General features: G+C 51.3%; 6 protein-coding genes across 8 annotated transcripts in view; 3 read left to right on the top strand and 3 right to left on the bottom strand.

Moving 5' to 3' along the window:
- asb3 (ankyrin repeat and SOCS box containing 3) overlaps positions 1 to 13,252 on the bottom strand; it is a 20,801-nt gene extending 7,549 nt beyond the window's left edge. The window contains exons 1-7 of the mRNA XM_066696485.1: positions 12,493 to 13,252; positions 11,487 to 11,645; positions 9,854 to 9,966; positions 6,720 to 6,855; positions 6,456 to 6,633; positions 5,730 to 5,927; positions 1,485 to 1,736 (exon numbers count right to left, since the gene is read on the bottom strand). Coding sequence (XP_066552582.1) covers positions 1,485 to 1,736; positions 5,730 to 5,927; positions 6,456 to 6,633; positions 6,720 to 6,855; positions 9,854 to 9,966; positions 11,487 to 11,645; positions 12,493 to 12,688 — 1,232 coding nt within the window. The 5' untranslated portion in view covers positions 12,689 to 13,252. The remainder of the gene's footprint in view (positions 1 to 1,484; positions 1,737 to 5,729; positions 5,928 to 6,455; positions 6,634 to 6,719; positions 6,856 to 9,853; positions 9,967 to 11,486; positions 11,646 to 12,492) is intronic.
- Positions 13,253 to 17,183: 3,931 nt separating this feature from the next.
- chac2 (ChaC, cation transport regulator homolog 2 (E. coli)) lies at positions 17,184 to 26,044 on the top strand. Its single transcript, XM_066696486.1, has 3 exons — positions 17,184 to 17,702; positions 24,226 to 24,261; positions 25,058 to 26,044. Exons 1-3 carry the CDS (start codon positions 17,568 to 17,570, stop codon positions 25,427 to 25,429), a joined length of 543 nt encoding a protein of 180 aa, XP_066552583.1. The 5' UTR covers positions 17,184 to 17,567; the 3' UTR covers positions 25,430 to 26,044.
- A 1,614-nt stretch (positions 26,045 to 27,658) lies between these two features.
- On the top strand, positions 27,659 to 34,557 carry erlec1 (endoplasmic reticulum lectin 1). Of its 2 annotated transcripts, XM_066696807.1 has the most exons (14): positions 27,660 to 27,930; positions 29,256 to 29,360; positions 29,538 to 29,618; positions 30,044 to 30,121; positions 30,369 to 30,432; positions 30,555 to 30,613; positions 31,081 to 31,304; positions 31,381 to 31,519; positions 31,694 to 31,855; positions 32,049 to 32,108; positions 32,261 to 32,385; positions 33,511 to 33,588; positions 33,754 to 33,829; positions 34,298 to 34,557. In XM_066696807.1, exons 1-14 carry the CDS (start codon positions 27,784 to 27,786, stop codon positions 34,367 to 34,369), a joined length of 1,470 nt encoding a protein of 489 aa, XP_066552904.1. In that variant the 5' UTR covers positions 27,660 to 27,783; the 3' UTR covers positions 34,370 to 34,557. The 2 variants fall into 2 exon arrangements, with proteins under 2 accessions (XP_066552905.1, XP_066552904.1); XM_066696808.1 differs by lacking the exon at positions 32,049 to 32,108 and having other exon boundaries at positions 27,659 to 27,930.
- A 680-nt stretch (positions 34,558 to 35,237) lies between these two features.
- On the bottom strand, positions 35,238 to 37,222 carry gpr75 (G protein-coupled receptor 75). Its single transcript, XM_066696678.1, has one exon. The coding sequence runs from the start codon at positions 37,111 to 37,113 to the stop codon at positions 35,518 to 35,520; it is 1,596 nt and encodes a 531-aa protein (XP_066552775.1). The 5' UTR covers positions 37,114 to 37,222; the 3' UTR covers positions 35,238 to 35,517.
- A 2,039-nt stretch (positions 37,223 to 39,261) lies between these two features.
- psme4a (proteasome activator subunit 4a) lies at positions 39,262 to 67,260 on the bottom strand. 2 transcript variants are annotated; one of them, XM_066697124.1, is made up of 47 exons: positions 66,910 to 67,260; positions 61,290 to 61,430; positions 60,880 to 60,996; positions 59,865 to 59,924; positions 58,492 to 58,536; positions 58,038 to 58,187; positions 57,874 to 57,937; positions 57,707 to 57,781; positions 56,984 to 57,106; positions 56,605 to 56,697; positions 55,521 to 55,786; positions 55,242 to 55,428; positions 55,066 to 55,155; positions 54,878 to 54,942; positions 54,594 to 54,744; positions 54,391 to 54,489; positions 54,212 to 54,281; positions 53,892 to 53,959; positions 53,549 to 53,764; positions 52,661 to 52,818; positions 52,402 to 52,497; positions 52,135 to 52,190; positions 51,557 to 51,613; positions 51,368 to 51,423; positions 51,172 to 51,270; positions 51,001 to 51,063; positions 50,802 to 50,897; positions 50,559 to 50,690; positions 50,243 to 50,452; positions 50,002 to 50,138; positions 49,861 to 49,914; positions 49,536 to 49,665; positions 49,230 to 49,311; positions 48,901 to 49,054; positions 48,621 to 48,690; positions 48,401 to 48,526; positions 48,129 to 48,281; positions 47,144 to 47,248; positions 46,896 to 46,987; positions 46,192 to 46,323; positions 45,827 to 46,035; positions 45,497 to 45,582; positions 45,148 to 45,276; positions 44,847 to 45,002; positions 40,918 to 41,080; positions 40,644 to 40,777; positions 39,262 to 40,492 (listed from the first exon to the last, which is right to left on the bottom strand). In XM_066697124.1, exons 1-47 carry the CDS (start codon positions 67,104 to 67,106, stop codon positions 40,358 to 40,360), a joined length of 5,547 nt encoding a protein of 1,848 aa, XP_066553221.1. In that variant the 5' UTR covers positions 67,107 to 67,260; the 3' UTR covers positions 39,262 to 40,357. The 2 variants fall into 2 exon arrangements, with proteins under 2 accessions (XP_066553221.1, XP_066553222.1); XM_066697125.1 differs by lacking the exon at positions 59,865 to 59,924.
- Positions 67,261 to 70,420: 3,160 nt separating this feature from the next.
- wdr27 (WD repeat domain 27) lies at positions 70,421 to 119,102 on the top strand. The gene is made up of 24 exons (XM_066697126.1): positions 70,421 to 70,965; positions 72,756 to 72,947; positions 73,030 to 73,171; positions 73,444 to 73,568; positions 73,788 to 73,901; positions 74,117 to 74,168; positions 74,257 to 74,327; positions 74,478 to 74,656; positions 74,764 to 74,867; positions 75,107 to 75,171; positions 75,564 to 75,685; positions 76,568 to 76,644; positions 77,986 to 78,064; positions 79,544 to 79,615; positions 79,756 to 79,865; positions 80,270 to 80,359; positions 82,262 to 82,383; positions 83,523 to 83,656; positions 84,722 to 84,819; positions 84,911 to 85,032; positions 88,876 to 88,973; positions 96,184 to 96,286; positions 102,006 to 102,104; positions 118,647 to 119,102. The coding sequence occupies exons 2-24, from the start codon at positions 72,768 to 72,770 to the stop codon at positions 118,692 to 118,694; spliced, it is 2,406 nt and encodes an 801-aa protein (XP_066553223.1). The 5' UTR covers positions 70,421 to 70,965; positions 72,756 to 72,767; the 3' UTR covers positions 118,695 to 119,102.
- The last annotated feature ends 2,415 nt before the right edge of the window (positions 119,103 to 121,517 follow it).

The raw sequence follows: 121,517 nt of genomic DNA on the forward strand, positions 1-121,517 counted from the left end.
GTGAAGAAGTGTCTCCTGTTTTCTGTCTTGAATGCCTTGAAGTCCAATTTCCATTTGTGTCCCCGGGTGCGTGTGTCCCTGCTGATCTGGAAAAGCTCCTCTGGTTTGATATAGGTTGGTTTTGGTTTTGTCTGTTCCCCAGCACACTGCCAGTGACAGAGGTGGTTGAACCTCCCAAGACACCTGGCCACCCAGGCCCTGCAGCGCGACGGAAACGCGGAGAGGAAGAGGCGAGAGCTGCTGGCTGACTGACTGGGGTTTCCTGTGAGGGGGAGTGTTTAGATCAATTGGCAATTAGCAAACCTAACAAACCACAGATGGGCTGAATAGCAGCTTCTCCCTGGCAAGAGTTCTGCGAGGATGATCTTTTCTAAAGTGCGGATCTGGTGGTTTTCTGCGCAGGAGGCCCTGAACGGAGCTGGAGTGGCGTTTTTGTTTCCAACTCTCGTTTCAGAGCTGAGCTTGGGAGACGGGCCAAACGCTCTCAAACCTGCCACATACAAATGACAATCACTGTCTGAACGCACGTCACCACGCAGAGTTAGCGGAGAGGAAAGGACGCGGCCTGTAATGACCGAAGCGGTTCCTATAACGCAATCCCAGCTCAGGGGGATATGGCAGCGCTAAGCCCCTTCTGAACTCGTAAGCAAACCATGGGCGGGCATCTGTATTCAAGGACCGCATCTCACATCGGAAAACAGACAAAGAGAAATCCACCGGCCTACTTATGTCGCATTCATATGACTTTGCTCTCTGTTTGACTGACTCGTGCTCGCTAACATTATCTCCCACAATGGAAACTTTCCCATTCTGTAGGGCCTTCCTTTAAAACAAGACATATTTAGTTTCCCACGGAGAGTCATGGAAAATAACGATCGTCTCAGCTTTTGGTAACAGAACAAAAGACATGCAAATGACTCCAGAACAAGCGGCCCTGACCGCCGGACTCCAGGCCGTGCGGAGACCGATCATATTGTGCCGATTAATCACACAACCACATCCATTCACTCTGTACTGTGATGTACATCGCAATTCAACACAAAACCGCACACAGTTGGCCCCAGCTGGAGCGCAAGGCATTATAACTTTATAATCACAGTGTATAATATGCAATCCTAAAGTCTTCACAAACAAATCCACATCCCACTGGGATAAGTCACTCCTTGACTCTCACTGTAGTGCTTCCACAGCGCTGGGGCGCCCCCGTGAGCAGCACAGAGCCCGCACTCCCGAGAACAATCACCGGCAAACCCAAGAGGTTCTTGATGCCCCGGCGTGTGCAGGAGGAGGGATCTGAGCCACCGATCCGAGCGAGGTTTTGAGCGAACAAATCATCTATTCATCCTCTAAATCGGGCTCTGCATCTGACGTAACGAAACCTCCGATTGCACAGGGAGGGTGAGAGCTTTGCCACCAGCCACTCAAGTCTGTGCTTTTCCGCAGAGCGAAGGCATTTGGGGAAGGAGGAAGGACACCTTGCTTACCACGCAGCGTCGAGGAGGAGCATGGGGTCGAACCCAGTCAGCAGCAGCTGGGGGAGCCACTCCAGGTAGCGGTGCTGGGCGGACAGGCTGGCCCGGAGGAAGTCCTGCAGGGGTTCCCCCGAGGGCAGGGGGTCGCCCTGCTCCAGCAGCGCCCTGAAGAGAGACAGGTGCTCCTCCTGCAGGCACGAGCCGTAGTGCTGCGGCAGGACGCGGACCCCCGAGCTCAGCAGCAGCAGAGCCATCTCCATACGACTGCAGGCAGAAGGACAGAGAGAGAGACAGCGGTGAGTGCAGGGTCACCAGCTTCACTGAAACTGATTTAGAAATCACTATTCACTTCATTTTATTTCAGTCTGAGCCTCCAATTGTTCAAAGCTAATCAATCTGTAGTATAGAAGTGATGACCAACACACACACGTACACACACGCACACAGACACACACGCATGCACACACGCAATCCAGTCAGACAGAGGACTGGCAGTCAGTGCTGTCGGCTCAGAGGTTTAGTGCCACAGATCCTGAAACCTAAATGAACTGGAAAATCGACATCCATTGAGACGGGCTCTGACCGGGTCATGACAGCACCAGGATGCACCCGAATCGACGCCTGTTTTGCTATCGATTGTCAACAAAACATGATCCATTTTAGAAGTTAAAAACACTATTGTCCCTTTCATTATGCAAATAAATGATCATTATAATAATGAACAGGACGCGGCCGCGGCACTTATTCCAGCCAAGAGCACAGTCAGGGGGCTCTCACAGCTGTGCGATGCTGGCCCACCCAACCCTGCGACATTTTATAAGTCAGACAACTCTCAAAATAAAGGTGCAAAAAGCATGTTTTAGTTTACTGCTCCGGGCTTTTAAACCTCGTCTGGTGAGAAGGTTGAGGGATCCTCGGCTACTTTTAGGGTCGGTGTCGGAACAGCATCGCTTCTCAGAGAGTCTTTGGACCAGAAGAGTGTGGGCACACTGTGGGGGGGACTGACATTAACACACAGAGGACAAATGTTACAATAACCATCACAGGAGCGCATACAGCCGGTGAGGATCTGCGCGAGGCAGGAGATGATTCCTAAGAGCCAGAATAACTACTGAATTGGTTAGGCACGTTCACTCGCCAGCCGGGTGGGTGGCGACGGGGAGAAAGGGCTGCTAGTGCCTCAGATCGAGTGTGCTGGAGCCCGAGGCAGAGCTGGGGGGAGAGAGAGAGTGAGAGCGAGAGAGAGCGAGAGAGAGCGAGAGAGAGCGAGAGAGACTCTGACTGTAGCTGCTGCACAGCTGTGTCAAGAGCTCCACCCACAGGCCTGCAGCCCCGGCCTCCCTCTGCTCGGCTCCTGTATTATTTCCAGGCCTGCCCCTCACATCTGCAGTCCACCCTTCCTCCTCTTTGCTTCCTCTGACAGATTAAAACGATCGTCCTGATCCGCAGGTCTGTGTGAAAAGGCTCTGCTCTCCACAGTGCTGCCCTCCTAATTAAAAATACAGTTTAAAACCTCAAAAGACAAGGAGCTTGTATCAGCAGCAGTGAAACCCCGGCCACTGCGGCAATCTGGCCACAGCGGCAAGCGCAGGGCCGCGTCCACTCGAGTCTGGAGACGGTGCCCCCAGATCCGCACAACGCAAACACACCCTTCTGTGTGTCACACGACAGTGGAGGGACACACTTTACACACACACACACATATATGCCATTCAGTGATTTAAATAATAAATACTACAACATACTTGTCTGTAACGTCCTTTAAGAGTTTGTCGAACCCTGACACAGCCCAGAGAGAGCCCGTATGGATTACAGACCACTGTTCATATTCGTAATTATCCCGGATAGAATGTGCTAATTAGAAATACTGTGAACTATGAAGCGAGCGTGTCTGAAGAATCCCTCCTCTTGTTGTTTTAAAGGCTAAACAAGCCGAATGTCATGTATAATTACACCCGGCTAATTTATTAGAAACGCAGGCCTCTATTTATTTCCTGTAGTCCTGCTCTCTTGACTCTTGGTTTGTCTTTTCCCACATAATCAGTGGCTGTTGAACATTCAATTTAACAGAGGACGACATATCAATTGAAAAGGACAGCAAGCACTTATTTAGAAAATGGCTGTTATCATTCTAATTATGCAGAATTAATTACTGCCGGCTTGCTTTCAGTTTGGGGAAAACACGGGCCGGCGATGCTGTGCTGCAATTAAAGCTCGAACGCCATCGACCCGCAGGAACAAGCCGGGCGAGTCGGGTCTCCTCTGGAACGGGTGTGTGTCGCAGAATCCAAACCCGTCTGCTCTCGCCACCGACTGCTGGCTTTCAAACTGGATTCAACCCGTCCAGTGTGTCAGTCTTCACACCATATTCACTAACCCCCCAAACACTCCACTCAAACGGGTACCAACAGGTAGGTAAACAATGGACTGTTTATTCCCTTGATAATTTGATTATTACTTTCAGATGTAATTAGTATCCCCACACCACCCCCCCCCATTCCCTGATGTTCTGTGTGATGTCCTCTGCTTTTCTAACCCTGCTTCTTCCGTTTTTCTTCCTGCTGAAATGATGGCGCTGGCAGAAGGTTTGAAACAAGTCAGCGATGGACAGCAGCTCTCCCTCAGATCCGCGGGGCCTGACACAGCAGGGCACGGGGCAGGACGGGTTCAATGTCCCCAGACTTCAAAATGTGCACTAATATTTGTATTTATTTATTTTTCAGGAGAAAGGAAACCTAGTATAAGAGAGCTTTTGAATTGTCTGTCTAAGTTGGGTTTGTGTTCCAGTGTGTTAAGCAGCCAATGAAATGCTGAAGCTCGGCACACACACTGCAAATCATTATTCCCAAAATAATAACGAGCGAACATTATTTCTGCAGCACTTATTTCGGTGTGTCTTATTGTGGCCCATTAGTTTCCCTGCCTCCCCAATTTAAAATCCCTTCTCCAGCGTCCCGGCACTGAGTCACTGATCTCACGAGGCTGACCATCGAGCCGGCGCAACGCCCGCCTAAGCGGCTTCTGAGACAGATGCCATCAAGTGCCGGATGTTGGGCCTCACCCAGCCTTCGCTCTCGGACATTTCCAATGCTCAAGAATGACAAATAAACAGGGAGAGAGATGAATGGACAGAGAGGGAGGTAAACGTGCTTGAAGTGACTCTGCTCTGAACACAAGAACAGACATAAAAAATGAACAGGAAGCCGTGCGTTGCCCTGAAAGGTGTCCTGCTGCCGAGAGTGGAGTCAATTCAGTCCGAGGCGCTGCTGCGGCGGTTCTGCCTCGGCCAGGCCGGGCCCGATCGCTCATCGGTTACTGCAGTCTCCGCACCCCGCCCTGAAACCAGCGAGGCCAGGGAGCTCCCTTCAGCGGTGTCCAGGGCCCCACTGCACCCCAGCAGCCACAGGGCATCTCACAATCACAATAAATACATCCCTGCATCTTTATAAAACAGGGGGATACCAGACATTTAGCAAAATACATAAAACCAGATTAAAACAAGCCCCACAGCTTGAGATGATGCAGGAGCCAGCCTTTCCGGACTGCAGAGATCCTCTCTTCATCTGCAGTTGTGTACACCGTCTTGTTTCAGTGTCTCTGGCTGCCTGGTCTTCGGGCCTCTGATCCTGAGCGGTTCTGTAGATGTGAAGCGGCTGGATGAAGTTCCTGCCAGTTGCCCGAATCAGCCCAGATCTGGAGACCTGATCGTTGCAAGGCCCCTCCCCGGCCCTGTGGTCCCTCCTGCAGCCCCTGCTCCCCCACACACACAGCCCCACTGCACAGGGCCCTCGGGGAACACACCGCGCCCCACAATAAACAACCGGCCGCTTCAAAAACCTCACGCATCAAAGGACAACCCGGCTCACTAAACACACGGCGCTCGTCTCCCCCCTCCATCCTGCGGGGGTCAAAGCAGCTCGGTGTGCGTTTCCGAGCGGTTTTAAAGATCGCGGCAGGGCTCTCCTCACCGTGTGACCCCTTCTAGACCGGTTAACAATATAAGGTGCTTCAGTTCACTGTGCCATCAGGCAGTCAATACTGCTGTGTGATCAGTGCGGGTATTTATGCAATATTAATAACCGAGTCATGATGATTTATTATCCCCCAAGAACATGACCGCTTGCATTTGCCAAACCAAGCTGGGAAGACAGTCTCAAGCCTGGACAGAGTGGACAGTGAAACCTGCACTCTCAATGTGCACGTCAAGGGCAGGGGGGGGATGGGTCTGTGACAGATAAGATCCGCCTGCAGCCTCACCTTTCAGAAATGGCCAAGCAGAGGGGCGATGAGATCTCGAACACCAGGCACTCCTGGGCGTTGGGGCTGTATCCCTCTCTCAGCAGGACGCTCAGACTCTCGGCGCGCCCCCCCAGCACGGCCGAGTACACCGGGCTCACCTTGCCCTTACCCGTGTCGCAGGCGCGGTCCGTCACGGGCACCAGCAGCTCCAGGATGCTGCAGGGAGATAAAGACTACGTGTTAGACCGGGGCGTAGCTCTCACAGGGAGCGCCAGTCAGGACTGTAATCAACGCCCCTCTCCTCCGTGCGGCCAGTGCTCTTCAGAAGTACGCTTCAAAGAACTGTAAAATGCTTCAGGCAACATCAAATAAAATAAAACAAAATCGCTGATACTGTGTTAATATTTCATTTTCGTCTCGCGCTTTAGCTCAGGCCTCAGAGGTGGTCAAGTGGTCTAACTCCACAATATTTGGGTTTGGGTTTGCCCTGGAACGGGGATTTTAAAATCGGGCTGATGGTGGGATTTGACTTCAGATCACAGAACATCTGTAAAACCAAGACGGATGCTGAAGATCATCGGGCAACATCTGGGGAGACCACGGAGATCATACAACTGGTAGGAAGTCTTGTCATGAAGTTCTGTGTGTGATGTTTCAAGGGCTGGAGGGTTTAAAACGATGATTGGAATTAATAAAACAGGCCCGGCTGAGGACAGGGGCGCGGCGGGCGAGGGCGGGTCTGACCTGGTCCTGCCGTGCTGGGCGGCGGCATGGATGGGCAGCTGCCAGGCCTCGTCGTTGCAGTAGAGGTTGGGGTCGGCGCCGCAGGACAGCAGCGTTTGCACACAGTCGGTGTGCCCCTCCTGCGCTGCGATGAACAGGGGCGTGGCACGGTCCCTCGCCTGGCAGTTCACATTGGCGCCTGGCATCGGAGAGAGAGCCGGGTCAGAGAGGGCCGTTACAGTACGGAACCTACGCGCTGCCCGGGGGCGAGAACCAGCATCCTACCGCTGTCCGCCAGCATCTTCAGACAGTCCAGCTGTCCGTACTGCGCCGCGATGAAGAGAGGGGTGATGCCAAAGTCATCCTGGGTCTCCTTGTCCACCCCTCTGTCCAGCAGGATCCTCGTGATCTCGGACAGACCCTGGAAGAGACGAGCACATGGACGGCCCGGTCAGAGCGGGCAGGCGGGTGGCGCGGCGCTCTCTGACCCGCACCAGACAACATTCGATACACATGTCCAAGTGCCTCCTGGTTTCAGACTCATTCAAAATTAATCGAATTCATGTATTCATTCCCAGACAAGACGGACAAAAAAGTCGATCATGTGACGTAAACCGCACTGTGTTCTAAACCTTTATTTACAACAACCCTGTGCAGAGGCCCCGGATTCTCCATTTTCAGCGACAGACACTTCCCTCTCGATGTGCTCGTAGGGCCTCTTTAAGAGCGGCTCCTCCCGCGCTCCCAGGGGCGCCTACCGGAGAGGGCTCACCGTAATGAGACAGAAATAGCTTAGTAGTGCTGCAGAGCCCGGCAGCATTTTAATGAGTAAACCTGGATTCATTAAAAATCACCAAAACCGCGTCTTGAATGCCCTCCGGTGCAATGCTGAGCCCAGACAAAGTGTTTGTACACATCACGCCTGCCGTTTAAAAATAAGCACCCACCTCCCAGCAAAAACAAACAAAAATAAAATAAAATTGGCAGAACTGTAGCATTATCTGACACAATCAAGAGTCGAGATGTTTGTCTTGCGGTTGACAATCTTGCAGAAGGCCCTGCTGGTGCAGAAGACCTAGATTCCTGATACTGGTGTGTTAGGTGGTGGCAATGAGTTATGCTTTATTTCTACGTTGACAATACAGAGCCTTGTGCTGAAACACACCCCGCTCTGCCCTGAAGGATGGGGAACCGCATTTGTCGTGTGCTTAGAGGTACATATACAATCACCGCGACATGCTCCTCCGGGTTTGATTGAAGGCCTGAATGTGCCGACGCCTGGCCTGACAGGGAAGGAATCTCAATGCCTGACAAATTAGCATCTGTTAGGAGTGTGAAGCGCTCATTACCCCCAGAAGGACACCGCGGCAGATTAATTATTGATCAGGGATATTAGCCAAGCGTGCATGAGGCCCCGTCACCTTCCCCCGCACGGACCCCGCGACACAAGAGCTCGGGATGGATAGGAAGCGCTGCGGCTCCCGGGGAGGAGCGCCAGACTGCCTCAGGCTTCCCGGGCCCGTCCCTCTCCCGTGCGTTCATGCAAGGCCTTTTATCAGGACTCGGTGTGCTAACTTGACACACTCATGTTTTTCCTCCAGAGTCAATAATTGCAAATGCATTTTTGGTGTTTTTTTTTTTTTTTTTCCATTCCACCATCGCTGGCATGGAACAGCATATTAGTGAGCAGATCGTCAGTGATGACACAAACAGACAATGTATAAACGGTACGGGGAATTGAAAGCGTTTTCCAAAGGGCATTAGATGGGAAATTTCATATTAAAAGCTTTCAGACAGCTAAACGTTTTTTTTCCGATTTTACAACACTGGCACATTGAAATCCCGGGGAAAGAAACTCCTTAAAGCAAACATCAAGTTTGAGCTCCAAGTCTGTTCAGAGGAGGGGCAATCACAAACGCAAACACTTCGCATAACACAATCACAACACTAAAGCATTTTCACACGTGTGGCCATTATCTAATCGGACCGAGACGCAACCCCGCCAAATCCGGCAGAAGCCATCGCGAGCCCAAAAGCAGCACAGATGGGAGTCACCAGGCTGCCAGCACCCTGCCCCCCCACTCCCTCTCCACAGGGAGCTGGACTCTGGTTACATTCGCATATTAATTAGCTTGCTGTCGGTCCTCCTCCTCCTCCTCCTCCTCCTCCCGCGCTAAGTCACAGTGAGACGTACACGACTGGCGCAGGACCCCTAGCGGCGTGAGCGCAGAGAGCAGAGGGATCGTGTCAAGCACGGTCAGCACCTGCCCTGCTGGGCAACCAGAAGATGATGTCAGACCCTGCATAGCTCTCCCCTCACACTGGGACACCCTACATCAGGGTCGCCAACAGGGCGACCGCGGGACCTCTCTGAGGGGCTCGCCAAACGATGATGAGCTCTCGTGATAAGAAAGGTTGGGGACTCCTGCACTACACACACACAGGACGCAGGGGACACATTTACCCTCTGTGATGTCTGTGAACCCGTCTCACACCCCGCTACACTGACACACCTGCATGCACTTGGAAGAGAAAAGCAGCATGAAGATGACCCGGCTTTAATCAAATATAAGGTAAAAAGGCAAGAACCAGTTTTTGAACTATATTGAAGCCTCCTGATGCTGCAGAGGAGAAGCCACCATATGATTGGATCGCCGTGAGTAAGAGCAGCAGCCCCCCAAGGCGCTCAGGCGTCACCTGACAGAGCACTGATATTGTGCCTCGCACTCCTTGCACCAGCTCAGAGCCGGCCGAGACACGCGGACGAGCACAATGACCAAAAACAACTAGTTAGCACTAACTAGTTAGCACTTTGCACTTATGTTGTCTGCCAAGAAATAAAAATAATAATAATAATAACCAAAAGATAAATCAAATGCAGACACACACATGTATACACGCCTGTATAATTAGATTTCATAGACCTTTCCCTTCAAGGAAAGACGTGCGTCTTTTTCTGTGTAGTTAAATAACAGTTGTTTTTTTATTTTCATTTTTTTTTTCACCCCTAATGTTGAACTTATTTAATTATATATATTTATCGCCATACAGTTTAACTTCCAAAACTTCTGCTGTTTGAACAACAGGGACATCTAGTGGTGAGAGACACTGGTTACAGTTCAGAGTAATGACAGATACAAATCAAGCAGCGCAGAAATAAAACAAGACGTAGACAGACGTTTCAAACAGTAAAACCAGAGTTGTGGATGTAAATAAAGACGTTTCATATTCACACAAGTCTGTATAACGTTCAACAGAAACTCGCTGGCCCAGCTCAGACAAACTCTTACAAAACCAAACTGCTAGTTTTTGAGCACAGACAGTGTTTTAAATCCCCAGTGAAACAACAACTCCAACTCCGTGCCGAGTGTTTTAAGCTGTTCATGTGGTGAAGTTGTGGATAGTAAAGCAGGCCGTACCCGGAAGGCAGCCTGGTGAAGCGCGTTCCACCCGCACAAGGACTGCGACCCGTTGACCTCGGCCCCATGGCTCAGCAGCATCTGTACCACATCTGGGTGTCCGTTCTGCACAGCTGGGAAAACGGGGAACAGACAGTGAACACATTAGAGCACAAGAGCCAGCGACGAGGGGCGATCCCATCGTCTTCCTTTAACGTGGCCCCCTGAGATCGGACCCCCAAGATCTTACTGCAACACATGAGTCGAACAGGACAAACATCACAACTCAAGTGTAGGATTGTCATTCATAATCCCAGCTGCGACTGAGGTGTTTCTGTAGTGACTTGATGATGACAAATCCTAAATTATAAGACTGTGTTAATTCACATCGCTTCCGAGCAGGAGAAGAAAATATGATCTTGCTAACGAAGACAAGGAAGGTATTTTGTGGGGGAGATCTGCAGGGACAGTGTTTTATTTGATAGGGTCTCGAAGGCAGGTAAGATATATCGAGAAGACTGTCGCTGTGTAAACAAAAGGGACGGGGGATTAACGGCTATGACTAGAGGTTGCAGGCTGTCCTTTATTAAGCAGGACCCAACGTCTCATTTCGATTGCACATTAAATATCTATGAATGGAAGCCGTGCAGATCAGAAGAACAGATGAGATGAGGAGGATCCCATGGGCTCTAAACAATCCAGTCATTTGACCAGCCTTCCCCAGACAGACTGGCGTGAGTCACTGAAATGTGGCTGTGGCTCTGATTTACTGGTTATAACAGTTCTTCTCTTCCCTGCTTTTCTTTTCTAATTTTTATTCTGAAATAGGTCACGTCAGGACTTTTCTTCACACCAGTTATAAATTGCTTTCTGTGAGTTTTACAAGAATCATAAATCAGATGCTGTTTTCTGGGCGAAGCTACGCCGAGTGGAATGCAAATGGCATCACTGGGGGCCCGGCAGCCCCACGCAGGAGGTGCAAGCCGGCGCTGAAGACACTTAAACGCTAATAAAATAATTAAATCGACTGAGATTAATGGCAGAGATAACTGTCAGTGTGCAGACAGGTTAACGTCGAGGGCCTGTATATAACGTTGTATTACTTCAGTCCTGCACTTGGGCAGTGCTAAATGCATTTATGAGTATTGTATTGTAATTATCATTAGTGGTTGTTATAATTATAGTTTTATTGTTGTGTTTTGTTGCCTCCCAATTTCAATGCACGTGCAATCTTTTTAACTCGTTACAGCCCTATTTAATTATGCTGACAGTGCGTTTTACGTGATGATTTAGAGCTGGGCTGTCAGACTGCAGTCCTGGGGGGCCGCAGTGTCTGCTGGTTTTTGTTCCAGGAGATCCCAATTACTTCATTAATGTCATTATTTACTCAGGTAGGCTTATCTAAAACTTTAATTTTTTTACAGACGATACCTGACAATTTGTCGATTACCCAAAACCTTGAACACACAGAACAGTTCAGAGTCTGGAGAGATGTGTTAAATGCATCCCGTTAATTGTTTAATTGGACCAATTAAGGAGCCCAGAGCTGGACTGGAAGGAAACCCAGCAGACACTGCTAACCCCTGGACTGGAGTCGGATTATGAGTCTAACCCCCCTGATTAGAGGGACACTCTCAGCCACTGTGTTTCTCACCTATGAAGAGGGGGGTGGTCTCCTCGTTGGTCACCTGGTTGGGGTCGGCCCCCGCCCGCAGCAGCAGCGCCACACAGCGCCAGCTCCCCCGCATGGCCGCCAGGTGCAGCGGCGTCTCGCCCTCGTAGGTCCGGGAGTTCACGTAGCTGCCCGACTCCTCTACAGAAATACAGGAAAGAGGTCCTTATAACGTGTACCAGCCCTTTGTGTTATTTTTTTGTGGATTCAATGTTATCAAAAGCTAAATACAGTGACTTGAACCAGCTCAGTGTCCTGATTAAAACCAATTGACATAGGGTACGCCATCATGATCAGCTTCGGCCACCCTACATACTCAATGTCCTACTGAGAGACTGAGGACCTGAACCTTTTCACCCTGGAACAGAGGACACTACGTGGGGACTTGATCCAAGTCTTCAAAATCATGAAAGGCATCGACCACATCAAACCAGAGGAGCTTTTCCAGATCAGCAGGGACACACGCACCCGGGACACAAATGGAAATTGGGCTTCAAGGCATTCAAGACAGAAAACAGGAGACAATTCTTCACACAGAGAGGCGTCACAATCTGAACAAACTCCCCAGCGATGTGGCTGAAGAGACAATTTGGGAACATTCAAAAACAGACTGGATAGGATCCTTGGATCACTTAGTTATTAATGGACACCAAACGAGCACGATGGGGCGAATGTGCTCCTCTCGATTGGACACTGTCTTATATTCTAATCTGATTAATCTGATTATTGGCACAGGCGTGGCAATAAGACGGCTATTGCACAGCAGTTGCAGCCTTTACAGATGTTACCACCTGCAGACTCAGCTGCAATGCTGGATGGTGTGTGCCTGCTCTGAGAAATACTGCACACCCCTACCTATGTGTTGCATTCATTGTGTTTGTGTTATTTTGATTTTCAGTGGTGTCTTTTAAACTTGACCAACCACAAGGGGGTGGCACCACGCCGGGGGGATCTGTACCAGCTCCTCCACACGCATGCTAGTGCTTACCCGCCCGCAGCAGCAGGCCCAGGCACCGCGGCGAGTCGCTGAACGCCGCCTCATGGATGGGGATCCAGCCCCGGTTGTCCGAGATGTCGAGGCTGTAGCCTTTCCGGATGAGCCGCTTCAGCAGCCCCGCGTCCCCCTGCCTGGCGGCGAGCCCGGCGGCCGAGCAGGTGTCGGAAAACGCCTCGGTGAAGTCCATGGCGCCGGGCAGAGACGGTCCAAAACGGGTGCAGCGAAGAACTGCTCTACGGTATACTGCTCATCAACCAACCCGGAGGCCCGACAGCCCCGCACTTCACAGCTATACCCAGATCACAGTGCAATATCGGTTACCCTCTCTTGGTGCACTTTTGTGTAGATGCACCACTGCAAGAACAAGCTCACACTACCGTGCACTACCGTGTGCTAATGGATGCCTCACTTCTGAATCTCGAGCTATTCTTCATGCATGTGCTTGTATTGATACATAAGGCAGTAAAAGTTTCAAAGTGATATTCCGACAGTGCACTGAAGATCAAAAGCACAACCCGCGCCAGTAACGGTCCTTCTGCCACATGTCCGGGGATCCAGGCTGTTTCACTCAACTACACTCGTTTTGTCTCATATCTCTTGCAGCGGGAGAAAGAACCGCACGTCGTGTCCATAGCGGACCTCTGTGGATCAAGTGCCTTCACTCAAAACCGGGAAAAACACGATCACCAGCAGAGCCGCAGCGGCGTCGAAACAACAACACTTTCTCGCGTGTGGTTGCCACTTCCTGGATCGTTCTCCCTCCCAATTGGCTCCTCCTCGATATCGACTCGCCCACCCTGCTTCTATTGGTTAAACGACCTGCCCATCTGACGATTCGGCCTTGTAATTGGCTTCTCCTCACTATCGACCCGCCTACCCTGCTCTGATTGGCTGAGCGACCTGCCCATCGCAGCGCACGAAAGGGGCATTCTGGGACATGTAGTTGTATTTTGAATGCAGCGGGGTTGAAAAATAACAAACTGTACACAGTACACTCGAGATATATCAATCATTGACTCGTTCATTCGTTTTGAATCCGGCTGCGCTGTGCTTGTGCAAAGGCATGGCTTGTGTAGAGGCCTTTAACTCTGTGACACTCTCCGCCTAGACCTCAAATACCAGGATCCCCCGGGTGGCGGCGCCGCGCCGGTCTGGGACGCTGCCGTGCTGGTTAGACTGGTGCCAGGGAGGTGCCTGCGCTGATGGCCCGCTGTTATTGTGGCAGCCCGTCTGCCAGCCCTGCGCATTGAGGGACATTAACACCCCTTTGCGCACATATTTCAGGCAGGGTTTATGTCAAGATGTGGGTTTTTGGGTACGGATCGCTGATCTGGAAGGTGGACTTCCCCTTCGAAGAGAAGCAGGTCGGGTACATCACCGGGTTCAGCCGCCGCTTCTGGCAGGGCAGCACGGACCACCGCGGCGTCCCGGGCCAGGTATGTCATATCTGTCATATCGATACATCCATAACCACAGCGGCTCTTTCAAAGCAACACAACCACAGCATGCAACACGCAGGAGCGCATCCGTCACGTCTGCCATGAAAGTGTGCTGATGACAGTGTGTGTTGTGCTGTCAGTTTATTGTAACTGTGTGTGTGTGTGTGTGTGTGTGTTGTGCTGTCAGTTTATTGTAACAGTGTGTGTGTGTGTGTGTGTGTTGTGCTGTCAGTTTATTGTAACAGTGTGTGTGTGTGTGTGTGTGTGTGTGTGTGTGTGTGTGTGTTGTGTTGTCAGTAGTAACAGTGTGTGTGTGTGTTGTGCTGTCAGTAGTAATAGTGTGTGTGTGTGTGTGTTGTGCTGTCAGTTGTAACAGTGTGTGTGTATGTGTGTGTTGTGCTGTCAGTAGTAATAGTGTGTGTGTGTGTGTTGTGCTGTCAGTAGTAACAGTGTGTGTGTGTGTGTGTGTGTTGTGCTGTCCTGTCAGTAGTAACAGTGTGTGTGTGTTGTGCTGTCAGTTGTAACAGTGTGTGTGTGTGTGTGTGTGTGTGTTGTGCTGTCAGTTTATTGTAACTGTGTGTGTGTGTGTGTGTGTGTGTGTGTGTTGTGCTGTCAGTAGTAATAGTGTGTGTGTGTGTGTTGTGCTGTCAGTTTATTGTAACAGTGTGTGTGTGTGTGTGTGTGTTGTGCTGTCAGTTTATTGTAACAGTGTGTGTGTGTGTGTGTGTGTGTGTGTTGTGTTGTCAGTAGTAATAGTGTGTGTGTGTGTTGTGTTGTCAGTAGTAACAGTGTGTGTGTGTGTTGTGTTGTCAGTAGTAATAGTGTGTGTGTGTGTTGTGCTGTCAGTAGTAATAGTGTGTGTGTGTGTGTTGTGCTGTCAGTTGTAACAGTGTGTGTGTGTGTGTATGTGTGTGTTGTGCTGTCAGTAGTAATAGTGTGTGTGTGTGTGTTGTGCTGTCAGTAGTAACAGTGTGTGTGTGTGTGTGTGTGTGTTGTGCTGTCCTGTCAGTAGTAACAGTGTGTGTGTGTTGTGCTGTCAGTTGTAACAGTGTGTGTGTGTGTGTGTGTGTGTGTGTTGTGCTGTCAGTTTATTGTAACTGTGTGTGTGTGTGTGTGTGTGTGTGTGTGTGTTGTGCTGTCAGTAGTAATAGTGTGTGTGTGTGTGTGTGTGTGTTGTGCTGTCAGTTTATTGTAACAGTGTGTGTGTGTGTGTGTGTGTGTGTTGTGCTGTCAGTTTATTGTAACAGTGTGTGTGTGTGTGTGTGTGTGTGTGTGTGTGTGTTGTGTTGTCAGTAGTAATAGTGTGTGTGTGTGTTGTGTTGTCAGTAGTAACAGTGTGTGTGTGTGTTGTGTTGTCAGTAGTAATAGTGTGTGTGTGTGTTGTGCTGTCAGTAGTAATAGTGTGTGTGTGTGTGTTGTGCTGTCAGTTGTAGCAGTGTGTGTGTATGTGTGTGTTGTGCTGTCAGTAGTAATAGTGTGTGTGTGTGTGTTGTGCTGTCAGTAGTAACAGTGTGTGTGTGTGTGTGTGTGTGTGTTGTGCTGTCCTGTCAGTAGTAACAGTGTGTGTGTGTTGTGCTGTCAGTTGTAACAGTGTGTGTGTGTGTGTGTGTTGTGCTGTCAGTTTATTGTAACTGTGTGTGTGTGTGTGTGTTGTGCTGTCAGTTTATTGTAACAGTGTGTGTGTGTGTGTGTGTGTGTGTTGTGCTGTCAGTAGTAATAGTGTGTGTGTGTGTTGTGCTGTCAGTTGTAACAGTGTGTGTGTGTGTGTGTGTTGTGCTGTCAGTAGTAATAGTGTGTGTGTGTGTGTGTGTGTGTTGTGCTGTCAGTTGTAACAGTGTGTGTGTGTGTGTGTGTGTGTTGTGCTGTCCTGTCAGTAGTAACAGTGTGTGTGTGTTGTGCTTTCAGTTTATTGTAACTGTGTGTGTGTGTGTGTGTGTTGTGTTGTCAGTAGTAACAGTGTGTGTGTGTTGTGCTGTCAGTTGTAACTGTGTGTGTGTGTGTGTGTGTGTTGTGCTGTCAGTTGTAACAGTGTGTGTGTGTGTTGTGTTGTCAGTAGTAATAGTGTGTGTGTGTGTTGTGCTGTCAGTAGTAATAGTGTGTGTGTGTGTGTTGTGCTGTCAGTTTATTGTAACAGTGTGTGTGTGTGTGTGTGTGTTGTGCTGTCAGTTTATTGTAACAGTGTGTGTGTGTGTGTGTGTGTGTGTGTGTGTGTGTTGTGTTGTCAGTAGTAACAGTGTGTGTGTGTGTTGTGCTGTCAGTAGTAATAGTGTGTGTGTGTGTGTTGTGCTGTCAGTTGTAACAGTGTGTGTGTATGTGTGTGTTGTGCTGTCAGTAGTAATAGTGTGTGTGTGTGTTGTGCTGTCAGTAGTAACAGTGTGTGTGTGTGTGTGTGTGTGTTGTGCTGTCCTGTCAGTAGTAACAGTGTGTGTGTGTTGTGCTGTCAGTTGTAACAGTGTGTGTGTGTGTGTGTGTGTGTTGTGCTGTCAGTTTATTGTAACTGTGTGTGTGTGTGTGTGTGTGTGTGTGTGTTGTGCTGTCAGTAGTAATAGTGTGTGTGTGTGTGTTGTGCTGTCAGTTTATTGTAACAGTGTGTGTGTGTGTGTGTGTGTTGTGCTGTCAGTTTATTGTAACAGTGTGTGTGTGTGTGTGTGTGTGTGTTGTGTTGTCAGTAGTAATAGTGTGTGTGTGTGTTGTGTTGTCAGTAGTAACAGTGTGTGTGTGTGTTGTGTTGTCAGTAGTAATAGTGTGTGTGTGTGTTGTGCTGTCAGTAGTAATAGTGTGTGTGTGTGTGTTGTGCTGTCAGTTGTAACAGTGTGTGTGTATGTGTGTGTTGTGCTGTCAGTAGTAATAGTGTGTGTGTGTGTGTTGTGCTGTCAGTAGTAACAGTGTGTGTGTGTGTGTGTGTGTGTTGTGCTGTCCTGTCAGTAGTAACAGTGTGTGTGTGTTGTGCTGTCAGTTGTAACAGTGTGTGTGTGTGTGTGTGTGTGTGTGTGTTGTGCTGTCAGTTTATTGTAACTGTGTGTGTGTGTGTGTGTGTGTGTGTGTGTGTTGTGCTGTCAGTAGTAATAGTGTGTGTGTGTGTGTGTGTGTGTTGTGCTGTCAGTTTATTGTAACAGTGTGTGTGTGTGTGTGTGTGTGTGTTGTGCTGTCAGTTTATTGATTCGGCCTTGTAATTGGCTTCTCCTCACTATCGACCCGCCTACCCTGCTCTGATTGGCTGAGCGACCTGCCCATCGCAGCGCACGAAAGGGGCATTCTGGGACATGTAGTTGTATTTTGAATGCAGCGGGGTTGAAAAATAACAAACTGTACACAGTACACTCGAGATATATCAATCATTGACTCGTTCATTCGTTTTGAATCCGGCTGCGCTGTGCTTGTGCAAAGGCATGGCTTGTGTAGAGGCCTTTAACTCTGTGACACTCTCCGCCTAGACCTCAAATACCAGGATCCCCCGGGTGGCGGCGCCGCGCCGGTCTGGGACGCTGCCGTGCTGGTTAGACTGGTGCCAGGGAGGTGCCTGCGCTGATGGCCCGCTGTTATTGTGGCAGCCCGTCTGCCAGCCCTGCGCATTGAGGGACATTAACACCCCTTTGCGCACATATTTCAGGCAGGGTTTATGTCAAGATGTGGGTTTTTGGGTACGGATCGCTGATCTGGAAGGTGGACTTCCCCTTCGAAGAGAAGCAGGTCGGGTACATCACCGGGTTCAGCCGCCGCTTCTGGCAGGGCAGCACGGACCACCGCGGCGTCCCGGGCCAGGTATGTCATATCTGTCATATCGATACATCCATAACCACAGCGGCTCTTTCAAAGCAACACAACCACAGCATGCAACACGCAGGAGCGCATCCGTCACGTCTGCCATGAAAGTGTGCTGATGACAGTGTGTGTTGTGCTGTCAGTTTATTGTAACTGTGTGTGTGTGTGTGTGTGTGTGTTGTGCTGTCAGTTTATTGTAACAGTGTGTGTGTGTGTGTGTGTGTTGTGCTGTCAGTTTATTGTAACAGTGTGTGTGTGTGTGTGTGTGTGTGTGTGTGTGTGTGTGTGTGTGTTGTGTTGTCAGTAGTAACAGTGTGTGTGTGTGTTGTGCTGTCAGTAGTAATAGTGTGTGTGTGTGTGTTGTGCTGTCAGTTGTAACAGTGTGTGTGTATGTGTGTGTTGTGCTGTCAGTAGTAATAGTGTGTGTGTGTGTGTTGTGCTGTCAGTAGTAACAGTGTGTGTGTGTGTGTGTGTGTTGTGCTGTCCTGTCAGTAGTAACAGTGTGTGTGTGTTGTGCTGTCAGTTGTAACAGTGTGTGTGTGTGTGTGTGTGTGTGTTGTGCTGTCAGTTTATTGTAACTGTGTGTGTGTGTGTGTGTGTGTGTGTGTGTTGTGCTGTCAGTAGTAATAGTGTGTGTGTGTGTGTTGTGCTGTCAGTTTATTGTAACAGTGTGTGTGTGTGTGTGTGTGTTGTGCTGTCAGTTTATTGTAACAGTGTGTGTGTGTGTGTGTGTGTGTGTGTTGTGTTGTCAGTAGTAATAGTGTGTGTGTGTGTTGTGTTGTCAGTAGTAACAGTGTGTGTGTGTGTTGTGTTGTCAGTAGTAATAGTGTGTGTGTGTGTTGTGCTGTCAGTAGTAATAGTGTGTGTGTGTGTGTTGTGCTGTCAGTTGTAACAGTGTGTGTGTGTGTGTATGTGTGTGTTGTGCTGTCAGTAGTAATAGTGTGTGTGTGTGTGTTGTGCTGTCAGTAGTAACAGTGTGTGTGTGTGTGTGTGTGTGTTGTGCTGTCCTGTCAGTAGTAACAGTGTGTGTGTGTTGTGCTGTCAGTTGTAACAGTGTGTGTGTGTGTGTGTGTGTGTGTGTGTTGTGCTGTCAGTTTATTGTAACTGTGTGTGTGTGTGTGTGTGTGTGTGTGTGTGTTGTGCTGTCAGTAGTAATAGTGTGTGTGTGTGTGTGTGTGTGTTGTGCTGTCAGTTTATTGTAACAGTGTGTGTGTGTGTGTGTGTGTGTGTTGTGCTGTCAGTTTATTGTAACAGTGTGTGTGTGTGTGTGTGTGTGTGTGTGTGTGTGTTGTGTTGTCAGTAGTAATAGTGTGTGTGTGTGTTGTGTTGTCAGTAGTAACAGTGTGTGTGTGTGTTGTGTTGTCAGTAGTAATAGTGTGTGTGTGTGTTGTGCTGTCAGTAGTAATAGTGTGTGTGTGTGTGTTGTGCTGTCAGTTGTAGCAGTGTGTGTGTATGTGTGTGTTGTGCTGTCAGTAGTAATAGTGTGTGTGTGTGTGTTGTGCTGTCAGTAGTAACAGTGTGTGTGTGTGTGTGTGTGTGTGTTGTGCTGTCCTGTCAGTAGTAACAGTGTGTGTGTGTTGTGCTGTCAGTTGTAACAGTGTGTGTGTGTGTGTGTGTTGTGCTGTCAGTTTATTGTAACTGTGTGTGTGTGTGTGTGTTGTGCTGTCAGTTTATTGTAACAGTGTGTGTGTGTGTGTGTGTGTGTGTTGTGCTGTCAGTAGTAATAGTGTGTGTGTGTGTTGTGCTGTCAGTTGTAACAGTGTGTGTGTGTGTGTGTGTTGTGCTGTCAGTAGTAATAGTGTGTGTGTGTGTGTGTGTGTGTTGTGCTGTCAGTTGTAACAGTGTGTGTGTGTGTGTGTGTGTGTTGTGCTGTCCTGTCAGTAGTAACAGTGTGTGTGTGTTGTGCTTTCAGTTTATTGTAACTGTGTGTGTGTGTGTGTGTGTTGTGTTGTCAGTAGTAACAGTGTGTGTGTGTTGTGCTGTCAGTTGTAACTGTGTGTGTGTGTGTGTGTGTGTTGTGCTGTCAGTTGTAACAGTGTGTGTGTGTGTTGTGTTGTCAGTAGTAATAGTGTGTGTGTGTGTTGTGCTGTCAGTAGTAATAGTGTGTGTGTGTGTGTTGTGCTGTCAGTTTATTGTAACAGTGTGTGTGTGTGTGTGTGTGTTGTGCTGTCAGTTTATTGTAACAGTGTGTGTGTGTGTGTGTGTGTGTGTGTGTGTGTGTTGTGTTGTCAGTAGTAACAGTGTGTGTGTGTGTTGTGCTGTCAGTAGTAATAGTGTGTGTGTGTGTGTTGTGCTGTCAGTTGTAACAGTGTGTGTGTATGTGTGTGTTGTGCTGTCAGTAGTAATAGTGTGTGTGTGTGTTGTGCTGTCAGTAGTAACAGTGTGTGTGTGTGTGTGTGTGTGTTGTGCTGTCCTGTCAGTAGTAACAGTGTGTGTGTGTTGTGCTGTCAGTTGTAACAGTGTGTGTGTGTGTGTGTGTGTGTTGTGCTGTCAGTTTATTGTAACTGTGTGTGTGTGTGTGTGTGTGTGTGTGTGTGTTGTGCTGTCAGTAGTAATAGTGTGTGTGTGTGTGTTGTGCTGTCAGTTTATTGTAACAGTGTGTGTGTGTGTGTGTGTGTTGTGCTGTCAGTTTATTGTAACAGTGTGTGTGTGTGTGTGTGTGTGTGTTGTGTTGTCAGTAGTAATAGTGTGTGTGTGTGTTGTGTTGTCAGTAGTAACAGTGTGTGTGTGTGTTGTGTTGTCAGTAGTAATAGTGTGTGTGTGTGTTGTGCTGTCAGTAGTAATAGTGTGTGTGTGTGTGTTGTGCTGTCAGTTGTAACAGTGTGTGTGTATGTGTGTGTTGTGCTGTCAGTAGTAATAGTGTGTGTGTGTGTGTTGTGCTGTCAGTAGTAACAGTGTGTGTGTGTGTGTGTGTGTGTTGTGCTGTCCTGTCAGTAGTAACAGTGTGTGTGTGTTGTGCTGTCAGTTGTAACAGTGTGTGTGTGTGTGTGTGTGTGTGTGTGTTGTGCTGTCAGTTTATTGTAACTGTGTGTGTGTGTGTGTGTGTGTGTGTGTGTGTTGTGCTGTCAGTAGTAATAGTGTGTGTGTGTGTGTGTGTGTGTTGTGCTGTCAGTTTATTGTAACAGTGTGTGTGTGTGTGTGTGTGTGTGTTGTGCTGTCAGTTTATTGTAACAGTGTGTGTGTGTGTGTGTGTGTGTGTGTGTGTGTGTTGTGTTGTCAGTAGTAATAGTGTGTGTGTGTGTTGTGTTGTCAGTAGTAACAGTGTGTGTGTGTGTTGTGTTGTCAGTAGTAATAGTGTGTGTGTGTGTTGTGCTGTCAGTAGTAATAGTGTGTGTGTGTGTGTTGTGCTGTCAGTTGTAGCAGTGTGTGTGTATGTGTGTGTTGTGCTGTCAGTAGTAATAGTGTGTGTGTGTGTGTTGTGCTGTCAGTAGTAACAGTGTGTGTGTGTGTGTGTGTGTGTGTTGTGCTGTCCTGTCAGTAGTAACAGTGTGTGTGTGTTGTGCTGTCAGTTGTAACAGTGTGTGTGTGTGTGTGTGTGTGTTGTGCTGTCAGTTTATTGTAACTGTGTGTGTGTGTGTGTGTTGTGCTGTCAGTTTATTGTAACAGTGTGTGTGTGTGTGTGTGTGTGTGTTGTGCTGTCAGTAGTAATAGTGTGTGTGTGTGTTGTGCTGTCAGTTGTAACAGTGTGTGTGTGTGTGTGTGTTGTGCTGTCAGTAGTAATAGTGTGTGTGTGTGTGTGTGTGTGTTGTGCTGTCAGTTGTAACAGTGTGTGTGTGTGTGTGTGTGTGTTGTGCTGTCCTGTCAGTAGTAACAGTGTGTGTGTGTTGTGCTTTCAGTTTATTGTAACTGTGTGTGTGTGTGTGTGTGTTGTGTTGTCAGTAGTAACAGTGTGTGTGTGTGTGTTGTGCTGTCAGTTGTAACAGTGTGTGTGTGTGTTGTGTTGTCAGTAGTAATAGTGTGTGTGTGTGTGTTGTGCTGTCAGTTGTAACTGTGTGTGTGTGTGTGTGTGTGTTGTGCTGTCAGTAGTAACAGTGTGTGTGTGTGTTGTGCTGTCAGTAGTAACAGTGTGTGTGTGTGTTGTGCTGTCAGTAGTAACAGTGTGTATGTGTGTTGTGTTGTCAGTAGTAATAGTGTGTGTGTGTGTGTGTGTGTTGTGCTGTCAGTTGTAACTGTGTGTGTGTGTGTGTGTGTGTGTGTGTGTGTGTGTGTGTTGTGCTGTCAGTAGTAATAGTGTGTGTGTGTGTGTGTGTTGTGTTGTCAGTAGTAACAGTGTGTGTGTGTGTGTGTGTTGTGCTGTCAGTTGTAACTGTGTGTGTGTGTGTTGTGTTGTCAGTAGTAATAGTGTGTGTGTGTGTGTGTTGTGCTGTCAGTTGTAACTGTGTGTGTGTGTGTGTGTTGTGCTGTCAGTAGTAACAGTGTGTGTGTGTGTGTGTTGTGCTGTCAGTAGTAATAGTGTGTGTGTGTGTGTGTGTGTGTGTGTGTTGTGCTGTCAGTAGTAACAGTGTGTGTGTGTGTGTGTGTTGTGCTGTCCTGTCAGTAGTAACAGTGTGTGTGTGTTGTGCTTTCAGTTTATTGTAACTGTGTGTGTGTGTGTGTGTTGTGTTGTCAGTAGTAACAGTGTGTGTGTGTGTGTGTGTTGTGCTGTCAGTTGTAACTGTGTGTGTGTGTGTTGTGTTGTCAGTAGTAATAGTGTGTGTGTGTGTGTGTTGTGCTGTCAGTTGTAACTGTGTGTGTGTGTGTGTGTGTGTGTTGTGCTGTCAGTAGTAACAGTGTGTGTGTGTGTGTTGTGCTGTCAGTAGTAACAGTGTGTGTGTGTGTGTTGTGCTGTCAGTTGTAACTGTGTGTGTGTGTGTGTGTGTGTGTTGTGCTGTCAGTTGTAACAGTGTGTGTGTGTGTGTGTTGTGCTGTCAGTAGTAATAGTGTGTGTGTGTGTGTGTGTGTGTGTGTTGTGCTGTCAGTAGTAACAGTGTGTGTGTGTGTTGTGTTGTCAGTAGTAATAGTGTGTGTGTGTGTGTTGTGCTGTCAGTTGTAACTGTGTGTGTGTGTGTGTTGTGCTGTCAGTTGTAACAGTGTGTGTGTGTGTGTTGTGCTGTCAGTAGTAATAGTGTGTGTGTGTGTGTGTGTGTGTGTTGTGCTGTCAGTAGTAACAGTGTGTGTGTGTGTTGTGTTGTCGGTAGTAATAGTGTGTGTGTGTGTGTGTGTGTGTGTGTTGTGTTGTCGGTAGTAATAGTGTGTGTGTGTTGTGCTGTCAGTTGTAACAGTGTGTGTGTGTGTTGTGCTGTCAGTTTATTGTAACTGTGTGTGTGTGTGTGTTGTGCTGTCAGCAGTAACAGTGTGTGTGTGTGTGTGTTGTGCTGTCAGTTTATTGTAACTGTGTGTGTGTGTGTGTGTTGTGCTGTCAGCAGTAACAGTGTGTGTGTGTTACAGTATAATCGTTTGTAAAATTGTGTTACACAGTGTAATTAAAGGAAGCGGTCAGTACTTCTCATTCCTGTAGTCACCTGTTATCAGTGCAGCAGTGCTGCCTGTGCTGACAGTTTTGTAAATGCTTAGTCACACAAAAAAATGAACTGCAATGTATTTAAAAGTAGTGAATTAGAAATTAAATGCAAGAAAAGCAAGAACTGAAACCAGGTCTGTATGTATGCATATAATGTCTTTGTGTGTGTGTCATGCATAGATCCACTGCTGGCATTTGTCCATGTTTCACACACATGTACATAGCAGAGCACAGTAAACAGGTCTGTCAGTTGACTCTTCTCCCTGCTGCCGGGAAATGTTATTATCCTGATATGCAGTCCCTGAGAGATTCCTCTGGTTCTCACTCCACCTGGGTCCCGGATAAGTTCAGCGATCTCATTATCCACCGAATGAGCTGTAGAGCTATAAAACGTGCTGCACCGCGTACGTGGGTAGCTGGATCTGGACCGGAGCGCACCGCCCCGCTGTGAACACGACTGCGCCGGTCTCTGTGCCGAGGAGGTTCAGGATCGAGCCACGCAGATCGGTCTTTGTGCCCCTGAAGGTCAGTGGCACAAACCAGGCGGCTGCAGTCTGTGAAGGGAGCGGGGGTGGTGAGGAGTCTGCAGTGGAGAAGATCGCAGGGGTGCCGGGAGGTCCCGCTGTCCTGAGCTCTGTGGTTTGGATGATCAATTGCTGTGGATAATTAAGCCCTGCTCACCGCGGCCCTGGGGCGGGGCGGGGCGGGATTATAGCTTCATGCCAGGGATTAAAATGATTGTCTCCATAATGCTGCCCCAATATAATGTAATCCCCGTTGGCAAGGCTGAGTGCCATCCAGGCTGTGTACAGTGCCGTGGCCCTGGAGGAGCGGGGAGCAGAGAGCAGGTCCGTACAGGACGCAGGGCCTCCTTCACAGCAGCACAGAGGGCAGGGCTTGAAGGGCGTTTAGCACATATTAACACAAAGAACGCATTCCAGTACTTGAAGAATGCGAGGTGAGTTTGCAGCGGAGCGCCATGCAGCAGAGGCATTTTCTGACCCTGTTGTGTGTGTTTTTCAGCCTGGCAGAGTCGTGACGTTGGTTGAAGATCCTGAGGTGAGATTTGTTTTCTTCTAAATTATTATTTTTATCCATTAACTGTCTCTTGATGTGACCGGAGCTGCACATGCTGTAATCGACACTTTGATGTCAATACTCTCCCGAGCAGAAAAGTTGCTGTATTCAATGCTTAAGTTTGTCAGTGCTTTAGGTGTTTTATTTAGTCACACACATCACAACTGGGGCTCTTACCTGCAGGCACATTCATAACCTCCAGGCTGCGCTCTTTAGAAACATAAGAAAGTGTCCAATTGAGAGGAGCCCATTCGCCCCATCCTGCTCATTTGGTGTCCATTAATAAGTGATCAAGGATCCTATCCAGTCTGTTTTTGAATGTTCCCAAATTGTCTCTTCAGCCACATCGCTGGAGAGTTTGTTCAGATTGTGACGCCTCTCTGTGTGAAGAAGTGTCTCCTGTTTTCTGTCTTGAACGCCTTGAAGCCCAATTTCCATTTGTGTCCCCGGGTGCGTGTGTCCCTGCTGATCTGGAAAAGCTCCTCTGGATTGATGTGATCGATGCCTTTCATGATTTTGAAGACTTGGATCAAGTCCCCATGTAGTCTCCTCTGTTCCAGGGTGAAAAGGTTCAGGTCCTCAGTCTCTCAGTAGGACATTCCCTTCAGACCTGGAATAAGTCTGGTTGCTCTCCTCTGAACTGCCTCTAGAGCAGCGATATCTTTCTTGAAGTGTGGAGCCCAGAACTGTCCACAGTATCCAGATGAGCTCTAACTAGTGCATTGTACAGTCTGAACATCACTGCCCTTGTTCTCATTTTTGTTCTTTCCCTCTGCAGGGCTGTGTCTGGGGTGTAGCCTACAAGCTGCCGTCCGGGAAGGAGCAGGAGGTGAAGGAGTACCTGGACTACCGGGAGAAAGGTGGCTACCGGACCGCCACGGTGACCTTTCACCCCAAGGACCCCGGTGGGCAGCCGCTACCCACCCTTCTGTACATCGGTCTCTGCGACAACCCCAACTATCTGGGCCCCGCCCCCTTGGAGCTCATCGCCCAGCAGATCCTGTGTGCCGTGGGGCCCAGCGGACGCAACACCGAGTACCTGTTTGAACTGGCCAACGCCCTGCGAGCCCTGGTGCCCGAGGCCTGCGACGATCACCTGTTCTCCCTCGAGAGGCTGGTCAAGAGCCTGGTGAAGGAGAGGGGTGTCTGAGAGAGAGAGAGAGAGAGAGAGAGAGTCTGTTGCCGTCCAGATCATCCCGTTTCTACTTCAACTATGTCCTGCTGTGTGTGTGTGTGTGTGTTCCTGTCTAGTTAGACTGGGGCGACTACAATAAACTCTAGTTAGTTATTCAATAATATAAATCAGGAAATGAAAACTACTGTCAAAATACCAAAGAAATGCCAAGTACAGTCTGAGCTGAACCCCCGATATCAGTAGAAGGTTTATCTGAGCCACAAGCTTTTTCACCATCAGGGTTTGTACTGGAGCCGGTTTGATAGAAATTCTGTTTGGTTGTTTAATTGTCAAACACTAGCCATGAGAGATGCCATCCGACTGTCTGTCGGGCAGAGAAGACACTGTGACTGTCACTCCGTGTAGGCAGACGGAAACATGCAGTCCTGAGCCCTGGCGGCGGGGGGGCGTGCTGTGTGCCGGACTGGGGACCACAGGTACCAATTACGGGTCAATACGGGATCGTGATACAGGAGGCTGAAAATAATGAAGGGTGCAATGAAAGCCATTATGCCATAAACTACAATATTTTACATTTAAACCTTACAGATGTGTGACTATAGGAAATGAACAATAAAATCCTCAAAACTGTGCTGTGCTATACTTGTGTCCGTCTGTCTGAGCGCTACTGCAACATATGAAATACTCGGTGTTCACTGTTGAATTACAACATTTTCCTTGAAAGCCCAAGATGTCCTATTAAGGTTGACAACAGCCAATCGTTGGGGCAAAGGATGAAACACATAACATCCAATATTGTATCACAGGGGACTGGGGCTGAGTGCAGGTCAGATGGGCAAGGTGTTTATCTGCGATGTAAACAGACTGTGAGTCCCGGGATGAAACAGGAAACAGGATTGCAGTCTATCCGAGGGCTCACACTGTGCAGTGTTCGAATTGCATTACAAAGGAAATGTCACCTTGAGGAGCGTGTTGTCAGACGGGAGCTCATGCCAGCGCCATATTACACGCTGAATCCTGGGATTAGCGCTGGCACAATCAATGGATGAGCCAAGGGGAGATCAGAGCACCTCTTTTGCAGCCGCTGTGCTTCTTGCTTGGTTTTAATGGTTTAGTGTTGTTATGTCTGTGTAATTCTTCATGGTTAAGTAGTTCTGGCCCAGTTTGAACGGCCTGTAGTTCAGTTTAATTCCTCACTGCACTTCAGTGAATTCAACACGCAGATCAGGGGATCAGACCACAGCGCTTCTGTCTCGGTGTCAGTGCAACAGAGGCAGCACAGAGTGAGGCAGCAGTGACACTGAGGCAGAAGGGCTGTGGTCTGACCCCCTGATCTGCGCGTTGAATTCACTGAAGTGCAGTGAGGAATTAAACTGAACTGTTCTGTGTATTTTAGATGACTGATAAATGGGGATAATCCTGCTGTCTCTCCTGTTAGGCAGATTTAATCTCATTATCAGTAAAAAATAATAATAATTAAACATAAAAAATAGGTGTTGTAATCTATAGTAGTGTCAGACATTGAACACATACACACACCTATGACATACCCGTGTCCCCTATGACACTGTTGTCCCGATTGACTGATACAATAATATTCTGCCAAAGATGTGACAGAAGTGATTGTTGGAATGTCATCAGTACTAAATCACCTATATACTTCCTATTATTGGTTATAGTATAAGTATTATAACTGAAAATCTAACAATAGGCGGTTTTAAGGCCACAAAGAGTCGCCGGACACTTCTCACAAAATTCCTGTTGGTGAAAGGAAGGGCATCTGACACAAGTCCTCACTGCTGATTGGCTATCGGTGTTTTCCAGTATATGTACAGCTGTAGTGTCACTGAGGTATGGCTTATATTTACACACTACCACTACCATGGCATGGCATGGGCTTTGACCATTTAAGACCATATTAATCAGTGTCATGAATAATTCGAGCATCAACAACAAGGCGAAATTCAGCGCATGAGTCCTCTTAAAATAATAATACCTTGGACACAATGCGAACTGATGTTTCACAGAAAATCTCAAAGTAACTGTAATAGGTCCAGTTGCTTTGTTTGCAATCAGAGGGAGATACTGTACTGCGATCATCTAAGGTGTCCACAACCCATGTCTCGTCGCAATCAATGGGAAACTACATTTTCTATTATAATTAAATCTTAATTGACCCGGAAGTCGTACCGCAACCAGCAGCGTACACCGGAAGCAGACGTGACGCACTTCCTGCGAGCCCGCCGTCCAATCAGCGGCCGCCAGCTCCGGACTGCGACACGGACGGGAGCAGGATCCGCGGATGTCGCTCTGTCACTCGGGCTGAGCGGCTCCTCATCGCTCCGGGAGAGACGCCACCAGTGTCCGAGATGCGTGCGTGCTGGGCCGCGGTGCTGGCGTGCGTCTGCGGGGTGCTGGAGCCGTGGAGCCCCGCCGCCGCCGGCAGAGGAGGGGGCTCTGCCTTTACAGACGACATCCCCTTCAAGATCACATGGCCCGGATCCGAGTTCACACTGGTGTGTGTGTGTGTGTGTGTGTGTGTGTGTGTGTGTGTGTGTGTGTGTGTGTGTGTGTGTGTACAGTGTTTATGTAGTGTGTGTATATAGTGTGTGTATGTATGTATGTATAGATGTAGTGTGTGTGTATACAGTGTTTATGTAGTGTGTATATAGTGTGTGTATGTATGTATGTATAGATGTAGTGTGTGTGTATGTATGTATGTATAGATGTAGTGTGTGTGTATACAGTGTTTATGTAGTGTGTGTGTATATAGTGTGTGTGTGTATGTATGTATGTATGTATACAGTGTTTATGTAGTGTGTGTGTATATAGTGTGTGTATGTATGTATGTATGTATATTTGTAGTGTGTGTATGTATGTAGTGTGAGTGTGTATATACAGTGTGTATGTAGTGTGTGTGTGTATATACAGTGTGTATGTAGTGTGTATTTAGTGTGAGTGTGTATGTAGTGTGTGTGTGTATATACAGTGTGTATTTAGTGTGTGTGTGTGTGTGTATACAGTTTTTATGTAGTGTGTGTATATAGTGTGTGTATGTATGTATGTATAGATGTAGTGTGTGTGTATACAGTGTTTATGTAGTGTGTGTATATAATGTATGTATGTAGTGTGTGTGTATGTATGTATGTATACAGTGTTTATGTAGTGTGTGTGTATATAGTGTGTGTATGTATGTATATATGTATATTTGTAGTGTGTGTAGTGTGTGTATGTATCTAGTGTGAGTGTGTATATACAGTGTGTGTGTATATACAGTGTGTATGTAGTGTGTGTGTGTATATACAGTGTGTATGTAGTGTGTATTTAGTGAGTGTGTATGTAGTGTGTGTGTGTATATACAGTGTGTATGTAGTGTGTATGTAGTGTGTGTGTGTATATACAGTGTGTATGTAGTGTGTATTTAGTGTGTGGGTGAGTATTAGTGCGCATGCGTTACAGTGAGTGTGTATATATACAGTGTGTATATTATGTGTGTGTGTGTTAGTGCATGTGCGTTACAGTGCGAGTGTGTACACACAGGTTTCTTGGTTGCAGTAGTGACTGGGGGGTTGTGTATAACGGTACAAAAGTCTCACTGGACTGTCCTGAAAATACTGGAGGGAAGAGACGGGGAGTGCATGAGTAAGGTCTGATCGCACAGAGACGTGGTGTAGGAGGACAGTTCTGTATTGTGAGAGGGATGTTGTATTGATAACACGAGAAGAGATTCTAATAACAATCATTCTGATTCCCGCAAGAATCAGTAACTCGATCCTGATCAGTAAAACCTCATTCATTCTTGTCCTTATGAATATATTTTATTCTCGTTGTACTCCTGAAGCCGACGACCGGGGCGCTGTACAGAGAGGACGACTTCCTGATCATGACCACGAGCGACCAGGAGCGATACAAGTGTGTCCTGCCGTCCCTGTCCGGCGGAGATGATGTGAGTGCAGCTCCATCAGACACCTCTTCTAGCAGTGAAACAGTAACCTCTCATTGGAGGCTCAGATGGAAGTGCTATTACAGTCGAACCTCCACGTGATGTCCCATGTTGCTCCCGTGTTGTGTCTGCAGCAGACGTTTCGTCCTGTATTCAGTCTCCGTCTCTCCTCCCCCTCAGGATGAAGACCGGGACTACAGCGGCCCGACCCCCGCCGCTTTGCTGGAGCCGCTCTTCAAACAGAGCAGCTGTTCGTACCGGGTGAGTCCTGCCCCCCCCGCCTCGGCCCCGGTGACCTGCGGAGACACGGGTCCCCCACAGCGAGGGTGCAGTGGCCAGAACGCCCACATGAGACCCGTTTCTGAGCCTGAGGGCAGGGGGGTGGATCTCTGTGGAACTGAACGTCCTCCTTTTTCATGAACATGAGACGGTGTCCAATCGAGAGGAGGCCATTCACCCCATCGTGCTCGTTTGGTGTCCATTAATAACTGAGTGATCAAGGATCCTATCCAGTTTGTTTTTGAATGTTCCCAAATTGTCTCTTCAGCCACATCGCTGGGGAGTTTGTTCAGATTGTGACGCCTCTCTGTGTGAAGAAGTGTCTCCTGTTTTCTGTCTTGAATGCCTTGAAGCCCAATTTCCATTTGTGTCCCCGGATACTCACACACCTTTCCCCACGCTTGCAGATCGAGTCCTACTGGACGTACGAGGTGTGCCACGGGAAGCATGTGCGGCAGTACCACGAGGAGAAGGAGACGGGGCAGGTGAGCGGCTCAGACCTCCAATTCCCCGTGGGTCGACCCCTGAGCGACTGATCCACTCGGCCGCAGATCAGCGTGTGTACGCCAAGTGCTGCGCGGTCCGAGAGAGGCTGCCGTATGCACCGAGCCCTGACGCTGGCACAGAGCCCACCTCCACCCTCCCCGGACAGGAACGAGGCTTCTAGCAGATATTTTAAAGAGCTGCGGAAATTATCTCCCGCTGATCATGTGTGTTTTTATTCCTTTATAGAAAATAAACATCCAGGAATACTACCTGGGAAACATGATGAAGAAAAGTGACCCGTCAGCCGCAGGTGAGGCAGTGCTGTGATGATGGTCTGTGTAAGGCCGGCTCTGGCCCATCAGTGGGGGAGCTGTGACCCCGGGGTGACCCTGGCTGCCGTCCCATCTAAACTGTGGTTCTCTCTGTTTGTAGGAGCGGAAGAGGGGAGAGCTGAGGAAAGCGAGCCGGAGAAGAGAGATCCGGAGAAGGAGGTGGGTGCGTCGTGTGACACGGAGACGCCTGCTGCCTCGTGCAGCTTTACCTTACATTTGCACAGATAACACAGTGTGAAAAAAGCTCAATACCAGTGTTTCCCCCTTTTGTTACCTCAGTGTTTGATGGCAGGAGAAATGTGCGCCAGTGTGGCAGGAAGGTGCTGAGATAAAGCGGCCACTAGATGGAGCCGCTCCCAGCTATATTCATATCCAGCAGCAAAGCAAACTAGGAGACGCTGCGAGACTCGGAAGCCGCAGATAGTGCTAGATATCGTGGATGCATATTATTAATAATAATAACTATTTCTTGGCAGAGCAGAGGATATTGCAAAAAACAAAGTCATTACTTTTATGCCAAAAGCATAACACAGAATTGAAATACAAACGGCGGCTGTGCGGAGGCACCCGTGTGTGCAGACGGCTCTTATTCAGAGTGTGCTGTGCTTTTTAAACGGCTGACGCAGGTGCCCACCAAGAACGTGGAAGGCCAGCTGACGCCCTACTACCCGGTGGAGATGGGCAACGGGACGCCCTGCGTGCTGAAGCAGAGCCAGCCGCGCTCCAGCCGCGTCCTGTACGTGTGCCACCCTGAGGCCAAGCACGAGATCCTGTCCATCGCCGAGGTCACGACCTGCGAGTACGAGGTGGTGGTGCTGACGCCCCTGCTGTGCAGCCACCCCAAATACAGGTGCGGCGCGGCCACGGGGTGGGTGGGGACTCGCAGCCGCGCCGCCCCGGTGCTGATCTCTCTGCTCCGCTCGCAGGTTCAAGTCGTCCCCGGTCAACGATATCTTCTGCCAGTCTCTGCAGGGCTCCCCCCTGCGGCCCCAGCGCCTGGCCCAGCTGGACAGCGAGCAGGAGGCGCTGCTCAAACCCCCGTTCGGCGCCAGCCAGGAGCGCGAGGTGAGGGACAGCATCTCTCCTTCCCTCCCCTTGTCCCTAAGTTCTGCTACAGGGATTATATTGCTGTGCTCTGTCTTGAATGGGTTGGACACTTCAGTGCTAGTCGAAGGTAGGGTTGGGTTCTATGCGTCTGCCCGGATGGGGCTGTGATTCCTGCTCCTCTCTCTCCCCCAGGAGGAGACGTCCCCCCTGCGCGAGGAGGTCTTCTCCTCCACCCACAAGCCCATCAGCGTGGGCGGGCAGACGCAGGTGGCTGTGGGCACGACCCACATCTCGCGGCTGACGGACGAGCAGCTCATCAAGGAGTTCCTCAGCGGCTCATACTGCCTGCACGGGGTGAGGGGCGGCCCGGGGTGGCGGAGACGTGCACCGACAGGGACTCGATCGGTTTAACCGCACCTGAGATGCAATGAGCCGTTACAGCCATTTCTCTGCAGCTGTAGAGGCTCCTCGTGCCGCGGTGCCCCCGCTGGGCCGGGCCGCTGGCTGGGAACGCTGAGAATCTGAACTCGGCTGTCTTGTGTTTCAGGGCGTCGGCTGGTGGAAGTACGAGTTCTGTTACGGAAAGCACGTGCATCAGTACCACGAGGTGTGTGGCGCCGCTGTCTGACGCTGCGCTGCGAGCGCGGGTGTAAGCGCACCGCCGAGCTGCGACTCGGCCCCGTGTCTGCCGCTACGCTCGAAGCGGCTCTGTGACCCGGTCGCGACTCGTTACTCACCCGCTGTGTGCTGTTCCCTCAGGACAAGGAGTCTGGCAAGAGCATCGTCGTGGTGGGCAGCTGGGACCAGCAGGAGCACGTGGAGTGGGCCCGGAGGAACGTGGCGCGGTCCTACCAGCTGAGGGACGAGGGCCTGCAGAAAGTCAAGTAGGTGTGGCAGGGCAGTGCCGCGGGGCAGGACCGGACTGGCTCTGACCCTGACCTGCTGGGCCCTGCTGCGTCGGGTAGTGCTGGGCATATGGCCAAAGTACAGCACCACGGTACTTTTCACATTTGTAACGGTATTTATTAATGGCCATTTTATTCTGCTCGTAAAGCAAAAATAATAGGACAAATGACACTGAATTACGTGTCCCTGTTCTGTCAGTTGTCTTGAAACCAAACCATGTCCCCACTCTCACCGACGCACCATTGTTCGGGACAGATTCCCTGGGTCACTGCGGTGAAGTTTCACGTGCACTGCTCTCCTGCATCTCGTTGTTCATGTCAACACGCAATACACATAGTTTATTTTCGATATTTGGCTGAGGGTCGCACTGAGAAGCGCGGATCTGCGCAGAGACTCAGAGATGCGTGTTCTTGAGTGTTTCTGTGTGATGCCACTGAGCCCCGCCCACAGAAACCTGCGCAGACTCGCACAGCTCAGCACAGCTGTGAGACGCTGCTGCGGCTGCGAGACGCAAGATTGTGTGGAAATCAAGAGGGACGTGTGAAGCTGATGAAAACTACTGCTGCCCCGAATATCAACTTTCATTACACAATGAAGCTGTGAACAGCACTGTCAAAACCACAGATATAGAGTTCTAGATCGACCCTTTAGCCTTGTCAATGCTTTATTAAATAACTACATCAATTCTTTTTAAACATAATGTAAATCTATGATGCACAATAATTAAGGTGTTAGTTAAACGATTGGCAATTGTTTTTTTTTTTTAATAAAAACTAAAATAATATAAATATAATAACAAATGAATTTGTCAAATTACATCGTTTTCTGCAGAGTTTGTGAAGAAAGGTTGTGTTCTTGTAGTGCAGTTCTGCGCAGATCTGCAAGATCCAACTGATCTGATTGCCGTGCCAATCTGCGCAGATCTGCGTTACACAAACACTATTGGCGTTCTGTGGTCAGATGCGGTAGTAGTAAAGGTGTAGTAAAAGTCCAAACCGGTCTGCAAATGAATACGGTATAGAGTGTTTTACAGTGTCCTGCCCGGCCCTCGGCCCAGCTGTGCGTCGTGACTCTGCGTGACTCTGCGTGTGCTGTGTCCACAGGGTGGTCTCCCATTTCTACAGCCACGGGGACACGTGTGACCTGACGGGGAAGCCCAGACAAGTGATCGTGAAGCTGAAGTGAGTACCGCTGGGGACGGGTGCCTGGCTCTGGGAAGCGGGTCAAACTCACTGAAGGGCCTGGGCTGTGGCCCTACGGGTGTTGTAGGGCTCTTCTGGATGCCCTGTGGAACCCGGGCTGTGTCATGTGTCGTGTGGATTGACGCTCTCTGCTCTGCGCCACAGGTGCAAGGAGTCCGAGTCGCCCCACGCCGTCACCGTGTACATGCTGGAGCCGCAGACCTGCCAGTACATCCTGGGGGTGAGCTGGACCCTGAGCGCCACACCCACACCGGCACCACACCTACGCCGATCCTCACACTCACACACGATCCACACGACCGCCGTTGGGGCCCTGAGACGCTAAAGATGTCATTGCATCAGTCACAACAAAACCCCGTGAGACAGGGGTTCCCAAAGTGCGGCCCCCCAAAGCCAACCTTCAGCCCCTTTTCTAAACCTTTACTATGTTTTTTCACTGAAAATGTTCTGTCACAAATTGCACTTGTAATTTGGGGGGAAATAATAAAACAACAATTAAAGTTAATAAAAGTTCCATAATAAATGTATAGGACATAAAAAGGGATGATTTGGGACAGATCTCGTTTTCAGCGGTGGTTCATTTTCTACTGCGGCCCCCCATCCCATCTGGAACCTGTCCCTCCAGCCCCTGCGCCCCCCTGCTCTGAGAACGCGCTCCACAGCTGTGTGCTCTCGCTATCGTTGGCAGGTGGAGTCGCCGGTCATCTGTAAGATCCTGGACACGGCCGACGAGAACGGGCTGCTGTCCGTCCCCAGCTGACCCGGGACCGGCCCGGGAGCCGAGCCGGCGCTCCGCAGCGTGGAGGCGGTTCTGTGGGAGAGGAGAGTCCCCCGCCTCAGGACAGCCGCAGCCCGGGGGCTCAGACCGCAGCTCTGTGTGTGTATATATAGGAGTGTAAATAAACTGCAGCGTTTTTATTGCTGAATAAACTTGGCTTGTTGACCGTGTGGAGGAACGCAGTGTCTGTTATTTCCTCAGATACTCTAAAGCAGTGCTTCCCAAACCGGTCCTGGGGGACCCCCTACCCTGCTGGTTTTTGTTCTAACCGAGCTCTCAATTACTTAATTGAACCTTAATTGAATTAACAATCTGCTTAGATTTTACTTTTGTTTCTTCAATACGTTTTTTAATATAATTCTATACTTAACTTAAAACCCCTACTGTTTAAAATAATTAAAAATTAAGGGTTCGATTAAGTAATTGAGAGCTCGGTTGGAACAAAAACCAGCAGCGTAGGGGGTCCCCCAGGACCGGTTTGGGAACCACTGCTCTAAAGTGTGTGCAGAGACTATCGCTGCTTACTGAGCTGCGCTGTGTGAAATGTGCCGAAGTCAGGACCCCATCGCCCCCCTGACATGGCTCTGCTGCTCGACACCTGTCCGGCCGCCAGAGGACGGATCTCCGGACGAACGCAGGGTCAGAGGAGCGACGCAGTGCCCGAGTCTCCTCACCGAGACGCCCCCCGGCAGTGCGGCACCGCAGTCAGGCAGCAGGGGGAGCCGTCTCTGCTGCCGTTCACCAGCCTCTGAGAGCCGAGCATCGCTCTGTCCTCCGCTGGGCCCCGTGTCTGTCAACTCTATGACACGCGTGTTTCAAGTAAGACACATGGTGAGAAGGGAAGAGGAAGTGCACTTAATAATACGTTTAATTGGGTAATACAAAATGTATGAGACTCACAAATACATTCGTTTAGTTTTCATGAAGAAAAAGACAATAGAATCTCAGTGGGACAATATGAAAAATGCAACATCCGTGTAAAAATAGAACTCTGCCCGCCAAGCGCCGCATGGATCGCACTTTGGGATTCTGAGAGAGTCGGCGTCTCCGAGCGAGGCTCGTCCAGGAGGCCCTGTGCTGACGATGACGAAGATGCATTCATCCGGGGGCCGAGAGCCGCACAAAAGCGTTCAGACGGAGGGCACGGGGATCTGGCGTGCCGAGGTGCTCTCACAGTCCTGCAGCAGGTCCCGGCGTGCGTGGTAGTGCGTGGCCACGTAGGACTTGGCGAAGCTGAAGGTGGAGTTGACCGGCTGCAGCGAGTTGGGGGAGCTGACCTCCTGGGAGGGGCTGCTGTTGTAGATGCTGTAGTAAGGCTCGATGCGGGTGTTGATGGGCGTGGAGCTGCTCTGGGCATGGGGCTTGTGGCCGCCCGTGGCCTTGGGACTGAGGATGCTGTCCCTGGAGTGGCTCGGCCCGCAGGCCTGGTCCACCAGCTTCCTCTGGGGCTTGGGGGACAGCATGTAGGCGGAGTTGGTCTCGTGATGCGAGGACTTGTTCCGGTTGGCCTCCAGGCTGCCCTTGCCCATGGCGCGCAGCCGGGTCTTCTGCTTGCAGCACAGGAAGCCCAGAGCGGCGTACTGCAGGCACCACAGCACCCGGCGCCGCAGCCCCGCGCTGTTCCGCGAGTAGATGAACGGGTTGATGCCGGACTTGAGGAACACCAGGGTGAAGCCGCACAGCTCGAACTGGTAGAGGATGAAGCTGCCCTCGGGGGACAGCACGTCCTGTACCAGCGAGATGCCCATGGGAAGACAGCAGAGCAGCACGGACAGCACGATGACCACGCAGGTCACCACCGCCTTGGAGTCCTTGGCCGTGGCGAGGTTGACCGAGGACACCAGCTGGAACTTGGCCGCGCCGCCGGCCGCCTGCGCCAGGCCCGAGGTGTAGGGGTGCGTCTGCACGTGCTGCAGCTTGTTGTAGGTCTGGTTGCGGTAGAGCGCGGGGACGGCGCACTGCATGCCCTCGAAGCCCGTGGCGATCAGCGGCTGTGGCCGGGAGGCATCCACCGTGATGACGGGGCACTTCCTCACCTGCGCATTCTTCCGCAGCGCCTGAGCGATCATCACGTAGGACACGGACACGATGCCCACGCAGAAGGCGAAGTCCACCAGGTACAGGTACAGGATGATCTTGCCGTCGCCGCCAATCAGCCCGAAGTGCGGCAGGCACACCTTGGACTTCCAGGGGTAGGTGCGCAGCGTGACCAGCGTGGCCAGCGTGAAGCTGGTGGTCCACAGCAGCACGGTGAGCATCAGGGTGCAGGGGAAGGAGGCCGTGCGCGTGGGCTGCTGGCCGAGCACCATGCGCAGCCGGTGCAGCGCGATCACCGCCACGGTCTTCAGGGACATGATGATGAAGCCTGCGCTGGTCAGGTGGAAGGTGAAGCAGAACTCCTTGGAGACGCCGCCGCCGGAGTCCAGGAATAGTACGAAGGCGAACATGGGCGCCGTGATGCCGCAGATGAACAGGTCGCAGAAGGACAGGTTCAGGATCATGAAGTCAAAGTTGGTCCTGAATTTGCGGAAGGCCGGGTCAAAGAAGGACAGGAACACCACCAGGTTGCCGTAGGAGCCCAGGCAGAAGAGCACGACCAGCAGCAGGGAGCAGCTGACCAGCGTGGCCGTGTGGATCAGCGCGCCGCTGGGGAACGGCAGGCCCAGGGTGCCGTTGTGGGGGTCCACCTCGTCCGGTGGCCCCGCGGAGGGGGTGCTGACGTTCATCGTGGTAGGCGCCTGGTTGGGGGTCACAGAGCAGCTAGGTTTCCCATGGGGGCCTCGGAGAGCTCAGGGGCGCCACGGCTGCCTAGATCTCCCACATACCTTCAGGTGAGCTGCAAAAAAATACAATTACTTAAATAAATATACACCTATACTGCTTTTACATTTTGTTCACATAAAAAAAAAACATCTGCCTTCAAAATGAGATGTTCCTGAGGAGATCCAGGCTGTGTGCCCGGGACAGGAGGTGAGGACCTGCAGCCACACACACGCACCGTCCGGGAGGAGGAATAATGGGCCGGGGGCATCAAATCAAACACCCACGCCTGACTACCATCGACGGTGGGGGTGATACATACAAATCAACACACACATACAGTAAAAGAGCTGCTTCTGCCGCAGCGCCGGGGATGTAAACACAGTCTGTCTGTCCGTCCGTCCTCCTCACACCCACAGCGGGCTGCTGCGCATGCGCTACTAAAATAACACAAGTGTGTTTGTGCAGATTGTGCGACCTGACCGACTCACACGGAGCGCAATGACACACAGGTATATCGGACGCGTTACACGTTCATTTTAAACGTAAAGGTTTGTATACCCGGCTATACACATGTTCACCGGTTTAAATGAATGGGTTAATGAATGTATAATCGCACACGAGCCCGCTGGCAGACGGGGTGCTGTGAACCTCTCCTCCTCCTCCTCCTCCTCCTCCTCCTCCTCACCGCATCCGCGCACAATCAAGCGCCGGCTGGCCCGGCTTTACGGGTTGAATCAATAGCTTTATCAATAGCCCGACCCGGGACTGTCAATAAGAGCGTACTCGCCTGCAGCATGTCTCCGTGGCGGATCTGCGCACATCCAGATGCGGCTCCTGCAGCTGCACCGAGCGGCTCTCCGAGCGAGATGGAGAGGGAGTGAAGTCACCGCCGACGCCAGTGCGCAGCCGCGGCACCGAACCGCATCTGAGGACCTGCAGACCGATCCGGGAGCCGGACTGCACACACACACACACACACACACACACACAGAGGAGAGCACAGGATAGCAGAGAGGGGGTTGTTTTGAGGGAGTTGTGGCTTGAAAGCAAGCCAGCGTGTCGTGTTTTGGTCACTCGCACCTGCATTTCACTGGACACCTGCACACACGGGACTTCCTGCCCATCACCAATCAGTGCATGGAATATATTTATATAATATATTTAATAATACATACATAATGTTACATATGGACAAACACATCCATCTTTCAGTGAAAAGAACTGCACATTGTTTGCCCACAACAACAATGCCACCCCCCCCATCTCTATAACGTGAGCAGGATCATGAGAAGTCCACACCCCATCCCATCCCCCTGCTGGGGCAGTGCAGTGTCTGTGGCCCCTGAGGGCCGCTCTGCTGATCTGATATTTGAGTTAGTGGGAACAGTAACACAGCCGCTCTGGGTTGCCGACCACTTACCTGAATATGAATGACAAACACACAAACCAGAGAAGCAGTAATACAGCAGTAATACAGTGCATGTTCTGCACATCCTGCGTGTGCGTCAGCCTCCTATAAGCCTCACGGCCTTTCCTGTTGTTTCAGTGTGTGAGTCAGGAGTCACGGGCTCTAGGGGGGAAGCAGAGGGCCCCTTGCTCCGCAGCACAGTGGACACACACACGCACTCGCTGCTCCTCTCCTGTGATGAGCGCAGGCCATTAGGATGCAGGACCCGCGTCCACGACACACCGAGCCTGAAGGGAGGCCGAGAGCACCAAGGGAACCAGGAGCAACACCGCGCCGCGATCTCTGCCCCCCCGGCACCAGGCAGCTGGCCGAGCTCTCTGCAGCGGCGGCCCTTCGCAGCGCGTGTGTGTGTGTGCGTGAGTGCGTGCGGTCCAGCTGCGTGTCACGGGTCCGAGGTGTTTCTCCTGTCATCACTTGGTCAGAGTTGTGCGGTCAGGGACGACACGACGCTTATTGTGGTTTGTTGACACGCCTGGCCCTCGTCGGGCTGCAGACACACAATCTGGACCCGTGTGTTTGCCTCCTGACATAAAAATGCAACTAAAAAACTGCCACAGAACTACCATCAGCAAGTGTGAGTGAACTAAGGACCTGCAAGAGGAAAACAACAGCCCCAAACCCGGTTCAGAAAAGAGACGCCATGTTTGTTATAAACAGTCCATTTATTGGCTTTTAAATAAGCAAACAGTACATCTAAAAATCACTGCAATTTTGGCACTACACTATATAGTGGTTACAGACAGATTCTACCTGAAAACGGCTTCCAGTCCTCAAAAACAAAATCCGCTGCGAAGTGAAGCGTGGCAAACAGACGGTGGACTGAAGGAACGCTCAACGCACTCCTCTACTGGGGGCTACGGTCATTCAAGAAACAAAACAGCCAAGAAGGTGGAGCAGTGACACGGTGAAGTAAATAAGTGTCTGTGCTGGACGGAGGAGCGGAGCGGAGGAGCCCCTGAAATCAGCAGTCGCACACACACACACGCACACGCATACGCATACGCATACGCACACACGGACTCACGCACGCACACGCACGCACGCCTGCTACTGAAAACCCACCTCACACACCCACACGTTCACTCTGCAATACTTGTCCGGAGTAAAAAAGCACTTTGGGAAACAATAAATAAAAGTCTGTTAAAAAGGACGACCACAAAACAAATCTAAAAAGTGTGCGGCGGGCGATCGGAGCGTCTGAGAACCACTATACAGCTCACACCACTGGCTAATGAAATCTTTACACGGGCGCATCCTGCCGATACATTACAGTAAAGATTACATTATGTACAAGATCATTGGCTAGTGGTCAATTGTGTCCGTTTGTACAATTCTTTTACACCTATACATAACACTCGAGTATGTCAAAGGGGTCGGCCGGGGCCTCGGGGGCCAGAGCTGTACAAGAATATTACAAACCGGGCAGAGTGTCCGTCCTCGCCTGCGTTACCTTAAATATTAAGTATATTAGAAACGTAAATGAGCGCTAAAGTCATTAATACATGTTTCTCATTCCATGATATCATTGCTGCCGAGTCGTGTCAGTCCGTGTCCACAAACCGGGCGGTTAAAAATTAAAATAAACGAAAGGGGGAAAAAATAAATCCTTGCTTCGTGTTTTTCTCCCGTCCCGGAAAGCTCGAGATAAAACCGCGCCTCCGGAAGGGCCCGTCCGGCACCTGGGGGACAGCAGGGCGAGGTCGTGAGCGGCGGCGGGGGGCCGCGGGGGCCGTGCCTGGCTATGCGTAGTAGCAGGGGGACACCAGCAGGTCTGTCAGCACCAGCAGCTGGTCGTCCGTGAACTGCTGCTTGTGCTCCTGCCAGTTGTCGTGGTGCGTCCGCCGGAAGTTGGAGAGCGTCTTCTTCACCGTCATCTGCGGAGAGACACACGTGAGCGGAGTCGAGACGAGGGGCCCTAACGTGGCTCCCGAGGGGCCTCACCGCACAGGGGGGCATCGCAGTAACGCGGGCCTCACAAAGTCCCGTGTTACAGCGACACACTACCCACACGCCGGCGGCCCGTACCTCGATGGGCTGCGTGTCGTTCAGGTGCGCGCTGAGGTCCATGAGCAGCTGCGGCATCCAGGCGGGCACGTCATAGGGACTGGACAGGATGCAGGCGCTCAGGCCCAGCACGCCGGCGTGGCGCTTCACCAGGTCTGCCGGGGCGAGAAACGGACGTTACACAGGGTTGTGCGAGTCGTGTGAAATTAATTTGTCTCTCTCAATTCAATAGAGGGTCTTAGGACCCTGAGGAGGACGGGCTCCCCGTGTCTGCGTCCCTCCGGCTGCGCCGTACCTGCGGGGGGGATGGTGTCCACCGCGGACCCCGGGTCTCTCTTCCTCTTCTTGGGCAGCCGCGTCTTGCACAGCTTCTCAAAGTGGGCCTGCATGGGGCTGTCCATGGACAGGAAGTTGCACTGCAGGAAGCCGCTGAGGGTGGTGGCAGCCATCTCCCTCACCTGACAGAGAGAGGGAGGGAGAGAGTGTGTGAGAGAGGGAGAGAGAGCACGAGAGAGAGAGCAGTCACTGAAATTATGAGCTCCTAAAATTAAAATATTGTTGATTTTTAGTATTTTATTCCATCAAGAAACAATGCAGATAAATGAAGTAATAATTAACAACAAAGAGAAATAAAACATTGGTGAAATATTACAAAAACTTTAAAAAAAGAAAGAAATCCCAAAGACAAGGATCAGAAGCATAAAGCAAAGAAAGGAAAGATTGAAGAAACTAAAATTAGAAGGAAGACAGAAAACAACTGAAGAGGTAAATCATCAATTACTCTATATAATATATAATAATAGTATAATATCACAGTAAAGGGAGATGCAGGACCTGCTGAGGCAGCAACACAAAGACCAGGAAGAGCACAGACTGGAGGTGCTGAAGAGCAACCCTGAGTGTCTGTACACAGACTTTGCTGGGGCAGGAGACAAGAGGCTGAGATGCAACCTCATCTTCTTCACGGAGCACACCCAGGCCCGGACATACAGCAACATTAAGAAAAGGGGGATCAGCTACAGCAGGCAGGTTCTCATTGGGGAGGACTCTGACCCGGACGGCACAGTGCTCACTGTCAACATCTACCACAGCGGGACTGTGCTGATCCAGGGCAGTGAGGCCAGCCTGACCTCCTTTGAAAACTCTTTCAACAAACTGAAAGAAGAGGCAGAGAAGGAGAAATCATTCCCTACGCCTGCCCCCCCCCCCAAAGAGTACCGACCATGAGGATCCAGCTCCAAGTCAAGAGAGCATGACACTGGACCCCATCCAGCCCCTCCCTACCACCACCACCACACCCAGCCGCATCGAGCACGTGCGGGAGTGCCTGGCAATGCTGGAGCTGGAGTTTGTGGAGTTCAGGGAGCTCACATTGTCCCGGCCCACAGAGAGCAGCCTCACCCAGCAGCTCCGAGACGAGGTGACTCAGCTCAAGAGAGAGCAGGGCGGCCATCAGGGAGCTGAGGAGTGAGATGAGCTGCCCCAACCACCGCCGCTGCCCTGAGCACCACCACTGCCCCAACCACCGTCACTGCTGAGACCACCCCGACCACCGCCGCTGCCATCGCCCACAGAGCAGGGGCTTCAGCAAAACCTGGCACTGCTAGAGCAGTACTGTCAGTCCTGGGCCCTGGCACTGAAATTCTGGATGCACCTGAAGAAAAGCGAGCCTGACTCAGTCCAGTACAAGGCCCTCCAAACCCAAGAGCTCAGCCCTGAAAAGAGTCCCCTGAGTCAGCTGGCCCTGAAGCTCACGGCACTGACCCCCGCTAATACTGCGAACAGAGACCAGCTTCAGGTCAGCACTGCTTACCTGCCCCCAATCAGAGTCAACCAAATCATAAAGATAACCAAAACCTCCTCTCTGGAACATTGGAACAATGAAACCAAATCCCAAAGTAAACTGGATCGCTATCGGGCCCTAAACAGAGAATACACCCTGGCAGAGTATCTCTTCACTGTCAGAGATACGAAGCAGAGACGGATCCTGACCCAGTACAGGCTCAGTGACCACAGCCTGGCCATAGACACGGGCCGACACAGGCAGAGCTGGCTGGCCAGGGAGGAGCGGCGCTGTGGTCACTGCGAGACAGGAGAGGTCCAGACAGAGATGCACTTCCTCCTCCACTGCAATAAATATGCCAAAATAAGGGACACATTCTTTAATAAATTCATAAATATTACAAAATCATTCTCTGAATTGATAAATGAAAAAAAAATATCTATCCTCCTGGGGGAGGGACACACAGCCCCCCTGGCTGCCCAATATGTAGCCGCCTGCCACAGCCTGAGGGGCTCACTGTGAAAACATACAGGAGCACCAGCTGTAACCTGATAATTATAAATAAAGTAAATGTACATGTCTATTAAGATTTTATTTATAAATTATAATGTTACGGTTTCATTTTTTTTTTTTTCTTACCTTTTATTATTTTTCACTGTATGTATATAATATTAACTGCTTTGGCAACACTACGAAACTGTTTGTCATGCCAATAAAGCACCCTTGAATTGAATTGAATTGAATTGAATTGAAAAAATAAAATTGAATTGAGTGAGCTCCGAGGTGACCCTGGGGGGCCGTGCGTCAGCGCTGCCCTTTGCAGGAGACACAGACACCGGGACGGCTCTCACACTGGGCTGCAGCCTCCTGTCTGCCAGCTGGGGGGCACCGGCCCCTCTACTTGCCAGCGGGGGTCTCGCCCGGGCCCTCAGAGTCACGAGAGCCACGGATACCCGCGTGGCACTGGAGAGAGTCCGGCCTGCCGGCACGTCGGGATGAAACGCCTTCACCCTGTCACTCGTGTGGCTGTTTGAAGCTTCTTGAAACTATAGCTTGCATACAATGAAGCTGATTTTGACCAATTACGTGTTCCGCCGGCGGACACAATGTTCTACGGAGCGAGGTTGCAAGTACCACAGTAATTAAACACCGTTATCCCCCACGAGCCCCCGGACACGCCTCCTCTCCTCCCACTCGCACACTTCACACACAGAGCCACTGTGCAGCCATGGGAAGCTGGATCTAGTTTCAGTGTGTGTGTGTGCGTGTTTGTGCGTGTGCGAGTGTGTTTTGTGTGTGCGTGTGCATGTTTTGTGTGTGTGTCCGTGTACACATTCCCAGCAATTGAGTGGACAACTTTGAAATCTCACAGCAAAAACCCTGAGGAGAGAAAGAGCCAGAGATCAGCTCCTCTCTCTCCTTTATCCGTCTCTGAAAGAGAGGCTGCCGGAGCCGCCCCTCCCCCCCGAACACATCGCCCATCACTGGGGTTTCCATGACAACAGCCAGATCAGCAGTTCCCTGGCTGTGAGAGAGCGAGAGAGAGAGGACAGAGAGCGAGAGAGAGAGGACAGAGAGCGAGAGAGAGAGGACAGAGAGAGCGAGAGAGAGAGGACAGAGAGAGCGAGAGGACAGAGAGAGCGAGAGAGAGCGAGAGATCATGCCAATAAAGCTTGTTTTGAATTTGAATTTGAGAGGAGAGAGAGAGAGAGCACTTCCTCCTACACTGCAATAAATACAAAGAAACGAGAGACAAATTCTTCCACAAAATCACTGTCTCTCCCACATTTACCCAAACAAGACAGAGCTACAGAAGCTGGCCGTGTTGCTGGGAGAGGGACACACGGCCCCACAGCCTGAGGGACACGGGGTGAACGCTCAGCACAGGGGACTGCAGGGACGAGATGTCTATATACTACAGTATATTTCATTACTGAAATGTATTCTTCTATTACTATTATTGTTTTTTTTATTATTCATTTATTTATCTATTACTATTTGGTCTATTATTGCAGTATTATTATTATTACTACGATTATTGTCAATATTACGGTTATTTGTATTATAAGTATTATTATCATTATGATTATTGTTAAACATTATCATCAGCATCTCTCCCTGCACGACAAAATTGTTAATTAATCTGTACCCCCCCCCCCGCCCCGCATTTCTCCAGTTTTTCGTGTATTCTTAATTAATTGCTGTTACACTATGTAAAACTGATGTTGATCGGTTATATTGTACCTGCTTTGGCAATAGTGTTATGTTAGTCATGCCAATAAAGCTCCTTTGAATTTGAGAGGGGAGAGAGAGGCGGGAGAGGAGAGAGAGGAGAGCAAGCAAGAGACCAAGAGATGGGGAGGAGACTGCACCACCCTGTTGACGCACAGCTGGGCGTCTGTGATGGCGCAGGTGCTGAGGGGTGCGAAGGCGTCTCTCACCTCCAGCTGCTCGTCCTCCAGCAGGCCGATGACCAGCCAGCGCACGTCCTGCACCGCGGCCGCGTGGCTCAGCAGGGTGAACAGGTTGTAGAAGACCATGGTCTGCAGGTAGGTGAGCACGGTGTAGCGCGCGTGCCAGGAGCTGCTCCCCGCGATCTGACCACAGCAACGACAACACCAGCACTCAGGATGATCACAACAGATCTACAGGTCCTATGAAGGCACCTGTGGCCCATCTCACACCCCTCTCCAGGGCTCTCGGGGCCCCAGGACCTCAGACCGGACACACTGGGTCTCTCACCTCCTTCAGCATGCTGAGCACCAGGGGGATCTGCTCGGGGTACAGCAGGCCCTGCGACATCAGCGACAGGCAGGTCTTGGCATCCCTCTTCAGCTCATCGTAGCTGTCATCGTTCTCCACCGGCGCGATCTGACGGGAGAGACGCACACCCCAGTGACACAACTGCGCTGTCCAGAGCACACTGCCACCTCCAGCTGTGAACATCCAGCTGCTTGGGGCCAATCATTTAATAACAATTAAGAATAAGATATGCAAGAGGGGAGCCCCACGGGACAGAGGGACAGAGGGGAGCCCCGCGGGACAGAGGGACAGAGGGGACAGAGGGGAGCCCCGCGGGACAGAGACGCACCTTGAACAGCAGGGGCAGCAGCTGCAGCTGCTCAGGGACGGCGGTGGAGAAGGAGCGTCCTGCACTCGCCATCAGCCACTTGAGCACTGAAACACAGGGGACACGGGCGTCAGGGGGACGGAGCGGCACACAACACGTCACTGCACTGCACCTGCGGAGCTCCCGACACGCTCGTGGCATCACGGCAGATGGGACACTCTCTAAACGTTGTTTGTGAACCTTCATGTTTACTCTTCCGTCTCTCAGTCTGAAGCCCTGACTCCACAGAACGCACGCTCTCACACCCCCCTCCACCTCTCCTGTCCTCCTCTCGGTCGCTCCCTCTCTCACCCGTCTTGAGCAGCTTGATGGCCTGCGTCCTCTCGTCCTGCTCGCCCACGCCGTTCTCCTCCACCACATGGTTCTGGATCTCCTCGTCCGCCTCCATCAGCGGCTTGAGCTGCCGCATGACGCGCTGCATGAAGTGGCCGATGCGTGGCGAGGCGGCGGGCCGGGTGCAGGGCAGGTTCACGTCGATCATGAAGATGTAGGTCAGGACGCTGCGGAGGGGAGGACGCGGTTATTCTCCGGACCGGCGCCGGTTTGTGTAACCGGCTTCAGAGCCGCACCGCCATGGTTCTGGCAGAGCTGGTTATTCAGTGTCTTTTGGCAAACAATGCTCACATTTTACTGAGCGTCGGAGACAGGAGACTCACCTGCCGATCCTCTCGCGCACATTCTTGTACACCTGTGTGAGTTTGGGCTCCAGGTAGCACAGCAGGCGGTGCAGGAGCTCGGGGACGCGCCACTCCTGCTGCGCCAGGCCGCCTTGCAGTACGTACAGCCGGCTGCGGAAGACAGCACACGTTACCAACACGCACTGCACACGCAACACACACACCCATCAGATCTACAGACAGATTGCCTTCTCCAGCACCATATGGCCCGGCTTATCCTCAGATCTCGTATCGGGACGTCCTGTATGTTCTCGGACAATGGGGACGCCTCAGAGCAGACAGCGAGACGCAGAAACGGGCGCCGTGACTAATTTAACACAAACACACACTTTGTCCGAGCGCTGCTCCCGTCCCCGGCTGTAATTGCTACAGCAAACGGAGACAAGTTTCCCAACAGAATGCAAGTGTTTGAAGAGAATAAAATAAATCAATAGAGGGAGAACACGGCCCTTTATCTCCACAGCTGTATTGACACACTCAGCCAGGCGTCTGCTGTGAGGGACATCAGCAGGACATGCCCATCGCGGGGGAGGACTCTGCAGCCGCACTGCTCGACTGTAGGACAGCAAATACCGACAAAGGAGGCGGGAGGCGGGAGAGAGTGTGAGACGGCCATCTACAGCGTGCTCTACAGGGCCCTACACAGGCACACACACAAAGACGCTTCATATCCATCTCCTCACCAGGCGTCCACGAAGGATCCCCCTTCTCCGTTGAGTGGAGACTCCATGAGCATCTCGAAGAGCCAGTGCAGCTTCCGGGGGTCTCGGCTCTCCTGCAGGGGAGCGCACAGAGTGAGACTGAGTACAGAGCCCTGAGGCACACACTCCACACACACTCCACACACACTCCACACACACTCCACACACACTCCACACACACTCCACACACACTCCACACAATATGACAGTAATATTTCAGGGGTTCATACGCAGGCGGTGGCGATGCAGGTGCCCCAGTCGCTGTACGTTTCCACAGTGATGTTGGAGAGCGCTTTGCGGATCAGAGGGCAAAGCAGCCCCCACAGCTGCTCCACCTGCAACAAGAGCCCACAGCATTTACATGGCATGCGTTACTGTGAAGCACGGGGCACAGGCCGGGCCCGAGACCGCCAGGCACCGCGCTTCACCTGCAGTTTCTGTTCATCATTTACATCAACGTTTAACGAAAGGAATGCCTTTGTGACGGAGGCTCTTCGGTGTTTCTGCAGTTGGTTTTGCTTGAAAGAGAAAAACATCTACAGTGTTCCTCATCACTGCAGCCGCTGCCCTCTGCTGGCTGTGAGGGGACACTGCGAGTACAGAGAGCCAGAGCGGAGACCCTTCTTACATCGCGAGAACGAACGAGAGTGTGCGACTGTGGGACTGGGAGCGAGAGAGAGAGAGAGAGAGAGAGTGGGCTCCGCACTTCAAGAAAGATATCGCTGCTCTAGAGGCAGTTCAGAGGAGAGCAACCAGACTTACTCCAGGTCTGAAGGGAATGTCCTACTGAGAGACTGAGGACCTGAACCTTTTCACCCTGGAACAGAGGAGACTACGTGGGGACTTGATCCAAGTCTTCAAAATCATGAAAGGCATCGACCACATCAAACCAGAGGAGCTTTTCCAGATCAGCAGGGACACACGCACCCGGGACACAAATGGAAATTGGGGATCAAGGCATTCAAGACGGAAAACAGGAGACACTTCTTCACACAGAGAGGCGTCACAATCTGAACAAACTCCCCAGCGATGTGGCTGAAGAGACAATTTGGGATCATTCAAAAACAGACTGGATAGGATCCTTGCTCACTTAGTTAGTAATGGACACCAAACGAGCACGATGGGGCGAATGGGCTCCTCTCCATTGGACACTCTCTTATGTTCTAAGAGTGAGTGAAAAAGTTGGAGCGAATGAGAGAGCGAGAGAGGGCTCACCTTGGCGAAGCTCCAGTGCTTGCAGCCGCGGATCAGCCCGGCGATGATCTCGGCCACGCAGCGCTGCGTGCTCTCGTGGGAATCGGCCACCAGGCGCTCCATGTGCGGCCGCAGCACCGGCAGGAAGGCGTCGTCGTAGTTCCGGAACAGACCCTGCGGAGGGGGCGGGGCCACAGCTCAGACACTACAGCCGGGGAGGCGGGGCCACCGCGCAGATCACGCCCAGGGGCGGGGCTCGGCTCCTGGCCGTGTCCCTCTAGTCTCTCACTCACCTTGAAGAGGCAAAACCGGCGCGGGTTGAACTTGTCCTTCCCTTTCCTGTCCTCGAGCGAAAGGAACTTGATCAGCTGGTCGACGAACTTGGGATCTGAGAAATGGTCGAAGATGATCTGCTCCATCTGAGACAACGAGACGACGACAGCAACGATTATAGAGGACAGAGGTGTGACGGACAGCCTGGGGGCCAGAGGGGGCCGGAGGGGACCACAATACCTCGTTCATCTCGTCTCGGCTCCGGCCCAGCGGGGGCTGCTCCTGCACGGGGGCGTAGAGCAGCAGCTTCCTGTAGAAACAACACGGGCCAGTCAGCAGCCGTCCTCACAGGGACACCTGTGTGACAATGTTTTGTTTTTACACATAGAGTGTATTACACCCAGCAGGCATCCTGGGGGACGGCACTGTGTCAGTATAGCACACTTCAGTCTCCTTTATTTAGCAGTTTTTATGTTCATGATCAGGCTGTGTGTGTGTGTGAGTAGTGTGCTCAGTGTACCGTGGCCAGCTGTAGTAGCCCCAGTGCGTCTTCTCCACGAAGCGACACGCCTCCCAGGCCTCCTGCGTCTTCAGCAGGTTCTTGCCGTCGTACTGCAGCCAGCGGTTGTCTTTCCGGTCTCCTGCCATGAGCTCACCAGGCTCCTCGCAGCCACCTGCCGCAGAGACACACGCAGAGGCGATCAGCTCGATCAGTCCACACTCAGGGGCTTCGAGTCTTCATACAGACTCTACTCCTCAGGTAAAGCGCTCAGTTCAGCTCCTATGCTCTCGGAAAGGTAATTTAATATTTTATGCACTTGACAAAACTACGTAAAAACACGGACTTACTGATTTCATAAGGATTCAATTCCACCTTTTTGTGCGGCCTTTTCAGCTGCTTCATCACTCCAGCCACGGCAGAGATGGCCATCTGTGGAGGGAGAGAGAAATGATATGTGAATAACCTGATATTTGTATTATTAAACATGTTATTGTATTTAATTTCAATATACCTCATTGCTTTAGCAATACTTGTGTAAACATTTGATGCCAATAAAGCTTGTTTTGAATTTGAATTTGAGAGAGACAGAGATGGGGTGGAGAGAGAGAGTCACTTTGTTTAAAGAGAGGGAGAGTGTCTGACTGTGCCCTGACCTTGCGCACGATGAGCGCATCGTGGTTCAGACTCTGCACAAAGAAGCGCACGGCCGGAGGGGGCAGGGGATGGTCGTCCCTCAGCAGCAGAGACAGGAACCCGATGCAAATGTGCTCGAACTTCCAGGGCCTGAGAGACGACACACATTGCACAACACACAGTGGCATAACGCACAAGCCTCTTCCTCATGAGAGCTTTTCACATCACTTCATTACTAATTAGTCAGTTATTGAACCTCTTTTAACTGCAGCAGGTGAATGTCAATCGAGCTGAAGTGGCGATTGACAGTTCTGTGCCGTAACACCGGCGCGGCGCTTTACTTACAGGTTCCTCTGAGCCAGACACTCCAGCAGCGTGTGAACCAGCTTCTCGTACTTCCTGGAGGAAAAGGAAACATCAGCGTCAGTCTCTCGATGGGTCAGTGTGCGGTGGAGCTCGGGGGGCCGTGGGAGGCCTGGTACTCACTGCAGGGCGTCCTGGTTCCTGGCACGCTGGCGCTCCCTGCCCGTCTCCACGTCCTGCGCCGAGGGCAGCGGCACACTGGAGAGGGGGAGGGGCGTCTGCACGATCTGCGCCGCGATGGCCAGGGTGCTGTCGGCCACCTGCGGTCACACAACACACACAGGGGTCAGCAGGGACACACACACACACACACAGGGGTCAGCAGGGACACACACACGGGTCACACGTCACAGTGCGGACTCACGCTGAAGTCCAGGCCGATGGTCTCGTACTGCCGGTGGATCTTGTCCGCTAGGTCATCGAAGAGCCGCACGATGGACGGCTTCTCCAAGGACATGGCGGAGCTCAGGCCAGACGACACCAGGGCCGGCCAGGTCTGCACGATGCAGTCCCAGTCGTGGAGGTTGGCCAGGCAGACGCCGTTGTGGTTCCCCAGCAGGCAGTACAAGGCACCCTGGTGCAGGACAGAGAGAAAGAGAGAGAGAGAGAGAGACACACACATCAGTGCCAGGACTGGAGAGCGAGGGAGCACAGAAAAGTGAAGCAGAGGGGTGTCGTACTTTGAACTGCTGCTGGGTGACGTGCTGCTGCTCCGGCCACAGGAACTCCAGGACGCGGGGGATCAGGTCCCGGCAGCAGAAGTTGTAGGTGCCCAGCGCGGTGAACAGGACGCTCTGCGCTTTACTCCGCACCTGCGCCGCATGGACAGACACACAGACCGTCAGAGGAGCGCAGGAGGGCGAGAGGAACAGCCACCCCCATCCCACCGCCCAGACACCCATACCTGCCCGCCCGGCACTCACCTGGCTGTAGGTGCTGGTGGACAGGCGCAGCAGATCTCGCAGCAGGTTCTGGTGAACACTCCGGTACTCGCAGCCCTCCACCGTCAGCTTCCGCAGCTGAGAGACAATACAGAGACGCAGCACTGTCACACACCACGGTCACTGCGGCACGGCGCCCACAGCGCAGTCACTGCGGCACGGCGCCCACAGGAATACCCACCTCGTGCTGCAGCATGACTCTGTCAATCAACAGGGCCCGGATGTGCTGCTTTCTGCCGTGGAGCTGCAAAGAGAGGGCACAGGGGTCACACAGTGCTGCAGGGGGTATTTTTCATGCTTGATATTCAAATCCGAAGTGGACAGTGTCTGGCCAGCAGCGCTCTGCACTGACCCGGTTCTCCATGGACTTCTTCACCAGGTTGAAGCTCTTCCAGCGGGAGTCGAACTCGTGCTTATGGGAGCCTTTGAAATGCAGCAGGTCGCCGATGATCTGCGGGCGGAGAGGCAGCGTGTCAGACTTGCATGGTGCAGCTGCACACACCCGCCCGTCGGGCACACGGCCCGTCACCAGCTCTTCAAACACGCACCTTGATGATGGAGAACAGGGACTTGGTATCATCCTCCGAGTGCTCCAGGATGTGATCTGAGTGAAGCGGAACAGAGCCAGGTTGTTACTTTTCTCATGTCACCAACCACACCCCAACCACACCCCCAACCACACCCCCAACCACACCCCCAACCACACGGGAGCAGTTCTGCTGAGCGGGGACACTTACGTAGCAGCTTCCTCATCACCCTGCAGATGGCCTCTCTGTAGTTCTCTCTTGACGTGTCTTGGAACATAAAAATTGGAGAGTGATTAGAGTGCGTCTGGAGACGGGCTCTCGGGGGCTCAGCAGCCGGCTCTCTCTGGGCAACACACTCACACCCCACAGAAAAACACCTCCGGGGGAAATGGTTTCTCGTTAGCACCTCTTTAGAGCAAACAAGACAAACAGCGACTCATTCTCACACCCTTTTCACATTCAAGTTACCCATCTATATATACCTTGACAAATATATCTATGTCAAGAGTCCAGCTCTGGAGATGCCTGGTCTGTCTGCTCTGGTTAGGGGCAGAGAGTGTCTTATCACCGTGAACTGGCCGCGGCCTGCCGGTCTCCGAGGGGCGTCAGCGGCTGGGCTCGTGACCCGTCCCCTGGTTCCCTCACGACCAGGGAGCTGCATCTCTACACAAGCCAGTGAACGGGTCAGAACATTTCCACACACAGCCAGAGCGATCGTCCTGTTCACTAAGAAGCCCCTGCGGTTAGTGTTCACTGACCCGCGGGCCTCTGTGTGACAGGACACGTACCGTAGTCCACCCCGGTGTACAGCTTGGTCTCCTCCAGGCTCACCATGCTCGGCACGCTGCGGAGGACAAGAGCCCAGTTACATCGCTGGCCGAAGCACGCCGTCACTGTGCCTGTCTACACCACACTCAGACCGTGCTACCGTTTGATCAAAGTTTAACCACGTTGGCGTCCGGTTGCCGCACGAGGCTGATGGAGAACCTCAGCCCCGGTCAGCAAAGACAGACGTATATCAGTGAGGCGGCTGATGGTGGTGGGGGGAGACTCACAGGTTAGGGACCGGCTGTCCGTCCAGGGCTGGGAGGAGGCTGCCGGCGCCCAGCAGACAGTGCTGCACGATGGACAGGCTCTGCAGGATGTCGTCCCTGTGGGGAGAGGACACCGCTCAGGACAGGGGCTTTCCATGTGCAACATTACAATCACACATAAAATAAAACCGCGTGAGGGCAGGACAGGGTCAGTAAAGGGCAGGACAGGGTCACTGAGGGCAGGAGCGGGGCAGTGCTGGGGGCAGGGTCTCGCTCTGACCTGCTCATCTCCAGCTGGCCCTCGGCGTGGCCCTGCAGGCGCAGCAGCTCCGGCTGCAGCAGAGTGTCCAGGATGTAGAAGACGAAGGCCGTCTCCTCGGCGCTGGGCGTGTGCCACTGGATGGACAGGTTCCACAGGTCGCCCGGACGGCCCCAGTCCTGCACGGCACACAGGGGGGTTACACACGAGAGGGGAGGCAGTCGGGACATGTGGATTATCGGGGCAGGGCGGCTCGGAGACTCGGCGCACCCCTGAGGAGGGGACCCCTTCATGTTGGACTGTCTGACACTTCTTAGCCATCGTTGGGACCTGCAGTGTTTTAATCCCCATCGCAGTCACAGAGGAATACGTTCCGATAAAAGTAATTCACTAACAGTGGAAATGAGGATCTCTTTCTAATAGTTTTATAACCAGGACATTTTCCTGTGAAAGAGAAGCATTAATTATACATTCATACAAATTCTCGAGGCACAGAAGATGTCCCTGGAAGGTATTGCAGCCCACATAACACTCTAAAGACGGCAAGACAGCCGACACGAACCTGGAAAAGATTCATGGACTGTCTGTCACCTCAGCCTGATCACCAGGAACGAAACCACAGGAATCCAGTTACCGTTTCAAACCAGATGTCTGTATACACGGCCCGTGACGTTCGTTAAAATCATTATCTATCTGACTCAGTTGCCCCGAGAAGCACGGAGGCTCTAATCTCCCTGCTTCTGTGCAGCACACCTAATAGGATCAGGTCTGGCCTGTCCAGCGAGAAACTGAACTTGTTCACAGACCGAAACAGGAGCCCATCTGTCCAGCAAGACAACAACCGGGGCAGGGATCCCCGGGGAAACCAAACTGACGTCTCTCTCACGAGGCGCGTGGCGGCGTCCCTACCTTGATGGGCAGGTAGGCAGACAGGGGCTTGTCGAAGCCGCCGGGCACGCTGCAGTACTCTGTGGGGTAGATGAGCGCGGTGGAGCGCAGCAGGTGGTGCAGCAGGTTGCAGGACAGCGAGTAGCCCTGCTTGCACTTCAGGTGCAGAGTGCGCCGCAGGATGGGCACCAGCTGCGGCCGGTACGGCAGCAGCTTGTCCCCGTCCACACGCGTGATCTGCAGGACGGGAGGACGACAGGGTTAGAGACACGTTTCTGCCACCGGGGTTCTGCTGCTGTAGTTCATACGAGAGGTTTCATCTGTGAGGAAAGTGAAGGAAGCGCACCGTGGCTGCAGGGCTCACCTCGGACAGCAGCTGCAGGCTCCAGAGCAGCTCCTTGTCCAGCTCTTCCTCACGCAACACGTCATCACCTGCAACACAGAGCGCATGAGCACCACAGAGCGCATGAGCACCATAGAGCGCATGAGCACCACAGAGCGCATGAGCACCACACTGACACACAGAGCGCCCTCCCAGACTCTACCGCCCTGGGCGCAGCGCGCCCTCCCACTCACCCTAGTGCCCCGGGCACAGAGCGCCCGCCCACTCACCCTAGTGCCCCGGGCACAGAGCGCCCGCCCACTCACCCTAGTGCCCCGGGCACAGAGACAGAGGTTACTTACTGACGGTCAGCTGGTTGATGGCGTTACAGCAGTGCGGCACAAAAAGCTTCAGGGACTCGACTGGATGACACTGGAAGAGAAGAGACGAACCGCACGATCACAGCCCGGCCCCTAGGCACAGGATCAGTGACTGTCCCCTGCCGGGCAGAACGGGTTATCTTAGGCAATCGTTACCCTACCTTGGCAGCTGCCCGGCACATGTCCGCCACCATCCTCCCGGCAACCCGGGTCTCGAAGATGTTGGTCGTGGCAAAATTAAACACCTTCTCCAGAGCCACCTGAGGGCAAATACAACCATCAAAAATGGGTTTAGAGCTACGGGGTAAAAGCAGAGCCTGGCATGTTCTCTGGACACGCTCCGACATGCCCGGGGTGTACAGACCTTGAAGATGTCCTTGGAGCACTGTGTGAGGACGGTGCTGAAGGTGGAGGAGAGACCCAGCTCCACCAGGCTCTCCAGGTGGGTCATCTTCTCCGTCTCAGTCTCCTCACGTGTCTGCTCCAGCGTGCTGCTCTCAATCAGTGCGAAGCACCTGCGTGTACAGACACACACTTACCGCCCGCACACAGACACACACTTACCGCACTCACTGCACACAGACACACACACAGACGGGCGCTCACCGCCCGCTCACAGACGGGCGCTCTCACCACCCACGCACTCACCTGTCCATAAACTGCAGGACAAAGTCCTCGAACTCCGCAGAGGCTGAGCACAGCTCCCGCTCCACCTGCAACAAACAGAGGCACCGTCAGCGGCACTGTCAGCAAACTGCGATCCGCTGATAAAACCAGCGCAGGCGTGTCGGGGCAGATGAAGCCAGCGCAGGCGTGTCGGGGCAGGGGGTACGTACTTCTGAGAGGTCGTTCCTTTCATGGAGGGCGGACGAACAGTCCACCAAAGGCACAAGGGTGGAGAACGTTGCGATGAACTGGAATGTGATCTGCATAGGAGGGAGATGTCATCAGCCACACATCCATCTCTACCAAACGTATGTGTTGAACGATCAAGGCTGACCGAGCCCCTCACCATGCACTTGCTGAAGTCGTTGGGGTCCACGCCGGGCAGCGCCCTCATCAGCAGGGGCAGCATGTGCGTGGGCCCCTCGGGAAAGCGCCGGCCCCCAGACACCAGGCTGCGCGCCACGCCGATCATGCAGCTGAGGGTGGCGGTGAGCTGGTGAGGCTCCGTCAGTGTCTCCATCGCTGGGTAGGTCCTGGAACACAGAGGAGAGACTATTGCTGGGACACGGGACACGGGACACGGGACACGGGACACGGGACACGGGACACGGGACACGGGACTCACTTTTCCAGCACCGGAGGGATGACAAGCTCAGGCCTCATCAGTGCCAGGTTCTGCAGGGCCTGCGCCGCCTCCAGGCTGCCAGTCTTGCTGAACATGGCCAGCAGCACTGGCTGCTTCATGCTCTCCACGAAGGCGGTGATGTCCTGCTCGGTCAGCTGGTGGCTCTTGGGGACGGGCGTGAGCCACGTGGGCTTCTTGTAGCGCTCCCGGTGCAGCCGGCGCACAACGCTGGCCGGCAGCCTCTGCAGCAGCTTCATCAGCTTCATCTGCACCGACGACAACACACTGAGCACAACACCCTGTGGACTCTGCACACACACCACACACACACCACACTGTACCGCGCGCACACGCACACACACACACACACACACACACACCACTCTGTAGCGCAAACACGCTGAGCACACATCCTTTTCTCTGAACACACTACAGTGTGACATGGCACTGCGCAGTCTGCTGCTCTGTGTTCAGTCACCCTGTACCGCACACACCACTCTGTACCGCACACACACACACACCACTTTGTAGCTCGCACACACACACCACGCAATACCGCACACACACACGCCACGCTGTAGTGCACACATGCTGAGCACACATCCTTTCCTCTGAACACACTACGGTATGACATGGCACTGTGCAGTCTGCCGCTCTGTGTTCAGTCTGTTGTTCAGTGACAGGTCGGTATGCACTGCGCTCAGCCATGCGCAGCCTTTTATAGAGCGACTGCATCAACACTTGTCACAGGAACGCTGCTAAATTATACACAAACGCAGCCGAGAGAACGCACACCCTACACGGCTGCAGTCAGGCCGGCCAAGGCTCCTGCAAGTGACGCACTACAGCAGGATAAAGGCTTCTCCACCGGCCCTCAGAGACGCCTCTTCACACAGCCGACTTTGGGGGACCTTTGAGGACCCAGCCCAGCTCCTACTGAACACACACACACACACACACACACACACACACACACACACACACACACACACACACACACACACACACACACACACACACACATCTCAAGAGTGGGACAGCGTGGGACACACTGGGCTCACACTGTCCACAGGTCAACCCTCACCAGCCAGCGTCCGTTGTTGGAGGGATGGAAGAAGGAGGTGATGCTGTTGAACAGGCCGCTGAGCTGCTGCTGGGTCTGCTTGCTGGGTCCCCCCTGTTGAAAGCAGAGGAGAGCAGTAAGACAACAGCCCTGAACACAGCTCTGCACACGTATATCACATAAACAACTCGGGGAAACACAGGGAACTATAAAAGCAAATAGAAATCATAGTTGTCACATTAAGAGACATATAATTAATATTTTCCAACAAAACCATGTTTCTCATTCAAAAATAAACTCTTTAGCAAATAAAATTGTCAATCATAATAATTCAAGCGTGTTCGAGAATGGGACACACAGGAGGACACGCGAGGAGGTTACATCAGGGTCTCACACTGACCAGCATGGAGGAGATCCAGATCACGATGTGGCCGACATCGTACGCGTTCGTCAAGTACCGAGGAACTAAAACCTGGCTGCTCCCGACAGGAAGATTCAAACTGCGCAGGATTCTGGTGAAAATCTGCAGAAAACACACACAATACATTGAATTCGGTTCCTCATAACCAACCCAGTAGGATTTCATATCACCACCACCACTGGATTGACAGTGACAAGCTGAAGAAAACCAAGATGTTTTGGCAGAATTAGGATGACTCACAGCTCAGCCTGCACAGGCGAGTCATAAGGTTTCCTGCGGCCCACAAGTCAGAGGCCAAAAATAGAAAAGTAACTGTCAGACCCAGACTCTCAGCCCCCGGGTCACAGAGCTAATGGGACGGGCAGCTCTGGTGTAGGAAGGAATTCCTCTTGCCTTCATGGATCGATGCCATGAACTACAATAACGGAGGTCAAATTTTAAACAGAATCACAGAACATGTCAAGACTGCTTGCCTGTGCCAACTGCTAACCATCACAACAAGCCACTGGAACGCCGGCTCTGTGATGGCAGAGCAGACGTCAGAGTTCAGGATCCCGGTCAAACTGGCACAGACGCACAACCACACACACCAACAGAGCGGCAGGCCGCCCAGAGGCCCTGTGGGCAACGTGCAGCCGAGTCCCAGCCTCGCCGCGGAACTCGGCCCCCGGAGACTCTGCCCCCGGACGGCACGCGGCTTACCTTGGGAACGAAGGGATCCCAGTCGATGTAGCCAATGTTATCGCTCGCCAGTCGCGCAAACAGGTTGACCAGGTGCTGGGGAAACAAGACGGCAAGCGGTGAGAACAAGCTCGTAATCGCCGCGTTGGCAACTGCAGCGGAGGGGCCGTCTCGGCGTCTGCACTCACCCCTTCCCAGCCCGGGAGGTTCTGCACAGAGACCCACAGGTCCATCAGCTCGGGAAACCACAGCCTGCAGAGCACAGGACACGGAGCGTGAGGCTCACGACACACGCAGGCCACACGCTAAACTACATCAGTGTGGGCAATCTTGCCCCAGGGCGAGTACTGACTTGAAGCCCTTGTGGTGCAGCGGGGGGGGAAGCGTGGTGGGCAGGAAGAGCTCGAAGTAGCTGATGGCCTTCTGCATGGTGACGTCGAAGGGGCACAGAAGCGGGCGCCACTCGTCCAGCATCTCCTGCGTGGCGTCCTCGGGGAAGTACCTGCAGACCAGAGACAAGTCATCGCACCGGCAGATAGACCCAGAGCTTCCCGGACCCCACAGCGCCCCCTAAAGGCTTCTAATGCCATCCTGGTCTGTAAGCAAGACCAGCGGCTTATAGATACGCTTTCTTTACCCCCCCACCTCCGCCCCCACTCAGAGCTTTCACGTCCACGCAGCGGTGCTCAGATCCCGGACTCTTGTCCCTCTGTGGTGTAATCCCAGATCAGCCCGGGACTCTCTACGCCGTGGCTGACCACCCCCCCCGCCAGAGCACTCCCTCACAGACCCGTCTGAACACTTACGGGCGGCAGCTCTTCACCAGAGTCTTCAGCACGTTCTCCACCGAGCTGGGAGGGGACACAAACAACAGAGGAGGATCAGACACGGTCGATGGGACACAAGCTTCTCTTCACACAACGTGTACAGTTAACACCCAGTGCAATTAGACCACGTCTGAACACATGCACAGCCTGCTCCAGCGCTGCCACACGCCTGGTCACGGGGAGAAATGGTGCCGCAGCGTGTCGGCTCACAGATACGTGTCTAAAGGACACTGAGGGCAGCAGCAGCTTGTGGCATGGCCTGTGCACCCCTCACCCTTGAGCGATGTGTACGGCCGTGACGGGAATGCCGTGGATGGAACCGCGCTCTGGTTCGGAGCAGCCAGGAGCAACTCGCCCCTCTCGGCCCACAGTGCGGACCAGCGCCCAGGTCACGGGCTGACCAGGGGGAGACGGTACCAACATGAAGCTGTAGCTCGTCTTGCCCTCGAGGCGCCCCGGGCAGAGCGGCCCGTGCACGGCTCCCGGCACAGCCGTGGGGCCAGACGCCAGCTCCGCCGGCTTGATCTTCCAGGAGACAGACGCACCGAGACGGGCCCAGGGGGCGTCTCCGCACAGCATGCCTCCCGAGAAATCAAGCTCACCCTGCGCCTCATCGGAAAGCAGGCGAAACACTCCCAGCGCCACGCCCAGCCCACACACACAGACACACACACACACACAGACGCGCACACACACACACACGCCAGCGTGCACACACAGACATAGACACGCACGCACACAGATACACATGCACAAAGACAGACACACAGATACACATACACGCACGCACACACGTGCACACACAAACACGCATAGACACACACACAAATACACACACATACACGCACACACACAGATACACACACGCACACAGGCACAGTTGCAGGGGGTACAGTACTGGGCAATGTCAGATTAAAATAGAGCTGGGTTACTCAACACCACCGAGAACTGGCAACATCCCAGTGACCTTTCAGTTGGAAAACGGGGATGCGGTTTCCAGGAATGCGGTCACGGGATCACGCCGGTCGACCGTCCCGTGTGGGACCGATCAGATCGCCCGTGTTTTTATCAACAGGGACTGGAGTCTCAATCGGACCTGGCCTGACAGCTTCATTAGTAAACGGTGAACTAAGCAGAGAAGCACATTATTCAGCCACTTCCACAGCAGTGCTCGGGGGCTGTACTCCTCTATATTGCAGTGCGACATTCTCCAATATGAGTGCTGTGTTAACATCGGGTTCATTAGAGATCTGAAACCAACCAAGCTGCGTGGGGGTGTCTGGTGCGCTGTCCGAGCATGCACAGTTAAACAGGAGGCGTGCTCCACAGAGAAAATAAAGGGTTGTCCTTACCACCTCTGTAAAATATTTAGAATTATGCTTTTAGAGGCAGCAGAGTCGGGGCGCTGAGAACTGAATATGAAAGAAGAAAAGGCGTGAAGGAACATCGGGGGAACCGCCGGCACAACTCGTGGCTCTGAATGCAGCACAGGAAATAAAACACTCAGCAGGAAACGTACAGCATTAACACGGCTTTTAATCAGCGAGCAGACAGGCAGGCCGCTCGCCGCTCTGTGCGATCACTGCGGATCGAAGCACACAATGTTCCCAAAACACCATATAAGAACACATCGCACTGCATGCCCCCCCGCGGACCCCCACGCCCGCGCTGGACCAGGAGGCTGCCAGCAGGGGGTGGGGGGGTGAGGTAGGTATGGGGCTGGCCTAGATGAAGGAGATGGACCCTGACACTCAGTTCCTACCCACACAGAATGTGTCAGTCACATAAATAAAAAATACATAAATCAATGAATAATTTAACGCCCATAGCTGCATATTTAAAAACACAAGTCTTAACACTTGAAGAGGAACCGCAGGGCAGACTTGGTTCAGTCTGATCCGCGTAGCTGTTTCGTCTGAGTCCAAGGCACAACAAGTGCTGGAGACACTTTCAAGGCCCGGCTTCTATGGAGAGAGAGAACAGGGTCTCCTCCTTCCCGGGGACAGAATCAGGGCATCTCACCTGAAGTCTAGTTTCCTTTTCTCCACCTACACCCAGACAATCTGCCTCTCACTGCTTTCATATCTTCTCTAAAAGCTCAAAGTTCAATTCAAGTGCTTCTCAACCCCATTATTCAAACAACCCCACAATCCCCGTCCCTCTGAAGCACTGCTGCTGTACCAGTGTCTGCTGTTGGGCGCTCGTGCAGACCACACTTTTATAGACACCCTTCTCGTGTGTATAAGGAACGAACTCCTCCAGCAGGGGCAGCAGGCTCCGGCTGGCCCCGACGCCTGGCTGTGGGCGGCACTGCCGGCACAGACCACCCTGCAAGGGGGCCACACTGCCGGCTCAGGCAACACCTACTTTGGGAACCAGTTGAGGCCCAGGTGCTCGGTCTTGGAGTAGAGGATCCTCTCCAGCATCTCGTACAGCGGCTGCCAGGGCAGCTCCAGATCCTGCCGCGAGAGGAGCTCTTTCTTCCTGGGGAGGCAAGATGCAAAGACGCAGGTCGGGTCAATTCGAACAACACTGCCGCACCAACGCCACAACGCTCCAGCAAGAACCCAGCTGTATAAAAGGGGCAATTGTATATAAAAATAATGTAATAATTGGATAAGATTGTCTGCTATGAAATATATAATAGTGTGTTTAATGTTAAGGGATGACGGACAGGTGGCCAGTATTGGACCTGGTCTGCCAAACCATCTTCCAGTTTAGTTACAGTTCACTGCACACTAGTTGGACAGATCTGATGGGAACTCGATCAGACTTACTTCAGCAGGTTGATCAACAGCCGTGCAAATCCCTGCATCATACTTATCTCCAGTTTGGGAATGGTCACCAGCTCGTAGAGCAGCTTAATGAACAGCACATGATCTTCTTTGTTGAACTTCCTTCCGTACAGCCGGATGTACCTGCAAGGTGACACACTCAGTCAGCCGGGGATCAGCCGTCCTGCTTCTGAAGCACAGTACCGCTGTGCAAGACCTGGAAGCCAAGTTTCTGTTAGATTCGCTCGGTGCTGATGCCATTAGCAGTGAAAGTGTAACACCTGGGTTTAACAGCGACGGCGGGTCACTAAACTGTAAGTAAAGCGATGCAATATAAACATTCATGTCGGGATGAAGTGAGCGCAGCCCAGAGTCAGACTCCGGCCCTAGAGCACAGCGTTCACTCACCCAGAAAGTAAGACTGTTCTTGAGAACTCATTTTATTAACGGCAGATATTAACACCGGTTTTCCGTCACCCCCAGCCGGGATGATTGTACGTTTTCCTTCCCAGAAAGTGGGCGTCTGCCTTTCGCCATAAGAATGTAATTGTAATTCCACCCACAACAGTTAAAGATCATCATCGTGACCAGCTTTCATTCAACACATCTGAGGTTTAGCGAACACTATGCAGAAGGGAAAAGAGATCTATACGAAAGATGGTATTTCCTAAGTTGTTGGCATGTGTCGTGGATTTTCTGTCAGCAAGCTGCGGAGTGTGGAAGGCGGTATGTCATTCACATCCCGAGTCATTACGCTGCTGAGGAAAGGCCTCTGAACCAGCAGAGCGGCTCCAGCGCTGTGTGAAATGAGGGGCAGGCGGAGGTGACAATGACTGCGGTGCTGGTTTATAAATTGGTTATAAATAAACTCACAGACATATTAAAGGTCACAGGCTGCGAGTGCATAAAGGATTAACTTACAGCAAAACAAATCACACACACAAAGTGAGCAAGAAGTAACAAAGCCACAGCCTGACCACTTCAGCACTCAGTTTACCACAGTAACGGCTTCACTCTGCAGTATCTGCCTCGTCACTTGAGCGCTCGCACGTTAAAATGCCCCCTGCAGACTAGAGCACCGCTCCGCCGCGTCTGCGTCTCCCCCGCCTGCTTCGCGCAGATGAACAGGCTGTGGCTGATCTTCACACACAGAGCTGTAGCAGCAGATGCAGTCCAGTCAATAATGAGCTAGAGCTGTCATGCAGCCATCAGAAACGCACGCTCTTGCCTCTGCCTTGTTTGGTTCATCCCATTTGAATCGATAATCTTTGCTGTAGACGTCACTTAACACCTTTGTGCATGAAACCCTAAACACACACGAAACTGACCCAAACAACTGTCCCACAACGACAGACATGGATATTGAAGGGGGGTTCACACAGTACTTAAAGAGGCTTCTGTTAAAGAGTCTCTAGAGACACAGAAAAGGCACTAAATGATTACTTACATATAAGTATATAATTATTACTTGTATACAAAACTTGTTATAGATCACTTACGTACATATTAATAATTATGTATAACAACCATTTCAATGAAACGTGCAAAAGTGTGTAATAATATTGTTATTTTGTTTTGTATTATTCTTGCTTTCTGACAAACTGAAAAGTTCAGTTGCTTTTTTTACATTTCTCTTGGAAGGCACGTTGCTTTATGCACAGCCTATATTGTGCTGGAAGCTACATGTGACTGACATCCCGATGTGTCCCGTGCAACAATCGGACTGCCCTCATCAGGCTGGTATTCATATATGAAATAAGTTACGGTTCACAAATTGCTTAATTAGCCTTAAGAACTATTTATGCTGTATGATTAATTCCACTGTAGACGAAAGACTGGAATCAGGGATGGAAAGGCACATCCTTTAAAATACAAAACACTCTCTCTCCTGCCCTCGCTCAATGTATAAAGTGAGGTGTTGGTCTTCAGAGTGAGAGCGACTGAGACTCAACGATTGGGCGCTCTCCCAGGAGTCCTCTGGTCTGTTGAGCCCAGAACAGGGCGGCACGCGGTGAATGGATGCCTGGCAGAGGAGAGGCAGAGCATCCGGGTGCTGGGGGGCGGGGCGTGGGCCTGGCCGGACACGCAGACAGCTGCCCGTGGGCAGTGTGCAGCCGGCTTCCTCCACACATGACCGCAGAGCAGCCAGGCTGATCTCAGCAGGTAAAACCAAACTTTTACCCAACAATCCCCACCCTGGATGGTAACTTTTCATTTGCACAGAGACTAACCAGTGGAAATCCACCAGCAGATGCTCTTTGCAACCATGTAACTGGGCATCGACGTCTTTAAACTGCATTATCATCGTTTACCAAACAATCCTTTCTACAATCAGTATAGTATTAGTACAATAAGTTCGATAGAGTTTCATTCGCAAAGTGAAAGTGAGGGTGTCTGGGTCTGCATGCTCGTGTGGGTGTCAGGTGTGGTGGTTGTGGGCGTGTGGATGTGCACAGCCGGCAGGGGGGGGTAAGTGATGCAACAAAAGCAACAGTGTTCCAAGTCTGTCCCAGCAAGCCCAGCACTGCCGCCTGCCCCCCCACTACCACAAAAACACCCATCACACACACAGCCCTACTGCATAGGCCTCATCTGTCAACACAAAAATGTTCCACTGACTCGGTACGTTATTCCAACACATGCGTCGTCTGGAAACTCTGAAACTGCTGTTCCACGATCAGGAGGGAAGAAGAAAAACGATTCCCTTGAATGTATTTATATATTTATTAATGTCATTGAAAGTTGATTTTGTTCAGCCCAGTCATGAGACCAGTAAAGTAGGTCAGCATTCGCCACCACAATTTCCATCTCTGCAAACCTGCACTCAGTGAGCCGGGAAGACGAGAGCCAGAAGCGAGAGAGGATCTACACAGAGGCTGGCACGGCGCTCAGCGGGGGGAAGAGGAGCGCCTCCACTCTCAGAAATCAGTCCAATCTCATCACAGGCCGATGGGATCGGGCTATAAAACTCACACTAACGCTCTTCAGAGTGGAAGCAGCACAAACTGGAACTGCCTGGTGTCAGAGCATGCATTCACTTCGGGGAGGTAAACACTGGAAAAGCTCTCTACAGTAGTGGACCCACCCCCACTCACACCATCACCACCTCATCAAGTGCTCCGTTGAGCTCTTCTACAGACGTGTCCCGAAGAAAACCTCTCCTTCACCCAGCAGTGTCCGCATTCACCCCAGCGCTCCCTCCCCTGGCGGTCTGTCTACAGCGCTGCCAGCCCGGGGGTCAAGAGCACCAACCGTCCACACTCGAAAACAAGTCTCTCTCATAACTGGAAGCAAACAGCTCCTTATGACTGAGGAGTTATATTAAACGAGTGGCGCACATCGACTGCATGGAAAGCATGCCTCTGCAGTGCATGCCCAAAATAATTGCAGTGTCACTTCCTGCAGGAGGGAAAGTTGAGCGGCGCAAGGATCATCAGACTGACACTGTCCCACTTAGGCTGCAGGGAGCCGCAGTGCCACGCGGTTGCGGAGCTTGTGGACACCGACAGCAGGCATTTCACAGCGTGGACGTCTGCCTTGGACTGGCTGACAAGGCACTATAATCCTCATGTGTGCATAGACACGTCGCCCAAACCAAACTAGCTCCCTGGCAGAGGCAAAGGATCCAGTTCAAGTAAACAACATAATACAGAGGCTCATTCCCACACTCTGCTTTGCTCGCCTCTCACACAGTTTTACGCAGCCTCTCCGTCAGAGTGTTTGTCAGTCATATTGATGTGTGATCAGAGCTGTGCAGCAGGATAAGGTTTTAGCAGCACAAACACACAGTGTCCATCCCAGCCAGGTTCTGACATTAGCCCACAGATGTGTCCAATAACCGGGATGAACGCACAGATCGAGTAACAGACAGGAAGGCAGAGGCAGGCGGAGACGTGCAGCCAGCTGGGAGAGACGTGTAGGCCGACTCAGCCAGTGCGGACAGTGCATTCAGAGCACACACAACACAACAATTGATAACAGGCCGGTGAGAAAGAAGAGCAACAACGGGTCACTCCGTGTGAATGCCAGTCTGTGTGCACAGGGCTTGTGAATCTGGCGCCGGCCTTCTGAACAAAAGCGAGGGAAACATCTCCGCTGATGACGCAACACACCGCTCAGCTGATCCAGAGACGTTACAGACAACCCAGGGGTTTAATTACTACTTTTACACTGCTTACTCTACCCACCATGTTATTATGGCTGTAAACTTCATGGGGCTCCAAGAGTGAATCACACTGGACTGTATAATGATTCTTCTTCAAATACTGTAGAAGTATCATCTCCACATTATGCGACTTTTTAATTTCTTGTCAAAACTAACCAAGTGAGTTTGGACAACTTTGTTAGCCTGACAACAACATCAATAATAATAATAATAATAATAATAATAAATTGTGGAACCTGGTGTGTGTTTGAATGGCAGCCCAGTTCGATAAAGCTTTGTAGTGCTGAGATTTTACACAGCCCTGCACTTCAGTGTAGACTCGCCCAGTATGACTAAGCACTGTGTGTGGAAACAGTGTGACGCTGCGATACGCAAGTCAACTGTTTGTGTTGCTGTCATACGGAAAGTTCCTTACGTTTTGTGCTCCAGAAAGTAATTCCATCTATCTATCCATCTACTTATTTATGGACATCTAGACAGCAGCTGTTCCTCTTACAACACAGCGACACACTCCACTTGGCAAAAACACACAGCGCCGGCACACATTACTCAGCGTAACCGGCATCTCACTCTCAATCATATCCACAACATCGGGGAAGAGAGAAAGCCTGGAACAATGCGTTATGCCATGTGTTGAATGCAGAAAGCTCCTAACACGAAACAGTCACCGTGGCGATATATTTACTGTCCTTTTCCAATTTCCCAAAGTGCTGTCAGCGGACACGAACAGCCCAGTCTTTATGATTGATCTCTCTGTTCATGATGGCACAGAGAGGGCAGTCTGTGCGTGTTAGTGTCCCAGCCTGTCCAGACGGCCCGACACCGAAAGTAGGCCAGTGGATCTGCGGGACCCGGGCTGCGATACAATGTAACAAAGCAGCAGAAACGCGACGTCAGCATTTCCCCGGCCTGCACTGTGACAGCATCCACATCCAGCGGACAGCCACCTCCAGTGAGTCCGTCTCTGTGCAGCCGGACCCGGGTGAGCCTCTGAGCACAACACCAACACTTTATACACAATATAATAATCACATTAACGACTTAACGAGAGGCTGTGGATGACGAGCCCGGCTCTGAAAGTTTTAACGCACAAAGCCCGAGGAGGCGCACCGGGTCGCCAGCCCGACCCGGACTGTCGCCCCGCTGACCCATCTTCACACACAGGGAGGGCACTTTCTGAGCCCTTTGTTGTGCCCACGAAACCAGTCTCACTGGTGCCGTCCGGCGCCCCTCCGGCCCAGACGCGACGGACCGACGCGGGAAGAGCCCGCACTGTCAGGGTCTGTATCCAGGCAGTGACGACTGACAGGCGGGGGCCCGGGACGGGGTACAGACGGGGCCCTGCTCCGGCCCGGCCCAGCCCGCGCTAGGCCCGCTGGCCCTCACACCGAGCGGCTCTCCGCCCCCCACACTCAACCCCCGACCCGCAGCCCAGAGGCGCCGCACCGCTCGACTTACGTGGAAAGTTTCCGGGTCCAGAAGAGCACCCCGGGCCACAGCTCCCGCAGCAGCACCGCCCGGCCCAGGTGGCCCTTGATCTTGGCCAGGATGTCATCGGACTCCCGGTCGAGCCTGTCCGAGTAGGGCAGGAGTTTATTGTAGACGATCTCTTTCTGGGGGACAAAAGCGGGAGCCGGAGCCTCGTCTGTGCTCATATTACAGTCTGCCTGCGTGCGGCTGCGTCCACCGTGTCGCTCAGGCTGCCGGAGCCGGGCTCTGTGGCATGGGGTCCGGGTAACGGTTCTGTGGCGCTCGTCAGCTCGGAGCTCAATCCGCTGCTCTGACCTCCACAGCCGCGCTCTCTCTCTCTCTCTCCACACACGCAAAACACGCAGCGCACGCCCCGCCCCTCGCCCGACGTCACATCCGCCAGGACCGGCCTCTCCGCCCCTGGCCTCAACGTCACGTCCGCCGTGACGCACACACGCACCGGTCCGCCGCTGTTTTCCGTCCGTGTGGCCTGTGCGGAGGAATTGATGACCCGTGCAAGAGGTCCAGCAGGTCGGTGCTCTGTATGTAACATGCTAGTTTGCATTAAAATGCTAGTTCTGACTGCAGGGTCGTATTAAAAACAAATAAAAATCATGTATGCCTCAAAAACTGATCACTCAGGTGTATGTTCTGTTACATGGTTTTGTTCCAGTGTTTTATGATACACTTGTAATTTGAAGCTAATGTTTACACGAGGTGTTGTTATTTTATTGTTCATGTATTTTAATCTGAGACAAGTCTGTTGAACTGTAGCTCACACTGTAAATCCGCCAGTCATGACTAAACACCTACCATTACTGCATGCAGGTTACAGAACAGACGTTAATAAAATGCAATGTCTTCTTGTTATTAAAGTTTATTTATTCATATAGTAATGGCTTGTGAGTATAAATGCACCGAGTTATTTTATCTCCATATTACCCTTGTATTTCTTAATACTGAACATTTATTTTACAGATTTTGTACACCACATTTTTGCAATTTAAAGTGACACACATATTTTAGCAATTAGTTTGTTCACCCAGAACATTGTATTTGTATTTAAAATGACAACAATAAGCTTTGCACCCTAAAGCTGCCGTGCCGCCCCTGAATGGTCATGCCCATTGCCCTCCGTGACCTTCCACCCGTGGCCTGTACTAAGCAGCAAAGCCACAGTCCTGAAGCGACCCGGTCGACTCCTCCAGTGTCCCCCGCCTGCTGCAGCCTGTGCCACATAACCCCGCTCAAGGGTTTATCCCGAGCATCGATACAAACAAGATCAGATGAAATCCCCTTAAGCCTTTTCTGGATAAGGACCTTGTGTGCTATTTCTGCTCTGGGAAACCCGCCGCCCCCTCACCGCTCTGAGCCGGCAGGAGGCTGAGAGCCGAGTCTGTACCGCAGTGTGAGCAGCCGTGTGCGGTTAAAGGGGAGCCGCGCGATCTTTCAGTGCGTCTCACCAACACTGGATCACAACATTCAGAGTACAGGACATCCGCTGCCAGTGACTGGCCAGCAGGACCCACACAACTCGACCGGATACTCAGTGCAGCTCCTGACTCGGGACTTTATCCCTCCTGGGGCAAAGCAGGATGGAGCCCATTGTAAATAAGAGAGAAAACATGCTTTCCAAACTCCACCTCCACCATCCTCCGCTTCCAAAAGTTACTTCAATGTGTCACCAAAATGTAACCAAAATCACGTGGAGAAATGTACAATCATCTGGCAACGACACTTAGTACGGCATCTTGACATTTCTCTCGTCTCTTTTGATGATTTGTATTAACATTGTTTTTTTCTGTTAAGCTCTGATGGTGTACCAGTAACACAGTATATCGCACCCAGCTCAGTGTCGTATTGGGGACAGATATTAATCCGGTGTGAAACACCTCAGGATTGAGGGAGAAGGGCTATATTTATCCATCACAGCAGCGTCCTCAATCCCCAGCCACAAGCGGAAGTCTTTCTGTGTGGCTGAGGCCCAACCCCGTCCTTTCTCAATCATATTAAGGGACATTTTTAGACCACTGTTGACCTGATGGCCATGTGACCCACAAATCCACCTGACCTTATAAACCCCAGAATTATGCGCAGAGAGACCCCTCTCGGTCCGTTAGGCGAACAACACAATCTGCGGTTTGTGTCGTGTCCACGTGGTTTAGCTGCAGGCAGCTAGATATATAGCTAAAACTGAAAATAACTTTCTAAACAAATATTACAGATATTTATTGAAGAACGAATCCTTAACTGTATAGTAATTATTATTTATAAACTGCTTAATTAGCCTTGGGTACTGTTTCCACGGTCTGATTAATTCAGGTGGAAAATGAAAACTCTTGTCAGCCCACAGACGTGTTGCTTGAGAGCAGTAATGAAACAAAAAAGTTGTAATTTAACTGTCCCTAAAGGCAGCTATATTAACCTGCTATTCTGTGCAGGTTTGAGTGACGGTTCTTCTAAACCAATCAGTGCGCAGGTGGGCTGGTCTGACAGTCACCGCTGACCCATAGACTGAGAGGAGCAGCTACATGTAATTTAATTATAAACAAAGCATGCTTTTAATACAAGTTGTGGACAATCGCTTTCTACTTATTACATGTGTTTTTTCATACAGCCTCTATTCGCATATTTATCAATGGCGCCAATAATTTTGTATTTGACTGTGCATATATATATAGTGTGCATGTATGTATGTATGTGTGTGTGTGTGTGTTTCTTACCTACACATAAACTGGGGCATCACATGATCATAATGAATACGATGGCCCTCCATCTGCCTCTTGCTCAATGCTGTGAGCTCCAATTAACATGCACATGATATTAACATGTCACTGTGTTGTGTGTCAGTGCTGTATGTTGGGCTCAATGGCGGTGATCAGTGATTGCGCAGCTCTTGACTGCAGGTCTGCGCAGACAGGGGGGTTAATGAGTCGCCGACCCGGCGCTGCTGCTGAAACAGACAGAACCAGCCCAGCCCACCTGCTCACTGATTGGGTTAGAAGAACCGTCACTCAATCCTGCTGGACCAATGGAGACCCAGCATCCACGCCTCCCTGTAAATCCCGCCCTCACGACAAAACGGCGCCAAAACTCGAAACAAACTAAATGAACCGGAAGCAGAGAAGGCGGCGCGACAGACAGCTGCGGCGAGGGCTGCCCTCGGTTTTCTTTACAATATTTTTTTATTTTTTATCTCAACATCAATTTTTTCGTTTTGTTTACAATATATATATATATATATTTTGAATGCGATACTTATGGCGCTCATTTGAGCCCATACTATCTGTGTCGAGTAGGGGAGCCGGGCCCTGGCGGCGCAGTACCGGCGCAGTATCGCCGGCGCGCTGTGGGGGCGCTGTGGCGCTCTCTCTCTGTGTCTCTCTATCTCTCTGTGCGTCTCTCTCTCTCTCTCTGAGTGTCTCTCTCTCTCTCTCTCTCTCTGAGTGTCTCTCTCTCTATCTCTCTCTCTCTCTGAGTATCTCTCTCTCTCTCTCTCTCTCTCTCTCTCTCTCTCTCCGCACTTCCGCCAGCTGCGCAGCGGCTTCCTTAGCGACCAGCCTCAGCAACCGACCCGCACAGCTTCCAGGCCGGTTCTGTACCGCAGTGTAAACCAGGCCGGTTCTGTGGTGTAAACCAGGCCGGTTCTGTACCGCAGTGTAAACCAGGCCGGTTCTGTACCGCAGTGTAAACCAGGCCGGTTCTGTGGTGTAAACCAGGCCGGTTCTGTACCGCAGTGTAACCAGGCCGGTTCTGTGGTGTAAACCAGGCCGGTTCTGTACCGCAGTGTAAACCAGGCCGGTTCTGTACCGCAGTGTAACCAGGCCGGTTCTGTGGTGTAAACCAGGCCGGTTCTGTACCGCAGTGTAAACCAGGCCGGTTCTGTACCGCAGTGTAAACCAGGCCGGTTCTGTGGTGTAAACCAGGCCGGTTCTGTACCGCAGTGTAAACTCGGCTTGTTTGTACTCGTCAGTTTTGGAGGTGAGAGACGAGCTCGGCCCAGGGAGCACAGTGACCGGGACACGCCGCGCACAGACGGACCGGGTCAGTGCGGTCATTATTATGTCCGGGTCCTCTCGGCTGGTTTAGGAGATACATTGAACATAAAGAATCGCCTTTCCGAAAAGTCAGTCATTTCTGTTGAAACTGACCCAGCTGGCTTTCCGTCGTGGAGTACAGCGAGTGTGCTGGTGTATGCCAGTAATACGCCAGGTGTGTCGGTGGTTGTTTCTATCCCATAATTGTACTATGGATTTGTCATAGTGTGTACACTTAAGTTGGTGGCTGTAGTATAATGGCAGGTATCAGGTTTATGTTAGTATACGTATATGTAATAATAATATAACTAATCCTTATAACTGTCATACAAATTAAATAGCCCCCTAGAGTAATTAATCACTAGGCCTTTAATATGCCAATTCATGCCCAATAAGGAAAAGACAGACAGTGTGGTACAGTCAAGCGAAAAAGTGTCATTTGTGAACCAACTGCACTGTGATGCACTTTATTGTGTTGTCCTACACTATTATGTGTTGCATTGTGCTGCTCTGTACTATCTAATGAAACTTCAGCCAAGTTACACATTATTATTACAATGCCTTTTATTTTTAAAGTTAGTCTTTCCACCCATGTCATCTTATACAAGTGAGTTATTTGAGAATGCTCTAACTTTACTTCAATCCACAGTTGTGTGTGTGTGTTTATGCCAGCTGTACTTTAAGTGACAGGTTTTCACTGTTGTCTCAGCACAGCAGATGGCGTTGCAGCGCTTTACTGACAATTTACACAGTTACACTGGGGGCCGGGGGACGTGTCAGATGTGCAAACACCCGCACATCCTCGATTTTCTTCACTGATCGTTCTGGAAACCAGCATGAAAATGAGGACACTGACAACCAGAAAGCTGGCTCTTCACACAGTTACATAGTACACTTTACTGTGCTTTTACCACGGTGCACTGACTGAACTACAGTGTTTTAGAATGTGAAGCTCTGCAACTTTTGCTTTAAGGAATTTACTGAAATTAGTTGTCCTTTTTTGTTAAGTTTCTCTGTCACCCTGCTCAGCCACAATTAAAATCCTGGTAAATTTCAATAATCTGTATATTATTATTATTATTATTTATTTCTTTGCAGATGCCCTTGTCCAGGGTGACTTACAAAAGGGTTGCCGCTGAGCTAATTTCAGCAGATTATAATATATTGATTTACAATCGTCTGGACACTAACCTGCCTGCCATTGTACTACTGCTAACTCTTGTTAAAGGTGTCTACCCTACACTTAACACTCACTGCATGCAGACGTGAAGCAGGAGAGGTTTCCCTGCTGACCACCTCTGAGCCATAATATTAATAATGACACTGTTTCACCGGGGCGATTCTAGGAGTTTTTAAATGGGGGGCCATGATTATTACAGAGTGCAAGTAATACAAAGGCAAGCCTATAACACTAGCGTAGAATGGTATTAGTGAACAAAATAGTGCTTCTGTGCCTCCCTGTGTTTCACACTGCACAGCCCAGAACAGCAGTGTGGAGAAACAGAGATTATACTAAAGACCTTAACATCAGGGCCAGCTGCACAGTAGAGCTGGGGATTGTATTGATTACATCAGCTTTTCTATTCATTACAATAAGCCTATGGACCTGAATTCTGATGGGTCCTGTCCAGTTAGTAGCTGTGAAGATCCTGTGATCAGCAGCTGCCTCATTGTGGTTTCTGTAAGTTGTGATGGAGTAAAGTAGCATTAGGTGTAGGACTCACAGGTACATATGAGGTGTGTGTGCCTGTATTGTGACAGTCCACTGACCTTGTCGTATTGTGTTGCTGTTTCCAGACAGTGCAGTGGATGGAGGGAGCGGCTGCAGGTGCGAGGCAGGGTGGGGGGCCTGTGTGGGAGAGGTTCTCTGTCCTCTGTGGGGCGCCGCTCTCCCCTGTCCAGATCGCCTGCTGCTCGTCCTTCTGTGCCTTCCCACAGCACGGCAGCCAGCTGTGCATACGGAGCCTCGCTGACCCCTCCCTCCCACAGGTGTGTTTATCCCAGCGTCTGACGGTCGCTTGCAGGTGTTAAGGCCGGTGTCAGCAGCTCACGCCCTTCTCCTCACTCCCAGGCCCTGCAGCTGAGAGGTCACCACCGGCCCATCTCCGCCGTGACCTTTGGCAACAAGCAGGAGCCGCAGATCGTGTGCTCGGCCTCGGAGGACTATGTGATCGTGTGGGACGTGGAGAGGTGCTGTAGAAGAGTGCAGGAAGGTAAAAGCCCACAGAGACGAATGCTTCACAGCAACCAGGAGGCAGAGATCAGGGTGCGAGATTAACTCAAACTCCTCGTCCTCCCGGTGTCGGCACTGTGCTCAGAGCCACACTGCCCTCTAGCCAGCACTTGGCATTACTGCAAGTGACTGTCAATGTGCTTCACTGTCCATAACAGTCTGCCTCTCCTTCCTAGTGTCCTGGACACGAACATCACAAACAGTTATTTAAATCTCATGCTGTGCCTTGTTTTCATTTAAACGTGTTCTCAGACCTGATGGCTTCAGGCACAGTTATAGGAACGCTGCTGGGGGATGTGGTGCACCTGTCCCTGTGCCCAATGGACAAGAGAGTCGCCGCCTGCGCCGGAGATAAAATCTACATCCTCGATGCCAAGGTGGGCCTTCTGTGCTTGTGCGGGGCTGCAGCACACGCTCCCCCAGAGCAGGTTTCACAAGATAAGATCACTATCATGCAAAGTAAGGTTAAGTCATTCTCCTGTTTGCTCATCTGAAACTAAGCTGCACAGTTGGAGAGGACAGCTGTGTCTTGGGCTTGTGCTCAGTTTGTGACACTAGGGGTGTATGAGCTCTCCCTTCTCGCTGTCCTTCTCCAGAAAGAGGACGTCCTCTCGGTCTTGGAAGGTCACCTGGCTCCAGTGACCGCAGCCCAGTTCTCCTCCTGGGAAGAGGACGTCCTGGTGTCCATCTCTGAAGACCGAACATTCAAGGTACAGAACCTCCTCGGCCGGTGCAGCTGGGCATAGAGAGGGCATGGAGGCGGGTCACCGGACAGGGTTTAGCGGGGGATCATACTGGGTTATACCTCTATGGACAGAATGTGTGATTTAACTCTTTCAGAGAGCGCCAGCCTAGTGGAGAAGTGTGTTGTGTGTCATCGGGTAATAACACAGATGTGCTCGGTGTATTATCTGTGTTGCTGCAGGTGTGGGACGCATGGCGTGGGCAGCTGCTCCACCAGTCGGCCGTGCTGTCAGGTAGGTGCCCACGCCAGCAGCGGAGCGGAGGCCGTTTCTGCCCGGGTGTCTTTATCTCCTGACCTGTACAGACTGTTGTCCTGTTCAGGGTCCCCTCTGATCAGCCTCTGCCTGAGTGAAGAGACCCGGCAGCTCCTGGTGGGATCGGCCGACGGGCAGGTACCGCACCCCCCCGTGGCCCACGACCGCACACACATTCTGGACAGATGCACATCTCCACACAGACCACAACCACAATCTGCACGGCACGTCTGCCACTTCACTGCCACGTTAATTCATGGTAATTAAGAGAAACCTCCATTTCTGCAGGTGTGGGTCTTCAGTCTCCTGCAGGGGCAGCGGTACCGGCTGGTGTCCAGAGTGGATCTGCTCCGAGCTGAGCGCAGGCTCCTCGGGCGCCCGGAGGAGAGGGACGAGGTGGAGGTGACCAAGCCAGTGCTGAGCATCGCAGCTTGCAGAGCGATTGCTGTTGGCGACGACACAGACGGGTGAGGCTGTCCTCAGTGTAATTTGGACTTCCACGTCTGCCAAACCCTTTCTAGTTCTTCAACTCAAAAGGCGTTCTCTCTCCCGCATGTGTCCGTCTTCTGCACAGCTTCTCCAGCAGCAGTGGGAGCGTCTGTTGCATCGGCAGCTCAGACGGGGCATACGCACTGAACCTGGCCACCTCTGAGTTACAGGCCGCCGTGCGCTTCAAAGGTAATGACAGGCTCCCGTCGGCGGGCAGAGCGACCGATTAAAGAGCCGCTTTTAAAGAGCGAGGCGTTGCTTCATTTATTGGAGGTTCGAGGGGACAGGGGGAGGCTCTGGCTTCTGTGCCACTGGTTCCGCTATGAAGCAAAGCAAGACGCTAGAAGTAGAGCAAGATAAGATGCTGCAGGACAGCCGCTGCAGAGACTTTCAGCTGCAGTGATCGGTTAACGATGCTTGTCTTGCAGATCACCGGGGGTTATCCGTCGCACTAGCAGGGTCGTGGGCGATCCATGGAGCGTGCAGTAACAAAGTGAGTACTCCGACTGCGGCCACTTCATTCCGTTTACATCTTGACAAACACCTCCCTTGAGCAAAGGCACCTGACTACGAGAAGCTGCTGTCTGTCAGGTATCCGCCGTCTGTGGCTCTTTTTTCATCTCGGCATTATTATCAGTGTTGTTCATTTCAGGAGAAGATAGTCTGACTGTTTGTACAGCAGAAATACACAATTTGCAACCCAGATGCCCAAGCTTGTTGTACTTGTGCACCAATTAGCAGTGTCTGGTTTCATAAGTAGAGGATTATTCGGTTTGTGAAGGTTTGTACGAGGCTTTGCACGCCTGGGCATCCTGGAGGAAACCGGGTCTCTCGGGCCCCGTGCCTGGCGGGGTTCTGTGCGTCACCAGTCCGGTCTGTCCGCAGGTCCTCTGCCTGGTGACCTCGCTGTTTGGGGAGCGCGTGGCACTGCTGGAAATTGGCGCTGCGGCCCTCGCTGGAGCCCCGAGCTGCCGGGAGGAGCAAGAGGGCCTCTGTGCAGTGGCCAGGTACGGGGGTCACGTGTTCAATATGGTCCTGTCGTCTTTCTCCTCCTTACTGGAAGTGTGCAGGTGGGGAGGACGGGGGTGGAGAGCTGTGAGGAGAGCCCTGTCCGTCACCATCCTCCTTCACCTCTCTCTGTCTCTCTGTCTCTCTGCCTCTCTCTTTCAATCTCTCTCTTCTTCTGGAGTCATCAAACGGTCATCCGTGGATCCTAAAGTGCATCAGTAATCCCAGACACACATTTCTCGGGCTGTTCTCAGTTGTCAGCCTTCAGCCACACGTTTATCTGGCTTTGAATGAAGGTGCAGAATAAAGACTGTAGGTGAGCGGCTTTTTTAAAGCCTGAACGCGAGGCGGCGCTTGACCCGGGGCTGTGGAGCCGAGTGGAAAGTCCCGCCGCAGCGCTGGAAGGTCGAGCGCACATTAATAGAAACCTCATGTGCCAGGAAAGCAGCTCCACCGCAGCTGGCAAAGCGAGCGCAGGGATTAAACCGGTGAGGAGCTGAGCGGCCGAGCAGGCCAAGACTCGCGGTGTAGGAGCCACTCTGACAGGAGAGCGCCGACGACTCGCACTCCCGTCTCCACAGCCTCCCGGCAGTCCTGCCAAAACCCACAGCCCCGTGGCGGGGGCCGAGCAGGAGTGCGTTCCCTCTCAGTGCATGAGGGTGGCTGTGCAGGCCAGGCAATAATAAAATACTGATTCAAATTAGCTCTCTGTGTTCAGGTGCCCTGGAGAGTTTTATAGCTGGAAACTGCCTGCCAGCCTGGTAGCTGACTCGATTTCTTTACATCCCCGGCCTGCTAATGTTGTTGTCAAACAAAGAGAAAGTGCTGAGTGTGCGGTGGCTATGTGGCTACAGTAACCGGCTGTTCTGTCCTGCTGTCAGAGCCCCGCTGCTGCAGACGTCCCCGCTGAGCGCAGAGCTGGTGAGGAGAGACGGCTCCAGAGTGCTGGGGAAAACAGGTCTGTCCCCCACTCTCTCACACACACACACACACCAATGTACTGTGGCTTCAGAGTCTTTCTGTCAGTGTGTTAATTGTGTCGAGCGAGTGCGATGTCTGTGATTGTGTGAGTGTCTGAGGGCCTGCAGTGTGATTAGCCCGGCCGCCCATCCTGCTGCCGGAGACAGTATCTTCTGCCGGCTGCCAGGGGGACAGACGCGGTTAGCAGGCCGCCATTAAACGCAGTTAAGGTTGAGAAATGTGCTATTAAAGAGTTGTGCTCTGGCGCTGGGGTGGGGGGCAGGGGTTGTGCTCAGAGCTTGTGCGTGACTTTCACATCATACCCGAAACCACAAGTATTTCCAACCCCCCCCCCCCCCCCCAGGCAGCCCTCTTCCGTGTTGGCATTCAAAAATGAATGGTAATGAAAACAAGAGGAGATATAATAACGCAGTCTGGGGGGGACTGAAGTCGCTCTTACTTTCCGTGGTCTCCTGTTAGAGAGAGAGCACTGATCGATGGCTCTGTCCTCGGTGACGCAGCAGGCTTCATTTGCACGGTCATACGTGTTGCGTTGCAGGGGCTGGCCAGCGCAGTCCAGGGAAACGGCAGCTTTGCATGTTGTGTGTCGTGGGCTGCGCTGCCCCGGCCTGTGGAAACATGGCACTCGCCTGCCATCCCTGCGGAGCCCCTGTCTGCCCGTTCCCTGTTTCCTACCACTGCGCTCCACACGGGACGCACTGGCAGACAAACCACCCTCTGCGGTGTGCGTCTGTGTGAATACAGGAAGAAACTGTACACAAAGAGCAGCACTCACTCGGGTCTTCTCAGCTGCCTTTTCATCGCGATGTGACGCCCTGTTCTTCTCGGGCCGTTGCAAGTTTATTTATGTATATTTTTGTTTTTTTTATGGAAACCAAAAAGGGCTTTAATGCATGTGGAAAGAATGACATCATGGCAGTGAGTGTACCAAGGTTGAACAAGGCATTCAGTGGGAGCCACAGAGCCAAGCATTGTCCCTGGCTCCTCTATGCAGGGGCCCCCGGGGGCCAGGCACTCTCAGCTCACAGGGAGACTGGGTCTGTTTTTATTGTGAAATGTTAGATGTAAGCCAGGTTTCTGAGCAGCTACAGTGACAGGACTCCTGCTCTCCCTCCTGCCAGGCCGGCTCATCATTGGGGTGATTGCTGTGACTGAGTGATGGGCCTGGGGGGGTGGGTTGGCGTTGGCAGGTTGTGTTTCTATATTCACACTTTGTGCTTCACTGTCGAGCCAAGAGCCTGAGGTTCGGAGTGAGGGGGCTTTGGGAAACGTTTTCCTCAGGAAGTCTTCTCAGAGTGTCTTCTCTCTCCTTGTCTAGATGTGAGGAGCTGTGTGAAGGACCAGCCGGTGGTGTTCCACTCCAGAGTGAAGTCCTCGGGATACACCGCCCCTCCGCGGTAGGTTGGGGGGGGCAGTGTATTGTTCTGCTCTTCTCAGTCCCTGCTGTGTGAGATCTGGATTAACTCGAAACAGCCGGCTCTGCAAACCGCCAAGCCCTTGAGAAACTAGGGGCTCGTAACGAAAACAGAAGTTTAGCTCAGTAATGCATTTCTCCCATCCTTTATCGCTCATTTCTTTGGAAGTGCCCTTCAGCATCCGTCACATGCTAAGAGAGCAGCCGCTGCCGTGGTCCACTTGCGCCTCACGAGCCCAGAGCGTGACGCCAGTGGGGGTGTCCGGCTCTTCACCGGCCTGCTTTTATTTATGGATCTGAAGATTGAGGGCAGGTAGAATCCGTCAGGCCTCGATCTCTTAGCCATGTGTGTTTATATCCCACAGGAGCTGAAATACGGTTCTCCTCACTAACATTTATCATTAACTGGGAAAGCTATTTTCTCTGTGAGCATGTTTGCCTGAAGGGGGGACTAGAATTTAATCTTCTGTACTCGTCTGTGTTCACATGAGGGAAATGCAGAAGAACCGTTGAAGTCTAATGAAAACACCTGGTGGCCGGTTCCATGGTGTGTATTTCGCAAGACAGGGCTTCTCACATCCTGAGCTGGAGTTTCTTCTGCGATGCCAAACGCTGTGGAAACTGGATTTAATGAGTCTTATGAACATAAGAAAGTGTCCAATCAAGAGGAGGCCATTCGCCCCATCGTGCTCGTTTGGTGTCCATTAATAACTAAGTGATCAAGGATCCTATCCAGTCTGTTTTTGAATGTTCCCAAATTGTCTCTTCAGCCACATCGCTGGGGAGTTTGTTCAGATTGTGACGCCTCTCTGTGTGAAGAAGCGTCTCCTGTTTTCTGTCTTGAATGCCTTGAAGCCCAATTTCCATTTGTGTCCCCGGGTGCGTGTGTCCCTGATCTGGAAAAGCTCCTCTGGTTTGATGTGGTTTGATATGGCTCTTTTAAACATGGGATCTCAGGGGGCTTCACAGCTCCACAGCTGAACTAGACTCCAGCTCCCCTTCCCTTTGCTCCAAGAAACAGTGACGTAGTCAGGAACTTCTCTGTCCTGTTCTAGCCGGTCAATGCAGAGAGGAACAACGCTGCAGTAAAGTCTGGACTGAGGTGTGTTTGAGTGTTGTGATCACACAACTCTGGTGTAACTGATGTTTGTGTGTGAACGGGTTGGACAGTGTGCTGGAGTTAGCGGTCAGAGAGTCCTGCGCTGAGATCGGTCCGTCCTGCAGGGCTCACCCGGCCCCGGTCAGTCATTCATCTCAGCTCTCACACTGCACTGCTATGACTGCATTGCAGAGTTATGGCAAAGGAGGAACTTTGCCAGACACTGTTGGCTGCGCTCGGCTTATGGAGACTTAAAATTGAACAGCTTTAAGTAAAAGAAAACACTCAAGTGTTCCTCTGCCAGTTCCTCAGAAGACAGACTGAAATGTAATTATAATCTGATCAATGTTTGTTTTATTGCAGGAGAACCATGTTCTCCCCCAAGACTAACACACACAAGAAAAATCACCAGCCTTCGAAAGCCAGCAAGAGAAAGTAAGTGTGTTGTGCAGCTCCGTGCCCAGTCTCTCTCCCTCTGAATACGAGTCGTTCAGTCCTTCAGTGTGTATTTATTGAGTGTGTGTGGGGTGTCAGCTGCAAAGGGCTGAGGTCTCTGTCCTGCTCTCCTCCCTCAGTGGACCACTCTTCACAGAGTACCCTGCGGACAGTCCAGCCCCCAGCGTCCTGCACACCCACCTGAGTGCCACGGCACCGCCCACAGCAGCGCGCGCCCTGCAGTATTCAGGTAAGGGGCCGCCGGGGGGTTGGTGCCCTGCAGTACTTGGGTAAGGGGCTCCTATGTGTCCCTTAGAGCAAAGCCTACAACGGTCTAATCTAAAACCCTCTATTCCACGTATATCTCAATCAGTCAATAACTAAAGGCTTAAAATAAGATGTACTGGTTGGGTTTTGAGACAGACTGCTGTGCTCTGCAGCTTTTGTGGTTTGTTTGTAGGTCTTTTTACCGCTCTGGCATTTATCTGACGTATTTGCGTCGCAGTTTTATTTAAGAACGTTCTCCTGGCTCACGGAAATTAACATGGAGAAGGGGGGAATAAAAGATGGTAAAGAAAGCGGGAGTGAGTCCCTGGCCGCAGGGCTGAGCTGTGAACTCTGAGCCCACTCTCTCCTTGTCTTTGTCTTTTCCAGGGGATGGGAGGCGAGTGCTGTGTGGTCTCGCGGACGGATCCATCCTCTTGTACAGCTCCACTCTCGACGGGGCACCAGCTGTCTACACAGGTACCGGGCAGGCCCTGATTGAACCGCTCGGCTCGTGTTTGCTTTAGCTCCGCACAGTGTTTTCTGAGGGCGGATCTGATGTTTTGTCCTGGAATGAATTTTCCGCTCAAACCTCCGCCGTGAGCTGAACTCCAGAGTGTTGTTCCCGCTTGTCGAGGCCGCTTTGATGCAGCGGCTGTTTCTCGAGTCTCCGTGGCCCATCAGATGGCGGGGAAGAGGGGCCCTGAGTGGACAGAGCTCTGGTGGACCACGGAGATAGGAGAAACAGCCGCTCTGGGGAGACGGGCTGAGGGGCTTCGAGTGTTCAATCACGAGCTGCCGTGTCCTTGGGCCCCGCGGTTTGGGGGTGTGATCAGGCCTCAGCCGATTTGCTCAAAGCCCTGATTTGAAAAAGGCCCGAGGAGGAAGATTTATGTTTGGAAGAAAGGTCCGCAAGTATGTGCACCTAATCTGCCCTGTCCTGCTTCCAGAAACACGTTGCGCAATGTTCTCAGCAGTGATGTCTTCCACCCGTTTCCTGGTAAAAATAGTTCTTTGCTTTTTACAGGAGAGATGTGGAACTCCCTGTCTCTGTTTATTCCTGAAACAGACAGTGAAGGATGAGAAATGCGCTGGTCTGCTCTGATGGCCACAGGCACGGTGTACTCGGGTCATTAGTGTCCGCTTATCTGACCGCCCTAAAGGCTGTGCTGGAGAGACGGTCGAGAAACTGAACCTTTGCCCCCGAGGGTCTCCTCTATGTGGACCGTTGTGTGAACAGAAAAGCATCTCCATGATCGCAGTTCCTGCTGCTTGAGCTCTGGCTTTAACAGCCATGATTGACAGTCTAAAGGGCATAAAAATCAAGGCTGCGTCTTAACTAGGACAGCAGACGGCCGAGCTGGAGCCGAGCTCGGAGCTGTGGGGGAAGCTGCACTAGTCGCACACAAGGGGGCAGCAGAACTGAGCTAGAGAGGGCTGCTTGGCGTCCCTGGAGCTCTTCCCTCGCACTGTGTGCCTCCTGGCTCTCGGAGATGCTGTCCTCCTCTCCTGGGCCGCTGCGCTCCTCATTCATCCAGAAACGGAGCCCAGGGGTCCCAGTGCGTGGTGCCGACCGGCTCTCATCTTGCCTTCTGTGCTGGGATGGTCAGCGATGTTATGCGATGTTATGATGTTGTCAGTGTTCGGAGATGTGGAACAGTAGAGACTTGACTGAAGTGTCTCCCTCGGGGGTTCCCTTCAGGACTGTAATGGGGGTGGGAGCGGGAGGACGGGGGTGTGAGAGCGGGAGGACGGGGGTGTGAGAGCGGGAGGACGTGGGTGTGAGAGCGGGAGGACGTGGGTGTGAGAGCGGGAGGACGCGGGGTGAGAGCGGGAGGACGGGGGTGTGAGAGCAGGAGGACGCGGGTTGAGACCGGGAGGACGGGGGTGTGAGAGCGGGAGGACGGGGGGTGAGAGCGGGAGGACGGGGGTGTGAGAGCGGGAGGACGTGGGTGTGAGAGCGGGAGGACGCGGGGTGAGAGCGGGAGGACGGGGGTGTGAGAGCGGGAGGACGCGGGGTGAGAGCGGGAGGACGGGGGTGTGAGAGCGGGAGGACGGGGGTGTGAGAGCGGGAGGACGGGGGTGTGAGAGCGGGAGGACGGGGGTGTGAGAGCAGGAGGACACGGGGTGAGAGCGGGAGGACGGGGGTGTGAGAGCAGGAGGACGCGGGTTGAGACCGGGAGGACGGGGGTGTGAGAGCGGGAGGACGTGGGTTGAGACCGGGAGGATGGGGGTGTGAGAGCGGGAGGACGCGGGTTGAGACCGGGAGGATGGGGGTGTGAGAGCAGGAGGACGCGGGTTGAGACCGGGAGGATGGGGGGTGAGAGCGGGAGGACGGGATCTGCTCAGCCCTCGACTCTGTTTGTCTCTGTTTGTCCACAGGGCACGACGGGCCGCTGCGATGTGTGGGCTGGAGCCACAGTAACCACGTGCTGCTGTCTGCGTCGGAGGACAGGACCCTGCGCGTGTGGCCAGCTGCCGACACCGTCCCCGCTCTTGTCCTGGTAATGACCGCCTGGCTGGTCCTGACGGGACCGTCCCCAGAGCCGGGTGCTGTCTCACTGCACCCACAGCACCCCCGTGCGATGTCCATGTATATCTGTTTAATTGAATCTTATGCCATAACAAGGCCGTGTTAGGCTTTAAAAGAGCCTCTACCCTGACAAGCAGCGCTGCACCATCCCAGAGACCCATCCCCGCAGTGTGGGCTGGGCCGGTCTGCCGTGTCCGGCTCGGTGTGGGACTGACATGAACGCTGTCCCACAGGAAAGGGTTAACTCTGAGCCCTTGTGATTCTCATTCATTCCTTCATATACGAGTAGATTTGTGATCCTGAATTATTTTGCTGAAGTGGAGCAGGAAAAGTCCTGTCTCTCCTGAAGGGCAGAAATACTTTAAACCAGAACTTGGCGCATCATGCTGAGAGAGAGTTTTACATCAATGTGTTTAACTCTTGGCAAAAACAGACAAAAGCAATTTAAAAACAAGCAATTGCTTTGTTCTGTGGAACTGTGAACTTTTTACAGATTTGAGATATTCTGAGAAATCCGCGGAGCTCATTCTGGACGCGTTTCTCCTCACGTGACGCGTCTGTCACTGTTTTAACGTACGTTCAGTTTTCAGCGCTGGCTTCTCGAGGCGTTGACACGGCTTTTTAATTAAGCACAAGGTTAGCGCACTGACCTGTACATCCCTGTTAGAGCAGGCAGTTTGAGTGCTGTTAAAGAAAACAATTTGATGAGGGGATTGGCTTGAAAAACAAATAAGCCTACAGTTTATTTAACTAGAGTATTATCTTTCATGAGTCCAACTTTCCACTAGGAAAATTCCTTCTTCCTCAAGCCTATAATAGCTCTTGCAAATCTGTACAGAGACAGGAACAATATTAGTGTTTGAGGTCCTTTCGTTTTAAATTCTGCTACTAATAGAATTAAAATCCTTTCGTAGCTGTGTTTTGGAGAGTGAGGGGAGATGTATATATATTTCTTTCCTGTTGACCCTTGTCTGGGCTTGTCTGTGCGCTCTGTTGGACAGAGTGTTTGGAAGAGCCCTGCCTGGGACAGCAGAGAAACAGAAAAGCATTTCTGACTCGACTGTTTTGTGTCAGAGATCAGAGAATCCATTGTCTGACTTTGTCTTCCAGGGCAGCGACCGCTTTCCCAAACCCATCGGCGCGGCACAGTTTTATTACATGGACAAGTTCCTGCTGCTGGCGTGTGGCCCCTCCGTCCAGCTCTACCTCTACCACCTGGACGCTCAGCGGGACGACCTCAAAAGGTACGGGGTCCCCTGGAGCTGCGCTTGACATCGGCACCGCATCGAGGTCACAGATGTGTCCCTTGCTCTGTCCTCGGTCCCTGGGGGACAGCTTAGCAATCCCTGCTCCAGCTCTCCCCCACCACAGGCCACAGGGGGACGGGGCGCCGAGGACACTGACCAAGTCGGCCGTGATTTATCCCTCAGACACCGGTGTCGGCCTTCCTGCTAGGAGAATCAAATTGCCAGTTCTCCGGAGGGCGTTAAAGGAGGTGCGAGTGGCCTCTGCCCTTCCCTGCACGCACGGTGTGTGATGCACATGAGAAATGTTTCCTCAGTGGACACCAGGGCCGTCCAACAATAAGAGCCTTGTGATTCCCACGCAACCCGACGCGCCGACGTGAGCGTCTCGCTGCCACAGGTCTCTGTGCCAGGGGCTCTTACTTCTCATATGGACTGATTTCCTCGCTTTGGTTTGATTTTATTTTGCTTGCTGCTAGCAATTTAAAATTACTCAACGGCTCTAATCTCTCCGTGCTCTCGGCTCATGCAAAGCGCTCGGCAGCGTCCCCAGTGTTTCTTCGATCTGGCACTCCAGAAACATCCAGAGATGATAAAGTTTGGCAGCTGTGCCCAGATTGCAACTGAATCTGGAATGATTTGCAGGTTTAAAACACTGAATTTATTAGTCTGTATTACCTATTATTTTAATGAGTTTTTACTGGAGGCCGTTCAGAAGAAAATTAAGTTGAAATAAAAAAAATAAAAGGTGAAATCATAAAAGGTTAACAATTATAATACTTCGACATTCCACCTTGATTTGTTGGCCGGATCCGGTCTGCTCGGGCTGGAAATCTGCATCCTGTGATGGGTGTGATCTCCAGCCAACGCCCCTCACCTGATCAGAAGAAGAACATGAGACAGTGTCCAGTCGAGGAGCCCATTCGCCCCATCGTGCTCGTTTGGTGTCCATTAATAACTAAGTGATCCAAGGATCCTATCCAGTCTGTTTTTAAATGTTCCCAAATTGTAACTCCTGAATGTTCGATCCGCTCCCCGGCTCAGTCCTTAGCGCTTCTCTTCCAGGCTCCAGCAGAAGAGCCGGTGCCGCCTCGCCGGGAAGCTCCAGATGACTTCAGCCGCAGAGATCACCTGCCTTTCGGCCGCCAACGCCTTCTTCTCCTGTATCCTGTTGTGGGACATTTAGGCGAGTCACTGTAATCCGGTCCTGGTGAGTTTCCCCCGTGCTTCTCCTTAACCCTGCCCGTGTGACAGACATGGTCCTGGCCTGTGGGAGCGATCGCTCGGTGGAGGTCTTCGATCTGAACGCGGGCTGCAGGGCGGCGGGGATCCCCGATGCGCACACCAGGGCGGCGCACCACGTCTCCCAGAACCAGGTAGGGCTTCTGGCTTCTCTATTCAGGCGGCAGAAATGGTATCGTTCTCCCTTTTGTCATCCGGGCCGCTTTAATCTGTGGGGCAAGAACATCACAGGAGAGTAGACTGGGGTCACCCTGCAGCTCCTCAGATCCCCAATCTGCTCCCCCTGCTGTCCCTCTCCCCTTGTACGCCTTCACCCAGGTGCCCCTCTCCCCTTGTACGCCTTCACCCAAGTGCCCCTCTCCCCTTGTACGCCTTCACCCAAGTGCCCCTCTCCCCTCGTACGCCTTCACCCAAGTGCCCCTCTCCCCTCTGACACCTGAGCATATTTCACATTTCAGTCCTGCCTCCAGCCCATGCAGTAGAAGCTGAAGACCTGATATCTGGGGCTGTAACCCTTCCGCAGTCCACGGTGTACCTGCCCCCCCAGTCACTCTTCGGACGGGCCGTCCTGTCCAGTTGCTCTCTCACAGCTGCCTCTAGGGGGCTGTAGACCAGGAGGAATGTGCTCTGTGTTTTGTCCTGCTGTGTTTCTCGGGGAATAGAGCGACCTCACTCAGGGATACAATAATCTGACAGCAGTCCTGACATCACCACTGGACAATATTAGAGAATCTCTCCTTTCTCTTTTTTTTCTCAAAGGGGATTGCACTGCTCACTGCAAAAGCGTAATGTCCCGGCGAGGTTCGAGAGCTCCTCGGGCTGGTGAATTCTTTAACCGCGGACGCTCTGATGCCGCGCTCGATCCCCCCGTGAAGTGACGAGGGGAGAGAGAGACAAGGGGAGAGCCGGTCCGCCGTCGGGCCGTCAGTGGCGCTGCACCAGATAGATGTGTTAACTGGGGATTCGCTCCGAACTCCGGGAGGGAGCCAAGTGCGTCTGCTTTAGGAAAATAAATGAACCGGATCCTCTGTACCAGCATAGTTTCCATCCTCTGCGGCGTGTGCGCCAGGGCTTCAGGTCGAGTTCACTTGTGCGGCCCTTGGTCTCCAATGTGTCCTGGAGTCATAGGGGGCTCAGCTGTGGCATGTGTTTAAAACTGGTTTAATGAAGAATCAACTGAGTTGTCTGCCTGGAAGGAGGGATTCCCCTGGAGCTCCTGCCAAGTATGCGTCCACAATCAGATGTGTTTTAACGAGCAGTGTGGCATCCGGCGACTGTGCTTTAACCAGGAGCGCTTTATTCTGGGATCCAAGTTTTTTTTTTCTCTTCCAGATAGAAATCTAGACATTAAGTAGGAAGTGTAAAATGGAACAACCGTTTTACCCCAACATGAAAAACAACTCACACATGAAAAGCATGAGGTTTATCGATAATCAGAGTCCTTTGGCAGACTGCGGTGTAAATCGTAGCAGCTGAGACACGCGTGATGTTTCGATAAGCTAATGAAGTAAAGGTTACAGCCCCCTCTCCTCAGAGATGATTTTCCAGCGGTGTTGCCAATGCGGTGTTCATGGCCGTGGTGGCGGTGAGATCGGCGGAGGCTCGGGGCTCGGCTGGCTGTCAGGCCAGGGAAGGGCCATGATTGAAGCCTAGACGGACAGAGATTTCACTCGGAACCATGCTCTCATTTTCTGTATTGTGGAAGGCAATTCATCCGTCTACGCTATTGTAGGCACAAGAAAATAAATAAATGAGTGAGAGATGCCTCGCGTGGAAGATGGACAAAGGTCTGACAGAGGTCTTCATGGACACTACGGGGGGAAGAGCTTACGTGTGTTAGTGTCGGGGACACGTACTGCTCCGTCTGAACAAGCTGGGGCATTAGCACCAAACACCAGGGCGCTGCGCTCGGATGGGTAATGTCAGCTCAGCCCAGCTCCCATCCCGGTTACAGGGTTATCCGAGTCACTGAGGCAGGACGGCGGGGCGAATAGCTCCAGAGAGATTGTCCACTCGCACCGCAGCGCCCTCCCAGTCACGCTCCCCCCCCGTGTTGCCTTGTTGTGTCAGCGGCAGGTGTTCTTCACGGTCTGAAACGTCGCGCCCTGAACAAAGCGAATTCCTCCTGCAATGAGGTGACGGGGAGTGGGAGGCCCCTGGTAAAGCACGCGGCACGATGCTGACCGATTGTGTTCAATCACATTTCCATCCTCCCCTCCGGTTACCTGGAAGCCATGTGGTCCCGAGATGGGCCTGGTGCTCGGAACTGTGAGTCAGAGGGGTTCGTGTGCGAGATGAGAGGACTTGGGCAGCGGCGAGTGGAACTTTCCCCTCCGCGGCAGCAAAGGCTTTCAAAAAGTGCTAAAAGTAATAAAACAAAATTGCCTGCAAGTATCCATACAAGGGAAAAACTCTGCTTTGGTACAAAAAAGAGAAAGCGAAGCCGTCTGCCCTATCTTTAAGAGGCTGGATTCAGATTGAGAAGAATGAGAAATATGTTTCCATTCTGTGGTCTGTCTGCTCGCTGCTGCAGCGCAACGATGGAAACATTCAGCCCTGCAGGGTTACCTCAAACCTGGCTCCGATTTCCCCGGCCTCCGGGGATCTCTCTTCTCAGAGCAGGACCTTAACCGGTGTATTTGCTAGTGTTGGGATATTTTTTCAGATGCAACATATCAGAAGCGGTACTGTCCTTCAGTGTTTGATGTTGAGTACAATTAACACAGTGAATAAAGTAAAAGCATTCGGTCTGCATTGATGCGGTAAATAATTCAATGCGCATTTAATCCCCAGTCTGGGAGGGATACTGCTGTTGTCCTAGTGAGAGCAAATGAAAACGCAGGGTTTCCCCAGCTCCAGGCGAGCCGGTGCCCAGGCTGCAGCGCTGCTTAGCGTAATAAAATACTGCCTCACAAACTGTGCTCTGTGTTCCCAGACTGGTCTTTAAAACCGTTTAAGAGGGGAAATTATTCCCAGGGAGACATCGCACGGCAGGAGGCAACTGTTCATAAATCACCCTGCGGTCAGTGGCAGCCCGTCACCCCCCCAAGCCACAGAGCTGCCCAGGGCCCGCAGTCCTCGCCCGGGGGCCACGCCAGCCTGGGGTCAAAACATTTCTAATATCAATCATTTATATTTATTATACATGAACATGGATAATGTCAGCACTTCAGTGTGGGGGTGCCTCTGTGTGCTGCAGACAGATGCTGGGTAATTCAGTTTAAAGGTTATTGCTCTAGCAATATATATATATATATATATATATATATATTTCATATATTTCACAAAAATAAAAAGGCATAATAAAAATGAACTCTTTACTTTGTGCAGCTCCGCTCTTGAGCTCAGGTCTGAGCTCTCCTCCACTGTGTGTGTGTGTGTCTGTGTGTGTGTGTTTGTGTGTCATGTCTGAGCTCTCCTCCACTGTGTGTGTGTGTGTCTGTGTGTGTGTGTTTGTGTGTCATGTCTGAGCTCTCCTCCACTGTGTGTGTGTCAGGTCTGAGCTCTCCTCCACTGTGTGTGTGTCTGTGTTTGTGTGTGTGTGTGTGTGTGTGTGTGTGTGTGTCAGGTCTGAGCTCTCCTCCACTGTGTGTGTGTCTGTGTTTGTGTCTGTGTTTGTGTGTCTGTGTGTGTGTGTCATGTCTGAGCTCTCCTCCACTGTGTGTGTGTGTGTGTGTGTGTGTGTGTGTGTCAGGTCTGAGCTCTCCTCCACTGTGTGTGTGTCAGGTCTGAGCTCTCCTCCACTGTGTGTGTGTCAGGTCTGAGCTCTCCTCCACTGTGTGTGTGTCTGTGTTTGTGTGTGTGTGTGTGTGTGTGTGTGTGTGTGTGTGTGTGTGTCAGGTCTGAGCTCTCCTCCACTGTGTGTGTGTCTGTGTTTGTGTCTGTGTTTGTGTGTCTGTGTGTGTGTGTCAGGTCTGAGCTCTCCTCCACTGTGTGTGTGTCAGGTCTGAGCTCTCCTCCACTGGGTTGTGTTGCAGGGCTCGGTGTTCAGCACTCAGGGGCCTGACGCGTACAACCTGTTCCTGACGAGCGCCATGACTGATGCCATCAAGCTGTGGGACCTGCGGACCCTGAGGTACCGGCTCGCTCCACCGCAACACTCCTGTGACCTATTACTCTCTCTCTCTCTGTGTCCATCTCCCTCTATCCCTCCATCTTGATCTACAGAGCACACTAATGCCTCACTTCCATTGGCTTAAGCGTCCGTGCCATGCCATGCCGTGCCAGATGTGTCCCAGAGCTTTTTGTAAACCCAGGCCATTGTAGCAAGTCCATCCCTGTTGTGGGAGGAGCAGAGCATTTGTGGGTTTGGTTTGTATTTAGTTTTAAAAACAAATTTCCTTAGTGGGTGTGACGGACGCTTACGGACACATCTGGCACCAGATAGTTAACCATCCACAAAACCTGGACGCGTCCGGACGCTTAAGCCAGTGGAAACACCCGTTTAAGCGTCCGGGGCCGGACATGTCCAGTGGAAACGGGGAATTGTACTATTGTATTATTTCATGAGTGACGAACTTCAGGGCTGAGAGCAGCATGTATCAGATGTTGGTTATAATGGTTTAGTGTGGATTTAGAGGGATTTCTGAACCAAAACACAAGGTCTTAATGGTTTAATGCATTTCCCATGATTTCCCAGCCGGCCTTCTGGTGACCCAAAAGAGTCAAGTAGTTGAGTCAATGTGGTTGAAGCGACAATTTGGGAACATTCAAAAACAGACTGGATAGGATCCTTGGATCACTTAGTTATTAATGGACACCAAACGAGCACGATGGGGTGAATGACCTCCTCTCGATTGGACACTTTCTTAAGTTCTTAAGTAAAACGGTCCTGTGTCTCTGATTGAAAAGGTTCCTTTAAGAACCATGTGTTGTGTCGTATGGCAGATGGGGATTCTGCATCCTGATTGAGTTGTGTTGCGCTGTGAGCCCTGTGCGCGGGTCCCTGGCTGGTCAGGGTTGTGTCCGGCGCTGCTCTGACTGGACACTGTCCCACCTACTGTTACAGGGCCTGATGCAGACACCGTACACGTCTAAAATATACACTTTAGCCAGTATTTAAAATTCCCTTGTGGCTTTGTTTTGCCCCTCTTTGATTGTGGCCCCTGGTGAAGATGCCGTTTAGATCCAGAGATTCCTTGGCTTCATCTCCGCAGCTCTTTTTGCACAGACATGCATAACTGGTGAGGATCTGCCCCGTGCCGTCCATCACAGTGGTTTCAGAGGAGTCCTGTCTGCTGGGTTTTCTCACCACAAGGTCTAACGTTTCTGCTGAGTTGCCGTGTGACAGACAGCACTTTCCGACCGCAGGGACGCAGAGGGGGTGTTTGCCCCGCCGGGGTCTGGGTACACGGACGGCACGGAGGCACAGTGGGGGCGACAGGAGGCTGATTTATGACACTGGGCCAAAAGCACGGCCTGCTAAAGCAATCAATCAGGCGTCTCGGCACCCAAGTCCTGTATCTCACGGCCTTATGTAAACTGCTCCCTCTGCGGCTCTGTGTTGTGAAGTGCTTTGGCTGATTGTGCTGCATAAATATAAATAAGATAAATCCACCAAATAAAAGCTGGTGTCTCCTCAGTACAGAGGACAGATCTAAGCAGCCAAAGACCCTTCCGACGATGGTTGTTTCTGAACAGCTGGTCGGCGCTGCAGGGAGCTGCCAGGAACATCGCAGCTCACATAATTTCTTTGGTTCTGGTAATTCACCCGTTTTAATGTTTACTGTAATGGTTCTGACCAGAATTTACAACCATATACATAATTTACATGATTTTGAAACCATTTTTGTGCATCTGACAGACAATCTGTGGAAAACTGGTTCAGCCTTGTGGAATGATATTTCACCTAAAGGTCTGGGTATTGTCACAGAATGCCATTGGATCGGTTGCCAGGAGTGTTCTTTGGAAAGTTGTGTTAATGTTACTGGTGCCAAACTCTTGTTCATTGTTGCATTTCAAAACTTCAAAAATGTTATAACCACTTCCTTTGGCCCTTGTCTGGTTTGAGGAGCGCTAGAAAGGAGCGGGAAGCAATGACTCCTGGTGTCTGCTGACCTTTGTGTGTTGTTAAACAGTGCGCTCAGCGGAAAGCTGGGAAATTCGGCACTGTTTATAAAAGCAAAAATCCTTTGGAGCTGCGGTTCATTTTTTAGTTGTATTTTTCTGTTAAATGAAGTACACACTGTTCTCCTAATGCAAAGGAATGAAGATCCGCATGCTCTTTATAAACCATATCAGTCAGCTGCCGTGGACAGTACAGTGAGAGTGGAGTAGGACTAAGAGAACATAAGATGAGAGGAGGCCATCCGCCCCATCGTGCTCGTTTGGTGTCCATTAATAACTAAGTGATCAAGGATCCTATCCAGTCTGTTTTTGAATGTTCCCAAATTGTCTCTCCAGCCACATCGCTGGGGAGTTTGTTCAGATTGTGACGCCTCTCTGTGTGAAGAAGTGTCTCCTGTTTTCTGTCTTGAATGCCTTGAAGCCCAATTTCCAATTGTGTCCCCGGGTGCGCGTGTCCCTGCTGATCTGGAAAAGCTCCTCTGGTTTGATGTGGTCGATGCCTTTCATGATTTTGAAGACTTGGATCAAGTCCCCACGTAGTCTCCTCTGTTCCAGGGTGAAAAGGTTCAGTTCCTCAGTCTCTCAGTAGGACTTTCCCTTCAGACCTGGAATAAGTCTGGTTGCTCTCCTCTAGAGCAGTGGTTGTTAGACTGAACCCTGAGTTTGAGTATTTCAGGCCCATGTACGGGTGGTTTTGTGTTGTGTTTATTTCAATAAAAGCGTGTTATTTTGACCTTAATCCTGCTTCTGCCTCTTGCCTCCTGGGTGGCAGCTTACACTTGGCACAGTGTGTTCCCTCATACTGTGTTGATTGCATCAATTTTGTGTTTTTTCCCACTTCTGTCCGTCGTGCAGACGCTGAGCCTGACCCGTCTATCTTCCTGATGAACAGCAGTGCGGTGTTTCCAGGTCATGTCCTGAATCGGGCCGGATCTGTCTGTCACTGAGCAGCACGTTCTTCCCAGGCTGAGCAATAGCATATGGAACGCGTTGCACAAATATGTAAACGGTTTTTCACACAGTTATTCTTTTTGGGTCAGTTAGCCCCAGATATTGTATCTGTAGTGTGGGAGCTCAGATGTGTTGTCCGTGCGTAGCGCTGGCGAGAGACAAGGGGCTCACTGTGGTGGGTCGCCGGCCTTTCACCCGTCTGGGCGGCTGATGGCCGGAGCTGCAGACGTGGCTTCACGTCAGTGCGTCACGAAAGGGTGTCAATCAGCCGTCCATCTAGGACTGGTGTGGGACATTACAGACATCAGCAAGCCTGCTCTTCTGTTTGATACGTGATGCCTCACCTTAAATTTTTCCTTTATTTACGTATTTATGAATTTATTCATCCGAAATACAAAAACCCATCTGGTTGAAATATATTTTTGTATTCCCTTCCCCTACATGTGATAAGTATTAGTGTGAGTCTGTAACATATGTTGTTCCTAATATTTCATAATGGAGGCATCTCGGTTACTGCTGGCCTGAGTGAGCCTGCTGTCCTGGATAAGCATCATTACAGCTAATCAGTTCCCATTAACGGGGATCTGACAACGCTTTAGTTTTTCCTTTGTCTCATCGCATTGGAAGCGCTCTGACATCGGCCACCTGAGAGAAATGAGCTGCCGGCACGCGAAGGGCCCCCTGGTGGCTCGTTGACTTGATCTCGGGAGTGAGTACATGTCATGTGAGGAGCAAGTGTCTTAAAGCACCCCCGCTTGGCCACACTGCAGCAAAGGGCCTCTCTGAGTAGGGCCAGGTTGGGCCACAGCTGCCGTTGTCTTCCCTCTGACAGTTGCTGGTCCTTCACGTGGGCCCCTGTCCTGCCCAGTGTCTCTGGAGATTTCTGGAGGAAGTTGACAAAAACCAATGTATAGATGGAGCATGTCAGACGATTTGCCTTTCAGTTTTCATTAATTGTTGTATGACCCCATTTTAAGCTGAGTCCTGTCATGTCAACCACGTGTGCATGTGCATGTGCGTGTGCGTGTTTGGGGGGGGTGCATGTGCGGGGGTGTGTGCGGGCTTGCATGGACATGTGTGTTTCTGTACGTAGATAGATTTTGTTTTTGCAAAAATAAACAAATACAAATCACAGTAAATGTATTCAGTACCTGTTTGTTTTGCCTGAATGATTTAATAATTGCCCAGGAAATATGGGCTTTTCTGAATCCGTCGAGTGTATCCCTATCCCTGGAGCACGTAATGCTTCACTTTAATGAGTAGCAGACCCGCCCGTGTGTCACCGCACCTTTTCACAGGGACGAGCTCAGCTGTGAGGGGAGCGCAGGTTATTCTGAGCCTGGCGTTAATTCATCACATTCAGCTGGTGTTTTCAGCATCGCAGCAAAAAGTTAGTGTTGGCCGTCTGGACGTGTTTATTAGGCAGGTAAATTTACTGCTGTATCGTCGTGGTTCATTAACGTTGGTGATGAAATACGAGCTGGTAAAACTCAGCCCAGGAAGTGATTCTTGTAATTAAATTAGGCCTCATTAGGAGCCGATGCCTGGTTTATAGACCCTGAGATATGTTAACTACAAGGGCTGATATTCCCAGCGAGTCCTTTAAACAGAACCAATTTAAAACTGGATCCAGTTCGCGACCGCAGTGTGAAGGTAGACCTCATCACAGGGGAGACGCACGGTGAGCTCGGATCCCAGACTCAGAGATTTCCTCCCAGGGTCTCAGTTTCTGAATTCTAACGTTTTTTCTCTCGCAGCTCAAGCGATATAGAGATGCCTTTATAAGCCTAATAAGCCACTGGAATGGCCGTTATTTATTTGGTTCCCCTGTGTTTATGGCGCTGCATGTCACTGTGTAAGTATTTGTGGTTTTTTGACATTTCAATGTAGTGAGTGGGGAAGTTCTTCACTCTGTGGCTATCAATGCTTGGGGGCTGCAGAGATCTGTAGTCGTGTACAGTGTGTTTTCTTCTGCAGTGTGCCAGTGCGCTCTGAAGTGGAAGGCATTGCAGGGTGCTTTTGCAAGTCAACTCATAGCCTGGTAGAGACCTGTCCTCACTGAGTCTGCAGCCAATCCCTGGGAGTTTGCCCCTCTATACAAGAGGCTTTTACAATGACTGTAAGGCCAGATGTGCTGTTGTGTGGGATAGCCTCCATTGTGGGACATGAGCAACACTGGCAGCCTAGGGAGTCTGGGGGCCCCATGGAGCACCAGGAAGTGGGCATCCTGGGACAGGGGTCTGTCTGCAGGGGCTCATTGCTATTATTGCTATCACCTTCCATTTAGTCAAGTTGACTGGTTTAGCGATCCGTGCCGTGGCAGTTGTGGGGCACCTTCTGGCTGCAGAGAAGTCTCCTCTAACTGATCTAAGTGTTATAGGCTAGAAGGATTACTGTCACATTAAAACCAGCTGAATTACGAGTACATTTTCACGTCCAAAGATCTGCGCACAGTGTGTGCATTGTGTTGTGCTTTTATCCCCAACACCCCCAGTGGCTGTTATTGCTGACATCTGTTTAGTAGATCTGTTATCAAGTGCTAGTTTGTATTATTTATCCCCCTCGTCCTCTAAGCATTGCATTCCCTTCCCAGGTCCATTATTACAACATTGCTGGAACTGGATGGTAAACTAATTAAACTTCTCAGCATCTGATAGAAACGAGTCTAACAGCCGCGTCAGGGACTGTAATCTGTTCACGTCCGTTTCCTTCATTTGAGCTGGCAGGCCGGAGCTTCTTCTCTTTCTCCCCGTGTCCCAGAGTGACGGATTACAGCCCGTTGAAAGGGACGCTGTACTGCCCAGCGGTCTGTGTTCCTCGTTGATATTCCTTCACTAGCTGTAAGCATTTATTTATTTTATTTCATATGTAAATTAATACCAGATGTGTTATCTTAAGCTACCAAAGCCTTACAAGGACTGGAAGCACCGTAAAGAGCTACTTAAATGCTCAGGAATGACCCAGCTGCTAAACTCTGAGTTTCGCACCTAATTTCTCTCCACCTTCCTGTCCTGTAGTGGAGTTTCTTACCTGGCTGTCACTCCGGTATTTGGGTTTGTCTGTTGGTAGAGGTTTTTTTTCGCTTTGTGATGCGGATCTGTTGGATTGGATAGCTGCACCCTGAGCCCGTTCCCTCTCGCTGCCCCAGTCCCCGACTCCGCCAGTCCCTCGTGCACTTCACTTTGTGGGACCACATTCGGTCACAGGACGACCCGAGGAGTGGTGAACTTTGCTTTCCTCCAGACAGACATTCTCACTAATGTCTTTTCCACCCCCACAATGGCCCGCTGAGTGAAGGAGTCTCTCCTGCAATGCTGTCTCGGTTTCAACACCTCCTGTAGCACTAAAGATGAACTCTTCTGCTTAAGAGCTTTTTTCTTCTGATGTATTCTATGTGTTATGTCTTTGAAAAAGCTCAGATATGCTATTAAACTTTATAAGCATTTAATTTCTTCTGGAAATGTTTTGATAAGAGTGTTGAATCTGTATATAAACAGTCATAAAGTGTCCTGGCATAGTGAATGCAACAGGCCTGCCCACGTCGGTCCGTTTGGCATTGTGGTGCAGAATTAACATGACAGAATCAACAACACTTCACTGCCGAACCCAAGCTGTCTGGGTTTGGTCACGTTTTGTGCAGTAAAGTGAAGTTGTGATTAAATTAGGGCTTCGGTTCGGTCCTTGCTGGGATCACTTGGGAAGCAGGACAGCGTTCAGCGCAGGAGTACAGAGCTGTGCAGATCAACAACAAGAAAGAAAACATTGAGCTTCGCTGGAATAAATTACGAGCTGATATTAAACAGTTCTGCGAGGCATAAATTGCTTTGGATCAACTCTGTGTTTTCATTCTGAAACGTCCCGTGCTGCCAGAAAAATGACCTCATTCCAGTATATTGGACTTTGTTGCCGTTCTCCCAGAGTCATGAATCAGCCGGGTACGCAGGGCGGAGACGTGTACTGATAGCAACGCAGGGAAGCGTTGCTGCATTAGCAGGGAACACGAGGAATGTCTACTCGGAGAGACCCGGGAATAGGGCCTGTAATTCTGCATGGGCAGGGTAGCGGCTCCTCGTCTCACCTGGGTCTGAACAGTGCGGGACTAGCTAGGACTGTCCTGAGATTCCCCTTCTGAGCTCTTCTGCTCCAGCTCCACGGGGCTCAGGGTCCTGCACAGGGAGGCCCATCACAGGAGGCCACAGTGAAGCAATAAAGCTGGAGGAGGAAGCAGAAATACAGATTTACCTGTGTGTGTGTCTGTGTCCCTGCAGGTGTGCGAGGAGATACGAGGGTCACCTGAACCGCTGCCACCCCTGCACCGCTGCCTTCTCCCCCTGCGGACGGTACATCGCCTCCGGATCAGAAGACAACTGTGTGAGTGTTTGTCCTCTCCACCGTGTCAATTAAGAACATAAGAAAGTGTCCAATCGAGAGGAGGCCATTCGCCCCATCGTGCTCGTTTGGTGTCCATTAATAACTGAGTGATCAAGGATCCTATCCAGTCTGTTTTTGAATGTTCCCATATTGTCTCTTCAGCCACATCGCTGGGGAGTTTGTTCAGATTGTGACGCCTCTCTGTGTGAAGAAGTGTCTCCTGTTTTCTGTCTTGAATGCCTTGAAGCCCAATTTCCATTTGTGTCACCGGGTGCGTGTGTCCCTGCTGATCTGGAAAAGCTCCTCTGGTTTGATGTGGTCGATGCCCTTCATTATTTTGAAGACTTGGATCAAGTCCCCACGTAGTCTCCTCTGTTCCAGGGTGAAAAGGTTCAGGTCCTCAGTCTCTCAGTAGGACATTCCCTTCAGACCTGGAATAAGTCTGGTTGCTCTCCTCTGAACTGCCTCTAGAGCAGCGATATCTTTCTTGAAGTGTGGAGCCCAGAACTGTCCACAGGATCCAGACTTAAACAGGTTGTTGAGTGTGTTTGTGTTTATTAAGGACTTGTGTAGAGTGGGGCCTGTGTGTTTGTTTAGTTAGGATCAAGAGCAGGCAGCGTTTTTTTTGGTTTTGTAGGTCTGGTGGTTTGATCACCCATGCAGTGTGTAATAAATGTGTGTCCAGCCCCACACGGTGTCACAAGATGAACACAGGGTCCAACATTTTCAGGGTTCTCCTTTTAAGTAGTGCATTTGTCTGTGAACCCTCACGGGGGTTTGTTAATTACACAACTCCCCCCAGCTGCCTGCTCTGAGATGTCGGAGGAGGCGCTGATCTGGACACTTGTGTGCAGGAATCCCTTCTCTCTGCAGCTCCGTGCGGCTGGGACTGACAGTCGGCCTCTCTTGCAGTCTGGACGGGCGCCGGTGTCCTTCAGCCGCTTCTGGGCTGCCAAATCCCCCCCCCCCCGCGCACCGCCTCCTCCACAGTGCCGGCTCTCCCCCCAGTGAGTCTGGCAGGCCATTACAGAGCACCAGCAACCCCCCCACCCTCGTTGTGCAAAGAAAAATACTGTGTTTGTTCTGGTAGATGGCTTCCTTGTCTTTCATTGTATGCATCACCCAAGAGGGCCTCCTGTAACCGTCCTGTCCTGTGAAATGGAGACGGGTTTCAGATGAATGTCCCAATAAATCAGCTGACGAGTTGGGTTTTGTTTCCGAGCCACAAACCTACACGACAGTCCTGCTGTCATTCCCTCCAGCACATTGGGAGGGGCGTTGCAGTCGGTGCCTGCAGCTTCAGGAATTTCTAGCCCTGGAGCGTTTAGACCCAAACCACCAGGCGTCTGTGCCATGAACACACCCGGGTGGGTGCTGTGTGGGTGGCACTGTGAAGCAGGTCGTTACACAGAGGGCATGAGGGCTCTGGGGAACAGATGACACTGGTCTGTGACTCAGTGTTCATGTGTGGTTTCTGCAAGGTTTGGCCTGGCAGTGCAGCGGAGGGAGGGTGTTGTGCCGTTCCACCCTGTTCGTGTTTGATCTGAGAGGTTAATCTCTCCTAACTCCTCAGTGGCTGCCATGCTCTGCTTTACACATCAGATGCAAGGGGTATCTTATAGCTATTATGTTCATTCAGGGACTCATTGAAAGCAACCGCAGCTTCAGGTTGTGCTGTGTGTGTCGGCTGAGCTCTTCAGTGCAGTTCAAGCCGTGTCCACAGGGTGTTCGCCACATAGTATCCACCAATATAAACACACAGCTAAACAACTGAAACCATTGAGCTGTTAGACTGCAAAGCCTCCATCAGAAACAATCAAGAGCTTCTAATGCACACCCCCGACTTGTGGACACCTCTGTTCTGTGAGCCAGGAACTGTGCTGACCCATGTGAAGGTCAGGAGTTGGGCCGTGTTCCTGGCATGTTTGCCTGGCTGTGGTACTCATGTGGAGAAGCCCCCTCCCCACACCTGAGCGGTTTAAAGTGCTGGTGTTTCCCATGAGACACTGGGGCAGGAACTGGGTCCCAGCACCGCACTGTTTCGGGACCCTCTGTGCTTTGTTCTGTGCGGGAGAAGGTTTTTAATGCATAGAGACGCACAGGCCCTTCATTTGAAGTGTGAGTTATTGTTCGGTATTGTTGTTGTGATACCAGAGGTGGCTTCACTCGACGGGCCATTCTCAGCAGGGATGAGCATGGGAGAGCGCAGTGTGTTCAGGTGGATGTTCCTGAGGTTCTCGGCAGAAGTGCGGGGCTGAAGACAGGAGAGAAATCGTGAACCAAATAGCTGAGAGACGTGTAAATCTTCCCTGGCAGGACAATTGCAAATTAATCTCAGTCCTGAAGCATATTCTACTGAGTCCTGGATGATATATGAGGGTAATATAACTCAGTTAAATGTAGGCAAGTCCCACTGCCAAATACTTTGTGCCAGATGCCATTTGGACTAAACACACATCTTAATCCTGGTGCAGACTTGTTTGTTCTCTCCTGGGCTTTGCGTCTCGGTGCAGACGGAGAGGGTGTCCGGGGCCCAGGTAAATGAACCACAGTCCCCCTGCTAATGCCCCTGCTCTTTTGCAAATTTCCATTTGAACTGAATAATTCTCTTTCACGAGCCTCTGCCAAGAACGGTTTACTACCAAGGTTAGTTTTTGTTGGCAGCCTCCATGTGAAGACAGCGCTTGGAATAAACCACGTTCCAGCCCTTGGAAAAACTGCGCTTCTGCACGTTGTTTTTTGTTCCTTTGTTTTTGAAATGTATATGAATGCATCTTGTAGCACCAATTGCTTTTAAATGACTTAATCGCACTGTTCTCATAGGTGCGTGCATGGGCAAGTCATGTCTTTACCCTGTTACAGAGTGGTTGGAGAGTCCAAGGTGTATCACAGTATGGTTTGTGTGACATCCTGGGTGTCTTGATATTGAAACTGAAGGTGTCTTTCCCCACAGATAGAATGAGCTTCACTTATTAGTCTTAAATTCCCTTTGACTAGACAAAAAAACAGATTTTTCTCACAGGCTTTATTTCAACGTTATGAACTTCATCACCCTCCTCTTTTTCCGGCACGTTCAAGATGGATCGATGCACATGCACTACACTGATGACTTCTCCAGTGCGTCTGACATCGGCTTGTAAGAAACCCAAGGACTGCAGATCGCTCCGTTCCAGCATCCGGCTCCCTTGCTACCTACATGGGGCTTCTTTTTCTCGGAGAAGTGGAATAATATATTGATGGCTTTTATTAATTGTGTGAATCGCCAAACAACAAAGGCTGAGGCATCCCTGGGGGGGCAGATTCTTGGAATCGCCGTGGCGTATGGTGGTGTGCTACTCCTCCGTTATTTGTTGCCGTCATGAGAGTTGGTCTGGCCAAGAGCATTTGTACTCGTCTTAATGCGCTCATTACACAATTTCCACGCAGAAAAGAATAAATAATATTCAACATTTGTACTACAGTAGGAATCTGAACTTTTTTATTTTCCCTCCCTACCAAATGCATGTAGACTGATGGATGTTCTTAGCGTCGATGAGAGTAATTGAGAACAGGGAGAACTGGAAACTGTGGCTCAGGGTGTTACGGTGGAGCTCAGATATTGGGGTGACGGGGGGTATCTTTTGAAGCTCACTGTGTGAAATTTGCTTGAGCTCCTGTGCAGGATCAGACAATCCCACATACACAGCACAGATTCCCTCCTGCAGCTTGGTTGTGTGAATGATCGATTGCTTGACTCGTGGGTTGTTTTGGGACTGGTTAACGATGGAGAGCAGGTTCTGGTGGGTTCATGCCCGTCGTCTCCGCTCCGGTAATGCAGACCAGCCGTACGAGGCTGAAGTTGCTTTTTCTAGCAGGAAACTGAAGTTGTCTGGCTTTTGTTTGTATCGTGGAAAGAAAAACAAAACGCAAAACACATTCCAGCCTAAATATAAAGGCTACGGGGGCGGCCCAGCTGGACTGAGATGATGTGATTGGGATCTGGAGTGTGCGCCCCGGCCTGTCCGCCCAGCTGCTGCTCAGATGCTCACGGGGCAACGTCAGGGGACTGGGGCACATCTCACGGCCTGTGCCATTAGCGCTCAGCCTGCAGGCCGGGCTCGGCGCTCATGGCCCTCCACCGCAGAACCGCCCAGCGCCTGGGCCGGTCCCAAGGACATGGATCACTGTGTTTGTGTTTCTAACCAACACGCTGCCATTAGTCGTGATATGGAGGTGAAAGGTCTTGGCCATCAGACACCGCAAGAGAGAAGTGACCGTAATCTTCACAGTATCAGTGCCGTGTCGTGAGCCGTGCGGTTCCTGTCCATGTCTGGTCCTGTCCAGCGCAGTGCTGCTGACATCCCCAGACGTGTGTGTGTGTGTGTGTGCGCGCGCACGCAGCTGGCAGGATCCTCAGTCTTGTTTCCTAATTGTTAGCAGGATTAGCAGGACCGGTCCAAACTCCATTTTCACAGGGCCAGAGGCGGAGTTGTATGGAGTAAAAATGATAGTCTGTGTGTGTGTGACACAGGGAGTGCAGTCTCCCCAGATGTGTGCAGTCCGTGTGTGACTTTCCCATGCTGATAATTGCGGTTCCTGGGGTCCCCTGGCTGAGCCCCAGGGCAGGGTGTGTCATAATGAACACTAGCTGTGGGAACGCTCTCAAAATGAAGCGGACGGAATCCAGGCGTCCTCTGATTGCTCCCGATCGCTTAATTGGTCCCCTTATCGGCTCGTTATTTCACGCCCCGTCTGGCCGTCCTTCCTTCTCACCATTGCGTACTCGACAGTGTGTCCGAGGCGACATGCCGGTGGCTCTCCGCGTCGCTGCGTATTTCATGGCATCGTTTGCGCTCCTCGCTGTCTGATTTTCTGTAATGTCAAAACGCTAAATAAAAAACATGTGTAGGATTCCAAAAGTGCATAGTCTGGTAACAAACAATCCAACATCTGTTTTTGTCTGCGTCCATAGCAGATGGCCCAGCCCGTTACCTTGCTCTCTACCCCTTTTATTTGAATATCAGGTGGGAAATGACATATTCTCAGCGTAGAGCAGCACTCTGTCATGTTGTTTATTTGAGTGTTTTAGTAATACAGGTGACTGATCCAGAGTCGAGCGTCATCACTTCAGCAGCAGCCAATCCAATGGAAATGCACTGAGATACATTTTTGCCCTGTGCTTTATATGAAGGGAAATTAAAAAAATGTAAATAGTGACTGTTTTTCCTCGTCCTCAGATCCTGTCTCTGCAGCTTCCACTGCTGTGGGGAAAACTCTGTAGGTTCCCCCCTCAGGTAGACTTTTCGCTGACAGCAAGGAACAGTCATGCTGAGTAATTTCCACAGTGCGCAGGTGGATTTGTTGTGTGTGGAGTGTCCTGAACATGAGAGCTGCTCCAGTCTGCTCTTGGAGGCCTGCGTCGGGTTGTTTCACCCCGAGTTGTTAATTACTTCATTGAACTGCGGGATGCCTGCTGATCACACTTTAAGGGTCTGGGGCCATAGGAGCAGCGTGCATTATTGACACCCTTCACCTGAAACAGTTTTAAGCTGGTTTTCATTTAGTTCAGTTATATTACAAGAGTAACAATCACTAAGAACCCGTGTTCGTGTATATGTGTATATGTGTATCCTATATGTGTATCATATATTGTTAAACGCTGATTCAGCCTAGAAAACAATATCTAAGGTCAAAGTTAGAGTTAAAAGGCGTGTCTTTTGAACCCGTGTTCCTCTTCCAGGCCTACATCTTCGATATCCGCAGCAGCAGCTATGTCCACAAGCTGGCGAGACATTCAAGCACCATCCTCAACGTGGCCTTCAACCCCGCCACTCCGCAGGTGAGACCTCCGCGCCTCTCACCCGCTGCAGCGCACACACCTGTGACAGCAGAAGTCTGGATGGTTTACTGTAAACACGAGGCAGCAGTGACATATTGTAACAATTGGATAAGGGCGTCTCCTAAGAAATGTGATGATAATGTGTGTGTCTATCTGGCCGTGTTTGTAGTCTGCTCCTCCTCGCCTGTTTGAAGAGGGATGAGGTGTCGTGTGTTTGCCCCAGATCACTCCCAGGTTCAGTTGTTAAAGTCGTTCAACGGGAGACCCTCTCTGGGATTTTAAACACAGGTCCAACTGCAGAGTAAGTCCTCCAGGCCGCAGCACGAGCCGTTTTCACTCTCACTCAGCACTCCATGCCTCCCCTCCCCTCCCCCGCTGGCAACCGCACACCCCCGATTCCTGCATAATCCATCAGACATTATTTATGTTCCTATATTGAGTTATAGCATGCTGTCCAAGATCAATATGAGCAAAGAGAGATCTCCGCGTTCATGCCCTGTTCCTGTAAGGAGAGACGATTAGCTATTGGCAATGATGCCCCACAGCTGTAGGCATTGTTGTTCTTTATTACGAGTTATGCGTCTCCTCTTACTTTCCATCCGTCCTCAGCCCAGTGGGCCCAGTAACCTGACATCAACCCGAGCCGCTTCCAGTGGACTGTGGACTGTGGACTGTAATGTGCTGCGTTCGCGGGTCTGAGCTGCAGTGCTGTCCCGTCCCAGAGACCCCCAGCGCCTTCCTGCTCAGAGCACCGTGTGTGACGTACATCGTCACCAACGGAGGGAGCTTCTGAAACTAAACCGGGGATTTCTCAGTCTGACATAGAGGCTCTAGGTCTCAAACGCACTCCGAGCCAAGCAGCGCACTCCGAGAGCCAGACAATGCAGAGAGACGGGCGGGCTGGCGGCGTGCCAACCCCACGGCCTGCCGGCACATCTCCGGCTCGTCAAGGCCGGGCCAAGACACGGCACCTGGGGACTTGTCTGTTCAAAGACAAGGCTGTTCAATCTGTTTGTGCAGGGAAGGATCTGTTGGAGTTCAAGATGTTTCTGGCTGTCGACTCGCCCGCTGTGGAAAGGCTCGGTGCCTCTGAGTGCTGATGCAATGCAGGGAGTGTGGAGGACGGGCTGAGAGTCCAGCTGCGCTCGTTAACTGACCGCACTGGTCCAGGCAAGCCCCAGTCAGGAGTGTCTGCCTGTCTGCCTTCCTTTTCATTCCCGCTCGCCACATTTTGTCCTTTGAGGCAAGATGCTTGAATAAAAGGAAGTTGCTTTAGTAAGATGGCAGATAAATTAGTCAACACTGTCCAGATCACTGTGGTGTTTTTACCACTCAATCCTGTTGAAATCAGAGCAGAATCGTCCCAGATTGATGTCTGTCTGTCCTGGCAGAAGGGCCCTGACACTGAGCAAAGTTCAACACGGGGCGGCCGAAGTGCAGGTTCCTTTGGCTCCCATAACTCTCCTCTGCGTCGGGTGCGTTGGGTCAGCAGGGCAAGGCTCAACCAAACAACGTAGACAATTGGGGGCTTAAATCGGGAGGGGACAGACCCCTGAACACAGCTGGGAGCAGAGTACACAGAACTGCAGCCCCTTGGGTGCACAGCGCAGGGAGGCGATGGCGCCCGTAGGCTGATGTTCACTGCAGGTTGTGATACCTGAGCTGATAGGACACAGGCTTTGCTGGGGGTCGTGTGTTCAGTAAAACTACGATCTTGGACTCTTGCAGCCGGGACGCACAGCTGTAACCTCTCGTCCGAATGCCATCGCTGTCCTTGTCCACAGAGACTCTGACTCTGAGGACGTGCATTTCAGGTTCCAGTGATCCTAAAACTAAATGTGCAATGATCCCTGTTGCACAATTCGTCCTGAAGCCAGCGAGGAGTTCCGGATTCTCAGCTTCCTCACTTTAAACTCCAGTCCTGTGTCTTTGCCAGAGTCTGGGAGACCAGCTTGTATCCATGCATCGCTTGGAAAGACACATGGCTTTCAGCTCAGACACTGAACCCCAGACACAGTTGATCCAGCATCACATTGAGTCCAAAAGCCATGTTTTACTGCAGTGAGAGTATATTGAACCTGCTAGGAAAGTCTCTCTTCAGTGGAACAACAAAATGGCTGCAAAAGGAATCCTGATATTTTTATGGTTTGGAAAATCATAAGTGATTGTCTGCCATTATTATTTATTGCTGTTATTGCTATTACTGTTATTATTATGATTTTAAGTGTGTATAAAGCAATATTATTCATCATTCCATATTTTCTGATTACATTTCATACCAGAACGCTTGGAAAGTCGAGGATGTTTGGCAGCAGTACAGAGGAAGAGAACGTCCCGTTTCTAAACAGATATGAATAGCACTGGGATGTTTTTTTCTTGGTCCACGGCTGCAGTTAATCCCCTGGGGATCTCACTGTAATACCTTTGAAGCCAATCTGCTTCATAACTTTAGGAATTTATTTAACGTCGTCACAAGCTGAGCCTTCCCAGACTGGAGGCTGAAGGACTGCCAGTCTGTGCTCCCAGAAGAGCAGAAGCACCAGGGGATTTCCACCGGAGCAGCGCCGAGGTCAGCCAGGGGTCGGCTCTGCGATGTGCGTGTGGGGCAGAGCAGCGCTGGGGTACCGGTAGAGCCGCGCCGCGAAGGGGAGGCACCTAGTTTAGGGTTTCTGATGCGCGCAGATGCTGCCAGGTGCGCAGCCTCGTCTGGCTCTTTATTGGGCTTTACCTGTTTGGGTTGTCATGCGTCCATGTTGGCAGAACTTCAGAGGAACTGGATCGTTAGAGTTGGAAAGTTCAGGAGCCAGACAGACATTTTAATCTCGTCTCTTGTGACATTTACATGCTTTAAGATCATGACACTGAAGATGAGACGGCCATCCGCTCACTGTGTGGATCCGACAGAAATGTCGGGCAATAGGGGAGCACGGATCCTTCTCGTTTTATTGCATCAGCATCGTTCCCTTAAAATCACATGTGTGGTTTAGTTTAAATTGCAGGGGTCTAATTATGGGTTTCTGAATGCCTCTGGACGGGCCGGAAAAGCTTTTAAAAAGAGGAAAAATAAATAATAATGAAGGTTCAAGACACTGAAGAAACCACCAATGTCTCCTTCTGGTCCTTGTGTGCCTGGGTGGCTGCTCTCCAGCTGCACGCTCCTCTGAGTCGCAAGATAGATCTCAGATGTTGTTCTTCAGGCCATCTGTTTCAGGACCACTTTCCATAAAAAAGCAAAAGAATTAAATGAAATCCAAAACATGTTTTCCAAAATTTGGTAAAGAAACTTTTGCACATGGGATTTACTAGACATGGATTATCAACGAATGAATATGACTGAAAAATATGTATTTTGTGAAGTATGAGCTTCTTAATGTCTCCTCATTCCTCGTGTGCCGTCTGTGGATGTTGGGACACGGGGACGTTGGGCGCTTCATATAGCGGCTCAGACAGTTTGATCCAGGTCTCTGGTTCTGGGCTGGAGGAGACATTGAACAACACCGCAATTCCATTGGCTGTTGAGCAGTAGCAGGACGGTACTCGTGCTGTTGTGCGGATATTAAAACGCTTGCCATTATCCAACCTTTTAATGGCATTAAAATACCTGGGTGCACAACCGCCGCTCCCAGGCTGCGAGAGTCCAGATGGAAAATCGATGTCTTCTCCCTCAAAGGCCGAGGCAGACGAGCTTGTGGATCGCGCAGCAGACGGGTGCCAGGACCCTCTCGCCGTAACTCACATCTCTGCCAAAGAGATTATCCGCCGCACATTCCTCACCGCTCTCAAAAGCAAACAAAATAATTCAGCAGTGATGTGCTTGTCAACAGCCCGGTGCTGGTTGAAACCGTATCCCGCTAATGAGTCTCTGAGACTTTGGAAACGGTTTGCAGATTCATAGATTGCGATGAGGGGGATTCGTGGAATTCACCACAAGCTGCGACAGCGTTTCACGGGGCCGCGGTTTGGAGAACATGAAAGACCCATCTGAGCATAAGGGGTTTAATTTAGACAGGGACGATTTAAAGCAAGCCGATATAATGCTGAGGGTGTGGAAACTGTGTCAAGAAAATGAGATTCATTGGTCTGGGGTTAGCACCGTACATGTAGCCCGCTGATGGTGAATGTCTGACATCGGAATAATTAGGAACCGGAGAGCGTTTGGCCCGTCTGCGCTCGTGTGGTCGCTAGCAGATGACGGACTCAGATGTTTGTTTGAAAGAGAATATCTGAATGTGTGAGCTTCGCCTGCCGACACGGGCCGACCACAAGCGGCTTCTGAGAGCGCGCAGGGTCCGTGTCTTCGGAGGAGGAGAGAGGGATTTGCGTGTGTGTAACACACAACCAGCGAGTCTCGGATCAAAAGGAGCGTGTTTGTTCCTGTGAAAAGCCGATCCAGAACCCCAGTCTTTCCCGCACCCTGTTCGCCCGCCGGTGCCATTCCTTGGTTTGTAGTTAGAGCCAGCTTTTCGACCTTTTATTAGGAAAAAACCTGAAACTCATTTTATTCCAGTTGCCTAAGTCTGAAAGAATTTATATTTTCTCTTTCATAGTTCCTCTCTGCAGACACATCACGGACTGGTAACTGGAAGTGACTTATTTGCACGTTGTGTAAGTGATATTAGGAACCAGTAAATGTTGTCTGAACTGCTTTTTGTTAGACAGATGTAATTTATGCCAGGAGCTAAAATGGAACCAAATTAAAACTGTCTGTTTGCTCCACGGCTCCTCATTCCCAGTTTCTCTCTCTCTCTCTCTCTCTCTCGCTCTCGCTCTCGCTGTCTCTCCAATGACCCTCAATGGGCAAAAAGATGGGCATTTTAAGCAGTGATTAGGAGCTGAAACATTGATCTGATTTACGCTCTTAAGGTAATGCGATTAAACAAAGAACCTCTTGAAACTGAAGAGTCGAATGTGAGACAGCGCTGAGGACTTCTGCGTCCTTTTACTTGCACACAATAAGGCAGCTGTGTGTTTGTATGCTTTGTGCTTTTGCCAATGCACTATGAGCAATTCAAAATACACATTAAAATCCAGTTACTACTTTTTTTTTTAAGTATACATCAAAGCATAAACTATTTGAGTTGAGTTGAGTTAATGTTTGCACAACAGGTAATGGAAGATATCCCCGCCTGCTAAAGCCATCACTTTGTGTGTCATAAATAACAACAGAACAAACAAAAAACACTGAAATACTTGAGTGATGACATCTTTCTTGGCTCCTCGGAAACTAGAATTATTTCAGTGCAAGTCGTTATCATTTAATCAGTATTTTAAAAAGCATGTGTTTCTGATTTGCAGTTATTTTTTCCTGTGCCAGCTTGTCCTGACACACAAATACCAGCAGGCTTTGGTCACTGCTTTCTAATCCACCACTGCAGCACAGAAGAAAACGACAAACAAGCAAATAAGCCCCCCACTCCCAAAACAAACACAGTCCTCTGTGTCTAGGCGATTAGTGTAGTGCATTAGAGACCCGCGGCGAGGGACAGGAGGCTGACGGCAGGCGGGTGGTGTTACGGGTTTCTCTGCCAGTGCCACATGTCCGCCATTTCCTCACCACCTCGGGGACAATCGCAGGGGCTGGCGTTCCCAGCTGTGAGACGTGTTTATTCAAGTCGTGGGCTGCGATGTGGAGGCTGGCACAGCTCCTCCTCGCTGAAACGAAGAACAACTGGGGAGAGACTTTTCCTTCAGCGCGTTTCTTTTCTTTCTTGTCTTAAGCAAGAGACCTGCTTTTTTAAGGAGGTTCTACTTTAGGTCCACTGTGTAAATGCAGGACACGTCCACCTTCTCCTCCAGACTGTGACTGATCCATGCTGCTCTCGGCTCTGTGTGTCGCCAGCAAAACATGAGTTCAGACCTCAAGCATTTGAGAATCCGTCGTGTTGTTTATTCTAGTGAAGAGTGGAGATGTCTAGCAAAGATGGCTCACAAGCAGTGTCCAAACCTTGACGTCTCCAGTCTGGGCCCTGCAGTCCAGACATAGTCATGGTGTTATTGGAGGTTATTGAGTGTTATGTACTGTGTTACACTTTCAAACCCCATGCTGGACTTGTGGGATTATGGGCTCACACAGGGAGAGCGCTGCGTGGTCGGCAGGGAACGCTGTGCTCTGTCAGAAACCTCTTTAGAGGCGGACAGCGTCCGTGCGGAGGTGCTGTGAGGAATGTCCTCCACCGCAGTGAGATCCTGCAGGCCTCCAGACAGTGTGTGCATGATAACTGGCCTCTGACAGCCGGGGGTCAGGGAGCCCTTTGATCTGGGGCCATGTCGTTGATAGCCTGGCGCCATAGGCGGACTGACCATCGGGCAATTCTGGCAAATGCCAGAAGGGCCGGTCCAATTTTTAGTTATGTGGGCCAGTCGATTCATAAGTCAGCCAGCAGACCTCCCCCCCGGAACGCACATCGTCAGCAACCCCCCTGACCCCCCCCCCCCGGAACGCACTTCGTCTGCAACCATAATTGGTTGAAAATTCCAGGGCCATTTTTGGGTCCCAGTCCGCCCCTGTCGGTGACCAGAACAACAGAGAATGATGGCTCCTTGTTCCCCCCCAAGGGCTACTGCGCTAATGGCTGCATGCTACGCGGAGCAGGCTGGACTCATCCAGATGATGGCTCTGGCATGCGCAGCGCGCAGGATTGCGGATCTGGCCCAGAACCGGATGGGTTTGTGAAGTCATTTGGCTTTGAGCTCTTCCCGGAACAGTGCGGTGTGTGGTCACCCCCCCGTCCGCTGTGAGGAAGGGCTTCCGAGAGCAGACAGGATGGGGGGTTAACCCTTTCTCTGCCGGAGCAGGAGTCTGTCCCGGTGCTCAGTGTCCGACTGCAGGGTGTGAGGGATCAGAAGGGCGCGGAATGTGAACCTGAGTTGAGGCCAGCATGTCTGAAGAAAACATAACAGTGAAATTAGACCCTCAATCAGCACGTTGACCCACACAGCTGTTGAGGGGCAGAGCGCGCAGTGGAGTGGCCGAGTCATGGCCCTGGCAATAGCCGAACACAGACATTAAACACGTCTAGTTTATAGTTTATTCCTGAGGGCTGCTGGAGCTGGTTCAGGGGGGCTGCGCCAGTCTCGCTCGCTCTCTTGCTTTGTGATCATTGTTCTAAAGCAGTGCCACCGATTTTTCTGCAGAAATTGGGTCACAAGGATTCAATTTCAAGCTCTATGATTGAGCGTCTTGCCTGCAGCCATAGACATCTGCGTTTTTTCTCCAGTCAGACAGCCGAAATCCAGCCAAAATGCAGAGCAGTCGCACATATTGTCCATTTGCTGTTAATAAGCCGAGGGTGTGGCAGACAGCTCTGCGTAGGGGGGTCGCTGACCTGGCTGCAGCTCTGCGCACTTCAGCTCCTGCCCCCAAGATCAACTGCTTAGGAAAGGCACAACGGCAGTTAAACGCACAGACTCACAGATCCTCAGTGGATTCCTCTCTAGGTGTGTGTGCGTTCGGTGAGGGTTGTCACAGATTTTTTTTGCCATTAAATGAAATAAGGGGTGATATTTACAAAGACAATTCTGCAGCAGAGCTCAATCGTTGTTTCACATGAACATTTCTGGTTCCTCCCAAGTTCAGTTGTCTCATGATCATTCGAGCACCATCAGCAATCTGTGAGGCATTTAGGACAAAGGCTGTGGGTTTGGAAACAGTAACAACAGAATCTTGGCCACAAATAAGACTTGACTTCTACTTTCTTTTCTTTGGGGGGGGGGGTGGTCAGACACTTGAGCTTTCTTTCCCACTAGCTAACTGTCTCAGCGGTGAAGAACAGCAGCATACCGGAGCATTGTGGGAGTCCTGCCGGCCAGCGTCTCACATTATTTTCTTTCCAAGACCTCATGAGGAATTCCTTGGGCGGGGAGGCGTGTGTCCTGCTCTGTTTGTTCAGTGTGTGCGCTGTGAGGCAAATGAAGGGCTCAGAATCAGCAGTTTCCTCTGGTGCAGCTCTGTGACCGTGTCGGGTCCAGTGAGGTCCCCTGGCTGTAAATCAAGCTGTGCAGGCGCTGCGAACAAAGCACTGGCCGGCCCGTGGTGTTACAGCACAGGCAGCGCAGTGCAGGGTGAGGTGTGGCGTCGACATGCTCTGGGTTCCAGTGGGACCAGCTGAGTCTAAGCACAGAGCCCCTTGGTCCCTTGAGTGCCCTTGGTCTGCAACAACATGAAATGGAAACTTTACGAAGCGATTCTACACCAACGTGAGAATTTTGTGTTTATTTATTTATATGTAAACACAGAGTTACTAATTCAGGGAGTGAACGGCTGCAACACACTGGAGGTCAACACGGTGGCATTGTTCCAAATTCGTCTCCTCTCTGTGAGTGCAGGACATGACTGACCTTCGATTGGCTTTGCCCCGGGACAGTAGGGGTGCGGTCTTTCCCCCGGGAAAGTAGGAGAGCGGTCTTTGCCCCGGGGCAGTAAGAGAGCGGTCTTTGCCCCGGGACAGTAGGAGAGCGGTCTTTGCCACGGGGACAGTAGGAGAGCGGTCTTTCTTTCGGGAAAGTAGGAGAGCGGTCTTTGCCACGGGGACTGTAGGAGAGCGGTCTTTGCCCCGGGACAGTAGGGGTGCGTTCTTTGCTCAGTGTAGCTGGACTCTGCTGGGGGGGCTTGCTCTCGTGCCCGACGGCAGCGCAGATCTGCAGGTACCAAGCGCTCGGGATCGTAGCTGGCAGCGCCGCACCACATGAAAGGTAGGGTCAGCCCTATATTATAAAACCTGGCTCGGCATCAAAGGCCTGACTAATGTTGAAACTGCGCTCGTGCGTTTCTGACAGCTTTTAAAGGAAGATTGCACCTGTACCAGATTAGATTATCAAAGCTACTGTTTTTTTGTGTTTTTATTGAGAACATCGTGTGCCTCCTGTGGAATTACCCTTCTCAGACGGCTGAAGCTCACCGTGTTTCTGCTTGGATGAAGTGCAGCAGAAGTATTTCAGAAATGTGAGAGGAGCATTCATCACAGGGTTCTGAACATGCACTTTTAAGGTGCGACGCTGCAGGTGACTTAGAAGGGGGTTTAAATGAACGGCTCGCTGCACAAGTTGTCTCTGGAGCATCTTGTCCCGCTTTTCCACTAACCTGTGTGTTTATTGCGTCACCTTCTGAAATCTCACAAGTGAACAATGTAATGGGGCTGATTGTGTAGATGAGCTCGTTACAGGTGACGTAACCCCTCTGTTAAACAGTATAAGCCTCCCGCGTCGGGGAGTTCCACAAATGTCCTCAATGTGGACGACGAGCCACTGGGACTCAGCTAAGAGGTCTGTCTTGGGGTGAAGCAGTCTCTGTGCACAGTCATGATACTACTGACCCCCTGTAGGTTGAACAGCCTGTTGAGAAGGTTGTCGTTTTCTGACCCAAAGTGGATTCTGGCCTGAGACCCCCATGCAGACACTTGTTGATGGTCTGCGCTGAGGAAAAGTTCCACTTGTGCAGCCAAAGCACAGCGCTGAGGCTTGAAGACACATTCCCTCTCTTGAAAAGTCATCAGGAGGCTCCCCAGCAGCACCGGGCCTCGGTCTCCTGCCCCGGATCGGACCGAGTGCCTCGTCTACCGCAAAGAAATTCCTAAACAAAACATGCTGGTGTCCAAAAGCCTCTGCAGCCGGAGAATATATTTGTCCCGTGTGCAAAAACAATAATAAAATATAATCTGGAAACGGAGCCTCGTTCTCTCTGGACCGACAGGATTTGGAAACTCCAGGGTCACTGCACCCCCCTCCCCCGGCTCTGTACACATATTTTCAGCTCCCTGTTGCTGAGACTGGAAAGGCTTTAAAGTGATTTTCGGCCCCTGTGGCCGCTCGAGCTGTCTAGCACAGGACGCACTTCATCACTCAAGCCTTCCTTGCTGCTCCCCTGATGTGGAGGAGGACCTTCTGGATGTTCTTGAGCTACAGTTTTTTTCTGAAAAGTGATGGACACAGCGGCTTCTTCTCATTCAGATGAATACAGAATAATTTCAGCTCCCTGGCTGTGGGTTTGTGTGCCGATCCTTCAAGGGAAGAAACTCTTTCAAGGGACACATTGACCTTGACGTTAGGCTGCTCTACAACTCTGAGCGGCTCCTCTTTGCCAGTCAGATCTGGGAAATCCAGCAGCGCCACGCCAGGGAGAACCTCACGGCCACCCGTCCCTGCCAGACAGAACCTGGCTTTATGTATGGATGGATATTTCAGCTCATCTGCTCACCTTCATTTACAAGTGCCTCATCGACAGTGGGGCTGGACACTTAAACCCACTCTGGCATTGTGTGCTGTGAAACTGAGCTGGCCGGGGCAGAGGCTCCCAAAGGCCCTTGACTGGGACCATGGGCTCGGTCACATCAGCAGTGCTCCGGTCTCTCAGGCAGGGGAAGCACCGGGCTCCCCTCCCGCCCAGGTTGCCGGTGAGGGTTTTGGCGCGTCGTTTGCGCTCATATGCCAGCCCTTGATGTGACTGGGGAGATTCCCAGCAGACTGTGTGCCGCGTGGAGGGCACGGCGTCAGCTCCAGGGCAGAGAGAAGACTGAGCTGGAGAGGGCAGAGGTGAAGCGACTGGGCAGCTGGACAGGGTCTTGCAGCGAAGGCAATGAGGGACCCTCCGAGCAGCGCTGGACCGTGAGCTCAGGTAGTGTCCGATGCCTCCCCCCCCCCAAGTGCAGTGGACATTAGAGCTGTGCTGCGCTTTTCAGACTGAAGAAAAAAGAAGGGAAAAAATAAAAGAAACAACAGATATGTGGAAAACAGATGTCGGAGATATAGGTTTTGGTTCAAGTGGAAGTCTCAGCTGGCACACTGCGCAGAAACAGCTGCCAAGTCTTACGAAACATTGTGGAACGTCCTGCAAAGAAGCAGGGAGCTATCCATTAAAAAATTATTTATTTGTGCCGCCTGAGAATCGCATATCAACGTGTTAAAATGATGCCTGACAGTATTGGATCAAAGCAGCTCTGGGTTCAGACCCTAGCACCTTGGAGGAGAAAATGAACTTAATTAAGAAACTCAAAGTAATTACAGCCGCATCTAAAGAGGAGACGATCACTGCTGAACGAGTGTTCGAGCTCTGGACTGAAATACAAACCAAACTAAGACCCTGCTCTGAAATGAAATTCACCAACAGTCAATATTCTCATTGTTACCAGTACAAGTTACAGCCCCTGCTTTGTATTTCTATCGTATTTCGAATTGTCTTTTGGAACAACGAGAGGGACCGGTCTCTGTGAACGGGCCGCCTGGACGTCGGCCCTAGAGCCATTTATGCGGCAAAAGTGTGCTGATTGTGAGTGTTTTTAATTTGGGACCAGGAGCGTCTAGACAGTAGTTCTCTGAGCATCTGGGAAAGTCATATCCGCAGCGATCTGCTCTCGCACCGCTGTGGGGGTAACTGTGAGATAGACGCATTACATCTGATCTGTGATCCTCCTTGGCCTTCCTAACCCAAACTCTGTGTTTCATTGTTACAGATTTTAATCAAAGAGAAATAAAGAGCTGCCATTGTTCAGGCCTCTCCTCTTTCTAACGCTAGGTCAGGGTTTTGGGGGTTATTTTTAGCACTGAATTCAATATCAGAGCCATGGATCTGAAGCACAGATCCCTGCAGCTGAATCTCAGTCGGATGAGGCTCTTGAGCACAGAAAGCAGGGCTGCTGTCATCGAGACCAGTTCGTTCACCGATACAGTCTGAGTTTTAGATCCACTGGTAGGGTTTCAGTCCCTCGGAGGTCAACCCGGGGTCAAACGCACTTGGTAGGACCTGGCACTTGCTTCAAATAATTCTGTGTAACATGGCCTTCCAGGGATGTGATGATTTTATATCTTAATATTACTAATGTGTGGAGTATTTGCCTCGGCCCAGAGGGAAGCTGCTTCAGATTATATTTAATCAGCGTTGATCTCAAATTTGGCTTCAAGTCTTTATTGTTTTCGCTTCTCACGCTTGGCAATCAATCACAGTGTAAATATGAAAAAGATGATTATGGGATTGTGTGGGATCGTGGAACAATGAAAGCCCTGTTGGTTGGTTTGAATTCGTTTCCGATGGCATTTCTCGTTCTTCAAGATGAATTGTGCGTCTGTGGTTGGTACAGCAGATTAAATGAAGTATCCAGATATACAGACTATTACAGCATTACATCAGCTGCTGGAGTTTAATCAGGCATCTCTAATCAGATGGAAATCGTGACTAAATCATACTGAGAATCATGTATCTGAAGTGTTCAATGTACTGCATGTTGGTCATTTTGAAACCAAAAGTATTTGTTGAGCACAAGTCTTTTTCTTCTGATCTTTTCTCTTAAACAACACAACAAACAGTCAGCCTGTCGAGGCAGAGAAGAACTGGTCTGTAAAACGCAGTCAGAACCGGGTCCGGTGAGGTTCTGTGAGCTTTAAATCAGCAGGAGGAACCAGACGCTTTCCCTGGCCTTGGATAAAAAACCCCGCCACCATCAGACTTCAAACCTGCAGCCCAGCACACAACCCCTGCCTCGCTGTGTTTGAGTCCTAGCCTGGTCGAGGTGTGAAAGATGTGCGTCTGATGAGGCAGCGCAGCAAAGGGGCCCGTAGCGAGTTCAGCGCAGCAGTTCAGTGCGTCAGCTCTGTGTAACGCTTCCTGCGGTAGCTTTTTAATTTCTTCCCCAGCTCTGCATATCCCTCCGTTCTCGATTGGTATCAAAGGCTCAGTCTCTGCTTTCCAGAACAATGTGACTCGGGAGCGTGCTTTTGGAGGGAGGCTTTGAAAACACTGCCAAACCTGAGGTCATGACGTTCACATCAGCCCTTTTTTAAGGCATTTCAGAGCTAACCACCTGGGTTAGGCCGCTCTAATTCCGCCTATTTAAGAGCTGTCTTGTGATGGGAAAACATCCTGCCGGCCTCCAAGCGCTTCCCAAAGCAGATGTGAGAGAAACACAGATAGTGGTTTAAAATTAAATGGCACAATGCTGAGTAACTGATGATAACACTGTATCGGAGTTGCAGCGATTCTGTTTTACTTCACGGCTACGTTGGAATCAGATACATGGACGTCACGTTAAACTAAACAAATCAAAGAGAAATTAGTGGAAAATGGGGCCAGGGTGCATTTCTGTGCCTCGGACGGCTCTGCTTGAATCCCCCCCATTCCCGATGACCATTCCCTCTCAGCCCCGTCATTCTCCCATCCCACTACAGAGATAGTCATACCAAGTGTGACTGGCAATGCAGTTCCTCACAAAGGCCATTGTTCTCTCTCGTTCTCGTTTCTTTTTTCCCCAATTTTGGCACAAACCAGACTCATCAATTTTTCCAAACCCTTTAGAAAGCAGCCCTGCCCGTGTCAGCTGCATGGCCCTTGTATTGCCCTACATTATGAACTCTGCGTGACTTTGACCCAGACACAGGTTTCCCAGAGCAGGTGGGTCCTGAGCCTCGCTGTACTGCAGATCGCTGCCCCAGACAGCATAGTGTAGCGCTGCTGTCCTGAGGTCTTCGCGCAGTAGAATTATGATTATGATCAACTGCGATCCCTTCCGTTCATACTGTGCTGACCAAATGTGTTCAGAAGGATCTTTTAGACCAGTCCTGTGCTGGAAAGGCAAGAAGGTCCGTTTCCTGGAGGTGTAAAGTGTCTTTAGATGGAGTGCAAGGCTCGAGTGAACAGGAAACCAGTTCTGTTCACAGGAAACCGACTCGTTCCTCTCATCCTTTGTAGACATTCGCCCCAGTGCTAAACGCAATATAAGAATCCCCTCAAGCTCGTAGAAATACACTTAATTTTTCAGTTGCATCTCCTAAGCTGATTCGTAAATCAGTACCAAGGCAATCGAGCTCGAGCTGCTGGATCGAAGGTCAGGACAGGCCTCACCGACGGGGGTGGTTTCCTCTGTCTGTGAACGACAACCCTCCCACCCCTCTGTCTTCACCTCCTGGGACACAGAGCCGCGATCACCACCTGCTTTCAGACGGTGTTTTTACAGGCCTCGGTCTTGAGTGTTGAGTTTCAGTGGTTAACGCAGCTGGCGGTGTGGAGGGGCCAACGGGGCCACATGCGCCTCCTGCAGGCCGTGGGTGTAGAGAGCCTGAAACGGCCCCAGCTCGCTGCCGTTTTTAGACAGGATGACTCTGCCATGATCTTAATGAGGCAGATCGGATTCATGTCTCCTCCGCTGGCTTTATGCTCCTCGTTTTTCACAATGACAGCTTTCTTCTCCGTCAGCCTCGCACTGAAGTCTGTAATCCGGCACATCTTGAGGACAGGACGCGTGTCTGGAGTCGACGGCGCTGGTAAAAGCCTGTTGATGGAGAAAATGCTTCATGGTGAAGGTATCTCCTCCCGATCCAATTGGCATCCGTGTAACAGTCTGAAAAGCTCCTTTCATTTTGGCTTTCTCTAGTGCGGAGAGAAAAAAAGTGTCAGTTCCCAATTAATCCTTGTCATTGAATCCCCCTTGGTTTTAACGGTGTGATCCGAGTGGAAAACTGTGAGCTGCCTGCCGTGTGCGTGTGCGTGCTGCATTCCTATTTTTACTTGATTAGAGACGACTGGGTTTTATGTGGGTTTTCATAGGTTTCAGAAAACGTTGAGCTCACAGAGGGGCCGGGGATTTTGGGAAGGGAGGCAGGCGCAGTGAGTTGTTCTTGGGGGCCACACTCTCTCCCTCAGAAACGGGTCATTTGTAGAAAACTGTACCTGTTTGTGCGGCTAAAGTTTCCTCGTTGTGTGCTTTTCGTCTCTTCCTGCTGTATGGTATTAATTTGTGCTCTTTTCGACAACACAGTCCAGCCAGTAACTCCTGTAATAATTCACGTCCTCAGCATGTAATGTTACATAACCCCAGAGGCGCACAGCAGACTCGAGCCTGATGTATTGTTCGGTACCCTATTAAAAAGTGCGTGCGGTTCCTCAGCGCAGGGGGAGACGAGAACCGGGTCCAAGTGCGCGGATGCTGGCTTTGGACGGAGGGGCTGTGCTCGTGCGTGTGGACGGGAACACATGGGATGTGTTTCCTGAAATTAAAAACTAATCACCATCAGTTCAAACAGCTTCCTAATCTGTAGAGAAATAGAGATGATAACAGAGGAACAGTGCTTGTGACTCAAACACTAGGTTACAACAGCGCTGTGACAAACACACTAGTGCCCGGATTCAGGTGTTAAACCTGTGTCCTTTACTACTAATGAGCCGCTTTCTCCCTCCGCGCCTCTCTGTCTCTTTCCCTCTCGTCTGCTGTGGTGGAACGCACTGGCTGAGCAGCCCCGTTTCCTGCCAGCGCCCCGAGACGGATCTGGCCGTTTCCAAGGACTCTGTTGTGTTTGAACGTATCGATTACGGCCGCGCCGGTGCCCCCCCGAGAGTCGCGTGGAGAGCGTGGTACACAACAGAGTTCCTGCTCTGGCTGGTGCTCTGCAGAATTAGTCAGGACTCGTTAAAGCGCTGCTCAACTCCAAGGGCACGACGGGCCGCAGCGTCAGACCCCGGAGGTCCGCAACAGAGCAGCCTTTGTCGTTGCAGCTGGGTAGGATTACCCCCGAACATCTGCTTTTATCGGTTTTGAAGCACCTTGAACCCGTGAACCGATTGGAGGAGCTGTTTCAGGAGCCAAAGGCCAGGCCAGGAATGCCTGAGGATATTAAAAGCGGTGGGCACGGGGAATGGGATGCAGGGGATGGAAACATAATAGTCTCCATTCAAGTGACGGCACGGCACGCGCTGCTGGGGGTTCGGAGAACCACGGGTCTGAGCAGGAGCCTCCTCTGTGACCTCTGACCTCTATCGCGGCCAGGATGTGCTTCTCTAGGGACTGAAACAGCTGGGCTGCCTCTGAATCCCACAGTTTAGAGTTGACTCTTTACCTCTAGACCAAACACTTCCATGTGTTTGTGTGTACCGCCTGTATCAGCTCAGGGTTGTGGGACGGTTTCTTCACAGGACGTTCCAGAAAACGCATCGAGCGGATAAATCCACAGCAGCTGTTGTGGTGACGGATGCAGGTGAGGTGTCCCAGGGGAGTGAGGTGTCCCGGCGATTCCTGCACCGCGGTCTGTATCGCTGATTAAGCAGAGCTGGATGCCGGTCCTTCATGAGCTCACCCAAAACCTCATTACAGTTTCAGCGTTCACCCCCAGCTGACTGCATTGCTTTGCAGCGAAGTCATCTTCTCAGAGCTGAGATGTTTGTCAGAAGTATTGTAACCAAACCCATCTCCCAGCTCTTGGGATTTGCGTATTTAACCAACGAGCTGTAGGAAGTCATGGCCCACAGATCGGCGTGCGAGAGAGTGAAGGGTGGACAAGACCCAGTGGGACAAACACACAGTGCCACCAACGCTGAAAATGGATCTCTCCCTGGTAACCTCAAAACAAAACAACACTGACAAGTGTTTGTCCAGCTGTGTGGCTTGTGTTGACTTTCCTTCGACAGGGCGTGGTGCTGACAGGATGTTGTGATGCACCGAGGGAGCAAAGATACGACTGCACATGTGTTTCACGTTTCTTGCCTTCATCGCTCGTCTTCGCCTCTTCGCAGTGTTTGTCCGTGTGCGTCTCTCTCTGCCTGAACACCGACTCTGTCTTGTCCCGCAGCTCCTGACCGCCTCCCTGGATGGCGGGCTACAGCTGTTCCGTCCCTGAGCCGGCGCCGGATCGGACGGGAGGGTCGCTGGACGGGCACCCACAGATCCAGACGGCACCGCGGCTCCTCTCGTGTCACCGGGGAGAGACGCGGTACGGAAGGAGCGTCGGACTCCACAACCAGGAGCCGCTATCCGTCCAGCTGATTACAGTAATAGACTGGGGAGACGGTTTAATTTGGGTGAAGCATGAAGAACTTTGAAGGTACAGTAGTTGTGAATGTGTGTCATGGGGTGCTGAGGTTTCACCTAACATGGAGTAGTAGGGTCAAGGACAGAGGTGGACAATCCTGGCCGATCTTCTCGTCCAGTTGGAAGACTATCGACACACTGCACCCAACGGGAATCCTTGACATCCTTGTGTTGTTGACTGATTTGAGTGTCAATTAAAAATATGATATGAGTTGAATATCCGTTCTTGCTCTCAAATGAGTTTTAATGTGAAGCATTCGGCTGCAGAGGAACAATCTGGACATGTCCCTGATCTGAGACGGGATTGGTGTGGGACCCTTGGGGGGGGGAGCTGGGCCGCTGCGCCACCGTGGCATCGAAGAGGACTAGTGTGGCGCACCGGGGCAGTAAAGTGCTCGACTGTCGGGGCACGGAGCTGCGCAGGGGCTGTAGGGGCTTTTCAAATCCGTGTCAACTGATGAACTGGCAGCAACAGACTGCTGCAGATTAATCTGAGATCATTCCCTGAAACACCCATTCTGCAATAAAAACAGGCCTTTGTTCCAGAGCGCAGTGATGATTTTTGGAAGAGATGTCCCATAACATCATACTTGGCTGGTAATCACCCTACTAACAACTGCTGCATATTATATAGTATTAAATAATACACGTAAAAAATGGTTATTCTGCCTGGTTGTGCTCCAGTGTGACATAGCAGGCCGTGAGTTATCGCTATGAACCCATAATTTATAACCGTGTCAGGAGAGAGTGCTCCGTCGTCAACCACACATTAGGAATAGAGACGTTCGGCTCGTCTGTTTGCCTGCTGTCTGTCTGTCTTCGTGTCCACTGTCTATTTATCATGACTGTCGGTCCTGCTCTTCCTTCTCGTGGTGTCCATACTGCTGTTCTCTGCGTCTCAGAAACCCGGATCCCCTGACGTGTAGCGGCACAGTAAATCACGGCACACCCAATGAGCGCGACAGAGGGGCCTGTTTTGATCTTCCGGCCAGAATTATGTGTATCTGAGTGAGCGTGGCTCTTTCTCTTGGGGAAAGGCGTGCCGATGCAGAACCGTAGGCCGGAGGTTTGTGTCTGTAGGGCCGGTCCAGGAGATGCTAGAAGAGACTCGGATCTCCACACAACCGGTTAAAAGCGCTTCGATGCAGTGAGGGAGGGAGCTTTTTGAATAGTGTATTCACTCTGTACACACACACACAAACGATGAATGAATGAATTAGAGTGGTGTAGATGTGTCAGTGCTGGCAGAAGGCTGTTTCCCAGGTCCTGCTGTCTCCGATGTGGACCTCCATCGGGTGGAAGATGAATACGTCTGGAAATGGCTTGTAATCTGGCTGTTGTCTGTTTCTCATCAGCCCAGGACACACAAGCCCCTGGCTCGAGCGCCGGACTGCATTTCTTAGATAGATTTAATCTTACAGAGCCTTTGAACTAATTTATTATCATATGTTTTATGAACGTCCATACTGAATGCCTTCTCTATATTCATTTTTTTCATGGGATATCAATTAAACTCATTGTTCTTTGTCCGCCCGAGAACCTAGACCTTAGTCTTAGTCTAATGCTAAACCTACACCTAACGGAAAACAGTACGTGACATTTCAATTTCAGAAGCTTTGCAAAACCTGTTTTTGTGTTGAATCCTCGCTGTAGCCTTTCATTTCTCTTTAAAGGACAACACACCTTCAGGGCGGGAGTAAAAACGCTGTTCGTCACTGTGATCTTTAAACGGAGAGTCGAGATTGTGCCAGTCGTTTATGTCGAAGCCTCCCTGAATTGGTCATAGTGATGCTGTTTGTCGTGATGCCTCTAGAGGGTTTACTTGCCTCTGAACTTACTGCTCATATCCTATATGTGTTGCAGGTACATTAGAACCTAAGACAGTGTCCAATCGAGAGGAGCCCATCCGCCCCATCGTGCTCGTTTGGTGTCCATTAATAACTAAGTGATCAAGGATCCTATCCAGTCTGTTTTTGAATGTTCCCAAATTGTCTCTTCAGCCACATCGCTGGGGAGTTTGTTCAGATTGTGACGCCTCTCTGTGTGAAGAAGTGTCTCCTGTTTTCTGTCTTGAATGCCTTGAAGCCCAATTTCCATTTGTGTCCCCGGGTGCGTGTGTCCCTGCTGATCTGGAAGAATCTGGAAGGTGCAGGTTTGGTTTTCTTGGCGCTCATTTATAGTGCTGCCACCTACTGCACTTCTCAGGAAATGGATGTTGTGCTGCAGAAGATTGACAGGGTCATTGAGCTGCGGTCTCCTGTCCATCACTAATTATTGAATTATTATCTGTCGATCAGTAGTATTGTTCTCTTCATACACAAGACTAGTATAACTGTAATGTGAATATGTACCAGTTGGTATGATTTTATTTCAATCGGACAGCTCCGCTGCAGTTGTTCTCTGTGTTGATTTAGCATGGTGACACTTCGAAACCTCTGCTGTGTCCTCTTTCTCATCCCTATTATTGTCCTCTGTCCACTCAGGTGTAACTCAGACACTGTGAACTTCTGTCTTAAGAAGCCCAGACTTCCCAGAAATGTCACACAGTTGCACAACATGTGTCGTTCCAGATGTGTTAGTCTGCAGACACTTTCTGTAGTCACACACTGTCTACAGGCACAGACTTTCTATT

Source organism: Amia ocellicauda, chromosome 23 (genome assembly GCF_036373705.1).
Source record: "Amia ocellicauda isolate fAmiCal2 chromosome 23, fAmiCal2.hap1, whole genome shotgun sequence".
Taxonomy (NCBI): Eukaryota; Metazoa; Chordata; class Actinopteri; order Amiiformes; family Amiidae; genus Amia; species Amia ocellicauda.

Excerpts from the sequence above, each read along its gene's own strand:
- erlec1 (XM_066696807.1), top strand. The coding sequence starts at position 27,784 with ATGCGTGCGTGCTGGGCCGCGGTGCTGGCGTGCGTCTGCGGGGTGCTG. Across the intron at positions 30,433-30,554 it reads AAGTGACCCGTCAGCCGCAG|GAGCGGAAGAGGGGAGAGCT; the intron begins GTGAGGCAGTGC and ends CTCTGTTTGTAG. Across the intron at positions 32,109-32,260 it reads ACGTGCATCAGTACCACGAG|GACAAGGAGTCTGGCAAGAG; the intron begins GTGTGTGGCGCC and ends CTGTTCCCTCAG.
- chac2 (XM_066696486.1), top strand. The coding sequence starts at position 17,568 with ATGTGGGTTTTTGGGTACGGATCGCTGATCTGGAAGGTGGACTTCCCC. Across the intron at positions 17,703-24,225 it reads ACCGCGGCGTCCCGGGCCAG|CCTGGCAGAGTCGTGACGTT; the intron begins GTATGTCATATC and ends TGTGTTTTTCAG. Across the intron at positions 24,262-25,057 it reads CGTTGGTTGAAGATCCTGAG|GGCTGTGTCTGGGGTGTAGC; the intron begins GTGAGATTTGTT and ends TTCCCTCTGCAG.
- wdr27 (XM_066697126.1), top strand. The coding sequence starts at position 72,768 with ATGGAGGGAGCGGCTGCAGGTGCGAGGCAGGGTGGGGGGCCTGTGTGG. Across the intron at positions 73,569-73,787 it reads TCTACATCCTCGATGCCAAG|AAAGAGGACGTCCTCTCGGT; the intron begins GTGGGCCTTCTG and ends GTCCTTCTCCAG. Across the intron at positions 73,902-74,116 it reads CTGAAGACCGAACATTCAAG|GTGTGGGACGCATGGCGTGG; the intron begins GTACAGAACCTC and ends GTGTTGCTGCAG.
- gpr75 (XM_066696678.1), bottom strand. The coding sequence starts at position 37,113 with ATGAACGTCAGCACCCCCTCCGCGGGGCCACCGGACGAGGTGGACCCC.
- psme4a (XM_066697124.1), bottom strand. The coding sequence starts at position 67,106 with ATGAGCACAGACGAGGCTCCGGCTCCCGCTTTTGTCCCCCAGAAAGAG. Across the intron at positions 55,429-55,520 it reads ATCCCTCCGGTGCTGGAAAA|GACCTACCCAGCGATGGAGA; the intron begins GTGAGTCCCGTG and ends TCTGTGTTCCAG. Across the intron at positions 52,191-52,401 it reads GGACAGCCGGTCCCTAACCT|CGTGCCGAGCATGGTGAGCC; the intron begins GTGAGTCTCCCC and ends TGTCCTCCGCAG.